Source organism: Budorcas taxicolor, chromosome 11, assembly GCF_023091745.1.
Source record: "Budorcas taxicolor isolate Tak-1 chromosome 11, Takin1.1, whole genome shotgun sequence".
NCBI lineage: Eukaryota > Metazoa > Chordata > Mammalia > Artiodactyla > Bovidae > Budorcas > Budorcas taxicolor.
Genome location: NC_068920.1, coordinates 51,940,593 through 52,077,493, shown reverse-complemented (window position 1 = coordinate 52,077,493; position 136,901 = coordinate 51,940,593). Strand labels below are relative to the sequence as shown.

Here is a 136,901-nt window from a genome sequence, read left to right as displayed (position 1 = left end):
AAAGATTTGATCTCAGGGGTTCATGGTGACTGTCTCGGCATTGAATCTAGCATCAAGTCCTATCGGGGGTAGCCATTATAATATCTCTCCAGTCTGTTCACTCTTCTCCATCCCTCCCCCTCCCTGATCCATCCGCCACCTGGACTCTTCTTTGAATCACGGAGATCGCTGGAGAGGCTGGGAAAGGCCTTCAATAAACAAGCAGAGGGCTGTGTGAGACAGACCTTTCTGAAATGCAAATCTGATGGTTTGGGGCACCTTGCTGAAGCACAGACAATGGTTTCCCACTGACCTTAGGTTAAAGACCCAGGTCGTTACCCTGGCCTCTAAGGCACTGGGAGGTCCGCCCCGCCGGCCTCCGCTCAACCCGCCTTCACTCCTTAGCGCTTCACTCTGCCGCGTCCTGCTTTCTCCGGCTGCCTGGACCCTCTGCCTGAAAGTCCCCTTCCATTTCTCTTTTAAGTTAGCTCCTGTTCGTTCTTAAGTCTCCGCTCGTTTACCTTTACCATAACCTCAGGGAAGGTACCCAGACCCTCCTTTCGGGTCAAATTCCCCTCTTCGGAGCGCCCAAGCCGAGGCGCGCTCCTCCTCCAAGGCGCTGGGCGAGGTCGCAGGTCTACGTGTTGGGGGGATTGTTTGACTGGAGTCTGGCTCCTCTGGAACGTAAAGTCCCTTAGGGCAGGACCCGTGACTGCGCCTGCTCCTTCTCAGCATTCCTGGGACCCGGGACTGGACACTCCGTGAATCCTGAGTTGAAATGCTGGTTGGAAGAATGCATGCGCGCCTGAGTCTGGGGCAGGGGCTTGCATATTTCAGGATCTCAGAACGGACTGAGGCAGTGATTCTCCAGCAGCTGCAGCCTAGAAGTCTCCTGTGTCATTTCCCCAACACTGTTCCTTCCTGCGTGTTTCCTGGCATCATCCATCTCCACCCTGGTGTCCCCGCTCCAGCCTTCTCCACCTTACCCGTGAGATCCTTCCTCCTTTGACTTAAAAAAAAAAATTATTACTGGAGTATGATTGCTTTAGTGTTGTGTTACTTTCTGCTGTACCACACAGTGAATCAGCTGTGTTTGCGTGTGTGTATGCTCACTTAGTCGTAGCCCACTCGGCAATTCCATGGGCTGTTTGTGTACATATATCCACGCCCTCTTCAGCCTCTCTCCCACCCCACCACCGCTTTGACTTTCTAATGCCCCTTCCTGGTTTTGCCTGGTTGGCTTCAGTATAATGTGGCAACAGCAGAGGATTCAGAACCAGAAATCCGGGTTCAATAACTAGGTAAAAGTAGTAGTGATGTGACCTTCAGCTGACTTTTAAACCACTTTGAACCCTAGCTTTCTTATCTGTGAAATGGGAACAACATCAGAATCAAGCAAGATGGAGAAACTGGAAAATCTGAAAGCACCATCACCTAGAAATACTAGATAAAAAGAAAAAAAAATTAAATGTATGACTGAGTTCTCAAAGGGAAAGTAAAATCCTTGGTCTAAAAACAAAGAGAGGAAACTCAAAACCAGACAATGAGCTGCCTGTAGCTACAGTTCCAAGGTGGGGACAGGGAAGGAACTGGTTCTGTTAACTAAGCGCTGTTTATCAGCCCCCCAGGGACAGATTAGATCTTGATCCCGAGGAGGTAGGGAAATTAGATAAAAGGCAGCCAAAGTTGACCCAAGAAGAAATAGAAAGCCTAACAAACCTATGCGGCTGCTAAGTCACTTCAGTCGTGTCCGACTCTGTGCAAACCCATAGACGGCAGCCCACTAGGCTCCTCTGTCCCTGGGATTCTCAAACCTATAAATCCTAATAAATTGAATGGGAAATTTTACATATATACACACACAAGCGCATGTGTGCGTGCGCGCGCGCACACACACACACACACACACACACACACACACACTACCCAAATGGTTTGTATAAGTATTATTCTGCTAACTCTTGAAGGGACTGTGTATTTATTTACATAGACTGTCTTAGATAATGGAAAAAGAGGACCAACTGAACTTATAGGAGTGAAAATCCTAAATAAAATATTAGCATACCGAGTCCAGTGGAGTTTACGCAAGTACATGTATGTATGCATGTGTGTATATGTGACTAAGCAGTGTTTATTCCAGGAGTACAAGGATGGTCTGCTTAAAAATCTGTTAATGATATTTACAATATTGACTTATTAAAAGGAAAAAATATGATTATCTCAATAGGTACAGAGAATGCACGGGAAAATGTTTAATACTAGTGATTTAAAAAATAAGTCTAGCTAACTAGGAATAGAAAATAACTTCCAAAATTAATACACAGATATTAGTTTTACTGTTTTTACTCAGCTTATGCTGACGAGATGGGGTATCTGAACTGACACAATAAGAAAAAAAAAGAAAGCCATCACTGTACACAGATGATTGCCTATCTACAAAGAAAACTTACCAGAACCCTCAAACAAAATTAACACATCGCTTTCTGGAGGCAAGATGAATAGTCAAACACCAATATGCCTATACAACAGTAATAATAAACAGAAGATTGTGTTTTAAGAAAATAGCATTTGTAATAGCCACAAAATTTATTATACTTAGAAATAAATATAACAAGATATGTGCATGATATTTATGAATAAAATTATGAAACTCTTTTGGAGAACATGAAAATAAGACCCCCCAAAAAAGAACAGAAAAGTATGCTATGCTCATGAAGAGGAAACTTCAATATAAAATTGATAATTTTCCTCAGGTTTGTAAATCTAGTACAGTTCTATTTGTACTAGATAGATATTTTATTTAACAAGCTGTTCTTAAAATTTTTGTAGAAGGGTAAATGGCCAAAAAAAGTTAAACCAAGTTTGAAGTGGGAGAATACTTGAGTGTTTGCCTCACTGTATATCACAGCTTTAAAACGAGAGTGATTTTTGTTAATATATTTGTTTATTTATTTGACTGCACTGGGTCTTAGTTGTGGGATGCAGGAACTTTCAGTTGTGGGATGTGGGATCTAGTTCCCTGACCAGGGATGGAACCTGGGCGGAAGTCCCATAACGCTGGTGTGATTTAAAGCAGTGTCGTCCTGGCATATGGACAAATTAGACCTTCAAAGCTATGAGGACTTGGTACATGACAAAACTGACATGTGGAAAAGGATGGACTGTTTCTTAACTTGTCTGCGGTTAATTGCCTGTCCCAGTAAAAAACAAAATAGGTTCCTGCATTACAACACATCCAAAAATAAATATCAGATAACAATATGTGAAAAATAAAACTTGAAATTCTTCGAAGAAAATACAAGAGAATATATTGGCAATATCAGCATAGGGCAGGATTTCTTAAGACCAAATTGCACAGGCAATAAAAGATGGACACATAAGCTACTTTAAAAGAATTTTAAACTTTGATGAGACCAGAAACAACATAACAAATGAAAATACAAGCCACAGACTTAGAGACTATTTACAATCTACATGACCAGCGCAGGATGAGTATTCAGGATTTATAAAGTACTCTTGCAGGGAATTCCCTAACAGTCCAGCGGTGAGGAACCTCCACTGTATCTGCCATGGGCCTGGGTTCGATCCCTGGTTTGGGGAACTAAGATCCTTGCAAGCCACACGATATGGTAAAAAAATAAAGCTGAAAGAATTCCCTCATACCAAGCAAAGTCAATGAAAGGGGAATTAAAAAGAGAAAGAAAAATCCCTTGTAGATCAACAAGAAAAGGACAAGGCAGGGAGAAATGAGCAAAAGCTGTGACCAGGCAGATCGCCAAAGAGGAAGACCAGATGGCCAGTAAACGTGAAAAGACGCTCAGTGTCCCTAACCCAAACTGTGTACTGCTTCACTGCCGCAATAACATCAAAGTAACTCTGATAACAACAAGTGTTGACAAAAATGTGGGATAATAGGAACTCAGCCATTTTGGATCGAAGCGTGAACAACGATAACAGATTTGAAGGGAGATCTGGCAACACTTCAGGTTGTAAATACACATACCCTAAAACCTAGCGACCTGGCTTCTCGATGTATTCCTTAGGAAAACATTTCTCCATACGCACAAGGGAGCAAGAGTAAGAATGGGCATGGCAGTATCATTTGATGGTCCAGAAAATGTGGAAACAATCTAATCTATCCTTAAGATAAAGGAATGCATAAATAAAGTACAGTTTATTCTTACAATGCACTGCTACACAACAGTTAAAATAAATGAATTATAGCTATGTTTACTAATATTTGAGTAAAGGAAAGTTGCAAAAGTGGATGTTACAATTTATTTTATAATAAACTGGATGTTGTATGACATTTATGAGTTTAAAAATACACAAACAGGGACTTCTCTGTTGGTCCAGTGGCTAAGACTCCATGCTTCGACTGTAGGGGGCCTGGGTTCGATCCCTGGTTAGGGAACTAGATCCCACATGCTGCAACCAAGCACTCACATAGCACAGCTAAAGACCCCAAGTGCTGCAACTAAGGCCCAGCACAGCCAAATAAATAACATGTACCAACAATGATACATGTTTTAAAAAGCATATTTTAAATGTTTTATTTATTTTCTTATCGGTGAGTTCTAAACTTGATTTACTCAGGGGAGATTTTTAAGCTCCCTTCCAGATCTAAAAAAAATTTTCTTTTTTTTTTAACCATTTTAACTGTTTATTTTATTGGAGTATAGCTGTTTAACAATGTGATAGTTTCAGGTGGACAGTGAAAGGACACTGCATATACATGTATCCATTCTCCCCAAAACTTGCAACAAACATATTTGTTAAAGTACAGAATATGCATGGGAATAATTTCTAATGACTTCAGAATGATAATTACCACCCAGGAATGAGAGAAATGGGATGCATTTTGGCTGTAACTATAATGCTTTTAAAAATTATTTTGAAAGAAAAAGATAGGAACAGAGACGATGGGAAAATGAGGGTTTGCTTAATTGGGTTGCTGATTAAATTCTCCCCACCCTCCAGAAGTGTGTGCTTGGGAATCTAGCAGAGGCTCAAGCTCAGCCTTTCACAGGCTTCGATTGTAGTCATCTTTTGTTTCCAGGATATAGAGCAAGAGATTGCAGAAGCATTTCCCTGGGGCCAGAAGAGTGTTAACTATGAGCAGATGTTCGGGGTTTCAGGGTGTGCTGTGCCAGAACTGAGAGCCGGATCCCAAGTGACAGAGGTGCCCACGTTTGTCTCATAAATGCTGTATGTGATAGAGGAGGTCCTCTGAAGTCTGTGGACCAGGGCAGGACCTCTAAGGTCCAGATCTGAGGATGACACTGTGATCATATTCATATTCACTTTGAATTCATTTTCACATTTTCACATGCTAAGTTTCTGGGACCTTTGAGACATCCACGTAGGGATGTCAGGTAGGAAATCAGATCCACAAGTCTGGAGACCAGAGGAAAGACATACATTTGACAGTGATCAGCTGATAGCAACTGAAACCAAGGATCAGTCGTGATGGATCCCCTGGAGGGAGAATGTAGCGTGAGAAGAGGAGGGGTCCAGGGTGCACGACCCTTGAGCATCTTCAGGATGGCCAGATAGGGCAGGATGAGCACACAAAGGTGCCAGGAGCAGCCAGGGGGAGAGGAGAAGCACAGGAGAGCTCTCAGTCCTGAACACCAAGGAAAGACCAGACTGTGCTTCAGTAAAGAAATGATACAAAGTGTTGAATACTGGTGAGCAATCAAGCAGAAGACAACTGAAAAATGGATTTAATGACATGAGGTTCACAGAAAATGCACTTGCTTGACTTGGGAGGGCAGATACCAGCCCAAGCGTGTTAAGGAAAGGGTGGGCATGAGGCATGAGAGAGAGAATTTTCCCCCAGCTTTTTATTAAAAAGTTTAAATATGTTCAGTTCAGTCGCTCAGTCGTGTCTGACTCTGCGACCCCATGGACTGCAGCACTCCAGGCCTCCCTGTCCATCACCAGCTCCCGGAGCTTGCTCAAACTCATGTCCATTGAGTTGGTGATGCCATCCAGCCATCTCATCCTCTGCCGTCCTCTTCTCCTGCCTTCAACCTTTCCTGACATCAGAGTCTTTTCCAATTAAATATGTGGAAATGTTGAAACTGTAGCACAATGATCAGTTGTAAATTCACCACTGCACTTAATGTGACAACTGTCATCATTTATACATACGTGTGTGCGCGTGCTCATCTGCTTTAGTCGTGTCCGACCCTTTGCAGCCCTGTGGACTGTAGCCCGCCAGGCTCTTCTGTCCAAGGGATTCTCCAGGAAAGAATACCGGAGTGGGTTACCAGGCCCTCCTCCAGGGGATCTTCCCAACCCAGGGACTGAACCCGAGTCTCCGGTGTCTCCTGCAATGCAGGCAGATTCTTTACCGAATATTCTTTACAGAATATACTCAGTATACTTTAGTATATTCTTTATAGAATATACTAAAAAAAAAAAAACCCCAACCCAAATTTCTTTTATATACGTCTTTTTCAAATCAAGATCCGATCAAGGTACACATGCTGTAAGTGTGAGAGTGAGGCTGAATGATGTACCAGGAACAGTCAGAGGAGTAGGAGACGAGGTGGAGGAGGGTTTGGCTTTGGGGGTTTTATTTTGGGAGGGAGAGGGTGAGGATTCAGGAGGGGGAGTGGGGTTAATCAGGAAGATGACGGACGGTCACAGGGAGAACTGGCTTTGAGGAGGAGGCCAATGCCTCTGCTCCACGCGTTCTCAAAGTGGGGTCCCCAGCCAGTAGCATCGAGCCTCACGTGGGAACTAGTCACAAATGAAAATTCTAGCCCCACCCACCCAACACTGAATAGGAAACATGGGTTTTTTTCTTTCTTTTTTCTTTTCTAAATTATGAAAGTATGATAACACATTTACAGGAGACCTGGAAAATACAGAACAAAGTTACATATGGTTCCAATATATATTACGATTTTTTTTAGGTAGATAAATTAAGAATTTTTAGTTGGCATTTCAATATTAAACTCTCAAAAATTAATAGAATGAATAGACAGAGAAACAGAAGGATACAGTAGACCTGAAAAGCACTACGAACCAATTCAACACGCTGAAGATGTATACGATTTTCACACAACAGCACGATACAAATTCTATTCAAGTTCCCATAGGCTGTAAAACAGGAGACACTGGAATATGTCCAGGGACATAAAACAAGGTGCACAATTTCATGGTCTAAAGATATTGAAATCATAGAGAGTCTGTTCTCTTAACACTGTGGAATTATGTTAGAAATCAATATCAAAAGATATTTGAAAGTAACCCACATATTTTCAAGTGCAATCCAAGAGAGATCTTTGACATAGCCATCAAAAGACTAAATAAAGTTAAAAGACAGAAAAACACAGAAGGTGACTACAGAGAAGAAATCATTTAAATGAAAAATTAATATCAAAATGAGAAATTAATATCAAAGATACTTTAAAAATCCTGTATGTTTGGAAATTAAATGTTTACTTTTAAATGATGGGTGTATCTAAGAAGCCGTAACAGGGAAAATTAGAAAATATTCATAACAGAATGAAAATGAGAACACAATTTCACAGAATTTGCTTCATGCAGTTGAAGCTGCTCAGTGCAATTAATACAATGTGGAATCTTGACTAGGGCCTGAAAACAAATTGTGGAAACCAGTGTAAAATTTTGTGAAATTTGAACAAAATCTGTACTGTACTTAATAATACATGTTCATTTACTGTTCTTTTTTTTTTAATTGTAGACAACATCATTGTTGTTGTTCAGTTGATCAGTCGTATCTGACTCTGTGAGCCCATGGACTGCAGCACGCCGGGCTTCTCTGTCCTTCACTATCTCCTGTGTGACCCCATGGACTGCAGCACGCCGGGCTTCTCTGTCCTTCACTATCTCCTGGAGTTTACTCAAATTCACGTCCATTGAATCAGTGATGCTATCTAACCATCACATCCTCTGCCACCCCCCTCCTCTTGCCTTCACTCTTCCCCAGCATCAGGCTCTTTTCCAATGAGTTGGCTCTTTGCATCAGGTGGCCAAAGTATTGGAGCTTCCCAATTAGTCCTTCCAGTGAAAATTCAGGGTTGATTTCCTTTAGGATTGACTGGTTTGATCTCCTTGCAGTCCGAGGGACTCTCGGGAGTCTTCCCCAGCACTACAATTCAAAAGCATCAATTCTTCGGTGCTCAGCCTTCGTTATGGTCCAACTCTCACATCTGTGTATGACTACTGGAAAAACCACAGCTTTGACTATACAGACTTTTGTTAGTAAAGAGATGTCTCTGCTTTTTAATATGCTGTCCAGGTTTGTCATAGCTTTTTTTCCAAGGAGCAAGAATCCTTTAATTACATGGTGGCATTCCCATCCACAGTGATTTTGGAGCCCAAGAAAATAAAATCTGTAACTGCTTCCACTTTTTCCCCTTCTATTTGCCATGAAGTGACGGGACCGGATACCATGATCTCAGTTGTTCCCACACTGAGTTTTAAGTCAGCTCTTTCACTCTCCTCTTTCACCGTCATCTCTTGACTTTTTAGCTCCTCTTCACTTTCTGCCATTACAGTGGTATCATGAGGTTGTTGATATTTCTCTCCCAGCAATCTTGATTCTGGTTTGTGTCTTATCCAGCTGGGCATTTCACATGATATACTCTGGATATAAGTTAAATAAACAGAGTGACGATATACAGCTTTGTCTTTTTCCTTTCCCAATTTTGAACCAGTCAGTTGTTCCATGTAAGGTTCTAACTGTTGTTTCTTGAACTGCATATGGGTTTTTCAGGAGACATGTAAGGCGATCTGGTATTCCCATCTCTTTAAGAATTTTCCATAGTTTGTTGTGATCCACACAGTCAAAGGCTTTCATGTAGTCAATAAAACAGAAGTAGATGTCTTTCTAAAATTCCCTTGCTTCCTCTCTGATCCAACAAATGTTGACAGTTTGATCTCTGGTTCCTCTGCCTTTTCTCAACCCTGCTTATATATCTGGAAGTTCTCCGTTCATATACTGCTAAAGCCTAGCTTGAAGAATTTTGAGCATAAACTTACTAGCATGCAAAATGAGTGCAACTGTATGGTAGCCTGAACATTCTTTGGTATGGCCCTTCTTTGGGATTTGAATGAAAAGTGACCTTCTCCAGTCCTGTGGCCACTGCTGAGTTTTCCAAATTTGCTGACGTATTTAGTTCAGCACTTTAACAGCATCATCCTTTAGGATTTTAAAAAGCTTAACTGGAATTCTCTCACCTTCACTAGCTTTGTCTGTAGTAATGCTTCCTAAGGCCCACTTGACAAACATCACAGTTATCTGGGTCATTAAGATCTTTTCTGTATAGTTCTTCTGTGTTTTCTTGTCACCTTTTCTTGATGTCTTCTGCTTCTGTTAGGTCCTTACCATTTCTGTCCTTTATTGTGCCCATGCTTGCTTGAAATGTTCCCTTGATATCTCCAAGTTTCTTGAAGAGATCTCTCATCTTTCCCATTCTATTATTTTCCTCTACTTATTTGCATTGTTCATTTAAGAAAGACTTCTTATCTCTTCTTGCTATTCTCTGAAACTCTGCATCCAGTTGGGTATATCTTTCCCTTTCTCCTTTGCTTTTCACTTCTCCTCTTTCCTCAGCTATTTGTAAAGCCTCCTCAGATAACCACTTGCCTTCTTGCATTTCTTTTTAGCAGTAATACTAGATGCCAGAATAAATGGAACTATATCAAAATTTGAGTGAATATAAATTAGAAATCTAGCATTCTATTCATACTTAGTCAAACAAGTGGAACCAAAATGTCATTGATTCTTTAGCTAAGAAAAAATTGTGTTTTCTAAAATATATAAATTATATTCTATACTATTTATCAATATATATGCATACAAAAGCTTTTCTACTACACTTCATAAAGGTTTAAGAACAAAAAAAAGAGAGATAAAAAAACTGGAAAACATAAACTAAGAGAAATAGAAACACTGCGTATGAAATAGAAAAAGGGAATCAAACTAGATAAAAGTAAAAGATCGTCATATAGTATGGTTGTTTTTAAACATGGCTGCTCATTAGACTCACATCTGGAGCTCTGGAGAAAAAAACAATATCTGGACATTAGTATTTTTCAAAAAATTCCAAGATACTTAATATGCATCTGGATTTTAAAAAGTGATTTCAGGTTTTTATATTAAAGGGTAGTTTTAGTGATACAGAATTCTATTATTTTCTGAGCAATCATGATATGATGGTATGAAAATGAATAATAGTTACATAGTTCAGTCACTCAGTCATGTCTGATTCTTTGTGACCCCATGGACTGCAGCACACCAGGCCTCCCTGTCCATCACCAACTGCTGGAGTTTACCCAAACTCATGTCCATTGAGTCAGTGATGCCATCCAACCATCTCATCCTCTGTTGTCCCATTCTCCTCCTGCCTTCAATCTTTCCCAGCATCAGGGTCTTTTCAAACGAGTCAGCTCTTCACATCAGGTGGTCAAAGTATTGGAGTTTCAGCTTCAACATCAGTCCCTCCAATGAACACTCAGGACTGATCTCCCTTAGGATGGACTGATTGGATTTCCTTGCAGTCCAAGGGACTCTCAAGAGTCTTCTCCAACACCACAGTTCAAAAGCATCAATTCTTCAGCAGGCAGCTTTCTTTATAGTCCAACTCTCACATCCATACATGACTACTGGAAAAACCATAGCCTTGACTAGATGGACCTTCGTTGACTAATAGCTCTGATTTTTAATATGCTGTCTAGGTTGGTCATAACTTTCCTTCTAAGGAGTAAACGTCTTTTAATTTCATGGCTGCAAACACCATCTGCAGTGATTTTGGAGCCCCCCAAAATAAAGTCAGCCACTGTTTCCACTATTTCCCCATCTATTTGCCATGAAATGATGGGACTGGATGCCATGATCTTCGTTTTCTGAATGTTGAGCTTTAAGCCAACTTTTTCACTCTCCTCTTTCACTTTCATCAACAGGCTTTTTAGTTCCTCTTCACTTTCTGCCATAAGGGTGGTGTCATCTGCATATCTGAGGTTATTGATATTTCTGCCAGCAATCTTGATTCCAGCTTGTGCTTCCTCCAGCCCAGCATTTCTCATGATGTACTCTGCATATAAGTTAAATAAGCAGGGTGACAGTATACTGCCTTGACGTACTCCTTTTCCTATTTGGAACCAGTCTGTTGTTCCATGTCCAGTTCTAACTGTTGCTTCCTGACCTGCACACAGGTTTCTCAAGAGGCAGGTCAGGTCGTCTGGTATTCCCATCTCTTTCAGAATTTTCCACAGTTTATTGTGATCCACACAGTCAAAGGCTTTGGCATAGTCAATAAAGCAGAAATAGATGTTTTTCTGGAACTCTCTTGCTTTTTCGATGATCCAGTGGATGTTGGCAATTTGATCTCTGGTTCCTCTGCCTTTTCTAAAACCAGCTTGAACATCAGGAAGTTCACGGTTCACATATTGCTGAAGCCTGTCTTGGAGAATTTTGAGCATTACTTTACTAGCATGTGAGATGAGTGCAATTGTGCGGTAGTTTGAACATTCTTTGGCATTGCCTCTCTTTGGGACTGGAATGAAAACTGACCTTTTCCAGTCCTGTGGCCACTGCTGAGTTTTCCAGATTTGTTGGCATATTGAGTGCAGCACTTTCACAGCATCATCTTTTAGCATTTGAAATAGCTCTACTGGAATGCCATCACCTCCACTAGCTTTGTTCGTAGTGATTTCACATTCCAGGATGTCTGGCTCTAGGTAAGTGATCACACCATTGTGATTATCTGGGTCGTGAAGACCTTTTTTGTACAGTTCTTCTGTGTATTCTTGCCACCTCTTCTTAATATCTTCTGCTTCTGTTAGCTCCCTACCATTTCTGTCCTTTATCGAGCCCATCTTTGCATGAAATGTTCCCTTGGTATCTCTAATTGTCTTGAAGAGATCTCGAGTTTTTCCCATTTTATTGTTTTCCTCTATTTATTTGCATTGATCACTCAGGAAGGGTTTCTTATCTCTCCTTGCTATTCTTTGGAACTCCGCATTCAAATGGGGATATCTTTTCTTTTCTCCTTTGCTTTTCACTTCTTTTCACAGTCATTTGTAAGTCCTCCTCAGACAGCCATTTTTCTTTTTTGCATTTCTTTTTCTTGGAGGTGGTCTTGATCCCTGTCTCCTGTACAATGTCACAAACCTCATTCCATAGTTCATCAGGCACCCTGTCTATCAGATCTAGGCCCTTAAATCTATTTCTCACTTCTATTTCTCACAGTATGAACAGAGATCATACTGTCATTTTTGAGATTCCATCCAAGTACTGCATTTCAGACTCTTTTGTTAACTATGATGGCTACTCCATTTCTTCTGAGGGATTCCTGCCCACAGTGGCAGGTATAATGGTCATCTGAGTAAAAGTCACCCATTTCAGTCCATCTTAGTTCTCTGATTTCTAGAATGTCGACGTTCACTCTTGCCATCTCGTTTGACCACTTCCAATTTGCCTTGATTCACGGACCTGACATTCCAGGTTCGTATGCAGTATTGCTCTTTACAGCATCGGACCTTGCTTCTATCACCAGTCACATCCACAGCTGGGTATTGTTTTTGCTTTGGCTCCATCCCTTCATTCTTTCTGGAGTTATTTCTCCGCTGATCTCCAGTAGCATATTGGGCACCTACCGAACTGGGGAGTTCCTCTTTCAGTATCCTATCTTTTTGCCTTTTCATACTGCTCATGGGGTTCTCAAGGCAAGAATACTGAACTGGTTTGCCATTCCCTTCTCCAGTGGACCACATTCTGTCAGACCTCTCCACCAAGACCCGTCTGTCTTGGGTGGCCCCACAGGGCATGGCTTGGTTTCACTGAGTTAGACCAGGCTGTGGTCCATGTGGTCCATATTATTACAATGAGAAAAGATGCTTATCAATTTTCACAATCAGTAGCCAGACAAAAAAATGATAGTTACGACTATCAGGTTGTAACTTGTAACTATCAAGTTGATAGTTGTAACCAGTTTACATTTATAGCTATCAAGTTAATGGGAAGATGATTAACCTAACAATGTAAAATAATTATGTACAGTTTGGGAGATTAAGTAATGTGTTAAGTAGAAGTGCATACATGCACATGTTTTCATCCACTTAGCCAGTCTATGTCTTTTGGTTGGTGCATTTAATCCATTTACTTTAAGGTAGTTATTGATATGTATGATTCTATTACCATTTTCCTAATTCTTTTGGGTTTATTTTTTGTTGGTCTTTTTCGTCTCTTGTTCATGCAAAGATGGGCTCGATAAAGGACAGAAATGGTAGGGAGCTAACAGAAGCAGAAGATATTAAGAAGAGGTGGCAAGAATACACAGAAGAACTGTACAAAAAAGATCTTCATGACCCGGATAATCCCGATGGTGTGATCACTCATCTAGAGCCAGACATCCTGGAATGTGAAGTCAAGTGGGCCTTAGGAAGCATCACTACGAACAAAGCTAGTGGAGGTGATGGCATTCCAGTAGAGCTATTTCAAATGCTAAAAGATGATGCTGTGAAAGTGCTGCACTCAATATGCCAACAAATCTGGAAAACTCAGCAGTGGCCACAGGACTGGAAAAGGTCAGTTTTCATTCCAGTCCCAAAGAGAGGCAATGCCAAAGAATGTTCAAACTACCGCACAATTGCACTCATCTCACATGCTAGTAAAGTAATGCTCAAAATTCTCCAAGACAGGCTTCAGCAATATGTGAACCGTGAACTTCCTGATGTTCAAGCTGGTTTTAGAAAAGGCAGAGGAACCAGAGATCAAATTGCCAACATCCACTGGATCATCGAAAAAGCAAGAGAGTTCCAGAAAAACATCTATTTCTGCTTTATTGACTATGCCAAAGCCTTTGACTGTGTGGATCACAATAAACTGTGGAAAATTCTGAAAGAGATGGGAATACCAGACGACCTGACCTGCCTCTTGAGAAACCTGTGTGCAGGTCAGGAAGCAACAGTTAGAACTGGACATGGAACAACAGACTGGTTCCAAATAGGAAAAGGAGTACGTCAAGGCAGTATACTGTCACCCTGCTTATTTAACTTATATGCAGAGTACATCATGAGAAATGCTGGGCTGGAGGAAGCACAAGCTGGAATCAAGATTGCTGGCAGAAATATCAATAACCTCAGATATGCAGATGACACCACCCTTATGGCAGAAAGTGAAGAGGAACTAAAAAGCCTGTTGATGAAAGTGAAAGAGGAGAGTGAAAAAGTTGGCTTAAAGCTCAACATTCAGAAAACGAAGATCATGGCATCCAGTCCCATCATTTCATGGCAAATAGATGGGGAAACAGTGGAAACAATGTCAGACTTTATTTGGGGGGGCTCCAAAATCACTGCAGATGGTGATTGCAGCCATGAAATTAAAAGACGCTTACTCTTTGGAAGAAAAGTTATGAGCAACCTAGATAGCATATTCAAAAGCAGAGACATTACTTTGCCGACTAAGGTCCGTCTAGTCAAGGCTATGGTTTTTCCAGTAGTCATGTATGGATGTGAGAGTTGGACTGTGAAGAAGGCTGAGCGCCAAAGAATTGATGCTTTTGAACTGTGGTGCTGGAGAAGACTCTTGAGAGTCCCTTGGACTGCAAGGAGATCCAACCAGTCCATTCTGAAGGAGATCAACCCTGGGATTTCTTTGGAAGGAATTATGCTAAAGCTGAAACTCCAATACTTTGGCCACCTCATGGGAAGAGTTGACTCATTGGAAAAGACTTTGATGCTGGGAGGGATTGGGGGCAGGAGAAGAAGGGGACGACAGAGGATGAGATGGCTGAATGGCATCACCGACTCAATGGACGGGAGTCTGAGTGAACTCCGGGAGTTGGTGACGGACAGGGAGGCCTGGTGTTCTGAGATTCATGGGGTCGCAAAGAGTCGGACACGACTGAACGACTGAACTGAACTGAACTGAACTCCCTGCCTAGAGAAATTCCTTTAGCATTTGTTGGAAAGCTGGTTCGGTGATGCTGAATTCTCTTAACTTTTTCTTGTCTGTGTAGCTTTTGATTTCTCTGCCAAATTCAAACAAGAGTCTTGCTGGGTAGAGTATTCTTGGTTGTAGATTCTTCTTTTTCGTGACTTTAAATATATCGTGTCATTCACTTCTGGCTGGTAGAGTTGCTGTTGAGAAATCAGCTGATAACCTTAAAGGAGTTCCCGTGTATGTTATTTGTCATTTTCCCTTGTTGTTTTTAATATTTTGCCTGTGTCTTTAATTTTTGTCAGTTTGATTCCTGTCTGTCCCAGTGTGTTCCTCCTCAGGTTTATCCTGCCTGGGACTCTGTGCTTTCTGGACTTGGCTGACTATTTCCTTTCCCATGTTAGGGAAGTTTTCAGCTTTTATCTCTTGAAATATTTTCTTAGGTCCTTTCTCTCTTCCCCTTCTGGGATGCCTATAAGTGAATGTTGGTGCATTTAATGTTGTCTCAGTGGTCTCTTAAGCTGTTTTCATTTTTTTTCAATCTTTTTTCTATATTCTGTTTTGCAGCAGTGATTTCTACCATTCTGTCTTGCAGGTAACTTATCCATTCTTCTCCTTTAGTTATTCTGTGATTGATTCCTTCTAGCGTATTGTCCATCTCTGTTTCTTTGCTCTTTAGTTCTTCTGGGTCTTTGAAAAGTGAAAGTTGCTCAGTGAGTATCTGACTCTTTGCGACCCCATGGACTGTGAAGTCCCTGGAATTCTCCAGGCCAGAATACTGGAGTGGGTAGCCTTCCCCTTCTCCAGGGGATCTTCCCAACCCAGGGATCGAATCTCCCTCATTGCAGGCAGATTCTTTACCAGCTGAGCCACAAGGGAAGCCCAAGAATACTGGAATGGGTAGCCCATCCCTTCTCCAGCAGATCTTCCCCACCCAGGAATTAAATGAGGGTCTCCTGCATTGCAGGCGGATTATTTACCAACTGAGCCATCAGGGAAGCCCATTTCTGGGTCTTTGGTCAACGTTTATTGCATCTTCTCCATTCTTTTTCCAAGATCCTGGATTACCTTCACTGTCATTAATCTGAATTCTTTTTCGGGAAGGTTGCTTATCTCCACTTCATTTAGTTATTTTTCTTGGATTTTATCTTACCCCTTCATAATCCTCTACCCTTTCATTTTGATTAACTTTCTGTGGTGGTGGTTTTCATTTTGGCTGCTGCAGGATTGTAGTTCTTGCTTCTTCTGTCTGCCCTCTGGTGGAGGAGGCTAAGAGGCTTGTGTAAGCTTCCTGAGGGGAGAGACTGCAGTGGGAAAAACCGGGTCTTGTTCTGGCAGGCAGGGCTGTGCTCAGTAAAACTTAAAAATTTTACTCAGTAAAACAATAAAATCTGATTTTCTGTGAATGGGTGGGGCTGCGTTCGCTCCCTCGTTAGTTGTTGGGCCTGAGGTAACCCAGCCCTGGAGGCTACAGGCTCTACAGCAGGGCTAATGGTGGCCTCCAAGAGGGCTCATGCCAAAGGACGCCCCCTGGGACTGCCACTGCCGGTGCCCGCATCCCTGCAGCAGGCCCCTGCTGGCCCGAGCTGCCGCAGGGGCCCCTCAACACGGGCGGGGGGGGGGCCAGCTTCAGTCCCCTGTGGGGTCGCTGCTCTTCTCCCCTGGGTCCTGGAGCACACGAGATTGTGTTTGTGCCCTCCAAGAGCAGAGCCTCTGTTTCCTCCAGTCCTGTGGAAGTCCTGCAGTTAACCCCCTCTGGCCTTCAGTCAGATTCCCTGGGGATCCCTAATCCCTTTGCTGGATCCCTCGGCTGGGAAGCTTGACATGGGGTTCAGAACCTTCACAACAGTGGGAGACCTTCTTTGGTATTACTGTTCTCCAGTTTGTGGGTCACCGACCCAGCAGCATGGGATTTGATTTCATCGTGATTGTGCCCCGCCTCCCATCTCCTCATGGCTTCACCTTCGCCTTTGGATGTGGGGGCATCTTTTTAGGTGGGTTCCAGGCTCCTCCTGGTGATAGTTGTCCAACAGCTAGTTGCAACTCTGGTGCTCTCAGAAGAGGTAATGGGCACATGTCCTTCCTCTCCACCGTCTTGAACCAATCTCAGAACATGCTTTTTATACTTACTGACTTTTCAAATATCTATATGAATGCACCTTATGTAGCATTGTAAGTGTGTGTGTGTATGTATATATGTATACTTGTTAGAGGGACCAGAGGGTAGTTTTAGGACAATAACAAAAGCAATGCCAATTTTAAGAGAAAATCATTTAAATCTGCAAACAGTCCATATCTACTAAAAATTCTCTGACTTTTAAAGGTCAGAAGCCCAGAATCTGCATTTAATGATATTTTCTAAAGGGATTGTTATCATTTTCTGTTGCTATAATTTTATCGGTATTTCTGCTTGCTAATCATTTTGTTCTGTTCATAGGACCAAGAATTCCATGTGTTCTCTCATTTTTTCCAGCGTTTGAAGTGGTGTCTCTCGAACCAGGTCCTTGATTGGATGGCCATGTTCCTCCTCAGGGATCCTGAAATTCCCTCATGTAATGGTTAGCACTCTGGATTCCGAATCCAGGAAACATGTTTTAACATGCCCTCCAGGCAATTCTGATGAGGGAGAGGGAAAGATGAGCACAGGTCATTGTGAATTTGGTGACAGGTGGTCGAAGGAGTCCACCTCTAATGGCTCCAGCTTTCTCTGTGATGTAAAAGCAAGATCACCACATGAATGTGAGGTGAGAGACAGAGAGGCACCTCCTAGGCTCCAGGTTCAGGGAGTTTAAAGTGGTCAGTGACCAGCCTGGTGCAGCTGGGTCACTAGGCAATGCCTCGTAGGGACCACGAATGAGGAGTGGTGACCGTTTCCTGGCTGGAGACTTCCTCCGTTTCTTGACTTGCAGAGTAAAATCTTGGAGAAAAGAGATCATTAGGCTCACCCAGGGTTGAGATTTTTGCCTGAGAAGTATGAAGGATGAAAATACACTAGCGCGAGGGAGTTCAGGATACTGGCAAGGGAGCTGATGAAATGAAGACCCACAGAGGCAAAGCTGCATAAGGCAGGGCTGATGGAAGAAGGCACGCTCCGTTGACCTGGAGGTCCTAGGAGACTGGAAAATGGTCATGAGAGGAGCAGAGACGGATGGGAGGAAGGATGGATGGGAGCTGAGTGATTCTGGAAGAGCTGCTTCAGATCACAAGGGCCAGGGTGTGACAGTGTGAAGCGGTGGCTGAGCTGAAGTGGAGACGGTCCAGGTCATGAAGTCACCAACGTGCTGAGGAGCTAGGTGGGGAATGGGTCCTCTCCTCGGATGATGGGACGGAAAGAGGCAGTCTGCCGAGTGCCAGTGGCCCCCTGAGTGAGGCAGTGAGGCAGACGGTAGTCAAAAGGAAGGAAAATGGCAATTTAGCCCAACAGTTGGGCCTCAGAGGCAGTGAGTTATTTTATACTAGAAACTGCGGGTGGAGGATGAGGGTCTGGAGGCAGCCATCTGGGGGGAAGAAAGGACCCTCGCGTATGAGAAAACAAACATCTCTCATTTTAGAAACTTGCAGAGGAGGTGGTATCATCCAGGGAGAGTTCAATTTCAGTGGAAGTCAGGAAGTAAAGGAGCACTCCGAGGAGAAGTGAGGGGTAGGAGGAGGCTCCCAGCTTATTAGAGCGCGTGTCAGGGCGGGCAGGGGGTGGATCAGAGCCAAAAAGCACAGTCTTGTGGAAACAGTAACGCCGTAGAGTAGGTGGGTCAGGGAACGCACAGGCAGGCTGGATATCATCTCATCAGTCTCCGGGAAACTGTGAGAAGTGGTGGTTCAGGATACAGAGCAGACCTCCTAATTCAAATCCCAGCCTTGCCATGCAAAACTTTGGTCAAGGGCTCTGGACCCTCATTTTCGCATCTGTAAAATGGGGATAACAATAGTTCCAATCTCACAGGGTTGCTGTGAGCCAACCTGCGATTCAATGACTTAGTGTGTTAAACACTGAGAACAGGGTCTGAACAGTTGCCTCAGATAACTTGGTCGTGGCTCCCAAGCCTGGTGGAGCAGGCTCTTGGCTGTCCTGGCCCCTGCCCTGTGCTAGGTAGGATAGCGACGCTTGGATGGAAACAAGGAGTTTGATGAGCAGCTACAAATGCAAAAATGACTTAAAGATCAAAGACACCCAAGAAAATTCCGGTAGAAAAAATGGTCTCTTTGGGGCCAGCAGCCTGGGGACACTGCCCACACAGGGTCTGGATGGAAGACTTGGTTCCTCACGACCACAGAAGGTTTCACTGCTACATATCAGGCCAGTTATGGCTTCTCTAAAGATATTGTGTCTAGCTGTACCGCAAATGGCGCCCCACTCCAGTACTCTTGCCTGGAAAATCCCCTGGATGGAGGAGCCTGGTGGGCTGCAGTCCATGGGGTTGCTGAGGGTCAGACACAACTGAGCGACTTCACTTTCACTTTTCACTTTCATGCATTGGAGAAGGAAATGGCAACCCACTCCAGTGTTTTTGCCCGGAGAATCCCAGGGACGGGGGAGCCTGGTGGGCTGCCGTCTATGGGGTTGCACAGAGTCGGACACGACTGAAGTGACTTAGCATCAGAAGCAGCAGCTACCGCAAAAATACAAGATGTCAATGCTGGAGATATAGAGGAACTTCTGCCAAAAAAAAAAAAACAAACCTCAAACCCACTGATCCTCAAAAGAGGGGAGATAAAAGAAAGAATCGAGATGGTTTCATGTTGATAAAGATAGCAATACAAATGCATGATATATCTGACTTGCCTCCAGACGTTATAGTGTGTGCATTTACACAGCTGACATCCAAATTTTGCATTGTTTTGAGAGATCCTCAGAAAAATTTAAGGTCAAGTTTTGTTTTTTTTTACAAAGATAACCAAAGAAATCTTAAAGGAGACGGGCTATGCTGTTATTTGAAGAAGGAATCTTTGGATCTTGCATTAAAGCTCTTTGATGAAGATAGAATTAGAAGCTACAGGGAGGGACGGACTGGGAGCTTGGGGTTAGTAGATGCAACCTGGTATATGTAGAATGTATAAACAACAAGGTCCTACTGTATAGCACAGGGGACTACACTCAATATCCTGTGATAAACCATGATGGAAAAGGATATGAAAAAGAATGTATATGTATGTGTGTAACTGAATCACTTTGCTGCAAGCAACATGGTAAACCAACTATGCTATCTCAATAAAAATCACAAAGTGGCAAAGTTTCAGCTGAAACTATAAGTTACAAAGTGGCAAAGTTCCAGCCGAAGGAGTGATATGGTGCTTCAAAAAAGAAGTACAAAATCTACCAGTAGAAACTGTCTCTGCGACAGAAGCCATTAGACTGGAGACCTGAGAGGTGATGGGCCATCCGGAATGTACCAGGAGTGAGTTGTCAGCATCAAAAATATATGTCATCCAATGGATCTGGAGAGTGTTCCACTGGTGCTGAAGGAGATCAGAGAACACCTTTGAATAGAGTGTTCAAAGGTCGGACAAGGTAGGAAGCTCCTTTTCTTTACTAGGCACGCAGCTGGTATGGACTTCCTGTCCTTGAGGAATGCAGAGCAAGCTGGCTGTTGTATTCAAACCCCTGATGGAAGGGGGTCGGATGGCCATCAGAGCACTGCAGCAGGCGGGATTACAGACTATGAGGTTGGGGAGACCTCAGGAGAGAGGGGGAGTTGAGGGTAAAGGCAACTCTCCACAGACTATGTGTGTTTATGTGACTGCAAGTGGTTCATTCCCCTGTGTGTGGCGATATACCAAGCCAGGTGGAGTGGGAACGGGCTGCGCCATGGGGAGGAATGTTTTGTTACTATCGTTGTATTATTGCTGGTGTGTGGTAACCATAAAAGTCTGTTTTAGTATTATTTTAAAATTTTCTACAGACAGCTGCCTTGGAAGAAATACTGAATTTCACTGTGAGGTTGGTGGAAATAAAATATACTCTTCCCCATCCTCATTCACAGATTCTTTGGGATGCTGGCTAAGAGCCTTGTCTTAGAGCCAGGAATGTCTTGGAGTGGAAAGGAAGTCAGGTCAGGAGAGCATATTGCTTCCTGCCCACCAGCCTTCTTCCCCTTGGTCCCTAAATCCTGGAACTGTTATGGCTTCAGTCCTTCCCAAATCCTGCCTGTTCAGCGTTCCTCTGGAAGGTCCTTGAATAATTTCTTCTTACTTAGAGTTAGGGCTTCCCTGATAGCTCAGTTAGTAAAGAATCTGCCTGCAATGCAGGAGACCTGGGTTTGATCCCTGTGTTGGGAAGATTCTCTGGAGAAGGGAACGGCTACCCCTTCCAGTATTCTGGCCTGGAGAATTCCATGGACTGTATAGTCCATGGGGATGCAGAGTCAGACACGACTGAGCGACTTTCAGTCACGCTTAGAGTTAATGCGATTTCTCTCCTGACAGCTGCTTCTTCAGCTCCAGGACTCCCAGCCTGCAGTCATGGCACAAGAGGGAATCTGGGGTACAGAAGGTTCAAACCACCGAGAGGCTGTGTGTGTTGGGTTCATTACTTAGTCCAGAACAGAACACAGAAAGAACACTTCGGGGGCAGGGGTGTGAATTCAGTGAGACAACACGTCTGCTCTGTGATTTCAGGGACCTTGACTTATTGTTGGCTGAATCCACGGTAGCTGGCAGAGAACACAGGGAGCAAGATGAATGGATAAAGAAGATACGGTACCTATCCTCAGCCATTAAAAGCAACAAAATTGGGTAATTCGTAAAGATGTGGATGGACCTAGAGACTGTCATACAGGATGATGTCATACAGGATGATGTCATACAGGATGAAGTAAGTCAGAAAGAGAAAAACAAAGAGTGTGTAGTAATGCAAAACGAAGATCGCGGCATCCGGTCCCATCACTTCATGGGAAATAGATGGGGAAACAGTGGAAACAGTGTCAGACTTTATTTTGGGGGCTCCAAAATCACTGCAGATGGTGATTGCAGCCATGAAATTAAAAGACACTTACTCCTTGGAAGGAAAGTTATGACCAACCTAAACAGCATATTCAAAAGCAGAGACATTACTTTGCCAACAAAGGTCCGTCTAGTCAAGGCTATGGTTTTTTCCAGTGGTCATGTATGGATGTGAGAGTTGGACTGTGAAGCAAGCTGAGCGCCAAAGAATTGATGCTTTTGAACTGTGGTGTTGGAGAAAACTCTGGAGAGTCCCTTGGACTGCAAGGAGGTCCAACCAGCCCATCCTAAAGGAGATCAGTCCTGGGTGTTCATTGGAAGGACTGATGCGAAAGCTGAAACTCCAGTACTTTGGCCACCTCATGCGAAGAGTTGACTTATTGGAAAAGACTCTGATGCTGGGAGGGATTGGGGGCAGGAGGAGAAGGGGACGACAGAGGATGAGATGGCTGGATGGCATCACTGACTCGATGGACGTGAGTCTGAGTGAACTCCGGGAGTTGGTGATGGACAGGGAGGCCTGGCATGCTGCGATTCATGGGGTCACAGAGTAGGGCACGACTGAGCAACTGAACTGAACTGAACTGAATGCATATATGTGGAATCTAGAAAAAATGGTACAGATGAACCTATTTGCAGGGCAGGAATAGAAACACAGACACAGAGAGTGGGCATGTGGACACGGGGGCGAAGGGGAGGGTGGGACGAATTGGGAGACTGGGATTGATGTATGTTCACTGCCATGTGTAGCTAGCTAGTGGGGACCTGCCATGTAGCGCAGGGAGCTCAGCTCGGTGCCCTGAGATGACCTGGCGGGGTGGGATAGTGGGCAGGGAGGTCCAAGAGGGAGGGGATATATGTACACATACGGCTGATTCACTTCGTTGTATACCAAAAACCAACACATTATTGTAAAGCAACTATTCCCCAGTTTTAAAAATACATATGCCTTGGTTTCATGAACACTGTTTCCAAAACTCCCTGCAAACTGAAATGCAACATGAATGGCAGTATCCATTTTCTCCAGGGTGGAGAGAGCTGATTTCAAAGTTGTCTCAATCTTGCTTTCTCCTTCTTTCCTTGGATCTTTACCCTAAATCTGTGTTGGAACCCAGGGAATTTGCCTGCTTCCCCTCATGCCTGGTTTCTGAAAGTCAGACAAGCCACCTTTCTTAAATGCAAGGTGGGTGGGTCCATATTAATAGGTTGGGAAGAGAGGAAGAACTTCATTCCTTTTGTCCTCAGGGTACATGTCCACATTCAATAGCTCTGGAATTGATGCTGAGATGTGGCCCTTCTGTTTTGTGCAGAGACAGAGCTGTTGAACACAGAATAAATGCTTCCCAGAGAGTCCAGTTGAAAAAAACTCAGGGACTTCCCCAGTGGTTCAGTGGTTAAGAATCCACCTCCCAATGCCAGGGACATGGGTTCCGTCTCTGGTCTGGGAGGATTCCACCTGCCTGCTGCTGCTGCTGCTAAGTCACTTCAGTCGTGTCTGACTCTGTGCGACCCCGTAGACAGCAGCCCACCAGGCTCCCCTGTCCCTGGGATTCTCCAGGCAAGAACACTGGAGTGGGGTGCCATTGCCTTCTCTGTCCACATGCTGAGGGGCGACTAAGTCCATGAGCCACAACCACTGACCCCCAGCCCTCTAGCCTTCGCTCAGCAACAAGGGAAGTCACTGCATCGAGAAGCTCCCTCAAACAGAGACCCAGTGCAATCAAAAGTAAATCAGTAAACAACTCAGGACAAGCTGAGGACACCGAGGTGTAAAAATAGAAGGAAATGATATTTCTTTAAAGGACAGAGATCCCTTCATAGCACTGGGGGGCTGTTACAAGCCATAGGGACGTCTCCAATTCCTTCCTATAGACACTAGGTAAGGACAGGGACCAGTGTGCCAGATGCAGATGTGAGTCTTACAGATGAGCAAAGGGAAGGAGGATATTGACACAGTGCTGTCCGAGGTGGCGATCCCTGATGCTTCTGGGTCTGTGAGTCCAGTGGGTCCGTTATTAGCAAAAGAGAAAAAGTGAGGGAGTTTAAGGAGCGGTGGCGTGCTAGCCAGAAGTTATGCGTTTCAGCCAGGGATCACAAGGACCCACCTAAGCCACAGGGACTGCGTGTCTTTGGACTGAAAGAAAAGCCCCTCAGCTGCTTCAGCGTGGACGGCGGATGGCGAGCGGGGAAGGCCTGACTGCCTTCCAGAGCAGACGCGGCCGCCGACCGCCGACGGCGAGCTCCAGTCCCCGGTCGATGCTGCCCCCTGGAGGTCCACGTGGGGACCGCGGCTCCCTTTCCCGCTCTTGGTCTTCATGAGACCGCGGGTTGGCTCAGAGGGCGGCTATAGATGCCGGGGTCTGTTCGACGTCCCCGGAAACTGTATGCTCCAATATAACCGTAATGCTTCCTGGCCCCAGTATGTAAGCCCCCTCAGATTCCAGCAGTGCCCCTCGGGGAGGCCTGCCGAAAAACCTGCTTCTCTGTCCAGCGTGTGGGTTTGGGTTTGAAGAGGGACAGCACAAGGGAAATTCAGAACTTCGAAAACCGAGGTACCAGCATGCACGGCCCTTCTCCCGCTGGCGCCTTAGCTGGCCTTCGACGAAGACACCTGTGTCGGCAATCTCCCTCGCGGGCTATCCAGAGACGCCCCCGCACCCGACCCCCTTCTTTGGGAAACTGCTCTGTCAAAGCAACCTACGTCTCCCTAGTCCCAAAGCCTGGGCCCTTCTCGTCCTCCTCGAGCTGGGGCAGGAATCAGGTCAGCGTGAGGACACCTGGGTCCCCGTGGAGTGGTGGGGGGCGAGGAACAGGAAAGGAAGGTGGGGGTCGGAAGGTTCCCGGGCCGCGGGCGCCCAGGAGCCAGCTCGCGGTACCCCCGTCGGAGCACCACCGCCCAGAGCAGGGCGGGCCTCAGGGAAGGTCTGCGGGGGAGTCAGGGTGGGCAAAGCCGGGAGAATGCCAGAGGAGGTGAGGGTGGCGGGGACGCGGGGTGCGGTCATTAAGGCCTCTTCCCTGCACCCCCGCCATCCCCCCGGGCTCCTCAGACCATCCGAGGCCGAAGCTCCGAGGTGCGGGTCCCGACGCTGGTCCGCGCGCCGCTCTCAGAGCCGGGATAAGGCGCGAGCAGCAGAGGCGGCTGGCGCGGCCGCTCTCTGGCCCTAACGGCGCGAAGCGCGGGCCTCGGCCCCAGCCCCGGCGCGGAGCAGACGGGGCACCGCTTTGCACCGATTCTCCCCGCCTCCGTGTGCGGGCTGGGCCAGCATCCAGAGGGCCCAAGCAGCCACTCGGGGGAACGAGGTCTGGGGTGGGGGGACGTCCCCGAGTTACCATGTCCCCTGACGGCACTGGCCCTCCCCCTCCGCATTTCCAGGCACCCCCATGTCTCCTCGGTCTAGAGTCTGAGTTCAAACGGGACCGTAAGGCAGCAGCAGCAGGAAGGGGCCGAGACACAGGAAGGGACGAGATGGCCACACGGCAGACCTGGCCTGCTCACGGCCCAGCGCAATGGGAACTGCAGCCCCGTAGCAAGGGCTGTGACGGTCGCACCGGAGGAGCTAGGGAGCTGACCCTCAAGGAGAGAAGGCAATCCCAGCGTCAACCTGGGGAGGCCAGAGGCAAGGAGAGCCGGTGTCTGCCTTACGGGAGCCGAGGCGGCCGGCATCTGCCGTTTTCACCAGGGTCACTTCCTCCACCAGGCTGGTTACTCCTGAAACAGTTCCCGCCCTAAAACCAAAGCAACCACTTTGGCCTGAAGGAGCTGCAGGTTAGAGGTAACCATGGGCCCCGAGTTTCTGGACACCCACTAGAAAGGGATGCAGGACCAGGAGGCAGAGAGCAAAGGTGATCCTGGGGCAGAGACCGGGCTACTTGAAGGCCCCAGGAGGAGGAGAAAAGAAATGGGAAAAGAGTGTTGTATCATATTAAGTATTTATTGTTTTCTGCAGACTGACCTTGATGTAACTCTGAAGCCAGGAGGCGACTGATTAGTGTTCAAGCTGCTGAGATCTTAGGTCAAAAAGCTACAGAAAATAAATCACTGAGTGGAAGGGAAAAAAAGCCAACCATTATGACACAGTCTTCCCTTGCCACACCAATTCCAAGAGTCGAGGCTTCACACCTCATGCCATGCTGACAAGAGCTGAGTGAACCAGAAGGTTTTACTGGGAGAAGAAAAAGGCCTTGGGGGTGGGGCAGTGGGAGGAAAGAGAGGAATGACAACACTGGAAAGATAACCAAGGATAGTTTGGAAGCCCAGCAGCAAGTGGTCCTGGGAAACTTGAAGACACGAGAGATGCCCAAAGCCAAGGGGATCCGGCTTATCCTGATGAAGCACGGTCCCAGGAATGAAGGCAGAGTGAGGCCTGTGAGAGCTTAGGAGGCAAGGGGGCACTGGCAGGGAGCCCCAGGTGAAAAGGGGGATAGGATGGGGCTCAGAAGTCCATGGAGAGGGCTGGTGGCCCCCAGGGCCCGGTGCATCAGAAGTTGGGCTTGTGCTTCTTGAGTTCCACCATGAGGTGATGGATGTTGATGAGCTCAGCCCGGGCAGGGAGGGCTCGCAGCTGCGGCTGAGACAGCACCCGGTGGAAGCGATGATAGAGCTGGATCAGCTGGGTCAGAGCTCCCTGCTCAAAGAAAGTCACGGAGGGATGAGATGCAGGGTGATTCTAAGGATGATGATAGCCGTCAGCTTAGGGCTCGGCCAGAACTTTGGGCACAGCTGGTAGTTGAAGATCAAGGGTCACCTGTATGATTCCGAGCCCCGGGAAAAGAGGAGGGCAAACCAGTGATGGGGCGGGGTGGGAGTGGGGACCGGGAGTGGCAGGTTACCTGGATGATGCTGGTTCCATTTCTGAAGTTGGTGAAGCTCCGCATCACATCCTGACTCAGAGACTCCACCGATGATTTCCAGGAACTGCCGAAGCCACGGATCAGCTGAGTAACCCGGGCTGAGAGGAGGAGGAGAAAGATCACGGCTAAGTGATGTCTGATCCCGCTAGGTCCTCCCCAAGGTACAGCCGTCCTCACCCTGCAACCCCCTTTCTGATGTTCGCCCTCCCCATGTAATCTGCATCCCTAAATTTTTCTTTTCCCTTCACCTTTCCCCTCACCCCACCACATCCACCCCATCCTCACACCTTCTTCCCCTCGAAGTCGTTCTGCTTGTCCTCGCTCAATCAAAGCTTCAGCTTCCTTTACAAATGCCACCAGGCCCCCAAAGGGGGGAGACAGCAACTCTTCAATGAATTCCTGTAGGAACACACACACATACAGAGTTGAGTTTCCTGGGATGGGCAGATTTTTCTCAATTCTGGCATCATGACCAACTCGGTCCTTAGAACACTCCCATAACAAGAGCGAACCTCTAGAAAAGTCATATACTTTAAGACACTGTTGGTCTCACAAGAGGTAGGGGACATCTCCTCCCTTCTCAAAATAAATAAAATAAATAAACCACAAAACCTTTGTTTAGTTAAATTTAAAAAAAATGAGCTGGGAGCAGAGGGCCAGAACCAGAGAAGTGGGTCCTGAGCGCCTGGGAGAGGCTGGGCTACAGAAAAGTAAGTGGTCACGGCAGCTCTGCTATCAGGAAGCTGAGCTGATGCAGGCCTTGAGTGGAGATGCTGAGCTTGGTCTCATGAGAGCCTCTCAGAGGTGCCAGTGTAGACCCAGGTGGATGGCATCTTTCAGCTATTACAAAAGCAGAGGCAAGTCTTTCTGAAATCTCCCTGATCCCCATTTAGGCCCTGATGACTAGCCCTAAATGAGACCAAGAAAGGAGCCCAAAGATACCCAGTCACAGATGCAAGCAAGCTACGATGAGTCAGAACAGACAGTAAGCAGTGGACTTAGACCTCCGAAGACTGCCAGTGTTAAAACTGTCACATACAGAGCAGTTGTACACTCTGTATGAAATGTTCAAAGAAGTTAAAGACACAGACACAAACGTGACCTATTACCAAGATCAGAAACAGACTTGAAACAAAATGGGATTTTAAAGAAATGATTTAGAAAAAAACATTTTTTTTTAATTTTAAAAATGTCAGCTGGCTAAACAGCAGATTGGATGTACCTGGAAAAATGACTGAGCAAACCGGAATTTATAATTGAAGAAATGACTCAAAATGCAGCACAGATAAGGAGATGGAAATTTTTGAGACATTGAGAGATTTAGAAATCTAATGGTCTGGGTGGTGATCACTGACGGCCACTGGCAAAAAGAAAGCCAAGAAGACATTAAGTACCCTGAGAGAAGTACACACCACTACCTCTCAAACAGCCTTGTAAAAAAAATCTAACTGGAATCTGATCAAGCATTTCCATTGAATCACACATTTATGGGAAAAGAGGAACAGCTTAGGCATGCTATGCAAGGCAGTCAGCAAAATCCAGACTGTACGTCATTCTACATGACAAATGACTCAATTTCTTCCACAAATAAATTGCATGGAGGAGATAGGGAGGAGATAGAAGGGAAATCTAGACATTAAAAAGAGACATACGGGGACTTCCCTGGTGGTCCAGCGGTTAAGACTCCACAGGTCTAATGCAGGGGGCCCAGGTTTGATCCCTGGTCAGGGACCTAGATCCCACATGCCGCAACTAAGACCCGGCACAGCCAAATAAACAAAAAAAAGAGAGAGAGGCACGTATGGACTGTATATGGATCCTGACTTGAACCACTGTTTATAAGTGGGGATACCTGAATACTAGCTACTTTTTTTTTTCCAGGCCACCTCAAGTGAAAGCCCCAAGTCCTATCTTTTTTTAAAAGTGTGATAAAGTATTGTGGTTTAAAAAACATATCCTGACACAGATGAAGTGATAGTGGTGTACAGAATTTAATTCAAAATCACTGAGGGTTGGGGGACAGATGGGAGGATGAACAACGGGTTTTGATACAGATGAAACAATTGTCCTGTCATTGGCTGAAGATCTGTGATGGCGCCTGGGGGCTCACCATGCTATCCTCTACATAGCACGTACATTTGAGATTTCCCAAAACACAAAGTTAAAATGAAAAGGCAAACAAACAAATAAAACACAGTGCAAGGGAGGGACTTCCCTGGTGGTCCCAGGGCTAGGAATCCACCTTGCAATGCAGGGGACACAGGTTCGAGCCCTGGCCAGGGAACTAAGATCCACATGCTGCGGAGGAAGCAGCAACTGAGCCCTCTCACTCCAAAGCCCATGCGCCACAACGAGAGTCTGTGCGCAGCAACAGAAGAGCCTGGGCGAAGCAACTAAGACCTGACGCGGCCAAATAAAGACCTTTTTTTTTTTTTTAATGGAAGGGTGGAATTAAAGTAGAAAAAAAAAGAAGAAGAAGAGGAAAGAAAAGAAAAACCCAACCCAAATAGCAAGATCTGGTAAGGTGAAAGCAGAACTTTTATTTCACTTAAAAATAAACTACTTATATTTAAAAATAAACTCTTTTGTGGAATCTAAAATATGGCACAAATGATTCTATCTACAAACCAGGAACAGACTCACAGACATAGAGTACACACTTGTGGTTGCCGAGGGGGAGGGAGCTGGAGGAGGGATGGGTTAGGAGTCTGGGGTTAGGAGACGCAAACTATTATATAGGCTGGAAGGTCCTACCGCAGAGCACGGGGGTTCCAGCCAGTACCCGGGGACAAACCATAATGGAGAGGAATATTAAAAAGAATGTACACATGTGTATAACTGAGTCACTTTGCTGTACAGCAGAAATTAACACAACATTGGAAATCAACTATATATCAATAATGTGCTCATTGCTTAGTCGTGGCCAACTCTTTGAGACCCTGTGGACTGCAACCCACCGTGGAATTTTCCAGGCAAGAATACTGGAGTGGGTTGCCATTTCCTTCTCCAGATATATCAATAAATAAAAATAAAATCTTTTCCATTCTTCCCACAAAACATCCACTTATATCCACTGGAGGCTGTGAGATAACTAACCCAAGATGAGGAAGACATTCCCAAGAACACACCTTTCCATAATTACGGAATCTTTATTTGTGATGTGATTTGAGACAGAGATCAAGTAACAAATTCAACCTATTACAGTTGCCTAAACGCAATAAACCCACAACACTCTTAACAGTGGGGGGCAAAAGGGGTGGATGCAGAGCTAAGTTCAACTAACAGAGATGACCTGTCCTAACACAGTCTCCATGAATCACATGTAACAACTGATCACTTGAAACAAGGCTAGTTGCAACTGAAATGTGCTGTGAAGATACACACTAGACTAAGAGACTTCACATAGGAAAACTTTTCAGATGAATCATTACTCATTTATTTGTGGATAAATAATGTTGAAATGGTAGTATCTTGGACACAGTGTTTTCAGTAAAACATTAAATGTGTTTCACCTGTTTCTTTTTTGTCTATAAAATTTAGACACTAGAAAATTTGAGGCATGTACTTTATTTCTATGGGACAGCAGTGGTCTAGACTTGGATGGACTTTCTTTAAGCTCTCTATCCAGCCAAAGAGAGTGGGTTTTTGTTTGTTTTGACCTTGCAGCCCAGCTTGTGGGATCTGTTTTCCCACCAGGGATCGAACCTGTGGCCTCTGCAGTGGAAGCACAGAGTCCTAACTTCTGGACCGCCAGGAGAGAGTGTTCTGACCGCAGAGGAGGGACCAGAGGAAGAGCACGCTGGGCTTCGGCTCATAATCTCTCCCACACAGTACTGAGCAGCAGCCCACCTGAAGCACAGGGACCGTCCCCACCCTGGCAGATCCCACAGGGCCTCAGGGCTCTCAGCAGAGTCCTCACTGAGCACATCTCTGGGGTCAGAGGGTCGAGAGAATCGCGATTCTGGAGGCGGAGCTGACATTCCCTCTGGTCACCTAACTGTGCAGCTGAGGACAACCTGTTCCTTTCTCATCGAACTAAACATTTATTTTATGAAACAGAGAAAACAGAACAGGACATTTTAACCCATAACTGACCAGATCCCAGGAAAGAAAGATAGGAGGGAAGCAATGTTTAAAAAATACTGGCTGTGGGAGAAGGGGCAAGACAGGGATAGGGGACGAAGAGGTACAAACTATTATGTACAAAATAAATAAGCTACAAGAAGATACGATACAGCACAGGGAATACAGACAATATTTCACATTTAAAAGGAATATAGGGACTTCCCTGGCTATCCAGTGGTTAGGACTCTGTGCTTTCACTGCAGAGGATGTGCGTTCAATCCCTGGTGGGGAAACTAAGATCCCACAAGCCGCGTGGTTCAGCCAAGAGAAAAGTAAAGTAAATAACATAAAGGCATTTAAAAAACAAAAGTAGGACAGAAAAAAACACTAGTCAATAATTAGCAGGGAAAACAGAAGGGGAGGGGTGACTGAAGCATTAAAATATTTAAAATGTTTAAAAGTCCATGTATTACTTGAGACAGGAGTTAAATATTAAGTTTAGATGTTAAGCTAAATATATGAGGCAAAATTTAAAGGACAAATTCCAGAAGAACGGAGTACAAAATCCAAACAATTAGAGATGGGAAAAAAACAAAGGCAAGAAGGAAAAAAGACAGAAGACAAAGAGGAAACTAAAGATGGATGAAAAAAGTAGAAATGTCACATTAATCACAATAAACATAAGTGAACACAAAGACAAATTAAAAGGCAGAGATAATTCAATTAGATTTTTAAAATTCCAGCTACTTTTATTTTTAAAAGACTTAAAATGTGAAAATATGAAAAGGAAAGTAAAAAGAAAGTAAAGTAAAAAAGTGGAAAATTTTTAAAAAGTGGAAATAAATTAAGAAGCAAACATTAAAATAAAGCTGGAAGAGCTATGCTAATATAAAATATAATAGGCTTTAAGAGAAAACTATTAAGGCTAAAATGGGTCATGATACAGTGACAAATGCGTCAAGTCACAAGTAAGACCATATGATTCTAAGCTTTTGAGAATTTAATGAAATAAGCTGAAACTATATGAAATAAGATCTGACAAAACTGCAGTGAAAAAGTGATAAACATGAATTTCAGAACCTCTCTCTCAACTACTGACCAGAAAAAATCAGTAAAGATACAGGTGATGTAAATAACATCTAAAAAGCTTGACTTCCACACCTGACAATCAAAGAACACACAATCTTCTCAAATACATACGGATCATTTTCAAAAGTTGATCATGTCCTGCTGCTGCTAAGTCGAGTCAGTGCGACCCCATAGACGGCAGCCCAACAGGCTCCCCTGTCCCTGGGATTCTCCAGGCAAGAACACTGGAGTGGGTTGCCGTTTCCTTCTCCAATGCATGAGAGCGAAAAGTCAAAGTGAAGTCGCTCAGTCCTGTCCGACTCCTAGAGACCGCATGGACTGCAGCCCACCAGGCTCCTCTGTCCATGGGATTTTCCAGGTAAGAGTACTGGAGTGGGGTGCCACTGCCTTCTCTGTGATCATGTCCTAGGCCAAAGCAAATCTAAAAACATTTCACATTTCAGATTTTCAATACCAAAAAGCCACATTTTCCATTCACAATGCAACTGTTAAACATTAACAACAAAAAGACTTTTGGAAATTTTAAATCACTTCTAAAAAACCTCACAGATTAAAGAATAATTGAAATATCAAAGTTCTTTGAACTGAGTAAGAAAAATGCTACATTTTCAAACCCACAGAACTCAATAAAAACAGTATTTAGAGGGAATTTCATAGTTTTAAATCTTCCTAGATGTTTGTGCTGGCAAGTTCTAAGATACTTTAAAGGAAGAGATCATTTCAATCTCAAAATCTTTAAGAATAAAAAGAATGAGAAAATCCTTCCTTCCCACCTGCCTCTACAAATCCAGTATGACTTTGTCACCAAAACCACATGAGGGCAGGACAAGAAAAGAATGGCATAGGCCTATCTCATTTCTGCACAGAGAAGCAAAAACTACATGAATCAGACCAAATCCAGAATGGCTTAACATTCTAAAATCTACAAATGTAATATACCACGATAGATTTTTTTAAAAAATTGAAGTATAGTTGATTTACAATGTTGTGAGTACACATATATTGAATGAATATACATGTATACATATATATGTATTCTTTTACAGATTCTTACCCTTTATAGGTTATTATGAGATATTAAATCTATTTCTCTGTACTGTACAGTAGATCCTTGTTCTTTATCTATTTTATATATAGCTCCGTTATCCATTAATCCCAAAGTCCTAATTTTTTAAAATTAAATATATGATTACCTCAACAACTGCAGAAAAAGCACACATCCCTGATTAAAAATTCAATACCCACTCATGATTTAAAAACAACAGTAACTCCTGGAATGCTAGGGATTGAAAGAGATTTTCTTTACCTGATAAAGGATATCTGTTAAAAAAAAAAACACACACACCTACAATAACAGTACTCTTAAAGGGGAAATGATGAAAGCATTTGTTTTAAAGTTAGGAAGGGGCTTCTGTGGTGGTCCAGTGGCTAAGGCAGGGGGCCTGGGATTCATCCCTGGTCAAAGAAATAGACCCCACATGCCACAACTAAGACACGGCACAGCCAAATAAATAAATAAATATATTTTAAAAATTAAGAAAAGGTAAGGGTTCTCACTATCACCTTTCTGTTCAACCATTCAACTTTAAACAAGGTACTAGCCCGTGTAGTAAGAGAATGAAGACATAGGAATAAAATAGAAGAACTGAAACTGTCACAATTCAGAGATGATGAATGCCTACATAGGAACACACGTCTCCAGAAGTATTCTTAGAAATAATTTAGGAAGTGGCTGGCTATATAATGCATATACAAAAATCAATAGCACTTCATATACCAGTTCAAACAAGTAAATTTGCCTTTAAAAGATAGTATTTAACAATTTAAAGGACAAATTCTAAAAGAATAAAGTTCAAACAATTAGGAAAAAAAAATGAGGTCATTATTTCTAGTAATTTCAAGTATTCTTCTTAGTAACTACTCCTAAATAAATGGTAGATCCCTGGTTCCGGAAGATCCCACGTATCACAGGGCGACTAAGCCGGAGAGCTGTAACTACTGAGCACACTCACCCTGGAGCCCGTGCTCCACAACCAGAGAGAAGCCCCGTTTGCCACAACTAGAAAAAGCCCGCGCACAGCAACGAAGACCAACACAGCCAAAAATTAATGTAAGTAACTAAACTAACTGACTTTAAAAAGAATGAGCTACAGCCTCATGTCATAACAGGACAATACTAGGAAAATTATGCGTGAAATAATCCTGCGACCCTGTTACTACGGCACCCAAAACCAAAACGGATAGTTACTGTTTTGGCATACAATCTTTTTTTCTTTCCTTTTTGGTTGTGTGCTGCACAGCATGCAGGATCTTAGTTTCCCATGTCCCCTGAAGTAGAAGCCAAGAATCCCAGCTACGGGACTGCCAGGGAATTCCCTATAGCCAGGGCATTACAAACACAACATTTAGGTCAATAAGCGCCTCTATGTGAGGGACAGAGAGAGGGGCTGAGGAAGAATTCACACTTTGATGTTAGTTATTGCCAAGGTGTGTGGTAGCTTTGTGGATGTCTCTATCATTAAAAAAAATAAATAAATAAAACAGACCAATAATGACAGCATGTTGTGAATCAAGAGTTGTATCACAATTCCAATTCTGCGTACCTGGAGTCCATTGCCTCTGCAAGCAGGCGTGCTCGCGCGCACGCACACACACGCACACACACACACACACACTGAACTAAACAGCATACATGTGACTTCCCTGGTGGTCTAGTGGTTAAGAATCCGCCTTCCAATGCAGGGGATGTGGGTTCAACCCCTGGCTGGGGAACTAAGGCTCTACATGCGATGGGGCAACTAAGCCCTCGAGCCGCAAGCACTGAGCCCCGTGCTCTAGGGCCCGTGTGCGGCAGCAAGAGAAGCCCGAGCGCCGCGACAGAGAGCCAGTGCCGCCAAAGTCACCAGCAAAACAGCACAGGACTGTGCTGCCCTCGCCCCACACCCCTACCTGTGTCCGCGCGTTGAGCAGCTGCTGGAAACTTTCAACCTCTTTGCTGTCGTCCGCCGCCCGCTCCTGAGGAAGACAGAGGGAAATCTCAAGTCTGGGGAGAAGCCGCCCTTCACGTCGGCATATCCCCGTCCTTCCACATTCACCGTACGGAGCCGGACACCACGTCAGACCCCAAGAAGAAAACGCTTGACAAGGCCAACATGATCTCTGCACTCGTGGAGGAAAGGGGGCAGAGCGGGCACCCGGGGTCTCGGGGGAGGGCGCCGGGGGAAGGGGCCTCTGGTACCATCAGCACACCCAGCATCATGTCGTAGTTGTTGATCAGAAACACAAGCTGCTCCTTCCTTGAGGAGAACTCAGCTGCCACCCGGAGGACAAAATTCTCCACCTCCACCTGAAAAAAAGAGCGAAAGGAGGGAGTGACAGGGGCAGGCAAGGCTTCCCCGACTTCAGCCCCGGGGGCAGGGCACCCCTCCCGCGCCCCGCACCTGGAGCTGGCCCAGCAGCTGCATGGTCCGTTCGTTGGGAATCGTCTGATTGATGCTGACAAGAGCTGAGGAGAATTCTGCGTATCGGCGTGTGATCTGGGAGTAAGAAGGTGGGATGAAAACTCACGGCAACCCCCGGCTCAACCCACAAAACCCCCGACTCCCTCGAAGCTGACCAACCAGCCTCTGGGCGATCCCCACCTCCAGGCCCTCCCGCCACAGTGCCCAGCCCACACTCCCAGGGTGCCCCCACACAGCACGGCTACATGTCCAGCCAGGCCCAGAGACACAGCTCCAAGGCTGAGTGACTGCACAGTGGGGCTTCCAGCCCTGCCTTTCAGCAGCCCCCGCCACCCCTGCCCAGGCTCACATAGTGAGGCCGCGTGTCCAGCCCTCCGAGGCGCTGAGGGTCAGTGCTGCGGACACTCTGGACGTTCATCTCCAGGATCAGTTCAAACCGTGGCCACAGCAAGGCAAGCACCTGTTCCCAGTACCTGTGGGCTTGATCAGAATCAGAGATCTGGCAAGGAATGTCACGGGTGGGGTGGGGGAGGCTGAAACCTAATCGAGGGGTGACCACCAGTGGAGGCAGGAGTGGGTGTGAGAGGTGAGTCTGGAAGCAGCAATACTGCCTCCAAGCAGACAAATGGGACCAGGGTCAACAGTTCACGTCGGGGGAGCCCACGGGTCCGGGCAGGCTTGTGCAAGACCAAGACTTCAAGAACAGTGGGGCATCAAGGACCACAACTCAGCGACCTGTCCAGGGCAGGAACGTCCCTCTTGGCTGTGATGTTGCGGAACCGGAGGACAATGTGGATGCAGAGGAAAACAGCAATGGCATCGTAACAGTCAACGAGGTAAGACTCCAGGTGTTTCTGTGGTTGAGGATTTAGAACCAGGCAGAGGGTTAGAAGTGTCTCTTCCTTTGTCACTCCCAGTGACCATGGACAGATGCAGTGCTCTTTGGGGACGTGACACTTGGGGGTACAGGGAGAGATCTAAATGGAAAATGCTCCTCCTTTCCTGTCCACCAGCCACCCACGTGGTCCCGCGGCCTTGCTCACCTAATCTATCATCACAAGCCCATCACAGCAGAATTCAGGGCTGGGAACCAAGGTCTAGGAGCCTCTAAGTGTTCGGGTGCTATTGCCTGGGTGTGAATGAAGAGGGGGTCCTCAGGGACCCCCAAGCTTTGATGGTCTTGTGGGGAGGCACACAGTGAGAATAAGGTTCATGTGTTCTAAAACGAGGGGATCCTGCCTTCAGTGCCCCAGGGCTGTGACCTCACTGCAGTGCTGATGAGGAGCCCGGGAGCCAGAGAGCTCACCTGGGTCATGCTGAGAGTGCGGCCCATGACAGCGTGGAACAGGTCGTGGGCAGCCTGGCCGGACACCACGAAGAACTCACAGATGAAGAGGTATTCACGGCAGGAATTGTCCAGGAGGGCGTAGTGCTGGCTGCGGAAGAGGGCCTCGAAAGGATACTAGGATGGGAGAGGCAGGAAGAGACACAGACGGGTGGACCCCAGTCCTAGCTCTCTATGGACATGGCTGGAACATCAGCTCAGCTGGGTACCAGTAGCTCAGAAGACCCTCCCCATCTAACCCTCATTCAGGCTGCGAAAGGGCTTCCTGAACAGGTACTGAAGGGCAGGGGCGGGGTGGGGAGGAGGGATACACGAAGAGCCCACCCCCACCTGCTGTTGCTGCTCCCGCATCTACCGCCACACCCGCCTAATGACCTATCACCCTCTGTAACACCCCGAGTCAATGGTCCAACCCTCCTCTCATTGCAGAGTGCAGGGGCAACTGGAGATGGGGACTCCCCCGGGGCCTGCAGCCGGGAAGCTCTGCCCTGAGCTCTGTGCTCAGAGCCCCACCCCAAGGCTGAGGCTGGCTCTCCCTCCTACCCTCTGTTCTCCTCGCTGGGCAGTGTGGGGCACGAGGATGGGGGCTTCCAGCTCAGCGGGAGAGATGACAGAGCCCCGGGTCCCCAGGGTGAAGATGGTGTTCCTGCTGCGGAGGGATGGCTTTGAGAAGAATCGTGAAGGGCCAGAGTCAAGGGAAACAGATCACAACTGTGATGGAAGATCAAAGACCCAGGACCTCCAGGGGCCCCAGCAGCCAGACACGGCCTCGGGGTCCCTCCTCCCCAGTCTTGGGGCCCCACTTCACCTGACATCTGTGAATGGGCTCCAGAGAGCCTCTACGCTCCCTGACATCATACGCAAAACTCAGTGTAAGGATGATCTGTGCATTTTTCTGGGGAGGGAGGTTCCTGCCTTGATTTCATTTGCAAAGTTTTGGTCCCACAGAAAAAGTTAAGCAGCAGGGCCTTGGAGGCTGGAGCCAGAAGCCCTTCCCTCTCCAGGCCCAGCATGAGCACCCCTCAGCTCCAGGATATCTTTCTTGGCTGTATCTTCCACGCCCATTAAGTCATCCTTCTCAGCAACTTCCTCATACTGGAGAAGAGAGCATAGAGAACTGGAACATTGCTTCCCAATGTACAACAACAAAAGACGTCTATTTATACAGTCCCTCCTCCCAGCTCAGGCGCCCAGAGCACCTCTCCTTCCACGGGCTTACCTGCACCTTCATGAGCCGCCCCAGGTAGGAGCGGTAGTAAGACAGGTATATCTTGCTCAGCGTCTCCACATACTCGTCCCTGATTTCCTTCGCGGTGGCGCGTTCGTTGCCCAGCAGGAACTGGTAGAAGAACCTGGAGGAGCCAGGAACCAGTCAGTCTCCCAGCCAGCCCCCCAGGGACACCCGCCCTTTATCTGGGTGACGACCTGTATTTCAGCAGGGCTGTCTGTGGGATCTGATAGTTGGTCATTGGCTTTCTGAAGGAATAAATCTTCTGCAGGATGAACTCTCGGATCTTCGTCACGGCCTAGATGTGGGGGACCAAACACAGGGCATGAAGCTGTAGCCTTCTCACTGCCTGGGAAGCACTGAAGGAAGGAACGAAAGTTGATATTGGACGAGCAAGAGTACAGAACACCTCTTTGATATCTGTTAAGACTTTCAGAGAAACCCAGAGATGTGAGGATGAGCCCTGCCACATAAAGGCAAGGAGAAGTTCTTGGGAGTGGGCTACAGTGAGCTTTGCCAGGGCAATCCAGGGTAGAGGTCTAAGGGAGGTTGGTTCGAGTGGTTTCTAGGGTGTCCACCCCCACTTCCCACCTTGACTCGGAGGCGGTCGAGCACGCCCCGGACATCTGCACAGGCCGCTGTGCCTCTAGCCTCCTGTTCTCGGACCGCAGCTGCCTTAGCATCCAGCTCCTGTAGCTGCTCCAAGAACCGGGGCTCTGTGACTGGTGCCTCCAAAATTGCCCTGGGGAGCAGGGAGGGGCGGGACGGGTGAGGAGAGAGACCCAGACACCTTGAGACCCGTAACCCTGGCATCCGGCTTCTGTCTCCTCTCTCTTTGTCCACTGCATCACAGGGTCAGAACACGTGCACAAAGTCTTCTGTGCCTGGACACACACACCTCCATCACCCACATCAACCTTAAACCCCTTCTCGATGCCCAACCCCAGACGATTCCTACTCCTTACAGCCTGAGTCAGGGTAAAAAAGAGCTGTCAACTACTCATCGTTTTCTGGAAAGTGTGTGATAACCTGAAGCCAGGAGACCCACGTGGTTAAGTGGGTAGGTAACACCAGCCCATCTACTTTCTATGATGTTGTCCTTTGTTATTCAATCACTCAGTCGTGTCCAACTCTTTGCAGCCCCATGGACTGCACCACGCCAGGTCTCCTGGTCCCTCACTATCTCCTGGAGTTTGCCCAAGTTCATATCCATTGAATCTGTGATACCATCCAACCATCTCAACCTCTGTCTTCTGCCTTCAATCTTTCCCAGCAGCAGGATCTTTTCCAATGAGTTAGCTGTGACATTAGGACCCTTCAAACTAGTGACTCACGTGACCAGAGCAGAGGGCACCACGAGACCATCAACAAGCTCCCCGAGTTTCCCCCGGACAGCCTGGCGGTTCCGCAGTCGGATGTTCATGGCTCCAGACTGTTCCTGCAGTGTCCGGATCTCAGAGCTGATGGAGCTGAGATCACTCTGAAAAGCTCCCAACATCTGCTCCATGCGCTGGGAGAAGGCAGAAGTGCTGCTGAATAGCCATAGGATTGGTAGGGGACAAGTTTCTAGGTAAAGTCTCTAGTATCTATCCAACTATGAGAATAGTGGGTGATAAGGAAAGAGGTACAACAAAGGCAAATAACAACGTTAGTCATGGCAGCAACAACTAAAATGGCTGCTGAGATCATCCTGAAAGTGACTCTAACTGTCCCTGCCTGAGGAAGATGGCCTAAAGAATCATGCTAAAGACCATGATCTGCACTCAGGGATATGAGGGGTCCCAGGGCATGGTTACTAACCTCAAGGACAGCATCGCAGGCTGTGATCTGATTGTGCAGAGATGCTATGTTCTCACTCTCTTGGATATCTGACTCACAACAAGTCAAGGGGCCTCACTGTGGACATGGAGATTCTCAGACCTCCGCAGGACCTCTCTAATTTCTCCCTGAGGTGACAGAAACCTCAGAGAGAAGACGGCGGCCCCAGCTGGGCTGTCAGCACCATACCCCCACAAAATGCCCGTTTTAATAACAGCACCCCTCTCCTCTGCTGGAGGATACAATCCCGAATGGATTTCTGCTCAATCTGCTGTAGCTCCAGCTCAACCTGCTTTGAATAGTGACGAAGATCCACACCCTGGGAGAACAGAAACGTGAGAGGGTCAGGAGGAAGTCAGTGAAGGGACACTGCAACAGAGTCAATGAAGGACTAGAGAAAAAGACCAGGGTGATAGTAGGAGCACAAAAGACTTTCTTCTTTCCTTTAAGGGGAGGGTTCAGGGAGGGGCAGATTAGTATAGTGGAAAGCCTCACCGTTTTAAGAGCTTCCTTTACTAACTCATCCTCCAGATTCGCCTGAATGTGAACTGCAAATAGAAGTTCATCATAAGGATTCAGCTAGTTCTACAGATCTGTCTCTACACTGAACATCCGCACACCAGTCCCTGCCTTAGTACTTGCAGAGCCCAGCCTCTCAGGTTACAGGATCGCATACCCCCCACCGCTTGCCATCACTTACCATCCACTTCATCCAGGATGAATTCATCAGAGGTGATGTCCAACTCTCCCATCTGCAATGGTTCCTGAAGACCTGGACCACTCCCCTGGAGAGGAACAGGTTAATGGGAAAGGGAGAAGCAGAACGAAATAGAATGGAACAGTCACCAATACTTCAAGCAGAGCAGAGGGACTTTCACTGGGGAATCACAGGTGCATTCTGAGTTCACAAAATGTCAAAAGTTCCATATTGTCTCAGTCAACTAACTGGGGCTGATCGATAGGAACAGGACCAGGAGACAGGCAAACCATGAAGGGTGAAGGGAACCAAATGAGAAAAATTAGGAGATGCAGAGGGCAGAGCAGAACTTGCAGGTGAATTTAGGATCTCTAGACTGCTGCTACCTTAAATGTTCTATCACCATCCCTCTGGGGCGCTCCAACCTCTTTAAAACTACCAGCTAATACATAGTGTTTACCTACCTGCCAGGTGCCATCTTACATATATTCATTCACCCAATCCTAACCCACAACATATATAGCAGGCCTTACTTTTTTCACCTTATAGGTGTGGAAATAAGGGCATGGAGAGGCAAGTTAAACTTGCCCGAAGACACAGAGTATACGCGGCAGAACTTGAGTTAAAGCCCAAGCAGAAGCCATGTTCCCAGACTTTTATACTGCTTCTCTCTTCTGCCCAAACATCTGGAAGTTAACTGAAATTGTGGCCCCAGAGCCAGAGTCTCGGCCATACTCAGGTTCAGGTCGGATCCCACGGAGGCGTATGGAGAGCCAAGCTGGGTAGCATCATCGGCAGCTGCGAGTACCCACCCTTGTGCCTACACCCAGCCCAGGCCTTCCTGACGTGAGGCGACTGGACAAGACTCTGATGGAGAAACAGCCCTGCTTCTCACCAGCGGGCCCTCCTCCTCCTCGATATCTGAGGCCCCGGCCCGCAACACCAGCTCGCGAGCAGCTGCCGCCATGGTCGCAGCGGCGGCCATTCCGCGCAGCCTCACTTCCGGCAGCTGTCAGGCGAATCTGTTCCCCGGAAGGGAACTACAGGTCCTAGCGTGTCTTGCACGGCGCGAAATCGCTCCCAGATATTTGTTTGCCTCCAGTCTTCCTCTTTCGGCTGTAACCGCTTCACCCAAGTGAAAATAAGTGGAATTCTTAAGCACAATCTCAATCCGGAACCTTTGTTGCTCGCACACACAAAACCTTTACGAACAGTAAAGAAAACCCGGACCGGAAGTCGTGCCGCCCGATTCAGAGTCTTGCATAGTTTCCGGAAGCTCCTTGCTCAGATAGCTCCGCCCGTTCCGCCTGGTAGCAATATAAGGCTGCTACGTCACTTCCGTTTCCTCTTCCCCTGGAGGCCTACACGCCGCCGCTGGGGCCGCCGCCATGGTAAGAGTGCAATCCTTGCGGGGATCTAGCGACATCGGGACCGGGGCAGGGAAGGTCTTGCTGTCAGAGGGTTGAAAATGTCCTGTCTAGGGGGCCCGCAACTTTCTGGGTGGAGCCTCGGATACCGCTTCTGGAAAAGGACAACTAAAGACATCCAGTTCTGGGGACTAGGGCCAGAGGAAGTCCCTCCCCGGGCACTAGAACGGTTTGGGCGTGTGTGGGGACCTGTGTCCCCGGCACTCAGAGCGTACTTGGGGCAAGGGTAGGAGACACGCTTCTTCCCCGAGGTTGCTTTTTCCGAGGGCTGAACACTTGATGTTCCTGCTGTCTGCAGGACTCAGGAGTTTGTTGTGTCGTGAAGACCTGACGGGGGTTCCTTGCTTCCTGTGTGACAAGCTTAGCGTTCGTGTTTGAGGTTACGATTTGATAGTAGTTCACTGTGTCTGATTTTTCCCTCAATCTCTTATCAGTCTCTAGTAATTCCTGAGAAGTTCCAGCACATCTTGCGAGTACTCAACACCAACATCGATGGGCGGCGGAAAATTGCCTTTGCCATCACTGCAATTAAGGTAAAGTAGGGTAAGGACTGATGGCTTCCTTGGTGGCTCAGACGGTGAACGAATCTGTCTGCAATATGGGAGACCAGGGTTTGATCCTTGGGGTTGGGAAGATCCCCTGGAGAATCTCCTCCAGAATTCTTGCCTAGAGAATTCCAATGGACAGAGGAGCCTGGTGGGGCGACAGTCCATGGGGTCGTACAGAATCAGACATGACTGAGCGACTAAGACACGCAGGGTGAGGACTAGAGACTATAGATGAAACTTGAGTTGTCAACACCTGAGCTGAAAGTGAGGCAGGGTGAGGGGAGTTCCAACCAGATGACCTTGTCTGCTAGGTAAAAAAAAAAAAGAAGGATTAAGAGAGCAATTAGTCCACTTAACCGCTTGCCCCATTTGTCCCAAAAGGTAAGTGAGAAAAGCCAGAGTCCTCTCAGGTCAAACCAACAAGAGATTTCACCTAGGGAATGGGGAAGTTACATAATTGTACCATTTGAAGGATAAGTAGAAATGCCAAGAGATTACAAGTATAAAGAAGCCTATAGTTGTTATGTCAGTGAATGCAAGCTTGGCTATCTCCCTTAACCTAATGAACTCCCAGCCTTCCAGATGGTGATGTTATCCTTTAAAAAGATAAAATTGTGTGGAGAAGGCAATGGCACCCCACTCCAGTACTCTTGGCCTGGAAAATCCCATGGACGGAGGAGCCTGGTGGGCTGCAGTCCATGGGGTCGCTAAGAGTCAGACACTACTGAGCAACTTCACTTCAGTTTTCACTTTCATGCATTGGAGAAGGAAATGCCAACCCACTCCAGTGTCTTGCTTGTAGAATCCCAGGGACGGGGGAGCCTGGTGGGCTGCCGTTTATGGGGTCGGACAGAATCAGACACAACTGAAGAGACTTAGCAGCAGCATGCTTTGAAAATTGTTTCACCTCTTGCAATACACTGATTTTTTTCCCATGGCTGTATTTTCTCGTTATTGAAATGGTACCTAACACATAGATAGATTAAACAGTTCAGTTAATTTATAGTAAGTAAATTATTATATATGCCTTGTGCATAATTTTCAATAAATGTCAGTGAGATGTTATAGCCACACAATATGCAATGTATAGTTTTAAAAATATATATTATTGTACATTTGAACTTTTATTTTGTACTCTTTATTAAACTAAAGATTATATAAAATTAAAACATACACTCTTAAAGCCCTCCATTTTCATAACATTATTATAATAAGTCAGGAAATGTTTTAATTATTTTAATTCACCTTTAAAAGCTCATCTGAGGTTATCAATATTTGTAGTTGTAAGAATCAGATACTATCTGCAAGAAAGGAGTAGGGTTACTTTGAAAACTAAACAGAAGGTTAAAGAAATTAAGATAACCTACTGATAAATAAGTGTTATGTAAATATTTTCTGAAAGACAAATTGCCACATATAAAAAAAAAAAAGATAAAATTGTGGAAATGACTGAATGTTTTTTGCCAGTATGTTTACCTTGGAGCCAAGGATAGGCCTTTCTTAGAACCCCAGAAGACACTATGATAAGTATTTTATAGATTGTTTAAAACAGCAAATCAATATCAGTTTTTCTTGGTGAGATTTGTCACATTGACTTTTTCATTCTGTAGTTCAAGGAGCACAGCTTTCATTCTTAAAATAGTACGTTTCATCTTTTCGTCTTTTTCTGTGAGACTAATAAGGCAGTGAAAAATACAGTTCAGGCTCACATTTTATGGGACTTTGCAGATACTGTTCTTTTGTAGCAGCTCTTAAGACAGTTCTCCAACATTTGCTCACATGGTGTGTCTGTCACATTTTGATGAAATACTTTAAAAGTTTTTAGTGGTGTATTTGTTAAACTTATCTGTGATCAGTGACCTTTGTTACTACTGCAAAAAGATTTAGACTTGCTTAAAGTTCAGATGATGGTTAGTACTTCATAGTAATAAAGTGTCTTGATTAAGGTGTGTATAGATTTTCTTAAGAGGCTGTTGCTCACTGAATAGATTATGTAACTACATGTGCTGGGAAACCAAAATACCATGTGCTGCTAAGTCACTTCAGTCGTGTCCGACTCTGTGCGACCCTATAGACGGCAGCCCAACAGGCTCCCCCGTCCCTGGGATTCTCCAGGCAAGAACACTGGAGTGGGTTGCCATTTCCTTCTCCAGTGCATGAAAGTGAAAAGTGAAAGTCAAGTCCCTCAGTTGTCTCCGACCCTCAGCGACTCCATGGACTGCAGCCTTCCAGGCTCCTCCGTCCGTGGGATTTTCCAGGCAAGAGGACTCTTTTATTTCAGTGTTGTTGGGTGTGGTCTGGAACTGAACCTGCTGTATCTCTGAGGTTGCTTCTGTTTTTAAAGATTGCTAGAATGCTTAGGTCAGATAGTAAAAAAAAGTAAAAAAAAAAAAAAGATGAGTGTGGTTGATAGGATGCTTCTATTAAACCCTTTCTCTCTGCTTCTTTGAAATTAACTAGTTTCCCATTTGTTACCTGAAGTATATATCTTAACCTTAAAACAGATTTTGAAAGCAGTTTCCAGTACTTAATGAGTATTTTGATAAGAATCTATTAGGGAACCTCATGCCCTGCTTATCACTGGGAAAGATTATTCTAGAGATACAGTTACTTGGGGTTTTGCTGTGTTTCATCTTTTGCTGGCTCTTCTCTGGTGAGACAGCCAAAGCTTAGAGGTACCTGGTCTTTTGTTAATGATTTGGAATGTGGGGTTAAGTAATACTTAGAAGTTGGAAGGGAGTGCTGGGGGTGGTGGCTGAGAAGGAGGAGGGATTCCTCAAAAAATTAAAAGAGCAAAGTTAATTGGGGAAGTAACTTTGAGGTATCGAAGGTGACATAAGCAGAAAACGGTATTTACTAAGGTAACACATCTGCAAGATTTTTTTATGCCATGATCCCTTCTTTTCATTTGTACACTTCTGCTATGAATACTCCTTAAGGTTGGACTGCCCTTCCTCTAAAGCAGGATGTTAACTGGTCATCTGCATTGTTTGGAAACATGGTTGGAGCTAGTCACAATGACTGGACAGGGCTTTCAAAAAGCTTGACAGCAACTTTTTTAAAAAGCTGTTTATCAAAAGTTCTAAACACTAAAAAGTAGGAGGGAGAAAATATTGATGCATCCAAGGGACTCCTGAAAATCCCTTGGACAGCAGGGAGATCAAACCAGTCAGGAGGTCAACCCTGAATATTCACTGGAAGGACTGATGTTGAAGCTCCAGTATTTTGGTAATCTGATGCTGGGAAAGATTGAGGACAGAAGAGGGCATCAGACGTGAGATGGCTGGACAGCATCACTGATGCAATGAACATGAAGTTGGGCAAATTCTGGGAGGTGGTGGGGGGCAGGGAGGCCTGGTGTGCTACCGCCCACAGAGTTGCAAAGAGTTGGACACTACTGGGCAAGAGAGACACTTAGATCTTAGTCTCTTCTCAATCAACTTAGTAATTTGACCTCCAGGTCACTTTCTTATAGAGAGGAAATCCAATTTCCTGGGACCTTTGTGACACAGATTTGTTAACTTAAAACAAGAGAATCTCTTGGTTTAACTCTCTCAGTTCTGTATGCCAAACATCCTTGGTTTCCTTGTCTTGGCAGCTGCATCATTCTAGTGTTTCACCTTATCACATGGCCTTTTTGCCTGTCTGTGTCTTCTCCTTTTATAAGAATACCAGTCGTTGGATTTAACTATTTCTAACCAAAGCCATGTTTTGACGTTCCAAATGAACAGAAATTTGGTGGAACACTATTCAGCCCAGCACAGTCTTTCACTTTCCAAATCTGTTTGGCTCGTGAGTTCAGGTCACAAGGAGCACCTTGCTGGTGTTGGTAGTGTTAGAATGCCACTGGTTTCAGTGTTTATTTTGATCATAGGGATGCAGTGACCTGCCCAAAGGATCGTGGCTTGTTGCCCTTTGACATCACGAGCAACTAACAATGCTATCTATCCCTTAACCGTTAATTCAGAGAAACTTGATCTTGTTGCCTTGATGCTCCATTGACTGAGAGGCATCAATTTCCTCTCCACAGTGTAGAAATGAGAAGGTGCCACTCTTGGGTGCTGCAGCTTTCAGGGGGTATTAAAACTTTTTTTTCCCTTTAATGATTAGGCTTTGTATCTGGAAGAGTATGAGTTATTTTGGACCCTACTTTTGTGTGCTTTTTGAATCATGGGTCTATAGAGGAAACCCAAGAGGTCAGACTCACACAACTCTAAAACCTCTCCTCAGGGTGTGGGACGAAGATACGCTCATGTGGTGTTGAGGAAAGCGGACATCGACCTCACCAAGAGGGCAGGAGAGCTCACTGAGGACGAGGTGAGGACAGGGAGGGGGCTGGAGGTGGGCCTGCCTGGAGATGGGGCTGTCTGAACCTGACCCTCGTCCTGCCTGCCAGGTGGAACGTGTGATCACCATTATGCAGAATCCACGCCAATACAAGATCCCAGACTGGTTCTTAAACAGACAGAAGGACGTGAAGGATGGAAAATACAGCCAGGTGTGTGTGTGGAGAGGGGAGAGCTGAGAGAAAAGCAGGCTCTCCGGTTGGGACTAGCCCTAGGAGACCAGGGTGGAGAACAGCCATCCCTCACTGTCTCCGGTCTGTGCAGGTCCTGGCCAACGGTCTAGACAACAAACTCCGCGAAGACCTGGAGCGCCTGAAGAAGATTCGGGCCCACAGGGGGCTGCGCCACTTCTGGGGGTGAGTAGGGGCCCGTTTGTCTGTCCTTAGACTCCCAAGGGACTCTCATGCCATCTTTTCCCAGATCTTTGCTTGATGTGGTGAGTAACCTTTGTCTTTTCTCGCTGCAGACTCCGTGTTCGAGGCCAGCACACCAAGACCACAGGCCGCCGTGGTCGCACTGTGGGTGTGTCCAAGAAGAAATAATGTGTGGGTGCTGTGTGAATAAATAGTTTATACAGTTACGGCTTCCTTCTTGTGGTTCTTTGCGTTTTTCTGGAAACTCTAATAGGGAATATGCTTTCATACTGGGCCCTGTTGGTCATTTTTCAAACTTGCTTGATGTCCCCCCTCAGCTGCCCAGAACTTGTCTTGGTCTCTCTGTTCTGTTTGCTGCGCTCGGCCTCTTTCTAGTTGTGAGCGTGGCTGCTCCTTGCAGAGCACACGCTCCGCGCCATGGTAGTGTGCAGGCGCCATAGTGGTGGCCCCTGGGCTCAGCTGCCCTGGGGCATGCGGCATTCCGGGACCTGGGGTGGGATCTGTGTCCCCTGCGTTGACAGGTATATTCGAGGGAACTCCCAACACTCTTGGTCTTGATTAAAGCTGTGCTGTTGCCACGCCCCATTACCAGAAGCAACCTTTTACCTGTTGGTGCCCCTCTCCAGGTGGCTAGAGGGAGGAGCCGCATATTCACCCTCGAGGGGGCGGCCCTCAGACTTCCCGAGGCCCGGCTCCCCCTTGCTGGCTGGCGGGGTGTTGGGGCTTGCGCAGGTAGCTGAGCCGAGCCAGCGGCCGGTTAGGTGAGTATCCGAAGCCTGGAGACGCTGGTGGTGGTGACCCGGAAACGTTGAGCCCCGGCGCGCGGGGGTGGGTGGGGGGAGGCGCCGGCCGCACAGCGTCCAGCAGCTGTGGCCGAGGTCCGCGGATCCAACCCTGCTTCCCGTTTGGGGCCAAGACTCCCTGGCGCCTCCCCGGCTCTCTCCGGTGTGTGTTCCGCCGAGCGCGCAGCCGCGGAGCTTCCGGCGGGGGCCGCGCACGCCCCGCCTTCCGGCAGGGAGGGGCGGCCAGCGGAGACGGCCGGCCATGGAGCCGGGCCTCGGCGGCCGCGCCGACCAGGTAACGTCCCCGCGGGCCCCGCCGCGAGGGCAGCTTGGGGCGCAGGCACCGGCCGCCGCCCCTTCCCGGGCGTGGCCTAATGCAGGCCGTTGACTGAGAGCCCTGCTCCGCGTCCTCTAACCGCGCCCGGTCTCTCCCCCCAGGTGCCCTCTGGCCGCGCCGCACCATGCGCCCCGGCTTCTCCCGGCGCCTGCTCCTGGCCGCCCTGCTGCTCCTGCTCGTCTGGACCCTCTTTGGGCCCTCCGGCCTTGGGGAGGAGCTGCTGAGCCTCTCCCTGGCCTCCTTGCTCCCCGGCCCGGCCTCGCCCGGGCCGCCCCTGGCCCTGCCCCGCCTCCTGATCCCCAATGAGGCGGCGTGCAGTGCGCCCGGACCCCCTCCCTTCCTGCTGATCCTGGTGTGCACCGCCCCGGACAACCTGAACCAAAGAAATGCCATCCGGGCCTCCTGGGGCCGCCTGCGCGAGGCCCGCGGGCTCAGGGTGCAGACTGTTTTCCTGCTGGGAGAGCCCGGCTGGGGGTCGCGCGGGAGCGACCTGGTGTGGGAGTCGGCGGCCCACGGGGACATCATGCAGGCGGCCTTCCAGGACTCCTACCGCAACCTCACCCTCAAGACCCTCAGCGGGCTGAGCTGGGCCGACAGACACTGCCCCACGGCCCGGTACATCCTCAAGACCGACGATGATGTGTTCGTCAACGTCCCCGAACTGGTGTCGGAGCTGGTCAGGCGGGGAGGCCGCTGGGAGCAATGGGAGACGGGCGTGGGGCCCCCGAGAAAGGCAGAGGCTGGAGATGCGAAGTGGGACGGAAGCCCCACTTTGGGGAGCCAGCCAGTGCCTCTCTTGTACTTGGGTCGCGTGCATTGGCGGGTGCACCCCTCTCGGTCACCGGGAGGCAAGCACCAGGTATCGGAGGAGCAGTGGCCTCCCTCCTGGGGTCCCTTCCCCCCCTATGCCTCAGGCACGGGCTATGTGCTATCAGCTTCTGCTGTGCAGCTCATCTTGAAGGTGGCCAGCCGGGCGCCCCCTCTGCCCCTGGAGGATGTCTTTGTGGGGTTAAGTGCCCGCCGAGGAGGCCTTGCCCCAACCCACTCTGTCAAGCTGGCTGGTGCCACCCACTACCCCCTGGATCGGTGCTGCTATGGGAAATTCCTGCTGACATCCCATAAGTTGGACCCCTGGGAGATGCAGGAAGCCTGGAAGCTAGTAGGTGGCTCTGATGGGGAAAGAACTGTACCCTTCTGCTCCTGGCTCCAGGGGGTCCTGGGCATCCTCCGATGCCGGTTAATAGCCTGGCTTCACAGCTGAGAGGGCCTGGGGGCCCAGGAGAGGGGTGTGCAATGGAGGGTCCAGCCAGCACCCCGCCACCTTTTCTCCCAGGCTCAACGCAGGAGCGCTGGTTGGCTGCAGCTGAGCAAGCTGCTCCACACAGGTGCTCGGGCTGTCACTGAAGACTGAGGGACACAGGAGGGACCTAGGGGGCTGCCTGGCCTGCCAGCCCCAGAGATGGTCGTCAGGAAGAACCGCACTCGCTGGCTTGTTCTCTCCAGCCACGTCAGGGGAGGGGCACAGGCCCCTCAATAAACTTGTCTCTTTTGCTCTTTGAGTACAGTGTGGTCCAGGACTCTCCTGGGAAACCCAGAGGCTACCAGAGCCTGCTGGTGGGGAAGGCCATCTCCAGGGACTTGGAGCACACCTCTCCCTGGAGGAAGGCCTTAGGGAGCCGGTCAAGACGGGTGTGGCCAGAGGGGAGACATAGCCCCTCACATCCGAGAGCAGCCCCAGGGTGCACGCGGGCAGGGGACAGGTTCACGGGATGATCGAGACATGGTATCCAAAAGTCCACGTTCCTTTTTAATACCGACCACCCCCCACCCCACTCCAGTATTCTTGCCTGGAGAATCCCATGGACGGAGGAGCCTGGTGGGCTACAGTCCACAGGGTTGCAAAGAGTCGCACATGACTGAGCGACTTCACCTTCACCCCCCACCCCAGGAACCAGCTGTCCAACCCAGGAGGAAGGGGGCTCCCTGCTCCCTCCTCATTCCAAGGACGGGTCATTCCCCACAGGTGGGCGTGGGGAGAGAATGTTTCTTCTGGGCCCAGGAGCCTGACTCAGCGCACAAATCTGTCCAGGGCCGACGGCCGGGCCCCTGTGGGCTTGGCCTTCTCTTGCTTCTGCGGCTGCTGCTCCAGGCTCTGGCGGACCTTGTCCTGGGTGGGGAGAACAGGTGAGAAGCAGCAGGCGGGTGAGGCCAGCGGGCCCAGCAGGAGGGCGCTGCCCGTGGGACGCCCGGCCCGCCCCTGGTGCCTGCTCACCCTGTGCTCCTGATCCATGACCTTCCTCTTCCTCTTTACCAGACTCACGGTTGAGCTGCGGCCCTTCTGCTTCGGCTTTGGCTGGAAGGGAGCCCTGGCGTCGGGATCGTAGCCCTGAGGGAGGGGAGGGGAGTGAAAGCTGCAGCAGCCTCTGAGGCAGGGAGCTGTGCTGCTGAGGACACGGTGGGGACGGGATGCGCGGGTGAGGGGCACCCAGGCCCTCGGGACCCCGCTCCGTACCAGCCTCTCTGCCCGTTCCTTCTTTGCCTGCTCCAAAGAGATGACATCGACCTCTGCCAGGGCTCGTGGATCTAGACAGATGAGCTCGGCGGGCACCTGGATGCGACACAAAAGAACAGGGACAGGTAAGGAGCCACAGGAAGGTGACACCAAAGAGGGACGGAAAGCAGAGGCGCTGCTGAAACCCTCTCTTCCTAACACCCCCGCCCCAGCCCACGGGGGCGCAGGCGCGTCCTCACCTTCTCTAGCAGCGCCTTCACCTCCCACTCCTGCCGCTGCTTCCGGCTCCTGTATGGGTTACTCTCCAGGCCATCGAAGTTGGGTTCGGCAGCCCCTGGAGGGAGAGGGGGCACGTGGAACTATAACAGGAACCTGCTCCAGCCTGACGGGGCCCTGTGCCCCCAACTGTCTCAGGGTCCCGCCCACAAGAGCCTCCATCGCGAGGTCACCACTTGGAGGCCCAGCCCTGCCTGCTCACCAGGGACCAGCATGCTGGTGATGCCCCCGCTGTGCCCCACCCCCAGCACATCCTCATAGGGGCAGAACTGAAGGCCGTGCACGTGGCCCGAGAGCCGGTGCGTGAGGTAGGGCTGCTCCAGGGAAGGAGAGCTGGCTTTGCCCTGTCCTGCCCATATGTTGACCACGTCGCCCATTCCCGCCGCCAGCAGTCCCCGCTGGGAGAAGGCCAGGTGCCCCGCTCCCTGGGGCAGGGTCCGAGTGCTCAGAGGCTGGAACGTCCCTCGCAGGTCAAAGAGCTTCAGCTGGTGGTCCAGGCCAGAGGTGGCCATGTGCCTGGGAGTGAGAGGGGGAAGTTAATCACAGCATGAAGCATCAGGTCTGCTGGGGGAGAAGAAGACTGGTAAGGACGGGACCACTACCACTACACGCCTCTTTTCATTTCCCTTTTACAGAGAGGAAACTGAAGCTCAAAGAAAGGATTGGGGTGAGTGGTGGAGCTAGAATTCAAGTTAGAGCTGTGTCTTTACTGTCTTTTCCACCACATGTGAATGCAAGGGAGGATGCATGTGACAGTCTACACTCAGGTGTAAGTTCGCACCACACAGACAGGCAGCCCAGCAGTCAGCAGAGGGAAAGGGGGACGGCAGTGGTCAGGGAGGGCTCTGTGGGACTTGAGCCATTCTAGGTAATACTCAAGAAAGCACAAGAGGATTGCTTCTCGGCCTTTTGGCTAAGATCAAGTGAGGAAAGCACAAGAGGGCTTCCCTGGTGGCTCAATGCTGGAGAATCTCCCTGCCGATGCAGGAGACAAGCGTTCAACCACTGATCTGGGAAGATCCCACATACCGTGGAGCAGCTGGGCCTGTGCGCCACAACTCCTGAGCCTGTGCTCTAGAACCTGGGAGTTGAGCCCCCATGCCCCAATTACTGAGACCCTCGTGCCCTGAAGCCCATGGTCTGCAAGAGAAACCACCGAATGAGAAGCCTGCTCGCCGCAACTAGAGAAGAGCCCACGCAGCAGTGAAGACCCAGCACGGGCGAGGATAAATAAAAATAGAAAGCACAAGGAGCAATTTGAAGGTTGTAGCTGAAAACTGAGAAAGGTTTAAATGAAAGTGAAAGTGAAGTTGCTCACTCCTACAGGCCACCAGGCTCCTCCATCCATGGGATTTCCCAGGCAAGAATACTGGAGTGGGTTGCCATTTCCTTCTCCAGGGGAGCCGAAAACAAAAGGTTTAAATGAAATTCACTTTAAAAAAGCACAAGAAACAGAGATGTACAGCAGGTTTAAATAAATGGACAACAGACTGTAGAGACAGGAAGATGGAAATGAGTTTGTTTTCCTGGCTGGTGGACTATGGCCAGGAGGGGACAAACTGCAGAGGCTCCTGAAGGTCAGATGGGAGACCGACAGTCCCAAAGTGGCTTTCTGGCAGTGACAGGCCACAAGGTGGAGACTGCGTGGACCTGAGAAAACCTTAGAAAGCAAGGAAGTTATGCGCTAGAGGGCCCCTTTTGCTAGGAGGAGGAAGGGCAAGGCTGGTGACCAGATCCTCTTGAGAAAGGGACATGCCTGGTGGCCCAGTGGTTAAGAACCTGCCTTGTAATGCAGAGGACACAGATTCGATCCTTGGTCTGGGAACTAAGATCCCACATACCATGGAGCAACCAAGCCTACTCGGTACAACTAGAAAGGTCCTATGTGATGCAGCTAAGACCCGATACAGCCCAATTTTAAAAAAAAGAATTGTCAAAAATCCTCTTAAGGATGTGTGTACCGCATAAGACATTTACTTCCAGAGGCTGGAGTTTCTATGGATGTTCACGTTGCTCAGAGATGCTGAAGGGCGGCCAACCAGGTCAGGGCATGTCTGTTTGCCAGAAGCCGAAGACTCATATTTTAACCTTGACTGTGAGCCCAGGAAGAAAACACTAAGGCGCTCCTCTGAGCAGAGACTTGGCCTGCGATGGGACTGATACAAGGCCCAGTTGGATACCTGTCCTGACAAGACAGATAGGGCCCAGCTCCACCCGAGGGAGAGGTCATGAGCACAAACCAGGACTTGCTGAGGGCTCCTGGGACACAGGTCACAGCCTTCACTGGGCCAACAACTCAAGGGTACCCGATGGCTCCTGCCCCCCACATCCACCTCTGGGAGCCTCTGTGCAGACACCCACCCGGTAGCCAGATGGGCATCCAGGCCATGCCACCATCCTACTGAACTTGCAAGAAACAGATCAACTCTGGAGGGTCCAGTCCAATCCTAATGCAAGCTTCCAGGAAGCCTGCTGAGGACGACAGCCCGTGGCATCTCTGGAGCCCGTGGCTGGTCCGAGGCAGCCCTGAGGAGGACCAGAGCTACACGGGTGGGCCCAAAGTCAAGGACCAGAGCTGTTTGGCATTGGGCTTTTGGCCAAACCTCTGTGAACAACTGACGGAGCCTTGAGCAGAAGCAGCTGACCCAGGCAGCCCAGGGAAGGCCAAGTCCAGCTCGGGGCCAGGGGCCCGCAGAAGGCAGAAGGCCCTGGAAGAGGCCCCCCACTCTCCTAGAGCCAGACTGGCACAGACCTGGAGTAAAGGGGCAGAACCAAACCACTGATCCACAAAGACACAAGCAGGGGGTCCCGGGGGCCTGAGCAGTCAGCGGGCTTTCCTTAGCTGACAGCCACTGGGCTTCCGCGTCCTGATTTCCTGAACGGTGGTATACGAGGAAGCAAGCCATATGGGAAAAAGTATTCTGACAGGACACACTAAAAGAAGGAAGAACCAGAGGCTGGAACTGTGAGATGGCAAGCAGCAGACCCTGGAGGGGAAAAGCAGCCAGGACTTCACAGGTCGTGAGCAGTAATGGGGCAATGCAGCCAAAGCCACCAGCAGGGCCTGGGCTCCCGAGGAGCACTCAGCCAACAGGGATTCTGCGTCTGCCATGACCGATGGCTGAAGAACATGAAGCTACGGGGACAGCTAGCGTCCAAGAAGTCGTGTTCTGGGTGAGGGCAATATGGCAGAAAGGGAGCAGGCAGGGAGGAGCTGTGGGCAGGGGTGAAGCATCCAGCGATGGACACGGTAAAGGTGGGGTGATGGGAGACGACTGAGTAGAACCTGAGTGTTTCGCCCGGCCCGCCAACTCCTCAGCTGTGTTTGTAAATAAAGTGTAACTGGAATGTCCCACCAGGGCAGATTCATCCTTATACCCCCAGAACCTTACCCCAGAACCCAGCCTACAGCTGGCACCCAATGAATGCCTGATGGATGAAAGAATTTGAGAAAAACACGTGGGAACTTGTGGGAAAGTCTGCCAGATCCAGACATACATACAATACAAACCAGACAAAACAGCTGTGGAAATGCAAATAGTCTCTCAGGAAGGGTGGAAATTCAAAGCGGACCGGCCACCCCAAAGCCCCCACAGCACCAGCCAGACCTAAAGAGAACAGTCGTCTTTGACGACGATGATGAAACAGCGCTCCCCACCTACCAGGCATCATGTGCGCCTCTGAAGACCTTGACTGGTGTTCACATCTACAACAGTTTCCTAACGGAAGGCCAAGCTTGGCAAACTACGGCCCATGAGTCAACAAAACCAGCCCACCACTTTCTGTAGAGCCTACAAGGATGGCTTTCACATTTTTAAGTGGTTGGGAAAAAAATCAGAAGAAATATATTTCAAGACGTGAAAATTATTTGAAAACTCCAGTGTCAGTATTCATAAATAAAGTCATACTGGGACACAACAATAGAGAGTTCCAGAAAAACATCTCCTTCTGCTTTATTGACTATGCCAAAGCCTTTGACTGTGTGGATCACAACAAACTGTGGAAAATTCTTAAAGAGATGGGAATACCAGACCACCTGACCTGCCTCTTGAGAAATCTGTATGCAGGTCAGGAAGCAACAGTTAGAACTGGACATGGAACAACAGACTGGTTCCAAATAGGAAAAGGAGTACGTCAAGGCTGTATATTGTCACCCTGCTTATTTAACTTATATGCAGAGTACATCATGAGAAACGCTGGGCTGGATGAAGCACAAGCTGGAATCAAGGTTGCAGAAGAAATATCAATAAGCTCAGATATGTAGCTATCACCACCCTTATGGCAGAAAGCAAAGAAGAACTAAAGAGCCTCTTGATGAGAGTGAAAAAGTTGGCTTAAAGCTCAACATTCAGAAAACTAAGATCATGGCATCTGGTCCCATCACTTCATGGCAAATAGATGGGGAAACAGTGGAAACAGTGAGAGACTACTTTTCTGGGCTCCAAAATCACTGCAGGTGGTGATTGCAGCCATGAAATTAGAAGACACTTGCTCCTTGGAAGAAAAGTTATGACCAACCTAGACAGCATATGAGACGTTACTTTGCCAACAAAGGTCGGTCTAGTCAAGGCTATGGTTTTTCTAGTGGTCATGTATGGATGTGAGAGTTGGACTATAAAGAAAGCTGACTGCTGAAGAATTGATGCTTTTGAACTCTGGTGTTGGAGAAGACCCTTGAGAGTCCCTTGGACTGCAAAGAAATCAAACCAGTCCATCCTAAAGGAAATCAGTCCTGAGTATTCATTGGAAGGACTGATGCTGAAGCTGAAACGTCAATACTTTGGCCACCTGCTGCAAAGAAGTGACTCACTGGAAAAGACCCTGATGCTGAGAAAGATTGAAGGCGGGAGGAGAAGGGGACGACAGAGGATGAGATGGCTGAATGGCATCACCGACTCAATGGACACGAGTCTGAGTGAACTCCGGGAGTTGGTGATGGACAGGGAGGACTGGCGTGCTGCAGTCCATGGGGTCGCAAAGAGTCAGACACGACTGAGCAACTGAACTGGGACACAGCTACACTCATTTGGTTACTTATTCTGTGGCTGCTTTTTGTGCTAAGGTAGCACAGTATTGTGGTCAAGCAGACACTACATCTTATCTCTTCACACTGCTGCCAAGCACACTATAATCTCAGTGACAGACATCACTTCAGAGCATTTCAAGCACCATCCGTCTTATCATCTGTGTGAAAAGATGTTTCCAAAGATAAAATACTCAAAAGTGAAAGTGTTAGTCACTCAGTCGTGTCTGATTCTTTGTGACCTCATGGACTGCAGCGCATTGGGCTCCTCTGTCCATGGAATCGGCCAGGCGAGAATACTAGAGTGGGTAACCATTCTGTTCAAGGGATCAAACCCGGGTCTCCTGCATTGCAGGCAGATTCTTTACCGTCAGAGCCACCAGGGAAGCCCAAAATACCCAAAACCTCTTCACAAATTGGCAGCTGTAGATAAACATTTGCAGCTGAGTTGGATGATTTGGAACACTAACTTTGAACCTCAACTAAGCTAAAAGTGCTATACGCTCAGAAGCAGGAATTCATGGATTTCCCTGGCAGTACAGGGGTGAGGACTCTACAATTCCAATGCAAGGGGGGGCGGGTTCCATCCCTGGTTGGAAAACTGAAGATCCTGCATGCCACATGGCATGGCAGAAAAACAAACAGAAACAGGAATCCAGTTCTTTCCAAGAGTAGACCTCTGTCACACAAATACTGCATTCAGTTGCTTTCTCATTTCATTAGTGACTTGCCATCCATTGTTTCTCCTCTTGTTATTTAAGAACCTACATAAAACACTCAGTTGTGCTCCGTTACCAACAAAGCCTAAAATATTTACTATCAGGCTCCTTAAAATCTTCTGGCCCTTGAGCAAGATACTCATATCCCCAGTCTCAGGGTGAAGACCATGTACACGGAGGTCACCTAACATGCCTGCCAACATGGTTGGTCAGGGGGTAACACCAGGATTTAAGCCCAAGCAGCTTGGGTGCAGACTCTGTGCTCCCAAAGGCACACTGCCTTCGAGGACTCTCAGACTGAGACACCGGCCACCCCCCCCCCCCCCGCCCCCGCCCCAACCCCTAGCACCTCAGGCCCAAACAACTGACTTACATTCCTGTAGAATCTACTGCCACAGCCCGGACTCCACCTCGGTGACAGAGAATCTTTACCAGTGGCTCCTTCATGGCTGGGCTCCATAAAGACACAGTCCCTGTGCATCAGAGGAGAAGAGCAGAAGTTACTATTAGGGCGCTGAGGCGATTAAACCTGCGAAAGAGGGGGACTCAGGGCCAAGAGGTAACCAAAGAGGGGAGCAGAGGGGCAACCCGAAGGGACTCGTTAAGTACAAATATAGATGAAAAGCTGGGGCATTCCCTGCTGGTCCAGGGGGTGGGACTCAGCTTTCACTGCTATGGGCCAAAGTTCAATCCCCGGTCAGGGAACCAAGACTGTACAAGCCATGTGGCATGGCCAAAAAAAAAAAAGCAAGACAGGATGGTGAGGGTTAAAGTTCTGCCAGGCACCAACCGTTACTGTGTCCGAGATGGATGACGGCGTTGTAAGGGTTCTGAGTCATGACGCTGAGCCGTCCAGCCCGCGCATTCAGAGCTGCCACGATCTTTCCCACTGACACGTCCAGGTAGGTCAGAAACCCTGTCTCTGACTGTGAGAGAGAGAGGGAAGGAGCCCGGATTGCCCTCTGTCCTTCCCCTTCTGGGGCCCCAGGGGAGGGTCAGTCTTCTCAGGGCTGCCATCCGGGCCCTGCACTCTGCAGTCACTCACAGCTGTGGCCAGGAGGAAGTGGAAAGGCAGGAACTCAAGTCGGGTGACCCGGTCACAGCGGCGGACGCAATGGAGCTCGATGCCCTGGTTGTCGTAAATGTGAAGCCAGCGGTTCTGGGCGACAGCAAGCAGTGCCTCAGAGTGCAGAAACCTGAGAGGGGCGGAGGAGCGGAGCAACGTGAAAGGGAGCCACCGGCTGTCAGTCGATCAGTGACGGGCTGTCTCATCCCCCCTGGCCGCTGACCAAGGCCACTGACCGGACGTCCCGCACTGCCTCCATGACGTTGATCTCACACATGAGCTTCTTTGTTACCCAGTCAAGGGCGGCCACATGACCCCGGCGTCCTCCAAAAGCCAGATGTCTGTTGAAGGTGGAGGACAGGCAGGGTGTCAGTACAAGGTGTGTGTGTAGGGCGGGTGCCCGGACTCAAGGGTCTGTCCCACGCCAGCTCCTCCTCTCCAGGTGAGAGGAGAGATGTTACCATACACGCTTAGCACACATACAAGCAAATAACAAGACCCTCCCCACGTCAACAACCCATATATACACTGCTATGGCTGAGATGGGCTAGGCTAAAGTCACTGGAATTCAACCTTACCTCCCAGTTCTAGAGTAATTTAGCCTGTAGGGTCCAAACTGCCTCAAGTTCAAGTCAAAATGCTGGAAAAAGGGATAGTGAAAAAAAAGAAAAGAAAAAAGAGAGTTGGTTCCTTTCAGGAATTTTCTCTTCTAGTCCCCACTCCCGTCTTACTCTGCACCATCAGTCAACCCATTGGCCCCTTTTCCATTCTCAGGCTCACTTTGGCTGCACTTGCAATGTCCACAGCCTCCACGATGTCAGCCTGGCGAATCTTTGCCGTGTCCTCCCCATCCTCTCCTTCCAGAAACCTGCAAGTGAGCGTGATAGTTGCATTAAAGCTTCCTAATAAGAAGTGGGTGTCCCAGCATCACAATCAGAAATTAGAGCCCCATAAAGCAGGGATTGGGGAGGTCCACATCAGGGTCCACTCACCCGGGTTCTTCAGCAAGCAGAAGCTCAGATCGAGCAGCTCTGACACTTGTTTCCTCTTCTCGTGCTTCAGCCACCGCAAGTCGGCTCCGTGTCTTGGTCTTCGCATGTGGTAGCTAAAACAGCGGTGGTGCGGATGGAGTGAGAGAAGGACCAAGGGGTGTGGGGGTCACAGGAGAGCCCTGCCTCCATTCAGCTCACCCAGACACTCCCTCCTGCAACCGCTCCCCACTCTCCGACTAGCCCTCACCTCCTTGGATTTGTCAATGCGACAGTACTTCCGAACCACCTCCACACTGACAGGGGCGGGGCCTGCAAATGGGTCCTGGGCCTGCGGCAGGGAGGAGGCAATTAAGAAACAGGCTCGAGCTGACCCCAACCCCCCGACCCTGAAAGCACAAGGCGACTTGCCTCGGCACCCCGGGAGGTCCCAGGCTCACCCCAGAAAAGGTCCGCTGAGGCCCCGGACTCTTCAGTTCTCGGGGCTTCTTGGAGATCCGAAACTTCTTTGAGGTGTCATTTCTCTTTGGCTTCTGGGGGCGGAGCTCTCGACTCCTCTTCCGTTTATGAGGGGGACCTGGAGAAGCTCCGGCCGCAGTCCCAGTGGTCTCTTGCTCCCAGTATCGCCGCGGTTTCTACCAGCAGAGCAGGATCCCTCGTATTCCGCGGCTCTTCGCCCCGCCCCTCGAACCCCGCCAATAAAAACTTCCCTTCCACTCCAAGGAGATCCCTACCTTCTTCTTGGCTTGCAGTCTGTCCTTCTTGGGTGGAACATTACTGCCCGGCTTGGGGACTGTCTCCATCTAGCCCACTCGAACCACGATCCACGTGCAAACTCCTCTCTACAGTCCCACAGTCTGATGGAAAACTCCCGGAAGTCCTCCGAGACTCATCCAGTCAACGCCGTTCCAGGTCTGAAGCCTCCTAGGCGCCATCTTTAATGAGGGCGCGCTCTCCACTGAGGGGCGGGACCAAGGCCCCCAGTGCGGCAACTTATGCCCAAGTGATGAAAGACGGGCAGTCCGACGCCAAGACCCAAGCAACCCTGCAGTTTCTTTTCCCATCTCGGTTTCTCCATCTTGCCTTAAATCCTTCCGCGTCTGGTCTTTTTAGCAGAACGCCACACATTGACCATGTTAGAACTACATTTCCCGGCGTGCTCCGGTTCACAGCTTCCGGTGCCGTCTTTCCCCAGCATTCTCTATTTACTTCCGGGTTCACCAATACTGAAGTGAGAGCGTGAGTCGGGGAGCGGTTCGGGTGACGAGTTCGGGGTTCTGCCACTCCCTGAGGCTGGGGGTGAGTCGATATCCCGGACCAGGAGAGACTGCAGTGGGTGCCCCGAGGGGCTGCCTCTCAAGAGGGCTGTCACCTCCGCAGGCCAGAAAGGGGAGCCCGGGTACCTTCCAGAGCGTGAGACCCAGCGCCCCTCTCCCGCTGCCCGCAGGCTTTCGTCCCCGCCATGGCTGAACTAATCCAGAAGAAGCTGCAGGGGGAAGTGGAGAAATATCAACAGCTGCAGAAGGGTAAGGGAGCAGGGTAGGGGTGACCTCGCGGCAATTCGCTCACAACCCAAGTCTACACCCGAATAATGTATTCTGTCCCACCCCTGGCCCCAGCCTGCGGCTCCTTCCCCTTCTCTGTAGTCTTCCCATTCCCTGTCCCGCCTGCCCATCCTTGCCTGCTTCCTCAGCTCCGCCTTCTTACCAGGACTGTGGTGGTCGGGTGGCACATGAGATGTCTCTAAACAAACCTTTTCATCCGCCAGACTTGAGTAAATCCATGTCAGGGAGGCAGAAACTAGAGGCACAGCTAACAGAAAATAATATCGTGAAGGAGGTGAGAGACTGAGATTTGTGGGGCGAGGGGGGACCTGTCCTGGAAGTGATTCTGATGTTTTTCCCACTCCTCCACCAGGAACTGGCCCTGCTGGATGGGTCCAACGTGGTGTTTAAACTTCTGGGGCCCGTGTTGGTCAAACAGGAGCTGGGGGAAGCTCGGGCCACAGTGGGGAAAAGGCTGGACTACATCACAGCTGAGATGTGAGTCTTCCTTCCACCCCACTGTGATGTACCTGATCCGTTGGGAATAAAGGTGCTGAGAAACCTTTGTAGAGTCATTCTCCAGAGCAGCCCCCATTTGAACAGGTTCTTCAACTCCTTCCTGTGTCCTTCAACTCCTTCCCTTTTCTTCATACTCCCCTTAGAGCTCAAGTTTCTGACCAATCTCCTTGTCTTCAGCACCCTCAAGAGTTAAGTCTCGCTAATTTCTCATTTGCTTTTTTGCCCTTCCTCAGTAAGCGGTATGAATCCCAGCTCCGAGACCTAGAGCAGCAGTCAGAACAACAGAGGGAGACCCTGGCTCAGCTGCAGCAGGAGTTTCAGCGGGCGCAGGCGGCAAAGGCAGGGGCTCCTGGGAAAGCCTGACCCTGTCCTGGGGGGTGGGGGAGGGGAGGAATGCGGCAGCTCTAGGGTCTATACTGTAGCTAATAAAATGTGAAAATACCTGGCGTGTTCTGACCAGCCGCTTCTGTTGTAATTGTCTCCATCCTTTCCTCTGGTCCCTTCCCCCTCACCCCTGTATCACCTGCATTACTCTCTCAGATCCAGATTTGTGCACTGGAATTTGTGTGTGGCAGAGTAACCCTTCTTTCTTGAGACTAAACTCTGAAATGTCTCAAACCTAATCCTTGCCTGTATATGCAAGCCTTAACTCTCTCTTCTCTTGATTGGAAGCAACCAAGAAAAGGGCATTGACAGTGAAACAATTTGGGGGAAAGTTGTTTCATTGAAAAACTCACAATTCTCTAACCTGCAACCCCAGAATGGAACATGGTAATCCTCTTTTGCTATGATTTCTTGTCATCCTCAAAATAGCCCTGGCATCTTAGTTCTTTTTAGTCTCTTTTCTTCCTAGACTTTGTTTAAATGTAGCTTAAATTGATTTCATATCCCAGCACATAATGCATTGTGATATTCTAAGACCTCCAAGTTTGTACATTGTCCACGAAGTGGTTCTTCCATTTCTTTGTCCTAACATTGTCTTAGGAATTCAGAGCCAAGGGTGTTTTTCATACTGATCGCTTTAATTGGGTACTTGACGTGGGTGTGTAACAACTGAGGAGAAAAACGTAAGAGCCAATAAAGGGACCAGGGGTGGGGAGGTTGCTGGGGAGGCATAAACCATTCTGAGGAAACTGTTCCCACCAAGCCCTTGCATCCAGCTTTCTCGGATAGATGCGGTTGGCCCCCCTTTCCCACAGGGTCCGCCTTCAGCCAGCTCCCCGCCCCCGGCAGCTAGTCCGCAGCCTGAGGGCAGGAGTAGAGCTCAGGTAGTGTCTGGGTCATTAGTGTTGTCACAGTGACAGGAACCTCCAGAGTAGGAAGAGGAGGCTCCTGCGAGAAACTTTCTTGCCATTCCCTTCCCCCGGGACTCAGAGCCTCTAGGCTTTTCCTCTCCCCCTCCTCCAGGCCTTTCCTTGGCCCTTGGCATGCTAGGATGTGGCCAGGGATCAAAACCAGATCTCTTCCCCAGCACTAGCTGTGTGCTGCTTCCATGGCAGGTATCCAGCTTAGGCACCAAGATTACCAATGTCACAGGGCTGAGTCTTGGCTGTCTGGTAAACCAGTGGTGCTTCCCTGCCCCAGGGTGGTTGGCCACCCTTCTGGATATCTTCCCCATGCGGCAACGGCCACCATTCAGGATGGCTCCCCACATTAGGAATGGCCACCATGAGTTCTATGAGCCAACAAGGCTTCCTCCTCAGAACAGTGCCCGGGCAATCTTCCTCCCTGTGGCCTTGATCCTGGGAAAGGAACCCCCTCCTCCCTCGCTTGGGGGAGTTCCCGAGGCAGAAGGGCCACTGGCGAGGCCCACTGTAGTGCTGGAGGGCCGCCGCCGCCGCCGCAGGAGGAAATCATGTGAGGCTCCATCCATAGCGTAGAAGACGTTGGCCGAGGTGGGGATGGTCAGCTCTGAAGGTTCAGAGAAAGGTGTCAAGCACAGTCATTCCCGCACAACCCCCCAGTGTGGCAGCATTCCCACCGGCGGGCACCACTCAGGCACCACTCATCCCGAGTCTGCCTTCCCTCCTGGCCCCTGACCTCGCTCCCCTGGGAGCAGCTGCACAAGCTCGTACTCCGAAGCTACTGCAGAATCACGATTGTTTTTCTTAAGGACACGACTGATGACACTTGGAGCCTTGTCCTGACTTGTCACCTGGCAGGACAGCAGACCAAAAGAGCAATTAACGTAATGGTGACCTTGGCCTGGCATCCTTCCAACACTAGCCACTGATCCCACCCAGAGAAGGCTGCTGCTGCTGCTTAGGTGCCAAGTCGTGTCTGACTCTGTCCATGGGATTCTCCAGGCAAGAATACTGGAGTGGTTGCCATGTCCTTCTCCACAGAGAAGGCTGCCCTTGTCCAAACTTTTGAGTTATCAGGGAAACCCAACATGGTGGCTCCCTGTACCCCATGGGCCAGCCCACATGGTTGCCGGGCTGTTCCCTCTGGGGAAACCACTGTTGGTTCTAAAAATCTCAGAGGACACCCAAAGTTCAAAGCGCAGCAGCTAATACAAAGTAACTTTGAAAATAAAACATGGCTGCTAAAACCAAAGGTCAATTAAAACTAAAATCCTCCTCCCATTTGGCTGTTGACACCTAAGACATCATCTCCATCCCCACCTCCCAACCCACAGCTCTCACCAAGATGCTCTTATAGACACTGCCGTCTTCCCCCAGCTCCATCTGGACTCGGATGATTCGGCAATCAGAGGCCCCTGGCCCAGGCGCCCCTCCCCCACATCCAGGGCCCCTGGAGGCCCCTTCTGCACCCCCACTGAGTGGGGACCCACAGGAGGCTGAGCGGCGGTGACCTCGAGAAGGCCGCGGGGAGGAAGCTGGGGGAGAGAGGTGGCTGGGGTCAGCTGGACTCTGCAGGGCTGGGGTGCTCTCCAGGGCGGAGTCCAGAGATGAGACAGACGGCCACTTCACGTGCTGGGGACCAACAACACGGAACTGGCATGAAGGCAGGAAAGCCAAGGGATAAAGACTCACAAAGTCGGGGTCTGGGTAGAGATCCGAGGCCAGGAGCAGAGCTCACCTGGGCCAGCCGGGTCAGCAGGGGGGCGGGGGTTCCAGGCACCTCCTCTGCCCCCACACTGGGCCGGTCCCAGGAGACGAGGGGGGTGGGACCCCCAACAGAACCCAGCACCCTGGAGTGGCAGGAGATTGGGAGGGTCAGAAGAAGGAGGACAAGTCCCCAAGAGACTGCCCTCCAACCACTGACTCCCTCACTCTGTCCACTGCGAGATGACCAGTGTTGGCCGAAGCACCCGCGGGGCAGGTGGGTCACTGCTCCCAGGCGTCTCCACCTCACAGGACACGCGATGGCTGGGGAGGGGCAATGGGCAGAAGTCAGGACGTGACACACTGACCCCCACATTCAGCCTGTGCCCTGGAGTCCCAACCGCACCCAGCCAGTCACCTCTGCGCCTCTGTCAGTGGCCGGAGCCCCTGTAGCCACCGCTGGATATCGGGGTCAGGTCGGAGGTCATAGCCACGACATTCGTTCTGGAGACGCCGCAGCTCAGAAAGGACAGCAAACTCCTAGGAAGGAGCCCACAGACTGCAGGAGGCCCAATCCAGGGAGCCCTGACTTTGCCCTCCTCTCCCCTTCCTGGGACAGGGCTAGAGATGGCTGGCATCCTGCCAAGCGCTCTCCTCACCTTCCTCCGCTTGTCAAAATTGATGTATCCATTCTGCAAGGGGAAGAGGGTGGGGTGAGGGTCCCGACCCTGCCACAGAGAGCATATCCCCTCTCCCCACACATAGGCGTCACTGGCCTCTGTAACTCCTCTGGCCCCCCGCTCCTCCCCCTCTTATCCATCACGCCCTCAGCCCGCTACCTTACCCTTTATATTGAACATCACAGGTAGAAATTGTGGCCAATTTACAGAGAAGAAAACTAGAGATCAGAAAAGGAACTTGCCCAAGATCCCAGCTTTGGTTTACTTATCAAACTTTGTGTACACATGCTTACACCTCAGGCATGCTTTGAGCACTCGCTAAACAGTAATTCATTTAACCCTCATAATAAAGGGTTGATGTAGATACTGTCACTAGTTTCCCACTTACAGATCACTGAGGCACACGGTTAAGCAGATTTGCCAAAACAATAGAATCCTGGCCCTTACTGCTTCTGCCTTGCAGCCCCCTCTGGAAAGAGGTGGCCTGTCTGACCCTGAGGTCTCTTCATTCCATCACCATATTGCGCACGCACACACACACACACACACACACACACACACACACACACACTACTGACCTCCAGCTCATCCTTAGAGGCTGCGTCCAGCATTACGAGGTCTTTTAAGAAGGTGCCAAGGTATGGGACCACACCCTGAGGTGTGTGAGAATCAGAGAGTCAATCACCCCTGCCACTGACCCCAGGGCTCCCCTCCCTCTGCACTTTCCTAACCCGTTGCCCCAGAACAAGTTTAATTCTCCTCCCCCTGCTGCGCCCCCCTTCCCAACCCTAGCGTTTCCACCCACAGTGGTCACTCACCCCGCCCCGGGAGGCAGACCTCGGGGACTTCTTGGAATTTGGCTCCAGAGAGGGCTGCAGCTTCACCTCCTGACAGTGACAGAACAAGGTGAAATGGGGGGTTGGGGGGGCGGAGATGGTGGGAATGCCAGGGAATGGGGCCTCACCTGCAGGAGGAGTTCCCGGCTCTGGGAATAGTTATCCTCCTCAGAGAAAATCTGGCAGAGGCTGGAGAAGACTCTGAGACTGTCCCTGGGGGGTGGGGGGCAGCGGCCTTGAGGAGGGGCCTAGCTCAGGTCGCCCCTCCCAGCCCTGACTCCCCTCCAGGGCCCCGTCCTCCCCACCTGGTTGCTTCCCCCCAGGCTGCCCGAAGCCTATGGATGGGGCTGGATTGAAGGGCTGATACCACAGCATACACTGAAGAGAAATTTCGGAGCAGACGGCACTCCTGTGGGGTCACAGACAGAGATCACAGCTTTAGGACCTCTTTCCACACTTTGATCCCCAACAGGGCCAAGCCTCTCTCTTACCTCTGCCACGCGGATCCACTTCTCCAAGAGCCGGGCCCTCTGGGGAGGACGAAGCGGCCGTACGGTCACCTCTCCAAGCCCCTCTCCGGTTGAGGTGGCCCCCAGGACAGAGCTGACCACTGCCCCTGCCACCTTGTTGAACTGTGTGACGGTCGCCCGGACAGATGGGCAGAGGTGAGAGTATCCTGGCCGGTCTCTGTGACCCCACAGGCCCCCCAGGCACTGAGAGGGGACCAGATTGAGAAACAGCTCCTGCAGGGCAGAGGTAAGAGGTTAAAGTTCACGGTCAAGTGAGGTCAGCCTTCCAGTGTCAGGGGTGTGAGGATCTCAGGTGGCCAAGGAACCAGAGGGGCATGGGGTTTGAAGGGCAACAATCAAGGGGAAACGGGGAAAGGTCAAAACTGGGTGGACAGAGGAGGCTGGGAGCTGGACCAGGAAGGACTGGAAGCCAGGTAAGGATGTGGAGTTAGGGACAGGTTAGTAGGGGGGCAGGGGTCATGGGGTCAGAGGTCAGGGTCTCACCGCATCTAGCAGGGTCAGCTGTTCGGCCAAGTGGTCAGCGAGGTACACCAGGACATCCGTGGGGTCAGCAGGGGGATCGCCGGGGAGGGCCAGGGGCTTAGGAAGTTCGGGGGTCTGGGGGTCCACCCGGGACCGGAGGTTGCGGATGAGGTCAGCGCCGCCCCCCCCAATACCCTCCCCTGCTGCATACCCTGTCCGAAGAAAGAAGCTCTCAAGCCGGTCAAGCTGACCCTTGACCTCAGAGCCAAAATCCTCAGGGTGAGAGGCCAGCCAGGTTGACAGTACAAAGATGGCTACCCTGAGAGAAGGGGAATTCACCGGGGATTAGATGTCAGGCTGCTGCTTGGCCGGAGAAAACTGTGAAGTCAAGAATCAGGGGTCACTTACCCTTTTGTCCTCTCTAGCTCATCAGCAGGATGAGATTCAAGAGCTTCCAGCCTGGGGAACGGAAGAGATTCTATGTGTCCATGTTTTCCAAAACCCTAGTGGTTTTGACTATTTGGGTGGGATGTTCTGGCTTTAGAAAGTCAAGACATGTCAATGACCCTTGGTCCCTTATTAGCCTGACCTGTCAACCATAAGCCCTAGCAGGGCAGGCGTGGAGGTGAAGGCCCGGTGAGTGGCCAGGAAGGCTGCTGTGAAGGTCACGTCAGCCCCTGATGTACGGGTGTCCAGCAGGTGTCTGACCAGGGCCTCCAGGGTGCCAGCTCGGAGTTTCCGGGAGGAACGCGGAGGAGGCCTTGGGGCCTGGGGGAGACAGAGCGCCAGCCACTGACCCTTTTTTCAACTCTCCCCCACTAGATCTCTGGGAGAAATCCAAGACCTAGGAGATGATTCAGCCTCATTGTATTAGGATTCAGAGAGGGCAAATGACTCAAACTAAGTCACACAGCTGAGTCCAGTCTCCAAACTTCCAACCTAGTATTCTGGCCAGAAAGTCAGCAGGAGGCAGGGGAACTGGGAGGTGGTAGGTCAGAGGTGAGACGTCCAAGTTATAATCTCACCAAGGGATCAAGAGGCTGATACTGGCGACTTGTGACTGTAAAGGTAGCACCATCCTCCTCCTCCTCCCAGACAGACACAGGGGCCTGGAGGAGCAAGGAAGGGGAGGTCAGATGGTTCCACACCCCACCCCACTGCCCAAGCCTCACCCCTAGGTCCTGCTCCTCCCTCTGTGCCCCTCACCTGTTGCGGAGGGGGACAGTACCAATGAGTACGAGGGGTGGGGGGGGCTGGTGACCCCAGGTCTTCCCCACTGGGGCCCAGACAGCCCCCCCCAAGCCGCCTCAGGGCCCGGTGGAGTCTAAGGGGTTGCAGTGGGGAGTTGGATGGAATGCAGGAACCCTGAGCTTGGGGACCGCTGCAGCCCCTCCCCCCCAGAGCTGAACCCTTGAACAGCCAAGAATCAAGGTGCAAAGGTAGGAGGAGGGGGAAGAAAGAGAGGCAGAAAGCCTGAGGCAGAGACCTTGAGAAGCTGAAACCTCAGTCACGGGCACAACCTCATGCTCCGCCCTCCCCCGCAGGAATTAGCCAAGCCCAAAGAGTAAGTCGCCTTAGCCCCCTTTCCCCGGGTCCCTCCTCAGCTCTGGAGACCCCCCTCAGGGCGGCGGCGCCGATCCCAATACAGGAAGGAGAAGGGGAAGTGGGGATGGTGTGTGTGTGTTGGAGCAGGGGGTGGCTTAGACTCACAGTCATGTGACCCCGGCCGCTCCCCCAACCGATCCCGAAAAACCAGCCCTGCTAGTCACCCAGTCAGTCCTCACTCAGACTCTGGACAAGAGCGTCCAAAATCTCGGGGCCCCAAATCCAACTTTCGGCCCCTCTTGAGGCCCGAATCCTACTCCTGCCACCGCCATTAGCCCCGAAGAGAAGCAGGTGACCACCAGTCACTCGGCCTGGGACGGCCCTCGACGGTCCGAGAGCCTCGGCTCCCCACCTCCGCCCAGCCCCAGGCGGCGGGGCGGGGAGGGGTCACGAAATAGAAGGGTTCGCTCCCCAATCCCGGAGTCTGAGGAGCGGGTTACTGTGGAAACAAACCCCTCCCTGCCAGACAGACACCCGGAGGGAGACAGGGACCTAGACTCCACGCCCGGAGGGACGGGCCACTCGGGCACGGGCGGAGAGGGCTAGGGACCCGCAGGCCAGCCAGCCTCACGCGCCGGGCGGGAACGGGGCAGGCTCCTGAGTGTCTGTGCCGCACAGAACCTCGGAAACGCCGGGGCTCCCCGCTGGGGGACACGGGCCGACTCCGGCGAGGGGCGCGGCAGGGGCTGAGGCAGGAAGACATGCAGGGACACAGACTCGCAGCGGGGAGAGTCTCCGGGACACACGCCGCCCGCGCCTCACCTCGTCGTCGTCGTCGTCCTCCTCCTCCTCCTGCCCCCCGCCCCCGCCCCGGCCACCGGGGCCCCCACCCTCTTCGGGGTCTCGACTCCGGAAGCTGCTCAGCACGACTCCCCCGGGGGGGCTCGTGTCCCACAGCAGCCGCAGGGGCCGCGGGAGCATGGCCGGCTGAAGGAGTCAGCGGGGTCGGGCCATGGGGGCGCCTGAGGAGAGACAGGAGCGGGGAGGGAGGTCAGGGGGGCGCGGGGCCCCAGAAGGCGGACTCCAGGTAGTCTCCGGGGAGCCCCGCGGGGAGGCAGGGTGGGGGGCAACGCTGCAGGGGCACACGGGGCCTGGCGTTGTTGTGGACGGGGGTCAGGAGCACGGGCTCGGGCGGGGTTACAGGGGGCTCTGGCTCTGACCTGCTCAGGACGGGTGGGGGCAGCGCGGCTCCCGAGTTGCCGTTCCCGTCGGCCTCCGGCCCCCGATCACGTCCCCGGACCGAGCCCGTCCCCGGCTTTTCCGCACCCCCTTGTACGCCCCCCCCCCCCCCGCCCCGCCAGACTCCCGGGCCCTCCCGCCCTTTCCGCTCCCCCCCGACGTCCGCCCGCCCCGAGAGCAGGAGCCAAAAAGGGAAGGAAGTGAGGACAGGAGCCAGGGCCGCGGACTTAGAGGAGCGCCGGACGCTTGGGGGCCGGGACCCAGGAGCCCGGGTCTCCAGCCCGACTGTGCTCGGGGATCCTGGAGCCCACGTTGCCCTGCGCTGAGTGGGGACAGGGATTCCCGTTTCCAGCCCCCTGGGAAGGGCGAGAGCCGAATCTGACATTCCGCTCCTCGACACCGCGAGGCTAAAACTCCCGCAGGGAGCGTGTCACGGGGGACGGACCCAGTTTCTCCGGGCCGCGGGGCCTCCACTCCGCCCCCACCCACGCGTGTAGCGGACCAAAATCCGTTCCGGGTTTTCCGGGGAGCCCGGGGCTCCCACCGGCTCGGGAGTGGGCGGGGCAGGAAGCCGCCACTTCCGGCCCCAGAGCGCGCGCCGGGGGCTGTTTCCGGCGCCGAGGCAGGCCTCTCTGCTGCCTTGGTCACCCGCGAATGCCCGCGGCTTGAGGGCACGCTGTCGGCCGTGGGTGGCGCCCGGCTTCAGTCCCTTCCAAAGGGGCATCGGGTGCCGCCAAGGCGTTAGAGGCAGGGCCGTGAGAAGGAACCACGCGTGAGTGTAAGTGTCAGCGCCTGGAAAGAGGGTCCCTGAGGTAGAACTGAGACGTCCCTTTGAAAACACTGGAACGAGTTTATTCCCACACGATTAGACCCGCACCCTGCGTCCGACCGACCTGGCCCTCGAAGGTCCCCCTCAGCCGAGCCGCTGCTTCCTTCTTCCAGTAGTTCATTTGATTCAACACATATTTTAATCTTTCGGACGAAAAAAGGCTAACTTCTTAAATTGAGCGCCCTCCAGCGGGCCCTGGTGCAGGCGCGGGAGACACCGCAGGGAAAGGACAGGGTCGTCCCAGCCTTCGAGGAGCCAACAGTCCGGGCAGGGAGGCAGGCTTTTAACAACGACTCGCACAATCACTTAAATACAACCGTGGTGAACCGCACTAGAGGGACACGCGGCGGTCTGAGGGGGCGAGGCTGACCTGGTCTGTAGCCCAGGCAGAGAGAACAACGCTCTGGGACCCAGAGGGAGTGGGAGGCCATTGGAGAAAAGGGTCAGCTTTAGGTGTAATGAGCATCGGGAGGAGGGCAGGAGAGCGCTAAGCGGGCTTGAAAAGGTGAGCAGTGGCTGGAGCGCAGGGATGCACTGAGTCAGGGCAGGAAAGAAAGGATTTGGCCTTTAGAGCACCGGTTCCTGTCCCAGAGGTCCCTGAGACTACTTCAAGGGCTACTTGAGGTTTCGCCTATGTTCATAACAATCCTAAACTGGTACTTGCCTTTTCACTCTCGGTTCACTAAAGAACCTACACTGGCGTTTTCCTGAAGCTACATGACGTGTGCTGACATCGTCCCCACAGCTAATGGAACGTGTGCATGTGTCTTCCTGTGTATTGTTCTCAGTTTTGAGAACAGTACAGTAAGTATCTGTGGCTTATAATCTACATAAGTGAAAGCTTTATAGAGTCCTTAATAATTTTTAAGAGATCCTGAGACCAAAAATTTTGAGAACCGCTGCTCTAGAGTCCTAAGGAGGTGAATGCCTTGTGTCTTTTCAGGAGGCATTCCAGTGGCTCAGTGGAGAGAGACTGGAGGGAGCAGGAACAGAGGGCATACAGTTTGGGGAGTTATTACAGTAGCTTAGACCGGAGAGGATGGTGGCTTCCCCAGGATGGTGCTGAGCTGGCCTCACTCTAGTTTCTGGAAGAGAAATAAAAGGAGGTGAGGGATTCAGGGTATTAGAAAGCAGGGCGAGGTGCTCATGGTCAGTCCAGAGACAAGTAGACGTCGTGGGCACAGAGGTGGCAGCAGGAGGAGGGTAACATTTTCTGGGTATTTTAAGCCTGGCAGATGCTGCACAAGTGCTTTCGCTCCTGCATTTTTCAAAGGAGATGCCCTATCTCCTTAAATCCTTCCAACAGCCCTCTGAGGCTCTGCTGACCAGTACGGTAGCCACCACTCACTTGTGTCTGTTGAGCATTTGAAATGTGGCTAGTCCAAACTGAAGTTTAAAATAAACCACTGTTTTTGAAGACTCAGGATGGAGGAAACACTATAATTTCTTGTACTGATGACATGTTGCCGTGCCAACATTTTGGATATATAAGATATCTTTTACCTTTTTAATGCAGTCCCTAGACTATGTATTTAACTTTACAGATGTGCCTTGTGATATATTTCTATAGGATATCACTGCCTAAGTCATTTTTCCCCCCTTACATCCAAGGAAACAGGTGTAGCCTGTTTGAGGTGGCAGGATTTAAGGCAGGTCTGTGTGAATTCCAAGGCTGGATTCTGCCCACCAGGCCAGCAGCCGCCCTCTTGGGTGAGGAGTTGGCGAAAGGGGATAAAATGAGAAGGGAAAATTAAAGGAAAGTGGAGTGTTGTTACCTTTTCCGTTGGATTCTGTGTGGCCAGGTAGGCAGCTGTGGAGAGAGATTGAGAAGAGATGGGATGGGGGAGCAGTAGGGCAGAGGGATGAGTGTCAGACTTCTTTAGGAGGAGGCAGATGATGTCTTGCTTCTCAGGGGTCCCAGTTTGGGTGGGGCTCACACTCACCGGCCCAGCTCAGTGCCTTGAGGAGCCCAAGGAGGAGAAAGGCAGACAGGAACAGGCCGATGCCGTCCTCCAGAGAGGGCCCAGAGAGACCTGGCAGGCAGAAGGGGCAAGAGAGTGAGTCTGAAATTCCCAGGCACACCCCCCCAGCACCACCCCATTTCTCCATCCACCAGGCTCTTACCAGCCACCTGCAGAGTGACTTCAGCGCTGCGCCCCAGGGTGGGCAGGCTGGGGTGGTGGACCCGGCAGGCATAGCGGGCCCCATGCTGCTCACTGGTGACCGGGGGTGGCTGCAGGTGTGCAGAGAGGCTTACAGAGCCATCTGAGTGATGTCTCAGGGCCGAGAGCCACCTCTGGCCCTCAGCCTTGTGAAAGCGACCCTCTGGGCCACCCCGAAGCTCCCACTCCACCTCCAGGCCCTGCGAGGGGTAGAAGTGGGACACGAGGCAGAGCAGCTCTGGGGGCGCCTCCCCAGGAGCAGCCCATACAAGAGGCGCTGGTGTCAGGGCCACCTTTGGGGGTTCTGGGAAGAGAGGAAGAAAGGAACATGAGGAATTGATCTACAAAGTGCTCCCTCAGAGGCCCTCTGTGTGCCCTCTGGCTCCCCAGTACTGAGAGGGGTTTAGGGGTTTCCTCCCAGGTTGGGGAGCCCACCATCTCCCCATTGGTGTTTCGCAGGAATCTCCATGCCATGTCCCCAGCTTCAGGGACCCCTTCTTCAGATTTGGGAACCTCCATCCCAAAGCCCCTTAGATCCCTAGGATCCCTTTACCCATTGCCGCTCTGACTCCCAGGGATCCCAGTCTATCTCCCCATATTCACCCACCACCCTTTTCTCCACTATCCTCCCATCATGGAGACCCTACAATCCTAGAGACCATCGTCTACCCATGAGAATCCCATATCCTCACTCACTCTGTACAGCAAGCTCCAGGGTGATCTGCCCTTGCAGGTATGGCAGGTGAACAGTAGCCAGATAGGTACCCTCCTGAGAGGGCTTAACTGCAGGCAGCCAGAAGGTCCCATTACCGGTCCATGGCCCCCAGGGCTCATCGTCATCCCAAGCAGCAAATGCCACTGCCCCCTCTCGGGCAGCTGGCACCTGCCCATTCAGTCCAGGAGTCACAGCAAGCAGCAGGTGCCCCTTACCCAGGTGCTGGCGTCGCCACTCCAGCCCAAAGGGAGGGGGACCTGGGGCCAGAGAAGTAGCAGCCTTGGGGGTGAGGGGCACGTAGGCAAAGCTCAAGTCCAGCAAGGCATCTTGTCCTATTCGGATGCGAGGGGTGGGGGTGTGAGTGAAGACAGTTAGGACAGCTGGGGATGGTGGGGAAAGAAGGGTCAGAAAGGGAAGAGAAAGAAAGAGAAAAAAATAGAGAAATTGGGTTACGGGAAGGAGTTAACTCTTAAGGACACTTCCTTGGACACTCACCATCTCCCAGCCCTCCCTGCAAATCCCCTTTGCCTTGGGACTGTGTGGGACCCACTGTAACTCAGAGTGAGCAGAGAGGTCTCAAGGTGAATAAGGGCAGCCTCTAAAGGCTGCTCGGAACACACAGCCCATACTGCACCAGCCCAGGGGATGAGGGATCTGAGGGTACTTGTGACACAACCTGAACCAGCCCACCAGTCTCCACATCCACCCTTGAGGAGCCAGGCCTTCCTTGGTTTGCTGGTGAAGACAGTGATGACTCATGACTGTCAGTCCTATGGTGCTACAGAGTACTGACTGACTCTGGAAGGTTCTGGCTCTAGACTAAAGCTGAACACAGACCTCTGGGCTCTGCTGAGGCAAGTATGGGCTGGTTAAGTGCCTGGAGCCTGATTGCCCTGATCAGTCCCAACTCAGCAGCTGTTATATGGCCTTGGGCCAGTTAGCTTACTCTTCAGTCTCCTGTTCTCCTAAATAAGGATAATGATGATGCTAGCACTCATCCCAAGGAGTTGGAGCAGTGAAGGGTAAGTCAATTCATATCTGCTACTGATCTGGATAACAAAGACACCTATATATAAAAGCTGCTTAGCATAGTGCCTGGAACGCAGTACAGCTACACAAGTGTTTGCTGTGATTACAGCCAGTCATCTGCCAGACAAACATAACATGTCCCAGCTGAACAGCATCTCTAGAACATCTCCTGGCCAGCTCCAGTGCTGGTCTTCCCTGCCTTAAATGATCACCACCAGCCCCCAGGCACTAAAGGCAAAACATCTGCAATCCCTAAGATTCCTTCTAATTCATTCATTCGACTAATATTGATTGAGCACCTAGGATGTTCAAAGTTGATGAGAGTGGTGAACAAGACAGGCAGCCCCCTGCCCTCAAACTGTACAGTCTGATAAGAAAGACAGATCGCCAAACACAACATGCTATGTGCCATCCCCACCAGGCCCTAACTCTGTCTCCCAGATAGATGTTACATTTGTTTCCGACTCAAGTGCTCATCGATATACATTTGGGCAGTTACAGCAGCCTCCTCTCAGATCTCGCTCTCCCTCATTTCATCCTCCACACTATAACCAAATAACATGGCTGCAAGTCTGACCTGGGCACTTGCCTGTTTAAAAATCCCAGTTACCTAGGAACCTAGCAACTAAAAGCAGAGGCTGGAGCTAGAGGGCCCAGGTTCAATCCCTAGCCTTGCTTCTTACAAATTGTGTGTCCCTGGACAAGTTACCTAACTGCTCTGTCTCATATTTCTTCATCTGTGACATGGGGATAACATCAGTACCTAGTTCTTATGGTTATTCAGAGGAATAAATAAGATTATGCCTATAAAGTGCTTTAGAATAGGAGCTGGTGTATAGAAAATGCTTAGCTGTTACTACTTTCATTACTGTCATCATCATGGTGAAGGATTTGCAGGGTATCTTGGAAAAATGACTTAATCTATTTTTCCCAGTAGTCCAATGACTGATCCTTGCCTACCTTTTGTAGGAATCATGTAAAACAACAGGCTTTTGGAAAAATGGCACACACATACATACACATACACACGAAACTTCTGATGATTCACTATCACTTATAAACCCCAGCTTTCAAGGAACTTGGTAATCTAGCCCCCAACCTACCTTTCTGGACTTCGTTTGCACCCTAAGAACCAGCCACGGAGAAGCCCTTTCTAAGACCAGTAGAAAATCTGTTGTCACTGGGCTTTTCTTTGCTTTGTTCAACTGCCAGAAATGTCTAGGTTTTCCAAGTGGAAGTAATTTTTTTTTTCCTCTTGTGATTATTTTTGTTTTTTGGCTGTGCCACTTGGCTTGCAGAATCTTAGTTCTACAACCAGAGATTGAACTGGAGCCCTTGGCAGTAAAAGCATAGCAGAGTTCTAACCACTAGATCACCAGGGAATTCCCTACTTTTATGTAACTTTTAATCCTAGCTTCTAGGGCCTACAAAGTTAAAACTTCTCTGAACCTCATAGGACTGTTTTTGTTCAAGAGAGTAAAAAAAAGTAAGCAATTTCATTTAGTTTATTTAAATCCAGAAACACACTTTTGAATTGTATGAATCAATCTGTAGAATTTATAAACAAATCTTAAGCTAACAGTGCTCTTTAATATGAGTAATTGAAGCAATTTTAGACCTGCATTCCACAACCTGGACTCTGTAAAAATATAAATGTAAACATAACAGGGCCAGAACCTGTTAGTAAGGAAATTTCTACTGTTTCACAGTTTGTATTACATAGGTCTATGCTTTTTTGTTAAAAGTGAATGATAACAACTATTATAGGGTATTACTGAAAAAAATGAAACCCAAATCTAATCAAGCCTCTAGCTCTAACTATCAATGTATAGGAAGCATGGAGGGAAAAGGAACACAGGAAATGACAGGATGAGGAGACAACTGATCAAATATAGAATATGGGGACATCTACAGAACAGATGACAAGCCAACAGCATTTAAAGGGATGGGGCAATTACAATAAGAGAGACTCAAGAGACAAAACTGCTATGGACTGGATGTTTGCGACTCTGCCTTCCCCAACCCCCAATTCATATGCTGAAGCCCTAACCTGCAAGGTGACTGGAGACAGGGAGGTGGACGAGGTGACACAAGTCAATGAGGTCACAGGTAAGCCCTAATCTGATAGAGCTGGTGCCCTTATAAGAAGAGGAAGAAACAGCAAAGCTCTCTCTCTCTTCCCTCCCTGTGAGGACACAGCCAGAAGGCAGCCGTCTGTGACCACGAGTGGAGAGTTCTCAGCAGACAGTAGCCATGCTAGCACACTAATCTTGGACTTCTAACCTCCAGAACTGTGAAAAAATAAATTCCTGTTGTTTAAGCCCCCACTCTACGATATTTTGTGATGCCAGCCCAAGCAGATTCAACAACCAAAGAGAAAATATAGACATCTTTTTGATCCTGATTCAAACAAATCAACTGTAAAATAGCATCACTGAGACAATTGGGAAAAATTTAGCATAGGCTGGAAATTAAATCATATTAAGGAATTATTATTTGTTTTGTTAGGTATAATGCTGTTGTGTGCAGGGGGGATGTTAAAGTCCTTATGTAATAGAGATGTTTACTGAAGTACTTATGAGTAAAATAATATGATGGAATATACTTATAAACACTTCCAAAAAAGAACAGAAGATTGGAGGAAGATAGGTATAACAATTTGGTAGGGCTTCCCTGGTGATCCAGTGGTTAAGAATCCCCTTTACAATGCAGGGAGCACAGGTTCAATCCCTGGTCCAGGAAGATCCCACATGCCTTGGAGTAACAAGCCATGTGCCATAACTGCTACTGAGTCTGCACTGTAGAGCCTGCGCTCTGCAACAAGAGAAACGGCCACAATGGGAAGCCCTCACACTGCCGCTGAAGAAAGCCCACGCCCAGCAACGAAGACCCAGCACAGCCAAAAATAACAAATGTTATTCCCATTAAAATATTTGGTAAATGTAATAACTGTACAAGTAGGTATACGGTGTATGGTGGGTTCATTTTCCTCTCCTACTTTAGTGTATCACTGAAACTTTCTATAACAATTTTTAAAGAATGATGAGAAATACTATACACACAAAGTACTTAAGAAAGTATATTTGTCAACAAACATTTTAGAGTATTTAGTAATTTATTTGTTAAGAAATAAAGTATAAATAAATCCATACTAGCAAAATTATTGATCTGTGACCCTGGAAAGAGTCTATTTTTAATTTTACATTAGAAAGAAAGCTTTCATTTTCTTAAATCCCTAATCAAGCAAGAATGTTTGAAAAGGAAGACTGAGCACAGCAACTAGTTCTCACCCCCGGTGGTGAGTGAGCTGCAGTAAGGTTCTCACCTGGCCACCGCCCTTGGTTCCCTATCTGCACTTCTTTTAGGGCCCAAGTCACTTTCTACTCTACAATTATCCCATGACAAATCTGATGAGAACGTTTCTGAGAGTAGACTCTACACCTGGTCACCTCTGTGACCCTTAGAAGTGTTCAAGGCCACCCCAGAGATTCTGATTTAATTCACCTGGAGTGCAATTTTTAAGGATTCTTATTTGCAGACAGAACTGAGAACTACAGGGCCCCAATTTATTCTTGGTGATAATAAACATTTATTAAACCAGTGAATAACAAAGTGTCTCGCTTGTCACAACAACGGGAAGGCAGATGGGAAATACCATCCACATTTTACAGCTGGAGAAGCAGATTCAGAGAAAAAGGGACATTCTTACCCCACCCCGTGAAACCAACAGCCTTGGAAATATTCCTGCCCACTAGAGACAACTGCCATCCCCACAAGGAGCAGTTTGCCTCTGTTCCTGCCCTGGGCAAGGTCTGGGGACAAAGAATGGAGATGCAAGCAGAGGTGAGGATTGCGTAGTGGGTGCTGAGTCCCACGGGTGACTCTCTCAGTGAGGAGAATGTCAGGGAGAAGGTACTGGGGAAGGCAGGGTGTAGGGCTCAGTAGGGGTTGACTGGCAGGTCAGGCTGTATCCTTTCCATAAAATCACACAATGTTTAAGAATTGCCAAGGACTCTGTTCCCATCACCCTCCAGAGAAGAGCTCCAAGAAAGCCAAATCCAGGTCGCATGTTCCCCACTTTTGCTTTATCCGCCCACTCCCTGCGCCCAAGACCCGAAAAGTGCCCAAGCCCTGGGCCTCGAACCGGGTTACACAATGTGGCAAGTGGTCCGTCCTTGCAGCCGGAACCACCAGATCCCCCGCCGCTTCCCTTCCATGCACTCAAGCCCACCATTCAATGACCACAGAGTCAACGCATCAGCACGAGCCCTAAGAGGAGGCTGTCAGGTGAGGTTCACGCGCTTGAGCACAAGAGCCTGCGCTTTGCCGATTGTTGCAGCGCCGGATGTGGGAGTGGGTGGGGCGTGAAGGCAGTTTTGTTGTTGTTGTTTTTTTAACATGGTGAACAGCAAAGGTGGGGGCGCCTAGCAAGATCTCGGAGGAAAGGAGCAAAAGTTCCTGCTTCTGAGACCCTCCCAAGCCCCTCGCCTAGCGAGTTGCTTAAGGTCTGCTGCTGCTGCTAAATCGCTTCAGTCGTGTCCGACTCTGTGCGACCCCATAGACGGCAGCCCACCAGGCTCCTCTGTCCAAGGGATTCTCTAGGCAAGAATACTGGAGTGGGTTGCCATTTCTTTCTCCATTCTTAAGGTCAGGTGTCCGGAACCCCCGCCTCTCTCCAAAACCCCGCCCCAAACCGCATTTTATTTTAGATTAGGTTGGGACTAGATGAAGCGGTAAAGACATTTTAACTGAACTGCCTTGATTTACAAATAAAGAAACGGAGACTCGACTGGGGAAGTGACTCGCTCAAGTCCGCAGAGCGAGTTAACGGCTGATCTGGACCCTTACAATCTACCCAATAATCTCCCATTCCCCTCTATAGCTACCTGTTGCCATGGTGATGAGAGCAGGCTCCGGCTGAGGCTCCGACTGTGGTCGAAGGAGGCTGGAGAGGCTGAGGAACGGGCTAAACATGCTGACCATGAGCCAAGTCCCGTCCAGGGCCCGCGGGCAGCTCTGCTCCGGGGTCAAGCCGCTGAGCCATTTGGCCGAGGCTGGGAGCGGGACGTAGAGGCTCATTTCGCAGCGTGGAGCGGGGGCGTCCCGGGGATACTGTCTGAAGGCGGCCTGAAGGGTGCCCGCGGGGTCTGTGAACGCAGAGAGAGGAGCTGCAGGCGTAGAATCTCCGCCAGGAAAGAAGAGGGGAGGGCAGCGTCCAGGGACTTTCAAAGGTGCAGACTAGCCGGTCGTGAGAGACTGAGAGGGCGGATCGTTTCACTTTACAGCTGGGGGAAACTGAGGCCCGAGGTCACTGAGACCCGAAGGGCTGGGGGGGGGGGCGGTTCGGGGGAGGCAACAGAGTTGGGAGCGAGTCAGGGATGACTCACCGTGAACTTTGAGGTAGCGCTCTGGGGCGAGGTCCGGTCGAGGAGGTGGGCTCTCCGCGCCCTGGCGCAGCAGCAGGGCAGCGGGTTTCTTGGCCAACTTGCCCCCGCCCGCATCCTCCACGAACCAGCACTCAATCACCGCGGGTCTGGCCGAGACAGCGGTCGCCAAGCCTGGGGAGAGGGACGCGAGTGAAGGCACGGCCCCAACCTCAGGTGACCCGACCTCCCCCATCCCCGGACGTGGCGGGGCTCACCTCCCACCGTTCCCTGTGCAAGGAGTCACGGGGGTCGCTCACCCAAAGCCACAGCGAGGAGCAGGGACACGCGCTTCATGGCGCTCGGATTTCTCAGCTCTGAAGCCGCCTCTTCCTCCTTTCGCTTTCACTTTCCTCCAAAGGCCAGCAGGTGGGGCGGAGGAAATCCCCTCTCAGGCTGGGGGAAAGCTCGTGGGAGGCAGGTTCTCTCCCCGCCTTCCCCCCTCCCCTGCGCCGGGCAGGGTTCCCAAACATCCTCTGCAGTTGAGGAGTTCCGGTCTGGGGACCTCAGTCCCGCCCAGCCCTCCTGGACTACCCAGCGCCGCAGAGTCCGGGAGCCTTCCCACACCCGAGGCGCCCCCGCCTGTCCCCCACAACCCCGAATCCACTTCCCTGAGAACCATTACTCCACCTTCCCCCACCTGTGCGGGGTCCCAAGCAGACACATCGGGGTTGTCCGGAAGCCAAATGAAATGACCAATAAATATTTTAATCACTGTTTAGAAAAAATAAGATTTAAAATAAAAACCTGTACTCCTACAACTTAGTCCCTCCTTGTCTCCATCCCCCTCTCTCCCCAGTGAGAATTGAGTTTGCGGACCCCCAAAGTGGGGGAGGAGAGATTAGGGTAGAAATAAAGGGCACATCCTTTTGCGGGGCAGGCTATATTCTAGGAAAAGGGTGGGGCTCTAAGGCCTGGTCCCCACAACTACACAAACACAGACTTCAGGTACAGACTACAACCACCTGACCCTTGACCCAGTGACTCCTGGATGCTCAACAAGCCCCCTCACCCCCACCCCCACCCCCCACCCCACATGGGCCCTACTCGGGAGCTGGGGCTTCTGTGCACCCATCTGCAGGGAAGGAAGGGCTGAGTTACAGGGATACTTTGGGGAGGAGGGGCTGAGGAGTGGAATGGGGTAGCCCATGGGGCGACGCGGTTCCCCCTCCAGGATATATATACACAAGTCCATAGAGACAGGAAGACAGTGAGTTGGGAGATCACCTAGGGTCCACAGTGCCCCAGACTCGTGATCCCTAATCTCTCTTCCCGGAAAGCTACCCCGGTGGGCCGCCCCTTCAGTTTGCTCCGCCGCCCCCACTGAAGCCCATTTCCACCTTGTGGACACTGAGCGGGGACCAGACGCATCGGCTGGACGGGGGCGTGGCCCCACTCGTCTCATCGCCGCTGCCCCCGCCGCCGCCGGGGGACTCTCTCTTGGGCTGCAAGGCCGCTCCGCTGGGCCCGCCCCCGGGGCCCGGTCCAGCCCCGCCCCCGCCGCCTAAGTGGTGCCGGCGCTCACAGTGTCCCCGGTGGCGCATGAAGCTGTCTCGCCACATGAACTTCTTGGCGCAGACACTGCACTCGTAGGGCTTGAGACCTGTGTGCGTCTTCATGTGCTCCGTCAGGTGATGCTTCATCTTGAACTTTTTGTTGCACACGGGGCAGTCAAAGGGCCGCAGGTTGAGGTGCATGTTCACATGACGATCTCGCATGCTCTTGTGGGAGAAGGCTTTCCCGCAGTGGCACAAAAAGATCTTATTTCCATCCCCACTGCCTGTCCCTCCAGGGGTCCCGCCGGTACCACCTGGCCCGCCCAGGGCCCCTGCTGGTGTGCCCCCCAGGGTCACCGCCCCGTGTTCAGCTTGGCTCCCTGGCGGCTGTGAGGAGGAGGAGGATGAAGAGGATGGGAAGACTAGGATCTGGTTGCCCTGCATGTCCAGTGGGAGCAGGGGCCTTGGAGGGTGTGCTGGAGCATAGGATGAAGGGCTTGGTCCCCCTGAATCATCAAGCCCTGCCCCAGGACCCCCACCTTCATAGGGACCAAAGTCATTGGAGGACTCACAGAAATTGACCTGCTCCTCTCCCTTGTCCGGAGGCTCAGACAGGGTCCGGACATCACTTATGCTAAGGGTAGCCTCAGGTCCTCCCCCTGCTGAAACCCTGGAGCCACCCCCCAGCTCTTCATCTTCGTCATCCTCACAGGTCAACACCAAGTCTTCCTCCTCCTCATCCTCTTCCAGGTCTGGGTCTTGTGGAGCCAGGGGTGCCGATGCTGGGCAGTTTCCACCCCGCTTCACATATACCCAGTGTTTCTGTGGCACAATGCTGGGGGGTGCATAGGTGGGCCGGCGGAGCCCAGCCCCAGGGACCACCGCACCCCTCCCATCCCCACCGTCATCACACAGCTCATCTGCCTCCAGCAGCAGCTTGCCAGAGGTAGCACCCCCACTGCCAACCACAGGGGCAGGGAAGACAGGGCCGCCTGTGCGGCGCTCCCCACTGCCCACTGCAGAAGCTGCAAAGGCCTCCTGGGAGGAAGATGAGAAATCAGTGGACTCCCGGGGGCTGAAGTAGTTGCTGCTGCTGGGGGATTGATTCTCACTGGCCCGGCTGGAGGCATGGGAGCGCACGGAGCTCACAGTGGCAGGGGCCACCGTGCCCCCACTCCCGGAAGGCACCCCAGCACCGGGGACAGTGACCGACGTGGCTGCAGCAGTTGTGACGGTGGTGGTGGTGGCTGAGGCCCGGCCCTCTCGGAGGAGTTCAGTGCACTTATCCACGATGTGCCACATTTGGAGCACGGACCCCACTGTGAGGAAGTTAACAATGTCAGCAGCGGCCATGCTGAGGCGGCCAGTGTAAGCTGAAGCCAAGACAGTCTCAAAGGCTCCTGGGTCCATGACGCTGGGCAGCGAGATGGAAGTCATGCCCTTGAGTAGGACCTGGTCGTGGAAGTAAGGGGAAGAGGCAGCCAGGACAGCACGATGAGCCCGGAACTCCCGTCCCTGCACCCGGATGGACACATCACAGAGCTGGCCCTGCAGCCGCTGCTGATTGAGAGACTCCAGGAGGGCACTGGTCACCTCTGGGAAGGACACATGTACCACCGCCGCTGCAGGCAGGGGCAGTGGTGGCGGGGCCAGTGATAGAGGCAGGGGGAGTGCTGCCCCGCTGGGAGACAGAGGAGATGGCTCCATGGTGTGGAGGGAAGGGGTACCCCCCCAGCCACAGGAACAAGGGAAGGAGGAGGGCGGCCGGGGGGGGGGGTCTCTGGAAAGAAAAAGAGAGACGAATGATAACATCTCATAATAACACAGCCCTTTACAGTTTAAAAACACATTCACATTTATTATCTGGGTAACCCCCTACAAGGACACTATAAGGTAGGCACTCCTCTCAACCCCATTTGACAGATGACAAAACTGAGGCTCAGAAAGATTAAGAGATTATCCAAGGTCACACCACTAAGTGGCAGCACCCACAAACGCAGGAGTCCTAACTCCAAATCCAGTGCTCTCTGGAGGTTAGAGAAATAAGGTACTCCTGGGGAATGGGGTGCCTCCCCTCAGAAATTCCCATTTGCCTGAGACCCCAACTTAATAAAATTTACCTTACTGGGGTTTTGTACACTTTTCTTGGGTTGGGGGGACAGGTCGGTTCTGGCATCGAAAACCATTTCCCTTTAGGCCATGCCCCTGGCTAGCCACGCCCCTTGCCCCCAGTTATCCCTAATCGCCCATCTCAAGACCCGCCCCATGGCCTTTTGGCTCCGCCCCTGAGTACCCCCGCCCACATAGGACCCCGCCCCCCTCTGCTCCGCCCCAAGCGGTACTTCGACCTCCTCTCCCACCCGGAAGGCGCCCCTCAACCCCGCGCGTCCCCGCTTACCGGGCCGCGCGCCCCCGGGCCCCCCCCGCCCCTCACTCGGCGGCCAGAGCCGCAGCCTGGGCCCCTCCCGCCGCCATCTTGCGCCGACTCCCTCCGCCCTCCGCCTCCGCTCCGCCTCCCGCCCCTCAGGCTTTAAAGGCACAGGCGGGCACCCCGCCCGAGCCGCTGGGCAATACTCGGCCGACTCGGCCACTTCTCCTTTAAAAAACAGCTGTTTCATTCCACCTTAAAGGTACCACGTTTCGTACGCCGCTAAGGACTCAGGACTCGGGTCGGCCGAAGCTCTCATTCCCCTTTAATTTGGTAAGCCTGCCTCTTCCTATTGGCGATGGGTCTAGGCCTTCGCTGCTTGGGCTCCGCCCCTGAGCTGTGGCCATTAGCGCGTTTACGATGTCTAACCGCCCTGGTCGCCCAGCTTCTGACAGTCCTCCTGAAGCCCCGCCCCCCACCTCTGGTCCTGGATTGGCTAGATAACCTTGAGTCGGCCCCTGATTGGCTTTTTTACTGCTACCGCTCGAAGTGGGAAAGAAAAGCGCATTCAGGAGGCTGAAACACATTTTAGTACCTTGAAGAGGGCAAGGAGGCCTGAGGATGAGAAAAACTCCAACAGAGGCGTGAAGGCAGCTGGACAGGGCATATCCGGGGCTGTCCCGGGAGAACGGCTAACCCTGAGCCAGAGAACAGCTGGTGCCAATCACCAGCTGGTGAGGGCGGGACAAGGAAAAGACAGGGATACAATAAGAAAAGAACTTTATTGTTCATTAATGTTTCTGTGTAAAACTTAAGCTTTGTTGTTGTTGTTGTTTTTAAAAAGAAACCACCAAAAGGCGATTAGCTCAGTCCATCCCTTCCTCAGTCATGTGCTTCCTACCATCCTCCAAATACCATCCCAAACATTTTGGGGGCAGGGAGGAGGGGGAGGCGGTTAATCAGAGTCTGAGAGCACGATGATCTCCTCGGGATCACACTGTGTGGCCACACTCATCTGCAGGGGAGTGAGAGACAAAGAGTCAGAAAGGTCTGGAACACAGTGGAGGAGAAGCCAGGGAAGGACTTTATCAGAGATCAAAACTTACGGTGGGGAAAAGAGAGGGAGGAGGTAATGGGTGTAACATTCAGACAGAGAATCCCAAATGAATAATGAAAGGGAATGAAGTTAGGAAACACAGCCACCCCCTCTTACCTTATAAGTACCAGGCCTGGAGGGTTGTGACTGGGGAGCGTGGGACAACCGGGTTGGAAGTGGGCTACAGAGGGAGCTGGTCACCAAGCCATGGCTAGGAGAGTCCACCCTTGTGGAGGAATCAGCAACTGGAGCCATAGAAGCCAAAGGGGAAGGTGGGCTGGCCAGGGTACGTGTCTTCTGCCCGTTCTTCTGCACTGCCCTTTGCATTTCCACATGGCTAGAGACAGAAACACACATGGGAGGAGAGGTATGTGGAGCCTGAGGCTGGAGGGGGAATGTGCAGTTTTTCCCCAGACTCCTTTCTACAATATTTCTCTCAGAAAGCCCCTTCAGCCCCTCCGTGGCTTCCCTCTTTCTCCTTGTTGCTGTTACCTCGTTCCTAATGGACCAGCTTCTGTTTGCTTCTCCTTCCGCGATTTCTTGCGGGGGGGACTGGAATCCCCCCAGGTGTGAGGAGAGACACCCCCATTGAAGGAAGTGGAGGTGACCATGGCGGCCCCATTCTCCAGCACAGTGGTAAGGAGGTCCTCTGACTTCTTGGAAGAGGAAACGTCCCGCTCCTCAGGGGAAGGGGTCGTATCCAGGGGCAAGGCTTCAATCTCTAGCTCGAAGAGCTGAGACATAGGGCTCTCTTCCTCCAGGGGCAACTCCTCGAGGTGCTCTTGCCTGCTCTCAGCAGCTACACTGGAGGGGGCCGGGGGCTCTTCTGCCAGTGAAGATGGTGACTCTGTGGGTCTTTTGTTCTGCTGCTCCTCTGAAGACCCACGGTTCCCTTTATGAGGTTCCAGGTTCTTTTCAGTGGAGACCGGTAGTGGGGACATGGGGCTCTTATCTCCATCCTTCTCTGGAAAAAAAGAAAAGAGCAGATTGGTAGCAAAAGAACTGGGGGAAAGAAAACTGCTGAGAGGACACAGAGTGAGAGGAAGAAGGAAAGGATCTCAATGAGGGGGCTCGTGCCCAACAGAGTAGAGAGAACTGACACACGAGAAGATGGTTTCCTTGACATACCTGCTTCCTCCTCCTCCTCTTCATCGTCCCCCTGACCTTCCTTCATCTGTTCCAGATCCTCCTCTTCTTCGGAATCTGTGGCCTCATCTTCTTCCTCCTCGTCTTCCTCATCTTCCTCCTCGTCTTCCTCGTCTTCCTCTTCCTCCTCCTCCTCTTCACTCTCCTCATCTTCTTCATCGTCGATCTCAGCCTTGGAAGTGGTAGGACACTCCTGGGATGCCACTCCACTAGGGCCCTGCAGAGGACAAACGAGTTTCCTGAAGGGATCTGTTGCCCCATTCTCCAAGGAATGCTTCTTGCATTCCTTCTGCACACGCCATGATCAGTCACCCCAGACTCCCTGCTGGCCAGTGCAGGGGAGGGACAAGGTCTCTCCGTTCATACCTCACCAGAATCCAACGAGGATTTAGGGGTATCTTCAGAGTGCGAAGAGGTGGCTTGGGGGAGCCGGGCTCTTCTCTTCTGTCTCTCGCTCTCCTCATTCCTGTCTTGCATCATCGCGTACTTGGAGATGACCTCATCCAGCCGGCTCATAGCCAAGCTTCGGTTCTCCCGCAGGCGCCGGGCCAGGACAGGATCTGAGAGTGCGGGATCAATGCCTGTGTGGGAAGATATAAAGCCAGTGTAGTCACGCAGAACTCTAGAAGGGACTAAAGAGATGCCCCCTCCACCACACACACCTGACGAACGAGGGTTACCAAGGAGTACCTCACTAATGCCTACCTGGCCTATAGTCATCTGTGAGGTGACAGCCGAAGTTGTAGATGAGATCCAGGTGGCGACGCTCCTGTAACCTGATGCCCACATCTCGGAAGGCATCCTGAGCCATGAGCTGGAGCTGCTGTCGGGGGAGGCCAAGGCTGTGCCGAGCAGCTGCTTTCTCTACAGCCCGCAGTACATCTCCATAGTCAGGGAAGGTATCAGGCCCTGGCTTGTTGATGAGCCGCTCAATGCGCCTGTTGACCTCTGGGTAACGGGTACCACGGTAGGGGATGCGCTGCTCTATGACCCGGCCTGTCAGTGAAGAGCAGTCTTTCAGCTCACACAGCCGCCCAAAGAGACGGATCAGCTTACGCTTCAACCTTGCTTCCTGCAGGTAAGTGGAGTCTGGGTCATCCAATTCTGAGAGATCCAACTCCTTTTCTTGCAGCCGCCGGATCTCTGCCACATACAGTGCCAGCAGCTGCTCCAAGCGCTGGATCTGCCGCCGGGAACCACGGGTCCTTGGGGCCTCAGAGCCAGTGGTCTCAGCATTTGGGTCCGAGGAGGGGTCTGTGGGAGGGTTATTCCCAGAGGGTTCACTAGAGGTGGTGGCAGCAGGGGCCAGGTTCAGCTTCTTCTTGGCTGAGTGGGCCTTGAGAACCGTGCAGAGCTCATTAATGTAGACATAGAGCTTAGCTGGCCGGTTCTGGGCCCGAGAGAGGACCCGAGAGAGGATGTTGCAGAACTCCGCCGAGGCCAAAAACAGAGGGTGGGCCCGCTGCTGCCGGTTATAGAGGAACGGGACCACCTCAGGGTGGTCCGCCGTCTGCATCTTACACAGTGCAAGGAACTGGAAGGTTCACGGGGGAAAAGGGAAGGGAAAAAGACAAAGGATAGGGTTGAGAGAAAGGTGAGGTGGGGTTAGTGGGGGAGAAAGGAAGAGCCAAGCAGCCATCCCCCTCCCTGGGGCACGACAGTCTTCTCCCCTAAAGCTCACCTCTTCAAACAGCTTCTCATTCTCCAACTTGTAGCATTTCTTGCCGCCCGAACTACTGCTTCCTCCAGCCCCATGGGGCTGAGAGGAGCCAGGGGCTTCTGCCCTGGGTGAGGCCGGATTAGGGGGTGGGTGGGAGGGCCCTGGCTGAGCAGCTGCTTCATCTTCATCATCATCATCCAGCACGATGATGCTGTTAGCGGTAGCCATAGGGGATCAAATCCCCCGGAGGGAGGAAGTGTTGGGGATTTCGTAATTCCTGCTGGAAGGGGATGGGGCCTCAGACAGAGCCCCTCCAGCATCGCCCCATCCCTTCATCTCACACGTTTTCCAGTCTTCTTGGGTTTCAAAAGCACCCAGCCATGCCCAACAGTGTCCTCATTTCCTAGCTTCAGCAAGCATTAGTACTGTATGTTTTTCTGGCCCTTTACTGGGGGAGTTCCAAACCTTCTGAAAACCTGAAGTCCCACCCCCAGCTCCACCCCCCACGTCTGTATCCGGTCTTTCAGTCTCGTTTTCCCCACTATTTCTCAGAGTTGCCAAGTTGAGTCTTCCTCTCAACCCCTGGACGACCTCTCACGCTCCACTACAGATTTCCTTGACATTCTCTCGAACAGACACCACAGCCCCGCTGGCACCACCGTTTTCCCTGTTCGCTCTCTCTCACACATATCAAATCTATACTCTCACCCCATTCTGAAAGATAACCCCAACTCGGAGACCCTCTGAGAAGGAGGTTCCCTCCCAACAATCCATTCCCTTTTCTCCTACTTAAATTATCTCTATATTCCACCCTCTGATGGGTCTCCTCAAACCGAAGCGCTAGGTGGAAGATATTTCACCCCAAGTCCCCTCCTTCTCACCCCACCCTAATTTCCCCCATTCTCTCTCAGTGACCTGTAACCAATCGTGAGCTCCACGCTGGGCTCTCCCGATTCCTCTCAGATCCCAGCCCTGAGTCCAGTCCTTCCCCTGAATGAGCTTCCCGCCAAGTCCCCCTCCCCCAGTTCAGCCCCTGGCCGCCCCACTCCCCTTCAGGGATAGGAAGGAGGATCCCACAGCCTGCCCCTCAGACTCCGCGCCGGGGACTCCCCAGTACCTCTCCCTCGACAGTCCTGCCCCCGCCTTCGCTCCCCACACCGTCCGGCCCCCACCTCAGAAACGGTCTCTCGAGGCGACCCTCTCCGCGGATCTCAGAACCTCGCATGGTTCCCTCCGTCTTCCTTCCCCCTCCCACCGCAGGCCCCACTCCGTACCGGAAGCCGCGGAGCTTCCGCCCACACGCTCTGGGCGCGGCCATATTGTCGCACGGAATCCTGTGCCGCCGTCAGGCAGGCAGGAAGGGAGGGAGGGCCGCCCCTCCTAGAGCCTCCACTGCCGCCCACCTAGTCTGCGGCTCCTTTCACCCTGACCTGCAGGGGGCGGATTTGTCGCCTCCGGGCGTCCTAAATACCTGGGGGCCGCCATTTTGCCGTACGGCTCTGGCTGCGCCGGGAGCGGGGCACGCCGTCAGTGGAGCTCTTTTCACCCGGTGCTTCCGCGACTCCGCCAATCAGAAACTTCCCGCATCCCAGCCCAACCACCGCTAGTCGCGTGCGGGGAGGACTGATCCACCTTTCTACGTGGGGGGGCGGGGTCGGGGGAGGAAATAACGGAACAGCGCGGGGTGAGGAATTGGGCCCTCCAAGGCTGAACAGGGAGGCACGGAAAGGCAGGAGTCTCTTAAAAGGGAAATGAAGCCTTTCCTATCCGCTGGGCTTTTGACAAGCCTTGTGGCGCTACTTTCCTACCTGCCAGGTCCCGGTTTCCGCGGCTCAATCGACTGTACCTGTCATTTCTTTCTGTGGTCTGCGCGCTCCCTTGCAGCTGCCCAGAAGCTACTTCTACATCCAGGTGCCTACATCTCCCAATCATGAAGTCATAACACACGCATACAAACGAGCACAACACGCTATACAAATGTGTTGTTATTATTATTGCGATTGTTGGCGTGCTTTCCAAGCTCCACCACAGAAGTAATGACCAACCAAGTAGGTGGGACCTAGTTGGTTCTCCGTCGTTTTCTGGAGGGGGTTCCCGAGGCGCAGGCGCTGATGACAAGGAGGCTGTGCTTTGTCCAGGACCTCTAGGGCCTGAGGACAGGCAATGTGGGGAGGGGGCTCTGAGCAGATTCTGTAAGAGCTGTGAGAAGAAACGAGGCTCGAGGCTCGAGGCTCGTAAAATACCTTGAGTCTCGTCTCCTCCTCTTCCTCTGGGAGAGCTGACGAAGGAAGAGAGAAGAAACCAACATTGGCGCCCGCCTCGCCCACACCCTCACCCTAAACCAACTTTACGGAAACTGGAGGGGCTCGAAGAGGCAAAGCTGGGCCCAAAGGTGAACTTCTGAGGAAACCGGAAAGGTTAACATGGTTCCAATCTCTCAGTTTCCCGCATCCTTGAGAATTACACAGAGGGTGAGCATCTTGCCACTTTTCAGGACCACAGTCTCTTACATCCCCAAGCCCTCAAGAGTTCCAAAACCTCAAACCCTCAGTCCCATGAAAGAATCCTACACCACTTCTCTCCAGTCGTCTAAGCCTGTAGTCTTAAATTGGGGAACATGGAGACTCGCCTAAGGATACTTGGATTTGGGACATATAAAGGATTAATTTCCAGATTCTCCGTTTTCCCAAAATTTGTTTTCCTGAATAAATGCTTGCACTAGAGCTTCTCCTTCCTTTTCTCTTTTACAATAGACTTTCTCCCTCTCTATTTAAAAAGGAAAAAAAGAAAAAAAGGTATAGTTCTTAACCATGAAATCTAGGGATAACTTTACCTTGTTTTACCTTGGTTGTTTTTTGTTTGTTTTGGGCCACGCCCTGAATCTTGCAGGGATCTTAGTTTCCCAACCAGGGATGGAACTGGCCCCCAGCGCCAGCAATGAAAGCACCAAGTCCTAACTGATGGACCATCAGGGATTTCCCTTACCTTGTCTTAAATAGAAATGTAACAATATTGTAATGTAATTATCCCCTAATTTAAAAAGACATGTAGCCTATTTCTTTTAAGGCACCATAAACACCATCTCGTCTATCTCATTTTAAATGTACTTTTAAGTTATGAAAATGTGTATAATCTTTATGCTATTTTATCACTTCTGCTCTCATAATAATTGTAATGATAACCCAGAAGAAATATTTCTAAAAACCTAGAGTTTTATGGTCACAAGAAAGAATAATATTTTTCATCTCAATTATGATATATATGTGTAAGAAAGTGTGATAGGGGATTTCCCTGGTCATCCAGTGGTTAAGACTCTGTGCTTCCGTTGCAAGGGACCGGCCTTAGATCCCTGATAGAGGAACTCACATTCCCCCATGGGTGCAACCAAAGAAAAAAAATATTTTAAAGTGTGATAAACTGGTCAATAAAAGACTTTTAAGTATAAAAGCATAAAATTGTGGGGAAATCAAATGGTAATAGGAGTTCTAGGAGAATAGAGAATGATGGATTAAGAAAAGGAAAGAGTCCCAATTATATTTTTTAATGAGGGCTAGTGGATATCGTCACTCTGATATTTCAATTCCCCTGGACACACAAAAGATTGATTTATTTTAAAAAGTGAATATTTTGTATATCCCAGGAATTACATCGTTCAATGTTAACTTATGATGATTAAGTTTAGATGCTTACTTAGAAGTGCTTGAGAACAAACTTTCAAAATTATTTCCTCAAGTATAGGTGCAGAAATTTTAAGACAGTTGCTCTCAACTATCCAAGTGTCCCTCCAAAGCCCCCAACAGTGCCATTCCCCTCCGCCCTTTCTCCCCTCACCTCTGTGGCAGGGCAAGAGTACGGTTATAGGAAAAGTGGTCACAATTCCAGCTCCTCCTCCTTCTCAGGCGTTCTCAGGAGCCAGTCCTCAAACTTCGCCCAAGGAAGCAGCCATAGCAGCTTACAAACAGCCTCCAGCATCAGTAGTGTCACGATGAGGACCAGGAAGATAAAGAAGGCTTTGTCCATGGCCCGCCGCAGGGGACCCCTGGGAGGAGTGGGATGTCGGGCAAATGCCAGGAACACATCCTCCGCGTCCACATCGCCCTCCTCCTCGGCCATTCTAACCCACAGTCTGACCGCTGGCTTGAGCAAGGAGGCTGGGATGGAAGCCCTTAGTCAGCCTTGCCAGGATTAAGGGGAGTGATGTCGGCAAGTCCTGCACCTGCCCAGCTTGACCCTAATTCCCCCAACCAAGAGGAAAAAAGGAGAGGAGGGCCTCTGAGTCTTCGAACGATCAATACAATGTGAATGATCTGGAATAAATAATTACTAAACTCTGTCCAGCTTTTGGGCTTCCCAGATGGTTTAGTGATAAAAGAATCCGCCTGCCAATGCAGGAGACACCGGTTGGATCCGTGGGTCCGGAAGATCCCCTGGAGGAGGAAATGGCAACCCACTCCAGTATTCTTGCCTGGAGCCAGAACAGAGGAGGCTGCCTATAATCCATAGAGTTGCAAAGAGTCAGACACCACTGAGCCACTGAGGACGCACACACCCACGTCCAGCTTTTTAACTTGTGTTTCAGAAACTGAAGTCCCAACAGAGACATGCCAGCTGCAGCTGCCCAAGTCATTCTAGGTCTCTGAGATTAAGGTTCAAGGCATTGGGCCCCTACAGCCCAGGACCTAGTACCTACTGTGAGCCGGGGTCACTCAAGCACTTCAACACTGCGGGGGGTTGGAGGGGTGGGGACGAACGATCTAACCTAAGCGCGGTTGGGCTGCAGTGCCGGGCGCCGGGGGCGGGGGTAGGGGGCGCGTGTGTGCGGGCGGCAGGGGCGGGACAGGGGGCCGCAGAAGCCGAGGAGGCTCCAGTCTGCGCAGGCGTAGTTTTTCTCCAGGTCCGGGGACGCTGAGCTTGCTGCGCCGAAACGCGGCATGCTCTCTTTGTGACTTCCAGTACGCTTATAACTGGACCGCGGGTGCCCAAGCGGAGGTTTATAAAAAGAGAAAGACCGTGGTTGGCCAGCGGAGCGATGGTTAACGATAGGGACATAACTACTGAGGCAATAATAAGGAAGGGTGAGCTGCGCTTGAGGGGCCCTGGTCTGAGAATTGCTGGTGGGAAATGTCAATGAGGACATTGGGACAAGGATTGAAGGCCTTTTCTTGACTCTGTTCCCCAGGCACTGGCCTGAAGCTTCGTGAGGGAAATCAAAGTCCATATGGAGACCTGCCCAACCCCGCCCCCCATAAATTGTGGTTGGTGGGTGGATTGCGGAGGGAGGGAACAGCCCAATAGGTAATTAGACCTTATATCTGGAGTGTCTAGGGCCTCTTAGCTAAACTCCACTTTGACCTCGATAAAAAAACATTGTTTTCTTGGGAAGACCTTGTTTACCCCAAAATAGTACAACGGATGTCACAGTTTCGCTTAGAATCAACTCACATTATCTTTTGCTGCCGCCACAGGAAACCACATTACCAGTCAAAAGAAAGAAAGAAACTAGATTGGAGTCTGAACTAATTATTTCTTTTTAAATCAGTCACAGCTTTATTTTTAAAATAATTTTATTTATGGCTCTTCTGGCTCTTTGTGTCTGTGTGGGCATTTTTTCCTAGTTGGGGCAAGCGGGGGCAGCTCTCTAGTCGCCTATGCATGGACTTCTCATTGCAGTGGCTTCTCTTCTTGCCCAGCGAGTGCTGTAGGTGCGCACAGGCTTCAGCAGTTGTAGCGCTTGAGCCCAGTAGTTGCTGCTCCCTCAGCTCTAGAGCACAGGCTCAGTAGTTGTGGCACGTGGCCTTAATTGTTCCCCAACATGTGGGATGTTTCCCCCATTGGGGATTGAACCCAGAACCTGTCCCCTGCATTGGTGGTCGGATTCTTTACCACTGAGCCACCAGGGAAACCCCATACTAATCGTTTATGAGTTGTGTTAATTAAACAAGGAGAACTTGAGACTGAGGTGACACTGATGCCCTGGCGATCTACTTAAGCCAAAATCTTAAACCTATAAATGACTCAAGATCAGGTAATCAAGAAGCTAGAGGAGGGACTTCCCCAGAGTGGTTAAGAATCTGCACTTTCCACTGCAGGTCCCACCGAGGTAGGTGAGCTAAGGTCCCAAATGCTGCATGGGCAGACCCAAACCCGCTCCCCCAACTCGCCAAAGAAAAGAAACACTGGTAGACAGTCACACAGCCAACTGGGCTAAGCTATAGCCAATCAAATAATTTCCTTTCTTTACTTCCACATTTTCTCCATTAAAGCCTTTCCTCTGGGTCAGGTCTGAGGATGTTCAAACTACCCATGCAATTGTGCTCCTTTCACATGCTAGCAAGGTAATGCTCAAAATCCTTCAAGCTAGGCTGAACCTACTTCAAGCCAGTACATGAACCATGTACTTCCAGATATGCACGCTGGATTTAGAAAAGGTAGAGGAACCAGACATCAAATTGCCAACATCCTTTGGATCATAGAAAAAGCAAGAGGATTCCAGAAAAGCATCTACTTCGCCTTCATTGATTACACTAAAGCTTTTGGCTGTGGGTCACAATAAACTGTGGAAAAGACTTCAAGAGATGGGAATATCAGAACACCTTACCTGCTTCCTGAGAAGCCTGTATGCAGGGCAAGAAGCAATAGATAGAACCAGACATGGAAAAACAATTCAGTTCAGTTGCTCAGTCATGTCTGACTCTGCGACCCCGTGGACAGCAGCATGCCACGCTTCCCTGTCCATCACCAACTCCTGGAGCTTGCTCAAATTCATGTCCATCCAGCTATCAGTATTGGAGTCAGTGATGCCATCCAGCCATCTCATCCCCTATCATCCCTTTCTCCTCCTGCCTTCAATCTTTCCCAGCATCAGGGTCTTTTCCAATAAGTCAGTTCTTCGAATCAGATGGCCAAAGTATTGGAGCTTCAGCTTCAGCATCAGTCCTTCCAATGAATATTCAGGACTGTTTTCTTTTAGGATTGACTGGTTGGATTTGTTGCAGTCCAAGGAACTCTCAAGAGTCTTCTCCAACACCACAGTTTGAAAGCATGAGTTCTTCTGTGCTCAGCTTTCTTCATGGTCCAACTCTCACATCCATACATGACCACTGGAAAAACCATATCTTTGACTAGACAGACCTTTGTTGGCAAAGAAATGTCTCTCTTTTTAATATGCTGTCTAGGTTTGTCATGGGCTTCCCTGTTAGCTCAGTTGGTAAAAAATCTGCCTGCAATGCAGGAGACCTGGGTTCAATTCCTGGGTTAGGAAAATCTGCTGGAGAAGGGATAGGCTACACACTCAAGTATCCTTGGGGTTCCCTTGTGGCTCAGCTGGTAAAGAATCCACCTGCACTGTGGGAGACCTGGGTTCGATCCCTGGGTTGGGAAGATCCCCTGGAGAAGGGAAAGACTACCCACTCCAGTATTCTGGCCTGGAGAATTCCATGGAATGTATAGTCCATGGGGTCACAAAGAGTCGGATACAACTGAGCAATTTTCACTTCATTTCACGAGGCTTGTCATAGCTTTTCTTCCAAGGAGCAAGCAACATCTTTTACTTTCATGGCTGCAGTCACCATCTGTAATGATTTTGGAGTCCCCCAAAATAAAGTTCTCACTGTTTCCATTGTTTCCCCATCTATTTGCCATCAAGTGATGGGACCAGATGCCATGATCTTTGTTTTCTGAATGTTGAGTTTTAAGCCAGCTTTTTCACTCTCCTCTTTCACTTTCATCAAGAGGCTCTTTAATTCCTCTTCGATTTCTGCCATAAGGGTGGTGTCATCTGCATATTTGAGGTTATTGATATTTCTCCTTGCAATCTTGATTCCAACTTATGCTTCATATAGCTTGGCATTTGCATGATGTACTCTGCATATAAGTTAAATAAACAGGGTGACGATATACAGCCTTGTCTAACTCCTTCCAATTTGGAACCAGTTTGTTGTTCCATGTTTGGTTCTAACTGTTGCTTCTTGACCTGCATACAGATGTCTCAGGAGGCAGGTAAGGTGGTCTGGTATTCCCATCTCTTGAGGAACTTTCCACAGTTTGTTGTGAGCCACACAGTCAAAAGCTTTAATGTATTCAATGAAGCAGAAGTAGATATTTTTCTGGAATCCTCTTGCTTTTCCTGTGATCCAATGGATGTTGGCAATTTGATCTCTGATTCCCCTGCCTTTTCTAAATCCAGCTTGATCATCTGGAATTTCTTGGTTCACGTACTCTTGAAGCCTTGCTTGGAGAATTTTGAGCATTGCTTTGCTAGCATGTGAGATGAGTGCAATTGTATGGTAGTTTGGACATTGTTTGACATTGCCTTTCTTTGGGATTGGGATGAAAACAGACCTTTTCCAGTCCAGGAGCCACTGCTGAGTTTTCCAAATTTATTGGCATATGGAGTGCAGCATTTTCACAGCATCATCTTTCAGGATTTGAAATAGCTCAACTGAAATTCCGTCATCTCCACTAGCTTTGTTCCTAGTGATGCTTCCTAAGCCCCACTTGACTTCACATTCCAGGATGTCTGGCTCTAGGTGAGTGATCACAATATTGTGGTTATCTGGGTCATTAAGACCTTTTTTGTATAGTTCTGTGTATTCTTGTCACCTTTTCTTAATATCTTCTGCTTCTGTTAGGTCCATACTGTTTCTGTCCTTTGTTGTGCCCATCTTTGCATAAATGTTCCCTTGGTGTCTCTAATTTTGTTGAAGAGATCTCTAGTGTTTCCCGTTCTATTGTTTTCCTCTGTTTCTTTGCATTGATCATTTAGGAAGGCTTTCTTATCTCTCCTTGCTATTCTTTGGAACTCTGCATTCAGATGGATATATCTTTCCTTTTCTCCATTGCCTTTTGCTTCTTTTCTCTTTTCAGCTATTTGTAAGCCTTTTTTGGACTTTTTGCATTTTGCTTTTTTACATTTATTTTTCTTGGGGATAGTCTTGGTCACCGCCTCCTGTACAGTGTTACAAACCTCTGTCCATAGTTCTTCAGGCATTTTATCAGATCTAATCCCTTGAATCTATTTGTCACATTCACTGTGCAATCATAAGGGATTGGATTTATGTCATACCTGAATGGTCTAGTGGTTTTTCCTGCTGCTGCTGCTGCTGCTGCTGCTGCTGCTGCTGCTGCTGCTGCGTCACTTCAGTCGTGTCCGACTCTGTGTGACCCCATAGACAGCAGCCCACCAGGCTCCCCTGTCCCTGGGATTCTCCAGGCAAGAACACTGGAGTGGGTTGCCATTTCCTTCTCCAAAACATGAAAGTGAAAAGTGAAAGTGAAGTCGCTCAGTCCTTTCCAACTCCTCGCAACCCCATGGACTGCAGCCTACCAGGCTCCTCCATCCATGGGATTTTCCAGGCAAGAGTACTGGAGTGGGTTGCCATTGCCTTCTCCTAGTGGTTTTCCAACTTTCTTCAATTTAAGTTTGAATTTTGCAGTCAGGAGTTCATGATCTGAGCCACAGTCAGCTCCCAGTCTTGTTTTTGCTGACTGTATAGAGCTTCTCCATCTTCGGCTGCAGAGAACATAATCAATCTGATTTCATTATTGATCATCTAGTGACCTCCATGTGTAGAGTCTTCTCTTGTGTTATTGGAAGAGGGTGTTTGCTATGATCAGTGTGTTCTCTTGGCAAAGTTCTGTTATCCTTTGCCCTGCTTCATTTTGTACTCCAAGGCCAAATTTGCCTGTTACTCCAGGTATCTCTTGACTTCCTACTTTTGCATCCCAGTCCCCTATAATGAAAAGGACATCTCTTTTGGGCGTTAGTTCTAGACGGTCTGGTGGGTCATCATAGAACCATTCAACTTTAGCTTCTTTGGCATTACTGGTCAGAGAATAGATTTGGATTACTGTGATATTGAATGGTTTGCTTTGGTAATGAACAGAGATCATTCTGTCATTTTTGAGATTGTACCCAAGTACTGCATTTCAGACTCTTTTGTTGACTATGAGGGCTACTCCATATTTTCGAAGGGATTCTTGCCCACAGTAGTAAATATAATGGTCATCTGAATTAAATTCACCCATTCCGGTCCATTTTAGTTCACTGATTCCTAAAATGTAAACGTTCACTCTTGCCATCTCCTGTTTGACCACTTCCAATTTACCTTGCTTCATGGACCTAACACTCCAGGTTGTTCTTTACAGCATCGGACTTTACTTCCATCACCAGTCACATCCACAACTGGGCGTTATTTCCCTTTGGCTCTGTCTCTTCATTCTTTCTGGAGTTATTTCTCCACTCTTCTCCAGTAGCATATTGGGCACCTACCGACCTGGGGAGTTCATATTTCAGTGTTATATCTTTTTGCCTTTTCATAGTGTTCACAGACTGATTCAAAATTGGGAAACGAGTAACACAAGGCTATATATTGTCATGCTGCTTATTTAACTTCTGTGCAGAGTACATCATGTGTAATGCTGGGCTGAATCACAAGCTAGAATCAAGATTGCCGGGATAAATATCAACAGACTCAAATATGCAGATGATACCACCCTGATGGCAGAAAGCAAAGAGGAACTAAAGAGCCTCTTGATCAAGATGAAAGAGGAGAGTGAAAAAGCTAGTTTAAAACTCAAAATGAAAAAAACTAAGATCATGGCATCTGGTCCCATCACTTGATGGCAAATAGATGGGGGAAAAATGGAAACAGTGGCAGATTTTATTTTCTTAGGCTCCAAAATCACTGCAGATAGTGACTGCAGTCATGAGATTAAAAGACACTTGCTCCTTGGAAAAGGAGCTATGACAAACGTAGATAGCATTTTAAAAAGCAGAGACAACACTTTGCTGAAAAAGGTTCGTCTAGTCAAAGATATGTTTTTTTCAATAGTTGTGTATGGATGTGAGAGTTGGACCATAAAGAAAACTGAGGGCTGAAGAATAGATGCTTTCGAACTGTAGTGCTGGAGAAGACTTTTGAGAGTCCCTTGAACAGCAAAGAGACCTAACAATTCCCTGAATATTCATTGAAAGAACTAATGCTGAAGCTGAAGCTCCAGTATTTTGGCCACCCGATGCAAAGAGCCGACTCATTGGGAAAGACCCTGATGCTGGGAAAGATGGAGGGCAGGAGAAGGGGGCAACAGAAGATGAAATGATTGGATGGTATCACCAACTCAATGGACATGAGTTTGAGCAAACTCTGGGAGATAGTGAAGGACAGAGGAAGCCTGGTGTGCTGCAGTCCATGAGGTTGAAAAGAGTTGGACACAACTTAGTGACTTAACAACAATAACAACAGGTCTGAGGAGTGTTCATAACCACTTCTGGTTTGACGCAGTACCATTCCATGCATTTTTGCTCAAATAAACTTAAAAATGTTAACATGCTTCAGTTTAACATTAACAGTTGTGTGAGCAGAACCTTGGACAAGTCACCTGATGTCATGAAGGACAAATGAAATAAGATTTTCTTTTGGGTAAATCATGAAATGCTGTGTAAATATAATGTATCAATTTCTGATACCCTCACTATGTCTCAGATAAGTTTGCAATAATGCCATCCAAACACCTTCATCATCTCCTTATAGTTCCTTCCTCACGGTAAGTTCAAAACCAGGATCTTCCCCTTTACGCGGTCATGCTGAAGTAGCGCCCGGGCCTGGAATTGGGCCGCCGCCTTCGCTGCGCCCGCCGCCTCCCGCCACCACTAGACTACGGACCCCCGCAAAATGAGCGAGCTTCGAGCCTTCGTGAAAATGTGTAAGCAGGACCCCAGCGTTCTGCACACAGAGGAAATGCGCTTCCTGAGGGAGTGGGTGGAGAGCATGGGGGGGGGGGGGTAAAATACCACCTGCTGCTCATAAAACTAAATTGGAAGAAAATACCAAGGAAGAAAAAACAGATAGTAAGAAGGCGGAGGAAAACATAAAGACAGACGAACCATCAAGTGAGGAAAGTGATCTAGAAATTGACAGTGAAGGTGTGATTGAACCAGACACTGATGCACCTCAAGAAATGGGAGATGAAAATGTAGAGATAACTGAGGAGATGATGGATCAGGCAAATGATAAAAAAGTGGCTGCCATTGATGCCCTAAATGATGGTGAACTCCAGAAAGCCATTGGCTTGTTCACAGATGCCATCAAGCTAAAGCCTCATTTGGCTATTCTGTATGCCAAGAGAGCCAGTGTCTTCATCAGATTACAGAAGCCAAAGGCTGCCATCCGAGACTGTGACAGAGCTATTGAAATAAATCCTGATTCAGCTCAGCCATACAAGTGGCGAGGAAAAGCACACAGACTTCTGGGCCATTGGGAAGAAGCTGCCCGTGATCTTGCCCTTGCCTGGAAGCTGGATTATGATGAAGATGCTAGTGCAATGCTGAAGGAAGTTCAACCAAGGGCCCAGAAAATTGCTGAACATCGGAGGAAGTATGAGCAAAAATGTGAAGAGCGTGAGATCAAAGAAAGAATAGAAAGGGTTAAGAACGCTCGGGAAGAACATGAGAGAGCCCAGAGGGAGGAAGAAGCCAGAAGACGATAAGGATCTCAGTATGGCTCTTTTCCAGGAGGCTTTCCTGGGGGAATGCCTGGTAATTTTCCTGGAGGAATGGGAGGGGGAATGCCTGGAATGCCGGGAATGCCTGGCCTCAATGAAATTCTTAGTGATCCAGAGGTCCTCGCAGCCATGCAGGATCCAGAAGTTATGGTGGCCTTCCATGATGTGGCCCAGAACCCGGCAAATATGTCAAAATATCAGAGCAACCCAAAGGTTATGAATCTCATCAGTAAATTGTCAGCCAAATTTGGAGGTCAAGCATAATGCCCTTCTGACATAAAGCCCTGCTGGAGGAAAAGCAACTTAGATCACCTAATGGATGTTGCAATAATACAAACCAGTGTACGTCTGACCTTCTCATGAAGAAAGCTGGGGTGCTTTGAAGATAATCCCTACCCCTTTGCCCCAAATGCAGCTGAAAACATTTTACAGCGGTTTGCCATTGGGGTATTCATTCAGATAATGTTTTCTTACTAGAAATTTAAAACTTTAAGCAATTTTTAAACCTTAAAAATATTTAAAAAGGTGTACTAACCCCTACATTTTTCTTTACTAATGATTTTGATTTTTTCCATTGAATTAATTAGGCAAGTAAGATACATCAGTGTGGCCGATTTATTGTTCCAGGTTTGAGTGAAATAAAGATTTGTTAGTGGGAGACAAATACAACATTTAAATAGATAAAGTTTGAATTGGACATATGGTTAAAAAAAACTAGGATCTTGTGTAATACATAAACCTAGCACTTTGTTGAATTTAAAATTTTTTGGAAGCAATTTGAAACTTACAGAAAACATTTAAGAACAGTACTGGGGACTCTGGTGTCCTTTCCCCCCAGTTCCCCATTTGTCAACATTTGGCTCTGTTTGCTTATTTCTCTCAACCCCAATGTAACTATCTGTTATGAGCTGACTTGTGTTTCTCCAAAATTCAAATATTGAAACAGTAACTCCCAGTACCTCCAAATATGATCTTATTTGGACATAGGGTTGTTGCAGATGTAATTGGTTAAATTAAATTGAAATCATACTACAGTAAGTGGACCCTTAATTCAATATGACTGATGTTTTTATAAAGGGAAATTTAGTCACAGACCTGCATATCATGAGAATATCATATGAACATGAAGGCAGAGATAGGGTTTCTGTTTCTACTAGTCAAGGAATGCCAAAGATTGCCAACAAACCATGAAAAGTCATGGGAGAGGCATGGTATAGACTCTTCTGTCATAGCCCTCAGAGAGAACCAACCCTACTGACACTTAGTTTTCTGACTTCTAGCCTTCAGAATTGGAAGATGATCAATTTCTGCTGTTTAAGCCGCCCTGTTTGCAGTACTTTGTTGTGGCAGCCCTAGGAAAGTAACGAGTATCCTGTTCATAGGTACAATTCAGATTTTATCAGCTGTCCCATTAATGGCTCTGTCTTTTCTGTTCTAGGATCACATATCGCATTTGGTTGTCACATACCTGCAGTCTCCTTCAATGTGAGCAGTTCAGTTCAGTCAGTTCAATCACTCAGTTGTGTCCGACTCTTTGCGATCCCATGAACCGCAGCACACCAGGCCTCCCTGTCCATCACCAACTCCCGGAGTCCACCCAAACCCATGTCCATTGAGTCAGTGATGTCATCCAACCATCTCATCCTCTGTCGTCCCCTTCTCCTCCCGCCCTCAATCGTCCCCAGCATCAGGGTCTTCTCAAATGAGTCAGCTCTTCACATCAGGTGGCCAAAGTATTGGAGTTTCACCTTCAACATCAGTCTTTCCAATGAACACCCAGGACTGATCTCCTTTAGGATGGACTGGTTGGATCTCCTTGCAGTCCAAGGGACTCTCAAGTCTTCTCCGACACCACACTTCAAAAGCATCAATTCTTCGGCACTCAGCTTTCTTTATAGTCCAACTCTCACATCCATACATGACTACTGAAAAAACCATACCCTTGACTAGATGGACCTTTGTTGGCAAAGTAATGTCTCTGCATTTGAATATGATATCTAGGTTGGTCACAACTTTCCTTCCAAGGAGTAAGTGTCTTTTAATTTTACAGGCGCAGTCACCATCTGCAGTGATTTTGGAACCCCAAAAATTAAAGGCAGCCACTGTTTCCATTGTTTCCCCATCTACTTGCCATGAGGTGATGGGACCAAATGCCATGATCTTGGTTTTGTGAATGTTGAGCTTTAAGCCAACTTTTTCACTCTCCTCTTTCACTTTCATCAAGAGGCTCTTTAGTTCTTCTTCACCTTCTGCCATAAGGGTGTGGGTATCTGCACATCTGAGCTTATTGATATTTCTCCCGGCAATCTTGATTCCAGCTTGAGCTTCCTCCAGCCCAGAGTTTCTCATGATGTACTCTGCATATAAGTTAAATAAGCAGGGTGACAATATACAGCCTTGACGTACTCCTTTTCCTATTTGGAATCAGTCTGTTGTTCCATGTCCAGTTCCAACTGTTGCTTCCTGACCTGTATACAGATTTCTCAAGAGGTAGGTCAGGTGGTCTGGTATTCCCATCTCTTTCAGAATTTTCCACAGTACTTGTGAGCAGTACTTCTGTATTTCTCCATCTTCCATGAATCACTTTTAAAGAGTACAAGATTTTCATTTCTGTAAGATGTCTCTTATAGAGACAAACCTCAGTGCATGTAAGGGGAAGAGAGAAATAATGTGCCCCTCTCCTTGCCTCATATCAGAAGTTACAGGAAATGAAACCATCTCACTCTTGATGCTGCCAAACCAGTCTGGCAGGTTTCTCCACCATAAAGCCATGACTGTCCCTTTGTAATTCCTAAGTATCTGGCACTTCATCAGATCTCCCCCTTTCTGCTGTGTCATCATTCACTGATGACTCTCATCAGAATAAGCATGACGATGTTTGTTAAATGGTGATTTTTTTTTTATTCCATCATTTTTTCTTCATTTTCAGTAAACAGTCTACCATAAAGAGGAATTTCTTTCTTCTTTCTTTATTTATTTCATATTGTCACGCGAGTATATGTTCCTCGGTTCTTTGTCTCGTCACAACAAAGACTTGGAGGGACGGACATTAAAGCCCCCTCGCGAGTCACAGCTCTCAGGTCTTGGATAGACCGTGTTATAGCTCTCAGGTCTCGAATGGACCGTGTTATAGATCTTAGACAAATCAGTGTTACAGCTCAGTGTTACAGCTCTATTTTATTTAGAAGATAGCAGGAAAATCCATCTTCGAGGCGTGAGGGCACGTCGATCTAAAGACACGAGGAGAAGAGCGCCCCGGCGCATGGGAGAGAGAGAGAGAGTTGGCTCTGGCTCCTCTATATGTTTATCTCTCCCTGGGCCTGTCCTGTGTAAATTGGGCCAGCCAGGAGTGTTGTTTGTTTTACCTGAGGTCCTCACTCCGGTCCTCGGACCTTCTTTTGTTTCCTTTCCGCGGGCTTTTCCCTTCCTTGTCTGTGGCCACCGCCATTTCGGACTCCTTGTCCCTGTTTTACCTACCTAACAATATGAACTCATGGATTCCTATTTTATTCAATGAATTGTAATCCATTATTACCATATGTATTTATATTGTCTGGGCCCATGCATTTCTATTTTGTTTCATTAACTGTAATCAGTTACTATTATCATCATTAATTTCATGCACAAGTTATCCCAAATTTGGGCATCTCCAGGTTCCAAGATTCATGCCCATCACCCCCTACCACTCCCACAGGAGAGAATGGGAAGCCCATGGGCCTGCTGGTGCAAGTGAAGTTCACAGGCATCTGAGCTGCTACAGCAGCAGTGCCCCATGGGTTCCTAGCTGGTGCAGGGAGAGAGAAGCGGGAAGCAATTCCCTGATAGTGGTTTGGACCCCTCTACTTGTCATCAGGCACCACTGAGGAGCTCCTGTGCAAGCTGGGCAAGCAGTGAGACATCCTGGTGCTGATGAGGGTAAAGATGAAGAATGTGAAGGGCAGCATCCTCACCTGTATCTCAAGAGCTCGGTGGGAAGGATCACCTGCTGACCGTTGGCTGTGTGTGTGTGCTCAGTCACGTCCGACTCTTTGTGACCCTTTGGACTGTAACCTGCCAGGCTCCTCTGTCTATGGGATTTTTCAGGCAAGAGTATTGGAACAGGTTGCCTTTTCCTACTCCAGGGGATCTTCCTGACCCTGGGATTGAACCCACGTCTCCTGTGTCTCTTCCATTGCAGGTGGATTCTTTACCACTGAGCCATCGTGGAAGTCTTGCTGCCCTTGGCTATCATCTGCAAAAAGTGACAGAATGTGAACAAGTTCCCTTTTGGCCTTTGGGACTCCCAGACCCCTGCCGGCTTAGAAGAGACCTTGGGCCACTGCTGTTGAACTCCCTATATCTCTGGGGCACTGTTTGACAGTCCTGAGGCTTAGGGCGGTTGGACTCTTTTGCTGGTGACTTGGCACCCTCTCTTGTTGCCTCCTGAAGCAAAGTCCTGAAGTCTGGGACCTCAGACTCTGCACTGGTGACACCAGCAGTTATGACTTTATCTACCTTGCCCCACTTTCATCCCCACCCCACCCCTCAAGTTTATACTGCATGTTCTGGAAAAGCAGAAGGAAGCTTCAGAACTACTTAACTTGAAACTAATCCCCTGCGGATACAGACAGGATGCCCACGACTAGAGATTTGGGCAGACAACACTTTGAGTTTGGCCAGCAATCAGAGACAACTCTTTTGTGTGTAGTGATCAGAGATCCAAGTAACATAAGTTCTATTTTTTGTGCCTCCCCCGCCATCCCGCCCCAACCCGAAGCAGTTTCTTGGGCAACTGGCAGATCTCTGCTTCTTCCTCCTAGGACCTCCCTCTCAGACGGCCATTTTTAGGGGGATCTTGGTGATTTGTTGATGAGGATCCAGCTTGCCAGAGACTTAGGTATATGCTGTTATGTTTGCTATAGATTCTAATTTCTGTACAGTTAGTCAGATTAAAGTTCTCACTGTGTGCGTTTGGCAAAATGAATTAAACAGAAAGTAAGTTTTAAAGAAATTATCCCAATTTGGCAAATGGGAAAGTCCTTCAGGCTAGCTTCTGTGTCCTTCTGCAATTTCCTCAATATTATTTGATCATTTCCTTACTTTCTTTTTTCTTAAATTTTATTATGTTTTTAACCCCCAAAACATTTTGTATTGAGATATAGCCAGTTAACAATGTTGTGATAGTTTCAGGTGAACAGCGAAGGGACTCAGCAATACACATACATATATCCATTCTCCCCCAAACCCCTCTCCCATCCAGGCTGGCACATAACATTGAGCAGAGTTCCATGTGCTATACAATAGGTCTTGGTTGGTTATCCATTTTAAATGTAGCAGTGTATACCTGACTTTCCCAAAGTCCCAACTATCCCTTTCCCCCTGGAAACCATAAGTTTGTTTTCTAAGTCTGTGATTCTCTTTCTGCTTTGTAAATAATTTCATTTATGTTATTTCTTTTTAGATTCCACATGTAACGGATGTCATGTATTTCTCCTTCTCTGTCTGATTTACTGTGCTCAGTATGACACTCTCTGGGTCCGTCCGTGTTGCTGTGAATGGCCTTATCTCATTCTTTTTAATAGCCACATAATATTCAATTGTATATGTGTACCACATCTTCTTTGTCCATTCCTCTGTCGATGGACATTGAGGGTGCTTCCATGTCTCAGCTATTGTAAACAGTGCTGCGATGAACGTTAAGGTGCATGGATCTTTTGGGGCCATGTTTTTCTCTGGATATATGCCCAGGAGTGAAGTTGTAGGTAGCTCTATTTTTAGTGTTTTAAGGAAACTCCATACTCCATTTTTAGTTTTTTAAGTTCTCCAGAGTGGTTATACCAATTTACATTCCCATCAGCAGTGCAGGAGAGTTCCCTTCTCTCCACACCTTCTCTAGCATTTATTTCTTTTGGATTCTTATATGATAGCCTTTCTGACCAGTGTATAGTGATACCTCACTGTAGTTTTGACTTACATCTCTCTCATAACTAGTGATGTTCAACATCTTTTCATGTACCTAATTACCATCTGTATATCCTCTTCAGAGATATATCTATTCAGGCCTTCTGCCCATATTTTTAGTGGGTTGTTTGTTTTGATGCTAGTAAAGTGTTATAAGTTGTTTGTAAATTTTGGAGACTAATTCCTTATTGGTCACATTTACAAATATTTTCTCCCCATCTATGGATTGTCTTTTTGTTTTGTTTATTGTTTCCTTTGCGCTACAAAAGCTTTTGCGTTTCAGTAGGCCCCATTTGTTTAGTTTTGCTTTTAGTTCCATTATTCTGAGAGATGGATCAAAAATGATGTCGCTGTAATTTATGTCAGAGAGTGTTCTGCCTATGTTTTCCTCTAGGAGTTTTATAGTGTCTGGTCTCACATTTAGGGCTTTAATCCATTTTGAGGTTATTTTTGCATATAGAGTTAAGGGATGATCTAATTTCATTTGTTTTAATTTATTTATCTATTTGACTGCACCAGATTTTAGTAGTGGCATATGATTTCTTAGTTGGGGCACGTGGAACCTAGTTCTCTGACCAGGGATTGGGCCCAGGCCCCCTGCAGTGGGAGTGAGGAGTCTTCGCCACTGGACCACCAGGAAGTCCATTCATTTTTTCACATGTGGTTGTCCAGTTTTCCCAGCACCATTTGTTGAAGAGGCTGTCTTTCCAACATTGTGTTGTCTTGCCTCATTTGTCACAGATTAATTGACTATAAGGGCATGGACTTATTTCTCAGTTTTCTATCCTGTTCCATTGGTCTATATTTCTATTTTTGTGCCAATATCATACTGTATTGATGACTTTAGCTTTGTAGTATAGTCTGAAATCAGGGTGCCTGATTGCTCCAGTTCTGTTTTTCATTTTCATTCAAGATTGCTTTGCTATTCAGGGTCTTGTGTTTCTCTATTAAAATTTTGAGATTTTTTTTGTTCTAGTTCTGTGAAAAATGCCATTGGTAATTTGCTAGGGGTTGTATTGAATCTGTAGGTTGCCTTGGGTAGTATAGTCATTTTGACGAAATTGATTCTTTCACTCCATGAACATGGTATATTTTTCCATCTGTTTATGTCTTCTTGGATTTCTTTCATCAGCATCTTATGGCTTTTGTAGTACAGGTCTTTTGTCTCCTTAGGTAGGTTTATACCTAGGTATTTTATTCTTTAGATGCAGTAGTAAAAGAATTGCTTCTTGAATTTCTCTTTTTTGATCTTTCATTGTTAGTGTATAGAAATGCAACAGATTTCTGTGTATGGATTTTGTAACCTGCAACCTTACCAAATTCATTGACGAGTTCTAGTAGTTTTCTGGTAGCATCTTTAGGATCTTTTATGTACAGTATCATGTCATCTGCAAGCAGTGACAGTTTAACTTCTTTTCCAATTTGGACTTTTTTAAACTTCTTTTTCTTCTCTGATTGCTGCATTTAGGACTTTCAAAACTATGTTGACTAAAAGTGGTGAGAGTGGACATCCTCGTCTTGTTCCTGGTGTTAGGGTTCCTGGAACGCTTTCAGCTTTTCACCGTTGAATATGATGCTAGCTGTAGGTTTGTCATATATGGCCTTTATTATGTTGAGGTATGTAGCCTCTATGCTCACTTTCTGGAGAGTTTTTATCATAAATTGATGCTGAATTTTGTCAAAAGATTTTCTGCATCTGTTGAGATGATCATATGGTTTTTATTCTTCAGTTTGTTGATATGGTGTATCACGTTGATCGACTTGCAGATGTTAAAAAATCCTTACATTCCTGGAACGAATCCCCCTTGATCATGGTGTATGCTCTTTTTAGTGTATTGCTGGATATGGATTGCTAGTATTTTATCGAGGATTTTTGTATCTATGTTCATCAGTGATATTGGCCTATAAGTTTCTTTTTTTGTGTGGTATCTTTGTCTGATTTTGGTATTAGGGTGATGGTAGCCTTGTAAAATGAGTTGGAAAGTTTTCCTTCCTCTGCGACTTTTTGGAATAGATTCAGAAGGATAGGTGTTAACTCTTTTCTAAATACTTGACAAAATTCACCTGTGAAGCCGTTGGGTCCAGGACTTTTGTTTGTTGGGAGGTTTTTAATCACTGTTTCAATTTCAGTGCTTGTGATTGGTCTGTTCATATTTGCCATTTCTTCTTGGTTCAGTGTAGGGAGACTGTACCTTTCTAAGAATTTGTCCATTTCTTCTAGGTTGTCCATTTTATTGGCATACAGCTGCTCACAGTAGTCTGTTATGATCCTTGGTATTTCTTTGGAGTCGGTTGTAGCTTCTCCTTTTTCATTTCTAATTTTACTGATTTGAGTTCTCTCTCTTTTTTTCTTGATGAGTCTGGCTAAAGGTTTATCAATTTTGCTTATCATCTCAAAGAACCAGCTTTTAGTTTCATTGATCTTTGTGACTGTTTTCTTTGTCTCTATTTCATTTATTTCTGCTCTGATCTTTTATGATTTTCTTCCTCATACTAACTTTAGGTTGGGCTTCTTCTTCTTTTTCTAGTTGTTTTAGGTATAAGGTTAGGTTGTTTATTTGAAAATTTTCTAGTTTCTAGAGGTAAGATTATACTGCTATAAAATTCCGTCTTAGAACAGTTTCTGCTGCTTGCCTAAGTTTTGGACCATTACGCTTTCAGTTTCTTGTGTCTCTAGGTATTTTTTAAATTTATTCTTTGATTTCTTCAGTGATCCAGTGGTTGTTTAGTAGCATATTGTTTAGCCATCATGTGTTGGTGTTTCTTAGAGTTTTTTCTCATAGTTTATTTCTAATCTCACAGTGTTGTGATCAGAAAAGATGCTTGGTATGATTTCAGTTTTCTTAAATTTTCCAAGGCTCACCTTGTGGCCAAGTATGTGGTCAATCCTGGAGAATGTTCTGTGTGCACTTGAGAAAAAGATGTACTCTGCTGCTTTTGGATCGAACGCTCTGTAAATGTCAATTAAGTCCAAGTCGTCCAAAGTGTCATTTAAGGCCTGTGTTTTCTTATTGATTTTCTGTCTGGATGATCTCTCCATTGATGAATGTGGGGTATTAAAGTATTAAAAATTTAAAGAATTTTTAAAGTAGTTAAAATAAATACTTTAAAATAGTTCAAAGTATTTCAAGTGTTAAAGTCCCCCACTTTGTGTTACTTTGTGTTACTGTCAACTTTCCCCTTTATGTTTGTTGATATTTGCCTTACATGTTGAGGTGCTCCTATGTTGGATGCATATATATTATAGTTGTTATCACTTCTTCTTGGATTGAACACTTGATCATTACATAGTCTACATCTTTGTCTCTTTTAACAGTCTTTGTTTTAAAGTCTATTTTTCGGATATGAGTATTGCTACCCCAGCTTTCTTATGATTGCCGTTTGCATGAAATACCATCTCCCATCCCCTCACTTTCAGTCTGTAAGTGTTTGAGGTGGGTCTCTTGTAGACAACGTATATATGGGACTTGTTTTCCTATCCACCCAGCCAGTCTATGTCTTTTGGTTGGTGCATTTAATCCATTTATACTTAATTATCAATATGTATGATCCTATTACCATTTTGTTCATTGTTTTGGGTTTTGTTTTTTTTTTGTAGATCTTTTCCTTCTCTTATGTTTCTTGACTAGAGAAGTTCCGTTAGCATTTATTGTAAAACTGGTTTGCTGCTGCTGCTGCTGCTAAGTCGCTTCAGTCGTGTCCGACTCTGTGCGACCCCATAGACGGCAGCCCACCAGGCTCCCCCATCCCTGGGATTCTCCAGGCAAGAACACTGGAGTGGGTTGCCATTTCCTTCTCCAATTCATGAAAATGAAAAGCGAAAGTGAAGTCGCCCATTCGTGTCCGACTCTTAGCGACCCCATGGACTGCAGCCCACCCAGCTCTTCCATCCATGGGATTTTCCAGGCAAGAGTACTGGAGTGGGTTGCCATTGCCTTAGTGGTGCTGAATTCTCTTAACCATTTGTGAGGAAAGCTTTTGATTTCTCCATAAAATCTGAATGAGACTCTTGCTGGGTATTCTTGGTTGTAGGTTCTTCCCTTTCATCACTTGGAATATATCGTGCCATTCTCTTCTGGCTTGTAGAGTTTCTGTTGAGAAATTGGCTGATAACCTTATAGGATTTCCCTTATATGTTATTTGTTTTTCCCCCTTGTTTCTTTTAATAATGTATCTTTGTCTTTAATTTTTGTCAGTTTGATTTTTGTGTGTCTCGGTATGTTCCTCCTTGGGTTTATCCTGCCTGGGACTCACTGTGCTTCCTGGACTTCGTTGACTGTTTTCTTTCCCATGTTGGGGAAGTTTTCAGCTAATTATCTCTTCAAATATTTTCTCAGGTCCTTTCTCTCTTCTCCTTCTGGGATCCCTATAATGTGAATATTAGGGCATTTAATGTTGTCCCAGAGGTCTCTTAGGATGTCTTCACTTCTTTTCATTCTTTTTTCTATATTCTGTTTTGCAGCAATGATTTCCGCCATTCTTTCTTCCAGGTCACTAATCAGTTCTTCTGCCTCAGTTATTCTGCTAACGATTCCTTCAGATTTATTGTTCTGGAGAAGGCAATGGCACCCCACTCCAATACTCTTGCCTGGAAAATCCCATGGATGGAGGAGCCTGGCAGGCTGCAGTCCACAGGGTCGCCAAGAGTCAGACACGACTGAGCGACTTCACTTTCACTTTTCACTTTCATGCATTGGAGAAGGAAATGGCAACCGGCTCCAGTGTTCTTGCCTGGAGAATCCCAGGGATGGGGGAGAGTCTATGGGGTCGCACAGAGTCGGACACGACTGAAGCGACTTAGCAGCAGCAATGTATTGTTCATCTCTTTTTGTTTATTCTTTAGTTCTTCTGGGTCTTTGGTAAACATTTCTTGCATCTTTTCCATTCTTTCCCCAAGATCTGGGTTATCTTCATTATCATTCTTCTGAATTCTTCTCTAGGAGGTTGCCTATCTCCACTACATTTAGTTGTTTTTCTGGGGATTTATCTTGTTCTTTCATCTGGAATATATTCCTATTTCTTTTCATTTTGGTTCGTTTTCTGTGATTGTGGTCTTAGTTCTGGAGGCTGCTGGGACTGTAGTTCTTATTTTTTCTGTCTGCCCTCTGGTGGGTAAGGATAAGAGGCTTGCATCAAGCTTCTTGATGGGAAGGACTGGTTGTGGGAAAAAAAATGGATCTTGCTCTGGTGGACAGGGCCTTGCTCAGTAAAACTTTAATCCAATTGTCTGCTGATGGCTGGGGCAGCACACCCTCCCTGTTGGTTGTTTGGCCTGAGGTGGCCTGGTCCTGGAGTCTACAGGCTCTATCGTAGGGCTATTGGAAAAGACCTCCAAGGGGACTTACACTGAGATGCATCTCCCAGTGACGCCAAGCAGAGCCCTGTGGGACTCCAGGGCACAGAGGGCTTTTTGTTCCCCATTCCTTGGAGGCAGGACTCTGGCCTGCCTGAACTGGAACTCTGGCCAGAACTCTGGCCTGGAACTCATGACCTCTGAGTTCCGAAGGGCAGAACAGTTGCTAATCAAAGGAGAAGAAGCAACAAGACCACCTGAGGCAGAGGTTCAGCAGGATTAAGAGATGGACCACCTAGGACCCTGCATACACCCTAATCTTGTTGGCAACCCCATCTTTGGAAACTGTGGAAGAAAGAAGAATACAAGACTGTTACTGCCTTGATCCTTATCACATTCTCCTGCCTGACTACATAACCTTTCCCTTCTCACCAGGGAAGGGAAACACAGTTCTTGAGGCACTAGCCTACTGTCTTCACCCTTTGCCTGGCAAAGTAATAGAGCCGCTCTTTCTTTTTCCTCTATAACTCTGTCTGCATTTGTTTGGCCTTGGTCCATGAAGAACCAAGATTTTGGCAACACCAAGACTGCTGCTGCCAGTGCCCCTGTCCCTATGGCAGGCTGCTGCTGACCCACGCCTCTGCAGGAGAGCCTCAAACACTCACAGGTAAGTCTGTCAGTCTCCTGCGGGGGTCACTGTTCTTTCCCCTTGGTCCTGGTGCACACAAGGTTTTGTTTGTGCTCTCCAAGAGTGGAGTCTGTTTTCCCTAGTCCCGTGGAGCTCCTGTAATCAAGTCCCACTGGCCTTCAAAGTCAGATTCCCTTGGGATTCCCAACACCTTGGCTGGATCCCCCGTCTGGGGAGCCTGATGTGGGGTCTAGAACCTTCACAACAGTGTAAGAATTTCTTTGGTATTAATGTTCTCTGGTTTTTGGGTCACCCACTCAGTGGGTATAGTGTTATAGCCACACGTTCAGGGAAACAAACTCACTCAGAAGGACAATGCAGATAGTGGAGTGCAGTTTATTACACCGGCGGCCCAAGGCAGAGTCTCCTCTTCGCCAAGGACCCCGACCAGCATTTGTGGAAATCTTTTATACCCCATGTGTACGTGTCCGAACCCACCACCCCAAATTCCTTGAGACTTACATAAACAAAGGAAGGGTAAATACAATCACAATAACCCCATCATTCATGTGTTATGTGTTCAAACAGTTAATAATCTATAAGCCTGTGGTTACATTCCGATAAACACAGAAAAAATTTATGACATGTCCGGAGGCAGGGGTGATTAGAGTACGTTTTCTCTTAGACGATGAGTAACCTGGATGTGATCTTCAAGATTCCCCTGTCCAGAGGGGGGCTTATCCTTCTGCTGTAGTTTCCATAGGCACTAAGCACAGAGTTCAGAGTCCGTTGGAGAGGTGGCAGAGCATGATCAGCACGAACAGGCCTCATATGGGGTCCAGGCCCTGTGAATTCCTTCTTCAAAAGGATTTTATTTTGTTGTGATTGTGCCATTCCTACCATTCCGTTGTGGCTTCTTCTTTGTCCTTGGATATGGGGTATCTTTTTTTGGTAGGTTCCAGTGTCTTCCTATTGATGGTTGTTCAAAAGCTAGTTGTGATTTTGGTGCTCTGGCAGAAAAAGATGAGTGCACATCCTTCTAACTCTGTCGTCTTGGACCAGTCTCTTTGCTTATTTTCTGGTACAAAAGGCAATCTAGGCTCAATTTGTTCTTTTCTTGACTTAGCCCAAGAATCAACCATTTCTCCAAGGGGCTCTGGCTTCTTTTAACAAAAGATAGTATTTGAAAGGGACTTCCCAGGTAGCTCAACTGGTAAAGAATCCATCTGCGATGCAGGAGACCCCAGTTTGATTCCTGGGTTGGAAAGATTCCCTGGAGAAGGGATAGGCTACCCACTCCAGTATTCTTGGGCTTCCCTGGTGGCTCAGCCAGTAAAAAGTCTGCCTGCAACACGAGAGACCTGGGTTTGATTCTTGGGTTGGGAAGATCCCCTGGAGGAGGGCATGGCGACCCACTCCAGTATGCCTGCCTGGAGAGTCCCCATGGACAGAGGAGCCTGGTGGCCTATAGGTGATGAGGTCACAAAGAGTCGGACACGACTGAGTGACTAAGCACAGCACAGTGCCGTATTTGGAAACCAGGATCTAGGTGCCAGATGTTCTCATTGCTACTACGATGCCATTGTTTCTAGGCCTTCTCAGCAGATAAAACTAAGAAATATATGAATTTACTATGTATGTACACACACACACACACACACACACACACCTACGCTACTCCAGTTACTTTTGCCACCTAACATACCACCACCAAAATTGGTATAGAATGCTGTATCAGAAAGGACATGGTGAGGCGGGTGACTTAACTGATAAGAGCTGGGATCATCTGGAATCACTTTCTTTTACACATCTGGCAGTTGATGCTGGCTGTCAGCTGGTTCTCTGCTACGGCTGTGGGCTAGAACACCTACACGTGTCGTCTCCAAGCAGCCTGTGTTTCTTCATGGCATGGAAACCTTGAGATAAAAATTCTTACATGGCACTCATGGCTCCAAAGGCATGTTGCAGTGAATAAGGCAGAAGTTATATCATCTTTTATGAGCTAGCCTCAGAAATCATGCCGCATGACTTCTGTTTCCTTCTGTTGGTTATAAGACACTTACAAACCTGCTTAGATTCATGGAGGGGAGGTATGGACCTCACAAACCCACCTCTTTTTTAATTAATTAATTAGGCTGCGTGGGGTCTTACTTGCAGCATGCAGGATCATTAGTCTCAGCATGTAGGATCTAGTCCCCTGACCAGAGATCCAACCCAGGCCCCCTACGTTAGGAGTGTGAAGTCAGCCGCTGGACCACCAGGGGAATTCCCAATCCACCTCTGTTTTAGAAAAATTTATTGAAGTATATCTGATTTACCACATTGTGTTAATTTCTGCTGTAGAGCAGAGTGATTCAGTTATATATATATTCTCTTTCATATTCTTTTCCATTATAGTTTGTCACAGAATATTAATATAGCTCCCAGTGCTATACAGTAAGATCGTGTTGTTTATCCATTTTATATATAATAGTTTGCACGTGCTAATTCCAAACTCCCGTTCTTCCCTCCCCCAGTCCCCCAATCTTTAGCAACCACAAGTCTGTTCTGTGTGTCTGTGAGTCTATAAACCCATCTCTTAATGAAAGAAATGGAGAGAATTCAAGACAAAATAGTAGATGAGGAAGAGAACAAGAGTACAACCAATCCTTTCAGATAATTTTACCATTAAGGGAAGGAGGGAAATGTTGCATAGTGTAGACAGAGATGCAGGCTCTAGGGGAAGGATTTTTAAAATAAGAATATCTCGGTATTTTCACACACTGATAGGAGCGACAACGTACAGAGGGACAGGGACCAGACAGCGCAATTGTAGGAGTGATGCCCTTGGCTGAGAAGGACTGAGACTCAGTGCGCAAGTGGAGAGAGTGGCCTTAGATAGACACTTGAACTTGTGGTGCCTGGAAGGAGACAGAGTCTAAGGCCAGAAATGCAGGAGAAGGTGGGAAGTGGAGAAAGAAGTTCTTTTCTGTTGCCCCTTTCTCCCATGAACTAGGAAGTAATGTCATCAGTTGGGCACAAGTGAGTCGATGTGAAGAGAGAAAAGAAGGTGCCCCAGAGCTAGAGTACAAATGGAGGCTTATATATAATGGGTCTACATTTTTAAAGTTAATCAGCAAACTAATAAACTGTTAGGTATGTTCTTTACTCTTACCTTTGATAAGTCTACCTTCATAACAAAATAAGACAACACAGCTGAGACAATATCAAAATGACCTCATTTAATTATTATCACATGTACCTAGGTATTCTTTTGGTGGACCAGATAAGGTTGGACAAGAAACCAAATAAAGATGTGCATTATTAGAGAAAGGATAGTCTCATCAATCAATGGTGTTGGGAAAACTGGACAACCACATGCAAGAAAAAAAAAAAAGAGAGAGACTAGACTACTACCTCACACCATTCACAAAGACTCAACTCAAAATGTCAAAATGGATTAAAGACTTGAATGTAAGACCTGAAATCACAAGACCCTTAGACAAAAACTATACGGTATTCTCCTTCACGTTGACTGGAGCATTATCTTTCTGGATATGTCACCGCAGGCAAGGGAAACAAGAGCAAAAATAAATGAAACTAAAAAAGCTTTTGCATAGCAAAGGAAACCATCAACAGAAATGAAAAGACAACCTACAAAGTGGGAGAAGATATTTAAAAATTGTATATCTGATCAGGGCTTGGTATTCAAAGTATATAAAGAACTCATACAACTCAAGAATGAAAAAACACAACTCAATTTTTTTTTTTTAATGGGCAGAAGTGCTGAATAGACTTTTTTCCAAAGAAGACACTCAGATGGCCAACAGGCACATGAAAAAGATGTTCAACATCACTAATTATTAGGAAAATACAAATCAGAATCACAAGATATCACCATGCCTGTCAGAATGGCTATTATCAGCAAGGCAAGAAATAACAAATGTTGATGAGGATGGGGAGAAAAGGGAATCTGTGTATACTTTGGGGGGAATGTGAACTGGTACAGCCATTATTGAGAACAGTATGGAGATTCCTCAAAAAATTAAGACTAGAATTACCATATAATCCAGCTATTCTGCTTTTGGGTATTTATCCCCCAAATATAAAAACACCAACTTAAAAAAAAAAAACTTAAAAAAAACCAAAACACCAATTTAAAAGATATATGCATCTCACATGTTTATCACAGTATCATTTACAATAGCCAAGCTGTGGAAGTAGCCTAAGTGCCCATGGGTGGATGAGAGGGTAACTAAGATGTGGCACGTGCATGTTCAGTGGAATACCGCCAGCCATACAAGGATGAAAGCTTGCAACCTGAGACAATACGGATCTTAAGGATTTTACACTAAGTGAAATAAGTCAGATGGAGAAGGACAAATACTGTATGATTTTTGCTCATATGGGGAATATAAAGAACAAACAAAAAACCAAAATAAACGAACAAGCCAGACAAAATAAAAAGAAACACATAAATGCAGAGAACAAAGCAGTGGCAGAGAGGAATGGATGGGAGGAAGGTGAGGTGGGGGAAGGGTAGCAACTCCAAGGTGATAGATGGAAATGAAACTTCTGGTGATGAGCGCACTGTAGCATATACAGAAGTAGGAATGTAATGTTGTATGCATGAAATGTCACCAATATTGCTTCAATTTTAAAAAGACGTATTATTTACAAACTAGTAAATACATATTTCAGACTGTTTATATTTTCTTCATTTTTGCAAAGTCATTATTTATAGTGTTTGTTGACAGTTTCTCATAACCTATGTTCTAGTAATGGTAATGGGCTAAAGAATTTAAAAGTTAAATGCAACTGATTTCAAACTTTATGAAATACATTGAATATATTTTCATAAACACATAAAATGAAGTTAATGTAAAATTTAAATTCTTTTCATGCTTTCAAATGTTATTTTTCTTATATTTGAATTGTCTACTAAAATTAAAGTGTATGGACTTCCTTGCTAGTCCTGTGGTTAAGAATCCACCAGCCAATGGTGGGGACACAGGTTTGATCCATGATCTGGGAAGATCCCTCATGCTGTGGAGCAACTAACCCGGTGCAACTACTGAGGCCTCACACCACAACTACGGAAGCTCTCATGCCTACAACCTGTGCTCCGCAACAAGAGAAGCCGTTGTGATGAGAAGCCTGAGCTCCGCGGTGAAGAGTAGCCCTTGTTCGCCACAGCTAGAGAAAGCCTCCTCACAGCAACAAAGACCCAGCCCCGCCAAAAACAGATAAAAAGATAAAGAAATAAGACATCTGTGATGATTAATTAAAAAACTAAAGTGTTAATTGCAAATCATACTGAATAAACAAATATTGTTTACAGAAAGCTGACATGAAAATTTAACTTTCTGAAATTTAATTAAATGTTATGAAATACTTTTTATAAAATTAAAACTATATGTAATTCAAGTGTTATATGTCTGTTTAGTTGCCAGTGTAGCTTCATGTGCTGAGTTTGTTATGTGTATATATATATACACACAAATATATACATATATATACACATATATACATAATATACAAAAATGTATACATATATATATATACACACAAACTGAAGACTAATATTAATTGTTTAGTACAAGGGAAATATCCCTCAGCCACCATGTACAACTGTAGCCCTACTGAGAAAGGATACATCATTATGTAAGAAAGGATTGCATTCCTACTGACTGAGAGAGAAGGTTTAACAAGTTAATTAATTTGTCTTTTACTTAATCACTATCATTGCTAAATTTTCCTTGCATCCCAAACAAGTATCCATCTGTAGGGTCACAATCCATGAATCTTTACAGCATTTGGTCACTATCGCCGTTTGCTTCAGTGACAGAGGACAAGAGGTCTGGAAACACATTTCCTTGCGACTTGAATAGTATTAATGATAAAAGCAGATGTTTAGACTCATGGTCATGCTGTGTGTAGTAGGCAGCCTTCTTAAATGGCCCCCAGTGGTCTCTACCTTCTGACAGCCATGCCCATATGGAACCCCTTTCCCTTGAGTGTGGGCTGAATCTAGTGACTTGCTTGTAATGAATAGAATATGGCAGAGTGATGGAGCATCAATTTTGAGATTAAAAGTCAAGATTTTTGTCTTGTAGGCACTCTTTGCACAGCTGGTTTTGATGAAGCAAATTGTGATTTTGGAGAGGCCCACATGGCAAGACGCTGAGCGTGGCCTCTGGGCAGTAGTCAACAAGAAACGGATAACTTCAGTCCAGCAACCTTTAAGGAACTGAATCCTGCCAACAACTTGGGGTAAAGGCTTAGAAGCAGGGCTTCCTCCAACTGAGCCTTCCGATGAGATCACTGGCAACACTTTGATTGCAACTTTGTGAAAGACCCTGAAGCAGAGGATCCAGCCAAGCTTCTCCCAGGTTTCTGACCCACAGAAATCATGAAATAATGTGTGCTGTTTTGAGCTGCTAGTTTGGGGGCGGTTTTTTATATAGCTGATACACTGTGCCAGAACTGTGTCAGTCCTCAGCAACACAGACGCCTTACGTCCCTTCAGACTCTCTCTGAGTGCTGACACGCAGTGCCCTCTTGCTTATAGCGCTCGGTCTTCAGTCTTTTTGCTTCGGTTCGGTTCAGTTCAGTCACTCAGTCATGTCCGACTCTCTGCAACCCCATGAATCGCAGCACGCCAGGCCTCCCTGTCCATCACCAACTCCCGGAGTTCACTCAGACTCACGTCCATCGAGTCCGTGATGCCATCCAGCCGTCTCATCCTCGGTCGTCCCCTTCTCCTCCTGCCCCCAATCCCTCCCAGCATCAGAGTCTTTTCCAATGAGTCAACTCTTCGCATGAGGTGGCCAAAGTACTGGAGTTTCAGCTTCAGCATCATTCCTTCCAAAGAAATCCCAGGGCTGATCTCCTTCAGAATGGACTGGTTGGATCTCCTTGCAGTCCAAGGGACTCTCAAGAGTCTTCTCCAACACCACTGTTCAAAAGCATCAATTCTTTGGTGCTCAGCTTCCTTTACAGTCCAACTCTCACATCCATACATGAAGCCTTTTGGAACTGTGTGACTTGTTGCACACTTTTTACTTCATATCTAATTTCTTTCCTTGTAAATTTAAATAACTACAAACAATGTAAAAATTTTAATATCACAAATATTGACATTAAAAAATAAAACTTTATAATACTCTTTTAAATGTGACCAATAGAACTTTAAATGCCGTAGCTTTTTTTTGGCTGTGCAGTGCTCCATGCTGGATCTTAGTTTTTCGGGCAGAAACCAAACCTGTGTGCCCTGCAGGGGAAGCCCTGAGTCTTAACCACGGGACTGCCAAGGGCGTCCCAATGCCATAGCTTTTTGATATTCAACATCATCCTTTTAAAAATCATGAATAGACTCTTTTTCAACAATTGGACATTGTACATTATTTACTTCTTCCTTGAATTCATATTTCATTCATTTCTACTACATAACTTTATCTTAATGTATATCTGAAAGCCTTGTATCGATCTTTCTGTATTTCTCTGTAACCAAATATATTTTCAAAAAGTTAGTTCTTTTTCATTTCTTTCAATCATAATACTCTAAATGTTTAAACTTTTGGATTGAACTATTAGCAACAGAGCAAATTGATTGAAATCACATAATGTACAGCTTGATAGATTTATTAAACATAAATATAAAATGTTGTTCACAATGCATCTTTTAAAGGGTTTTTAGCCAGTTCTGTGATCGGGAAGAACAAAGCTGACTCCATACTAGATCTGTTCCTTTTACTTTAACTTTAGTGCTCTGTCGCCCAGGCTCAATCATGCTGGCTCTGCGCCTTTTGCAGAAGAATGTTGCCTATAGCTTCCAGGATACGGGATAGCCTGACCTTGACCTGACCAGAGAATAGTATCAGTTTTGTTCCAGGTTTGGAGGAACATCATGACCTGACTGTGACCTGATCTACGTGGACAGCGGTAAGAACAAGGCATTCCACACCAAGAAGTTTGCAACAACTAACCACATCCCTTCCTCATCTTCCCTTTCAAAGGGCTTTGCTGGGCCTTCCCTGGCAGTCCAGTGATTGAAATTCCCCACTGCATGGGGCACAGATTGGATCCCTGGGCGGTGAACTAAGATCCTACATGCCAAGTTCAGTTCAGTTCAGTTCAGTCGCTCAGTCGTGTCCGACTCTTTGTGACCCCATGAACCGTAGCACACCAGGCCTCCCTGTCTATTACCAACTCCCGGGGTTTACCCAAACTCATGTCCATTGAGTCGGTGATGCCATCCAACCATCTCATCCTCTGTCGTCCCCTTCTCTTCCTGCCCTTAATCTTTCCCAGCATCAGGGTCTTTTCAAAAGAGTCAGCTCTTTGCATCAGGTGGCCAAAGTATTGGAGTTTCAGCTTCAACATCAGTCCTTCCAATGAACACCCAGGACTGATCTTTAGGATGGACTGGTTGGATCTCCTTGCAGTCCAAGGGACTCTCAAGAGTCTTCCCTAACAGCACAATTCAAAAGCATCAATTCTGCACTCAGCTTTCTTTATAGTCCAACTCTCACATCCATACATGACTAATAGAAAAACCATAGCCTTGCCAAGAGGGGCAGCCAAAAAAAAAAAAAAGTTCTGCTTGAAAGCCTGGGGAGTTCTGGTTTGCCAGGTCCTGCAATAAACCTAGGGTTTCCCAGGTGGTACAGTGGTAAAGAATCTGCCTACTAATGCAGGAGACACAGGAGACCCAGATATGATATTTGGGTTGGGAAGATCACTTGAAGTAGGAAATGGCAACCCAGTCCAGTATTCTTGCCTGGAAAATTCCATGGACAGAGGAGCCCGCCTGGCTACAGTCCATGAGGTTGCAGAGATGGGACACTGCTGAGCACGGACATACAGACGGTAAACTTTTCTCTGCTCCAAACTCCACAATTTTTCAGTATTGTTTGACCTCACTGTGCCTCAGGCACATAGAGTTGCTTTAGGTAACAGTTCATGTATCCCTGAATCATAAATCAAATGGCTGGAATGAGTCAGCTTTCAGTAACATTCTCTTTCTATTTTTTTTCCCATAAAAATAAAGGCTGAAAGTTCTTGTTCACATAAATAAGAAAATGGGAATGGCAATGTAAATTTATCATAGCAATGACACTCACTCCTCATTTATTTATTTGGCTGTGCCAGCTCTTATTTGCAGCATGTGGGATCTTCAATCATTGTTGCGACATGCAGGATCTTTAGTTGCAACTTGGGCATTCGAACTCTTATTTGTGGCATGTGGGATCTAGATTCTTGACCAGGGGTCAACCTTGGGCACTCTGCATTGAGAACTTGGAGTCTTAGCCACTGGACCACCAGGGAAGACCCAACACTCACTTCTTTCAACTCATTCTGAATTATATGTGAAAAATCACATCATGAGCTCTCATAAATGTATTTTAAAATACATTAAAATTTAATGTATCAAACTAAAAACTCAATTAGATTCTCTTTTAATTTTGTTGAAAACAACCTCACTTGCTAACGGATTCATTACTCAATCATTAGAGTTGTTTACTTTCCAAAACAATATTTCAAATTGTACTTTTGTTTAGCAAGCCAGATGTTTTTACATTTCCCCACCTTGGGAGAATGGCAAATGGGCAATGGTAAAAGAGGAGGAGAGAAAATATGTGCAAAAGTTCTGAGGTTAATTAGTTTTAGGAGACGGATATACAGAAATAGAGAACGTGAACATGAATACCTTCATAACCGGCCGTGTCCTCATGTCCCTTGCAAGGACTTTGGGTATTCCTTGGAGTCTGCACATTTCAAGGTGAAGACCACTGGATCAGGGACATGTAGCATGGTTGTCAGCCAGTATGAAGTCTACTTGAGACTTAACATAAATTCAAAGTGAGAAAAGCACAGCCAGCATGGTTGTGTAGTTTTCTTTCCCTTGAGATATGCTCAGCCACGTGAAAGCAATAGCAGAGAGGCAGAGTTAGGACTTTTTGCTGGTAAAGGATGAAGGGATAAAGGAGGCAAGGTTGTATGCAAAAATAACTTCAGGATTATTGGTGCAATCCAGACAGAAAGGCAAATGCTAAAATTTCCGGTTCTTAAGGAGGAGCTCTCCAAAGGTCGCAAAGTGAGAAGAGAAGAGGGCTCAAGACCAAGCTTTGGTCAGCTCCAACATTTAATGTCAGGATGAGAAAGGCAGTGGAGATCGAGTGATTACAGAGGTGGGTATCAGTAAGTGTTTGGTCTTGGGGGCCAAGGAAAGTGTCCCAAGGAAGTGGAAGTGTACCTGTCACCTGCTGCTGGGGAAATCAGTAACAGGAGGTCTGGAAAGTCCATTGTATTTCAGTTCAGTTCAGTTCAATCGCTCAGTCGTGTCCGACTCTTTGCGATCCCACGAATTGCAGCATGCCAGGCCTCCCTGTCCCTCACCAACTCCCGGAGTTCACCCAAACTCATGTCCATCGATTCGGTGATGCCATCCAGCCATCTCATCCTCTGTCATCCCCTTCTCCTCCTGCCCTCAATCCCTCCCAGCATCAGAGTCTTTTCCAATGAGTCAACTCTTCACATGAGGTGGCCAAAGTATTGGAGTTTCATCTTTAGCAGCAGTCCTTCCAATAAACACCCAGGACTGATCTCCTTTAGGATGGACTGGTTGGATCTCCTTGCAGTCCAAGGGACTCTCAAGAGTCTTCTCCAACACCGCAGTTCAAAAGCATCAATTCTTCAGCGTTCACAGTCCAACTTTCTTCACAGTCCAACTCTCACATCCAAACATGACCACTGGAAAAACCATAGCCTTGACTAGACGGACCTTTGTTGGCAAAGTCAACTCTCTGCTTTTGAATATGCTATGTGCTGCTAAGTCGCTTCAGTCGTGTCCGACTCTGTGCGACCCCATAGGCGGCAGCCCACCAGGCTCCCCCATCCCTGGGATTCTCCAGGCAAGAATACTGGAGTGGGTTGCCATTTCCTTCTCCAGTGCATGAAAGTGAAAGGTGAAAATGAAGTCGCTCAGTCGTTTCCAACTCTTAGCGACCCCATGGACTGCAGCCTACCAGGTTCCTCCGTCCATGGGATTTTCCAGGCAAGAGTGGAGGTGCCATTGCCTTCTCCTTGAATATGCTGTCTAGGTTGGTCATAACTTTCCTTCCAAGAGTAAGTGTCTTTTAATTTCATGGCTGCAGTCACCATCTGCAGTGATTTTGGAGCCCCCAAAATAAAGTCTCACACTGTTTCCACTGTTATCCCATCTATTTGCCATGAAGTGATGGGACCAGATGCCATGATCTTCGTTTTCTGAATGTTGAGCTTTAAGCCAACTTTTTCACTCTCTTCTTTCACTTTCATCAAGAGGCTTTTTAGCTCCTCTTCACTTTCTGCCATAAGGGTGGTGTCACCTGCATATCTGAGGTTATTGATATTTCTCCAGGCAATCTTGATTCCAGCTTGTGCTTCTTCCAGCCCAGCATTTCTCATGATGTACTCTGCATATAAGTTAAATAAGCAGGGTGACAGTATACAGGCTTGACGTACTCCTTTTCCTATTTGGAACCAGTCTGTTGTTCCATGTCCAGTTCTAACTGTTGCTTCCTGACTTGCATATAGGTTTCTCAAGAGGCAGGTCAGGGCTTAGCAACATTCAAAGTTTTACATGGCAAAACCAGCATCATTAACTTGAAACCAAGCTTGCAACTTGGTCACAGATTTACGATGATATCAGTTTGCATCCATCCTGGGATTATAAGTGGGAACCCTGAACGGCAATCTTTGAAGGCTCACCCATGGAGTGGGACACACTGCCTGGGACCCTTTCCCAACTGGGACTCCAGATGTGCTGTGACATGGGACTGTTTAAATCTGGATGTTGGTCAAAACTCAATTTGGTGATATATTCTCTGCTTTTTCTAGTTATCTTTTCTTTTAATGTTAGTATGTTGAAAGTAAGTTAGATAATTCTCTAATAAATATCTGTATTATTTATCTGTATAAAATGAGTGGCTTATTTTCTTAACAAATCCCTTGAGTGAGACAAAAGTGAAAACTTTCTGCAAAACAGGGCCAAACCACACAAATCTGGCTTTGGGGACCTCAAACCCAACGGAGAGCAGAGATGAGGCTCCATACTGAATATACAGACTTTTATTGATGGAAGGCCTATATCCCAAGCAGTGAACCTGCAGCTTCCTTTCCCCAGCTGGGTCCCAGAAGACGGGCAATCCATTTTCAATCACCCAGGAGTCTGACGCTTGGTGGTAACTTCCTCCCTCAAGAAAAAATACCCACAGATACAGACGTTTGAATGTGATTCAAAGCAAAATCTTTAAAAAGTCTTTACTGAATCTGTTACTATATTACTTCTGTTTTACGTTTTGGTTTTTTGGCCACAAGGCAGGTAGGATCTTAGCACCTCAGATCCCTCCTCCACCAGGGATCAAACCCACAGCCCCTGCATCGCAAGGCAGTCTTAACTACTGGACAGCCAGGGAAGCCCCTGATTCAAAACTTTTAAAGTCTGGATTGTCTCTCAATAACTCACAGTAAGACTACTAGTTCCCACCTGGGTACCACAGTGGCCCACCAGCTTGCGGGTGGCTTGCTTTTAAGCAGGAGTTTTCAGGTCAAGACCACTAGATATTGAAGGGAGATTTTGGACAGGAACAAAAAATTAAGCAACAAGGAGGAGAGCAGGCGGAGCTGGTGGGAGCGGGCCTGTTGCAAGATGGCGGCGAGACCACGTGGTCTCCGCTGGTTTCAGGGCCGCCACTGGCAGCGGCTGCACGGCCTCTGGTCAGACGGATCTCCATCCCAGCGAAGGCCCCTGCCTCAAGCGGGCCCAGCAACGTTGCGGCCTTTCTGGTCAAGCCGTGGACCCTCCTGAGCGACCCCTGACAGACACACGGAGCTGTGTCCACATGCTCGACCAGGCGGGCTGGCTGCCTGAATCCCCGAGCAAGGCGCGGCCAGCCTCATGCAGCAGCTCGACCCCTGTGGCTTCCAGAAGGTGGTCTGCTGGGAGCCAGCATGGGGAATCCCGCCCATGGCAAAGGTTATGAGGAAGAGGCCTGATGGGCAAAGGCGAGATCAGGCCTCAAGGTGCCCCCCTTCTCGAGCATCTACCCCCAAACCAGAATCTGTCTGTTTTACTATTTCATGACTTTCACCAACTCTCCTGACATACAGGAGGCTATCCCCAACCACCCTTCTCTGGAGAAAATCAATTTAGGGCTCTAGCTAATAAGTCTCCTGGACATGAGAGGAATATTTCAAATCAAACCCCCTCTGTTAGCATTCTAGCTTGCTTGGCAGGTTTCCCCAGACTTTTACAACTACGCATGTGATTGTTTACAGCCCCCCAGCTGTGAGAGGCAAGGGAAGCCTAAAACATAAAGCCTTTCAAAGAGTTAAAAGTTATTAGAGTAGTGCTGGTGTAGGATTTCATTATTGGGCCAATGCTTGTTGCTAAGTTCCCATATCTCTTATCCACTGTGCACCTGGGAGTGCATTAGTTAACATAGTTGGAAAGTAAGAAAAACAAGTGTAGCCTTGAAATTAACCACATCAGACTTTTGAGTTAATTGGTTCTTTCTTGTAACTCACTGCACCTTTGCTCCTAGAGAAATGTAACTCTGTTTAACATTTTCTGAGGCTGACACGGATTAGAAATATAAAGAAAAAACATTTCAAGGGAAAATAAGTTTTCTGGTTGGGCAGCCCTTATCAAAAGAGGGCCATAAAATGTCCACAGGTCTCCAAGGCCAGAAGATAATGTACACAACATTGTCTATGGGAAAGGTTTGCAGAAAAAATCCTGGTTTCGATAAGGGCAAAACTGCTGGAATGTTTGGCTGACTCTGTGTGGATCACAATAAACTGTGGAAAATTCTGAGAGAGATGGGAATACCAGACCACCTGACCTGCCTCTTGAGAAATCTGCATGCAGGTCAGGAAGCAACAGTTAGAACTGGACATGGAACAACAGACTGGTTCCAAATAGGAAAAGGAGTACATCAAGGCTGTATATTGTCACCCTGCTTATTTAACTTCTATGCAGAGTACATCATGAGAAACACTGGACTGGAAGAAGCACAAGCTGGGATCAAGATTGCCTGGAGAAATATCAATAACCTCTGATATGCAGATGATACCACCCTTATGGCAGAAAGTGAAGAGAAGCTGAAAAGCCTCTTGATGAAAGTGAAAGAAGAGAGTGAAAAAGTTGGCTTAAAGCTCAACATTCAGAAAATGAAGATCATGGCATCCGGTTCCATCACTTCATGGGAAATAGATGGGGAAACAGTGGAAACAGTGTCAGATTTTATTTTGGGGGGCTCCAAAATCACTGCAGATGATGACTGCAGCCATGAAATTAAAAGATGCTTACTCCTTGGAAGAAAAGTTATGACCAACCTAGACAGCATATTCAAAAGCAGAGACATTACTTTGCCGACTAAGGTCCGTCTAGTCAAGGCTATGGTTTTTCCAGTAGTCATGTATGGATATGAGAGTTGGACTGTGAAGAAAGCTGAGTGCCGAAGAATTGATGCTTTTGAAGTGTGGTGTTGGAAAAGACTCTTGAGAGTCCCTTGGACTGCAAGGAGATCCTACCAGTCCATTCTGAAGGAGATCAACCCTGGGATTTCTTTGGAAGGAATGATGCTAAAGCTGAAACTGCAGTACTTTGGCCACCTCATGGGAAGAGTTGACTCATTGGAAAAGACTTTAATGCTGGGAGGGATTGGGGGCAGGAGGAGAAGGGGACGACCGAGGATGAGATGGCAGGATGGTCGTGAGTCTGAATGAACTCCGGGAGTTGGTGATGGACAGGGAGGCCTGGTGTGGTGCGATTCATGGGGTCGCAAAGAGTTGGACACGACTGAGCGACTGAACTGAACTGTATGACTTTGCATCTTTCATTTCCCTCTATGTACAAGTAAAGGTATAAAAGACGCTTTTGAAAATAAAAAAAAATGGGCCTCACTCGAAGAAGCTTGGTCACCCCGTGTTTTTCTTTTTTTCTCTCTCTTACTTTCTTTCTCAGGCTGATCCCTTGGAGCATGGAGGCTCCCTGCGCTCACCTATCTGCCTGGGTTTCTAAGACCTGAACGGGAAGACGTTTTGCATCTTCACTCCCTCAGGAGACCGGGAGGGCACCTGTGGCCTCCGTGAACAGGGCAAACTCCTTGTCTTGGAGTTTTATTGGCTTTCTATGTAAACCAAGGAATATCAGCCTCTTTCTCTCCTCTGTTTTCTTATCTACAACATTCTTTCCTTATCTCTCTCTAAATCATTCGCTGACGCTGTCACACTTTGGATTCCCTGGATCCAAGCTGGGGCAGGATCCTGGCAGTGGTCCTCATCGAGACTGGCAGCTGGGTCAGGCCAGAGTCGATGACCCCGAGTGCCAGCACTGTGCTTCCTGCATGGCCAGGAGTAGCTCCTGGAGAACAGTCAGGAGGGAAGTGACTGCGTGTCCACCCTGAAGAATGAGGACATAAAGCTTCACCAGGACAGTGTTACCAGGCTGCTGACCGCCTTTCCGTGGATGAAGGGGAAGCAGGAGAGCACGGACTCCAACCTGCCCTGCATGAAGCCGATGATGAGCCCCTGTGGCAGGAGATGGCCGACCTGCAGCAGAAGCATGCCAGGCCGCAGAAAGCTGTTGACAGGCTCGTCCACATCCTCATCTGGCTGGCGTGTCCAGCTGGATCCTGCAGGTGATGAGAACGATCCCGGTGGTGCTGAAGACGGCAGCTCAGCACATCCCAAACCCCAGAATGGCTGGCAATACTCCCTGAAGCAGGTTCACGACAGCCCCTTACGAGGCTCCCGCCTGGCCTCCAGCAGCTCTGGACCTACAGTTGCCAGCTCTGGACCCATCATCTGTGACATCACTGAGCTGCCCCCGGCAGCCCCTTGGCAAAGAGAGGCCCCTGTCTAGCAGGCCCTTGGTTGGAATCAAGGAGGAGTCCCCCCACCCCCCAGCCCACCTCAGAGCCCCTGGGCCAAGGATTCCGGTCCCGGTCGCAGGCACCCACCCTCCATGGTGGAAACTCCCTTGTCTCCAGTTCAGTTCAGTTCAGTCACTCATTCGTGTCCAACTGCAGCACGGCAGGCCTCCCTGTCCATCACCACCTCCCGGAGCCTACTCGAACTCATGTCCATCGCCTCCCTGATGCTATCCAACCATCTCATCCTCTGTCATCCCCTTCTCTTCCCACCTTCAATCATTCCTTGCATCAGGGTCTTCTCCAATGAGTCAGTTCTTCGCATCAGGTGGCCAACCAAAGTTTTGGAGTTTCAGCTTTAGCACCAGGCCTTCCAATGAATATTCAGGATGATTTCCTTTAGGATGGATTGGTTGGATCTCCTTGCAGTCCAAGGGACTCTCAAAAGTCTTCTCCAACATCACAGTTTGAAAGCATCAATTCTTTGGCGCTCAGCTTTCTTTATAGTCCAACTCTCACATCCATACATGACTACCAGAAAAGCCAAAGCTTTGACTAGACGGACCTTTGTTGGTAATGTCTCTGCTTTTTAATGTGCTGTCCAGGTTGGTCATAGCTTTTCTTCCAAGGAGCAAGCATCTTTTAATTATATGGCTGAGTCACCAGCTGCAGTGATTTTGGAGCCCAGCCACCCTCATTGACTCCATTCTGCGGGAGAATCTGAGTCTGCCGCCCAGGCCACATCGACCACACCCTTTACAGATGGGGGTTGGGGGAGCACCCTCCCCACAGTCCCTGCCCCTCTTGGCCCCGCCCCCGCTCCCCATCAGGTGCCTCAGTCTAACCACCTGGACAATTTGGCTCACGCCCCGAAGATGCCTGGGATTGCCCATCTCTTCCCCAGCCCCTCCTGCTGTCTGCATTACTGAGTCCAGTCAGAGACTGAGCTCAAGGACCGCTTGGATCCACAGACTCCAACCTGGATGACCTGCAGACCAGGCAGGCTAGGCACGGCTTCCACGTGGACACTAGCGCCTTGCTGGATCTGTTCTGCCCCTTGGTGACAGTGCCCGACAGGAGCCTGCCTGACCCGGGCAGCAGCCTGGCCCGCAAGCTCCCTGGGCCTCTAGAGGCATAGAACAGTAGCCCTGACTCCGGGAAGCAGCTCCTGCAGGCCCCAGGCTCTGTGGCGGCCAGCGACCTTCCGGTGCACTTCGAAATGAAGGAGGGCTCCTGTTTCTCCCAGGGGGAAGACCACAGAAGGATCCCACCATCTCCCTGTTAACGGGGAGGAGGGCCGGCCTGTGCCCTCCCCACCCCTCCCAATGCAGGGCTGGTCTCAGGAGCCTGGTAACTGATCTGCCATGGCCCCCAGTCAGCACCAAGGGCCACTCCTGGGTGCCATCACTTGCTTGGCACTTCACAGCCACACTCGGACTGACCACTTCAGGTAGAACTGTATTTTGGGCTTTTTACATGAGAGATACCCCCCCACACACACCTTTTGGCTTTCTCCTTCCACTGAGATGTTGTTGTCTTTACTCACTCAGTCGTGTCCAACTCTTTGTGACCCCATGGACTGTAGCCCACCAGGGTCCTCCATCCATGGGATTTCCCAGGCAAGAATACTGGAATGGGTTGCCATTTCCTTCTCCAGGGGATCTTCCCAACCCAGGGATCAAACTTGGGTCTCCCACATTGTGGGCAGGTTCTTTACCATCTGAGCCACCAGAGATAGACAGATACATGTGTGGATGGACACACGAGACAGGCAGAGATCTATGAACGTCCGGGCTCTGTCTGTGGCTGGGAAAAAAAAAAAACAAAAAAACATGGAGGAAACAGAGAAGAGGGAAAGGCTTCATAAATTATAATAAATTTCCTCATAGATAAGCTAGAGTATCTATGAAAGAAAAACAGGATGCTGGGAAAAAAAATTAGCAAGAAGGTGCAGTAAGATGATCAATAGCATATGAGAAATAAAACCTTAAGGCCAATTTTAAGATCTAGATTTTATTACGTCTTACGATGGAAAGAAGCTACTGGCGTTTAAAAAACAATTGTCATTATCCTTAGCTCAACCAACCAATAAAGGTACATACCTTCTTTTTTGTCTTAAAAATGACTGAAATCTCTAAAGAAAGAAATGTATCTTTCTCCGAGAAACTCTTTCTCTGAAAAATTCTTGCAAGTACCTAGATAACTGGAGAAATTAAGTCTCGCCCTAAATATTGAGAAGGCTCTTTAAAGCATATGCAGTTAAAAATTAAAAGCTGGCTTGGTTAAACCGTAATCATGGCCTTCTAGGGGGGAAGGTGATTCCTCTGTGTCTCTGAGATATAAATGTCCTACATGATCTTACTAGGTTGCACTATTGTGTGTTTGTTTATATTAGGCCTATAAGAGGTCTTTTCCTATTCTTACTAGGTGGCCAAATGATGGATCCTTTTAAAATTAGAGAAACTAATAAATTATTAAATATAGAGCTTTCTCATTGTAAACAACTGTTTTGTTGGTACCTATAAAACACAGGGATTTCCTTGGTGGCTCAGATGGTAAAGAATCTGCCTGCAATACAGGAGACCTGGATTAAATCCCTGGGTTGGGAAGATCCCCTGGAGAAGGAAATGGCAACCCACTTCAGTATTCTTGCCTGGAGAATCCCGTGGACAGAGGAGCAACTACACTGAGAAATTATAATCTGTTTTGACTATTTAGGAATTGTATTGATTTGACGCTGCAAATATTTACAAAGGAACTCTTCCTATTGAATAGAGAGCATATGTGCAAAATCCCAAAGGGAGAAAGGCACATCCCCTGTGGTTTTGGTTTTTTTTTTTTTTTCTGTTCTGTACCAGTTCGCCTCTCAGGAGCCAAACTCTTACTGGTTTCTTCTGCATCTTCCCAGATGAAAGTGAAAGTGAAAGGTGCTCAGTCCTGTCTGACTCTTTATGACCCCACGGGATTCTCCAGGCCAGAATACTGGAGTGGGTAGCCTTTCCCTTCTTCAGGGGATCTTTCCAATCCAGGAATTGAACTGGGCTCTCCTCCATTGCAGGCGGATTCTTTACCAACTGAGCTGTCAGGGAAGCCCTCTTTCTGAATAGAGGCAACTTATTGGAAACAGTGACAAAATTTACTTTCTCGGGCTCCAGAATTACTGGAGATGGTGACTGCAGCCATGAAATTAAGAGACGCTTTCTCCTTGGAAGAAAAGCTATGACCAACCTAGAAGAAGAAGAAGTGAAGTCGCTCAGTCCGACTCTTTGCGACTCCATGGGCTGTAGCCCTCCAGGGTCCTCCGTCCATGGGATTCTCCAGGCAAGAATACTGGAGTGGGTTGCCATTTCCTTCTCCAGGGGATCTTCCCGATCCAGGGGTCGAACCCAGATCTCCTGCATTGTGGGCAGACGGTTTAACCTCTGAGCCACCAGGGAAGCCAGGACAACCTAGACAGCATATTAAAAAGCTGAGACATTACTTTGCCAACAAAGGTCTGTCTAGTCAAGCCTATGGTTTTTCCAGTAGTCATGCATGGATGTGACAGTTAGACCATAAAGAAGGCCGAGCACTGAAGAATTGATGCTTTCAAACTGTGGTGTTGGAGAAGACTCCTGAGAGTCCCTTTGACTGCAAGGAGATCCAACCAGTCAATCCTAAAGGAAATCAGTCCTGAATATTCATTGGAGGGACTGATGCTGAAGCTGAAGCTCCAAGGCTTTGTTCACCTGATGTGAAGAGCTGATTCATTGGAAAAGACGCTGATGCTGGGAAAGATTGAAGATGGGAGGAGAAGGGGACGACAGAGGATGAGATGGTTAGATGGCATCACCAATTTGATGGACGTGAGTTTGAGCAAGCTCTGGGAGTTGGTGATGGACAGAGAAGCCTGGTGTGCTGCAGCCCATGGGGTCGCAAAGAGTTGGACACGACTGAGCAACTGAACTGAACTGAACTGACTGTGAAGCTAATTACGCTTCAGTATCAGAGTCCCTTCGTGAGCTTCCCTGGTGGTTCGGTGGTAAAGAATCCACCTGCAATTCAGGAGACCTGGGTTCGATACCTGGGTTGGAAAGATCCCCCAGAGAAGTGGCAACCTACTACGGTATTCTTGTCTGGAGAATTCCAAGGACAGAGGAGCCTGGTGGGCTTCAGTCCACGGGGCTGCAGAGAGTTGCACACATCTGAGCGACTAACACATCAGGGTCTCTTGCTTGCTTGGGCCCTTCCCAGGCATTGTTCTTAATTTTATATTTGTACTTTTGGCATTCTTTTTCTTAGAAAGGGCCGCCGGAATTGTACAAGTTCAGAGCCCCCAGACCTCGGTCTGTTAGCTTCCAGAGACAGTGCCTTCTTATACAAGTGTGGATTTACATATATTCTGTATAAATACATAAATACTAGTATATCATGCTCAGTGTGCTTTGCCTTCGTTTTTTATACTTCATATCTTGAAATCAATATTTACAGAGTTGTCTCATTTTTGACCATTGCATTACATTCTACTGTAGGGATAAGGGTACTTTTATTTAACAGTTCATCTATTGAGACATAATTGAGTTATTTCTAGTATTTTACCAACACACACGGTGGTGCAATGAAGGTGCTTGTGTGTAATTCACGGTCAGGGTGACTGTACCTGCAGATATCTGGGGTAGTTCTTGCTTGTAAGAGCACTCCCTTTGGGTCTCAAAAAGTCCAGCGTAGATGTATGTTCTTGGAAGCAGAATTGCTTGGTCAAAGGATATGTAGATATTTAATTTCAGTAGATATTTTACAATTGCCATCTGTAGAGGTTGCATTGTACCCTTCCATCAACAATGTGTGGACAGGAAATTCCCTGGTGGTCCAGTAGTCAAGACTCTTTGCTTTCATTGCCAGCTGGAATGGACAAGGAAAAAAAAAAAACCAACAATGTGTGGCCAATATGAACAGTACTAATTTCTTTCCCTAGCTCCTGCCAACTGAGCTTGTTATCAGGCTTCTTTATCTGTGTCTATCTGATGGACAAAAAGGCGTGTCATTGTTATTTTAAGTTACATTGTAAAAGTTGGGAGTAGAGACTTCCCTTGTGGTCCCTACAAGGGTGGTTAAGAGTCCACCTGCCAGTGCAGGGGAATGTGGATTCTATCCCTAGTCCGGGAAGATCCCACGTGCCCCGGGGCAACTAAGCCTGTGGGCCACAACTGCTAAAGCTTGTACACACCTAGAACCCATCGTCTGCGACAAGAGAAGCCGCCGCAATGGGAAGCCTGCATGCCACAACAAAGAGCAGCCCTGCTCGCTGCAGCCAGAGACAGCCTGGGTGCAGCAACAAGACCTAGTGCAGCCAATATAAATTAAATAAATAAATGGCTTTTTTTTTTTAAAGTTAGGAGTGAAATTAACTATTTCAATTTCAATCAGATGAAAAACCATTTGAATTTCCTTTCCCATAAATAATCTATATCCTTTGTCTGTTTTCTATTGGTTGTCAATATTTTTCTTATTGATTTGAAAGAGATGTTTATGTTTTGGGGAGCGCTGCCTGTTATTTAGAAATAACTTAGGGAAAGTAAAGGCTAGAGGTCACAGTGTGCAGATAAAGATTATTTTAAGCCCGTACTTCTCAAACTGGTTTACACACATACCAGGAAATGCTTCTCAGTGTGACAGGGAACAGAGTAGATGATGTTTAATAGCATCAGCTCTGGAGCCAGACTGCCTAGGTTCATATTCTAGCTCTACGTCTTGCTAAGTAACTTTGGAGACATCTTTTAAGTTTCATGGACTCAATTAGCTATTCATAAAGTAGATAATAATCTCTACTTCACAAGGTTGGAGTCAAAGAGCCTATGCCAAGAAAAGTTGGCTTGGAAAACCAAAATAAACAATAATTCTCGTCCTGTTATTTGCATTTTTTTTTTTTAAGAAAAGAATCATAAGGAGCTTTCCTAGTGGTCCAGCGGTTAAGAATCCGCCTTGCAATGCAGGGGACACTGCTTTGATCCCTGGTCCTGGAAGATTCCGCTTGCTGTGGAGGAACTGAGCCCGTGCGCCACAAGTACTGAGCCCACCCTCTGGAGCCTGCGTGCTGTAGCTGCTGAGCCCACATGTCACACTGATGAAGCCCGAGCACCGCAACAGGAGAGGCCGCTGCAATGCATTGTACTGCACGTATTGCCCCCTGCTTGCAACCAAAGAGCAGCCCCCACTTGCCACAACTAGAGAAAGCCCAAGGGCAGCGACGAAGACTGAGCACAGCCATAAATAAATAAAGTTTAAAGACTCATAAGGACACACACACACAAATTAAAGCAAGATAAGAGTATGCCATGCAAAATTTTAACTAAAATCCACCTGGCACACACAACTTCTTAACAGACTGTATCAGTTAGCTAATTGCTGTTTTCAAAAAGAAACACCAAGCCCCAAATGGAGTCACTTATGCTAAGTCCTGGACCTCCCTGGTTGCTCGGCTGGTGAAGAATCCACCTGCGATGCAGGAGACCTGGGTTTGATCCCTGGGTTGGGAAGATCCCCTGGAGGAGGGCATGGCGACCCATTCCAGTATTCTTGCCTGGAGAATTCCCATGGACAGAGGAGCCTGGCAGGCTATAGTCCATAGGGTCGCAAAAGAGTCGGACACGACCGAGTAAATAACCACAGCACAGTGAATGCTAAGTCCCACCAAGACTTAGTATTGGGATGGCTAAAAACCTTGTTCAGATTTTTCCGTGAGATGATATAGCAGTTTCAGCTTCTCCCAGGAGTGGAATTTAAAACCAATTACTCTGAAATAACCTGAGCAACCCTTGTGAAGCAATCAGCTTGATAAGACCAGCTGCCCTCCCATAAGGCAAGGGGATTGTCCCCGGAAAATTCACTTTTAACTTCCTTGTCTCACCCTCCTTCTGCCTGTAAAATCTTTCCATCTTGAGCATCTCCTCAGAGCACACTTCTCTTTGTTTTGTTTGTTTTCTTTGGGGTGGGCATGCTGTGGGACTTGTGGAATCTTAGTTTCCCGACCAGTGGTCAAACCGGGGCCCAGCAGTGAAAGTGCAGGATGTTACTCCAGGGAATCTTCCTGACCCCGGGATCGAACTCATGTCTCTTGTGTTTCCTGCATTTTTTTGGCAGGCAGATTCTTTACCACTAGCATCACCAGGGAAGCCCCCTTAACCCTTGGACTACCAGGGAATTTCCTGAGCACACTCCTCTTTGTTAGATAGGGTGCTGTCCATTTCATGAATCACTGAATAACGCCAATTAGATCTTCAAATTTTCTCAGTCCACTTTGTTTTATTTAACACTGTGTATCTAAGTACCCCAAAATTTAGTGTCTTGAAACAACCATACAGTTAGGTCACCCTTCTGTGAGTCAGTAGTATGAGCTGGGCTCCTGTATGAAATTCTTGTAATCTCAGCAAAGCTCACGCCTATGTTTGTGATCAGCAGCTGAACAGCTCTGCTTCTGAAGGTTGCCTGGGCATGGATACAGCAATAAGAGGTGCCTGGGCCACAGGGCCAGTGATCCAGAAGACTAGCCTGAGTGTGTTTTGGGATTGAGAGCAGAAGTGTGCAGAGCTTTCTGAGGCCTCAGCTCAGAGCTGGCATAAGGTTGCTTCCACCTTGTTTTATTGACCAAAGCCAGTTATAAGGCCAATCCAGATTCCAGGAGTGTGGCAAAAAAGCTCCACTTTTTGATGGAGTAGCTGCCAAGAGCGTGTTGCAAAGGGCCCAGAAAATAGTAAGTGAGGAGAATTGCAGCCAATTCAACACCTATGTAAATTGAGGTAAGAGGTAGCTAGCAATCATGAGGCTATACAAACCCACAAACATCCCACAGAGCAAAAGTCAATCCGAACGTCTAAAACAGCCAGGGGAAATCAAAACCACTGCTGGTCTGTGCAGGTTAAGTAAAGCATTTCCTCCCCTTGCCTCCCTGCCTCTGGCTTTGATGGGTACAGTGGGATGCTGAGTGAGGCTAGAAAGAAACACACAAAGAAGCCAGCTGCACTGTCTTTGCTCCTCAGCACAATTTTCGAAGTCAAGCTTATCTAGCAGAGAGAGCAGTGAGCAGTTCTGAAGAGACATCTCAGTTCCCTGCCCAGGAATTGGGTTGTTCTTGCTGTTGTTCTGTCGCTAAGTCATGTCTGACTCTTTGCAACCTCATGGACTACAGCACGCTAGGCTCCTCTGTCTTCCACTATCTCTCAGAGTTTGCTCAAATTCATATCCATTGAGTCAGTGATGCTATCCAGCCATCTCATCCTCTGCTGCCCCCTTCTCCTTTTGCCTTCAATCTTTCCCAGCATCAAGATCAATGAAACAGCTCTTCACATCAGGGGGCCAAAGTACTGGAGCTTCAGCTTCAGCATCTGTCCTTCCAATGAATATTCAGCATGGATTTCCTTTAGGATGGACTGGTTGGATCTCCTTACAGCCCAAGGGACTCTCAAGAGTCTTCTCCAGCACCACAATTCAAAAGCATCAATTCTTCAGTGGGTTGCCATTTCCTCCTCCAGAGGATCTTCCTGACCCAAGGATCAAACTGGTGTCTCTTGTGTCTCCTGCGTTGGCAGGCGAATTCTTTACCTCTGAGCCAGCTGGGAAGCCCCTTAAACCTGGGTAGCCTGGATGAAGACCAAGAATCCTAGCCACTGGACCACCAGGGCTCGAGGATAGGAGCAAAGTCATCCTGGCTTCCTCCTTAGGCGCCCCCCCTACCCCACCCCTACCCCTGCCTCCTTTTGAAAGTAAGAATGTTTCAAGGAGGCAAAAACTGTGAAAACAGGGACAAAGTTTATTATTAGAGACTAAGTTTATTATTAGAGAGACAGCATAATAACATGTGGGAAAGCACACAGAGAAACTGTTTGTTTATTTAAGACGGAAGCAAGGCAGAAATACACAGCCGGAGAGGAGTGGAGGTGTCCTGAATGAGGAGCACAGCAGAGAGGTAATTTAAATCTCTTATGTAGGGCAGTCCTTCCAGGTCTTTGTGCGCATGCGTTGCACGGCTGCTCAGTCACGTCTGACTCTTGGTGACTCTATGGAATGTAGCCCACCAGGTTCCTCTGTCCATGGCATTTTCCAGGCAAGAGTACTGGAGAGGGTTGCCATGCCCTCTTCCAGGGGATCTTCCCCACCCAGGGATCGAACCCCAGTCTCCTTCGTCTCCTGCATTGGCAGGCAAATTCTTTACCGCTGAGCCACCTGGGAAGCCGTGGTCTTTGTTTACATGTGGCCAATTTTACATGTTTCTATCCTTGGGCCCTCCGCAAGAGGGACGTGCAACTTTCTGCTAAGATGGATTCTACCACAGCAGCATGTGGGTGCATGTCCACCCCTATGATAGAGTGGGTCCCCCCCTCGCCCGTTTTGACTCGCAAGAAGCCTTCCTGCCCATGTGCAGACAGGGAAGTTTTCCTTGACCTCAGGGGTGGGCACCTAATCTCGTTACTTCAGCAGAGCTCAGCTTCTGCCACTAGCTTTGTCCTTGGAGTGTCTGGGTGAGAACAAAGCTTGAATTTTACTCCACTTGACAAACACCAGCTGTCCAGCCCAGGGGTCCACGTAT

At 48.3% G+C, this 136,901-nt stretch overlaps 10 protein-coding genes and 2 pseudogenes across 18 annotated transcripts; 5 read left to right on the top strand and 7 right to left on the bottom strand.

Moving 5' to 3' along the window:
- Positions 1-25,759: 25,759 nt before the first annotated feature.
- On the bottom strand, positions 25,760-41,530 carry VPS52 (VPS52 subunit of GARP complex). Of its 4 annotated transcripts, none has more exons than XM_052648126.1 (20): positions 41,288-41,529; positions 40,396-40,480; positions 40,191-40,243; positions 39,939-40,014; positions 39,678-39,745; positions 39,212-39,387; positions 38,469-38,619; positions 38,075-38,175; positions 37,869-38,001; positions 37,687-37,744; positions 37,193-37,326; positions 36,611-36,766; positions 36,040-36,158; positions 35,654-35,777; positions 35,284-35,379; positions 35,082-35,189; positions 34,793-34,858; positions 26,977-27,088; positions 26,669-26,787; positions 25,760-26,463 (listed from the first exon to the last, which is right to left on the bottom strand). In XM_052648126.1, the coding sequence occupies exons 1-20, from the start codon at positions 41,375-41,377 to the stop codon at positions 26,317-26,319; spliced, it is 2,172 nt and encodes a 723-aa protein (XP_052504086.1). In that variant the 5' UTR covers positions 41,378-41,529; the 3' UTR covers positions 25,760-26,316. The 4 variants fall into 4 exon arrangements, with proteins under 4 accessions (XP_052504086.1, XP_052504087.1, XP_052504088.1 ...); XM_052648127.1 differs by having other exon boundaries at positions 41,205-41,298; XM_052648128.1 differs by lacking the exons at positions 40,396-40,480; positions 41,288-41,529 and having other exon boundaries at positions 39,678-39,749; positions 40,191-40,238.
- Positions 41,531-41,743: 213 nt separating this feature from the next.
- On the top strand, positions 41,744-47,293 carry RPS18 (ribosomal protein S18). Its single transcript, XM_052648154.1, has 6 exons — positions 41,744-41,783; positions 42,254-42,352; positions 46,598-46,684; positions 46,764-46,865; positions 46,978-47,069; positions 47,180-47,293. Exons 1-6 carry the CDS (start codon positions 41,781-41,783, stop codon positions 47,253-47,255), a joined length of 459 nt encoding a protein of 152 aa, XP_052504114.1. The 5' UTR covers positions 41,744-41,780; the 3' UTR covers positions 47,256-47,293.
- An 814-nt stretch (positions 47,294-48,107) lies between these two features.
- On the top strand, positions 48,108-49,758 carry B3GALT4 (beta-1,3-galactosyltransferase 4). The gene is made up of 2 exons (XM_052648146.1): positions 48,108-48,164; positions 48,308-49,758. The coding sequence occupies exon 2, from the start codon at positions 48,331-48,333 to the stop codon at positions 49,465-49,467; it is 1,137 nt and encodes a 378-aa protein (XP_052504106.1). The 5' UTR covers positions 48,108-48,164; positions 48,308-48,330; the 3' UTR covers positions 49,468-49,758.
- A 234-nt stretch (positions 49,759-49,992) lies between these two features.
- WDR46 (WD repeat domain 46) lies at positions 49,993-59,660 on the bottom strand. The gene is made up of 15 exons (XM_052648133.1): positions 59,526-59,660; positions 59,232-59,426; positions 59,042-59,122; positions 58,795-58,907; positions 58,583-58,670; positions 58,381-58,442; positions 58,039-58,143; positions 57,782-57,932; positions 57,527-57,662; positions 57,110-57,209; positions 51,197-51,510; positions 50,958-51,052; positions 50,719-50,814; positions 50,479-50,592; positions 49,993-50,373 (listed from the first exon to the last, which is right to left on the bottom strand). Exons 1-15 carry the CDS (start codon positions 59,592-59,594, stop codon positions 50,275-50,277), a joined length of 1,818 nt encoding a protein of 605 aa, XP_052504093.1. The 5' UTR covers positions 59,595-59,660; the 3' UTR covers positions 49,993-50,274.
- Positions 59,661-59,994: 334 nt separating this feature from the next.
- On the top strand, positions 59,995-61,310 carry PFDN6 (prefoldin subunit 6). 4 transcript variants are annotated; one of them, XM_052648157.1, is made up of 5 exons: positions 59,995-60,030; positions 60,172-60,317; positions 60,560-60,630; positions 60,709-60,833; positions 61,088-61,310. In XM_052648157.1, the coding sequence occupies exons 2-5, from the start codon at positions 60,254-60,256 to the stop codon at positions 61,215-61,217; spliced, it is 390 nt and encodes a 129-aa protein (XP_052504117.1). In that variant the 5' UTR covers positions 59,995-60,030; positions 60,172-60,253; the 3' UTR covers positions 61,218-61,310. The 4 variants fall into 4 exon arrangements, with proteins under 4 accessions (XP_052504117.1, XP_052504116.1, XP_052504119.1 ...); XM_052648156.1 differs by having other exon boundaries at positions 60,010-60,090; XM_052648159.1 differs by having other exon boundaries at positions 60,012-60,030; positions 60,239-60,317.
- Positions 61,311-61,855: 545 nt separating this feature from the next.
- RGL2 (ral guanine nucleotide dissociation stimulator like 2) lies at positions 61,856-69,245 on the bottom strand. The gene is made up of 18 exons (XM_052648121.1): positions 69,136-69,245; positions 68,738-68,937; positions 67,396-67,479; positions 66,960-67,138; positions 66,779-66,829; positions 66,392-66,689; positions 65,870-66,121; positions 65,684-65,787; positions 65,507-65,591; positions 65,361-65,429; positions 65,121-65,195; positions 64,522-64,554; positions 64,281-64,402; positions 64,091-64,186; positions 63,897-64,008; positions 63,500-63,790; positions 62,895-63,009; positions 61,856-62,765 (listed from the first exon to the last, which is right to left on the bottom strand). The coding sequence occupies exons 2-18, from the start codon at positions 68,894-68,896 to the stop codon at positions 62,554-62,556; spliced, it is 2,337 nt and encodes a 778-aa protein (XP_052504081.1). The 5' UTR covers positions 68,897-68,937; positions 69,136-69,245; the 3' UTR covers positions 61,856-62,553.
- Positions 69,246-69,992: 747 nt separating this feature from the next.
- TAPBP (TAP binding protein) lies at positions 69,993-79,781 on the bottom strand. Its single transcript, XM_052648143.1, has 8 exons — positions 79,573-79,781; positions 79,277-79,447; positions 78,776-79,036; positions 72,842-73,240; positions 72,108-72,449; positions 71,927-72,016; positions 71,759-71,793; positions 69,993-71,068 (listed from the first exon to the last, which is right to left on the bottom strand). Exons 1-8 carry the CDS (start codon positions 79,607-79,609, stop codon positions 71,057-71,059), a joined length of 1,347 nt encoding a protein of 448 aa, XP_052504103.1. The 5' UTR covers positions 79,610-79,781; the 3' UTR covers positions 69,993-71,056.
- A 593-nt stretch (positions 79,782-80,374) lies between these two features.
- ZBTB22 (zinc finger and BTB domain containing 22) lies at positions 80,375-82,984 on the bottom strand. Its single transcript, XM_052648131.1, has 2 exons — positions 82,929-82,984; positions 80,375-82,588 (listed from the first exon to the last, which is right to left on the bottom strand). Exons 1-2 carry the CDS (start codon positions 82,982-82,984, stop codon positions 80,614-80,616), a joined length of 2,031 nt encoding a protein of 676 aa, XP_052504091.1. The 3' UTR covers positions 80,375-80,613.
- Positions 82,985-83,946: 962 nt separating this feature from the next.
- Positions 83,947-88,334, bottom strand: DAXX (death domain associated protein). Of its 3 annotated transcripts, none has more exons than XM_052648124.1 (8): positions 88,251-88,334; positions 87,100-87,358; positions 86,124-86,952; positions 85,785-85,999; positions 85,401-85,635; positions 84,765-85,236; positions 84,390-84,609; positions 83,947-84,191 (listed from the first exon to the last, which is right to left on the bottom strand). In XM_052648124.1, exons 2-8 carry the CDS (start codon positions 87,304-87,306, stop codon positions 84,132-84,134), a joined length of 2,238 nt encoding a protein of 745 aa, XP_052504084.1. In that variant the 5' UTR covers positions 87,307-87,358; positions 88,251-88,334; the 3' UTR covers positions 83,947-84,131. The 3 variants fall into 3 exon arrangements, with proteins under 3 accessions (XP_052504084.1, XP_052504085.1, XP_052504083.1); XM_052648125.1 differs by having other exon boundaries at positions 87,100-87,355; positions 88,251-88,331; XM_052648123.1 differs by having other exon boundaries at positions 87,100-87,289; positions 88,251-88,320.
- Positions 88,335-90,948: 2,614 nt separating this feature from the next.
- Positions 90,949-91,191, bottom strand: SMIM40 (small integral membrane protein 40). The gene has a single exon (XM_052648160.1). The coding sequence runs from the start codon at positions 91,189-91,191 to the stop codon at positions 90,949-90,951; it is 243 nt and encodes an 80-aa protein (XP_052504120.1).
- A 2,279-nt stretch (positions 91,192-93,470) lies between these two features.
- Positions 93,471-99,843, top strand: LOC128055633 (hsc70-interacting protein-like; annotated as a pseudogene).
- A 24,270-nt stretch (positions 99,844-124,113) lies between these two features.
- Positions 124,114-128,477, top strand: LOC128055632 (heat shock factor protein 1-like; annotated as a pseudogene).
- Positions 128,478-136,901: the final 8,424 nt, after the last annotated feature.

Coding starts and splice junctions, on each gene's coding strand:
- VPS52 (XM_052648126.1), bottom strand. CDS start 41,377: ATGGCCGCCGCTGCGACCATGGCGGCAGCTGCTCGCGAGCTGGTGTTG. Junction 36,159..36,610: donor GCACTCTCAGCATGACCCAG/GTGAGCTCTCTG, acceptor CCTCAACCACAG/AAACACCTGGAGTCTTACCT. Junction 26,788..26,976: donor ACGACTTCGAGGGGAAGAAG/GTGTGAGGATGG, acceptor TCCTCCTCTCAG/CCCGGGTTACTCAGCTGATC.
- RPS18 (XM_052648154.1), top strand. Junction 42,353..46,597: donor TTGCCATCACTGCAATTAAG/GTAAAGTAGGGT, acceptor ACCTCTCCTCAG/GGTGTGGGACGAAGATACGC. Junction 47,070..47,179: donor GGGCTGCGCCACTTCTGGGG/GTGAGTAGGGGC, acceptor TTCTCGCTGCAG/ACTCCGTGTTCGAGGCCAGC.
- B3GALT4 (XM_052648146.1), top strand. CDS start 48,331: ATGCGCCCCGGCTTCTCCCGGCGCCTGCTCCTGGCCGCCCTGCTGCTC.
- WDR46 (XM_052648133.1), bottom strand. CDS start 59,594: ATGGAGACAGTCCCCAAGCCGGGCAGTAATGTTCCACCCAAGAAGGAC. Junction 58,144..58,380: donor AATTACTCTAGAACTGGGAG/GTAAGGTTGAAT, acceptor CACCTTCAACAG/ACATCTGGCTTTTGGAGGAC. Junction 50,593..50,718: donor AGGAACGGGCAGAGAGGCTG/GTACGGAGCGGG, acceptor CCCCTCCCTCAG/GGCTACGATCCCGACGCCAG.
- PFDN6 (XM_052648157.1), top strand. CDS start 60,254: ATGGCTGAACTAATCCAGAAGAAGCTGCAGGGGGAAGTGGAGAAATAT. Junction 60,631..60,708: donor AAAATAATATCGTGAAGGAG/GTGAGAGACTGA, acceptor CTCCTCCACCAG/GAACTGGCCCTGCTGGATGG. Junction 60,834..61,087: donor GACTACATCACAGCTGAGAT/GTGAGTCTTCCT, acceptor GCCCTTCCTCAG/TAAGCGGTATGAATCCCAGC.
- RGL2 (XM_052648121.1), bottom strand. CDS start 68,896: ATGCTCCCGCGGCCCCTGCGGCTGCTGTGGGACACGAGCCCCCCCGGG. Junction 64,555..65,120: donor CCTCTAAGGATGAGCTGGAG/GTCAGTAGTGTG, acceptor TTCCCCTTGCAG/AATGGATACATCAATTTTGA. Junction 63,010..63,499: donor GTGTCTATAAGAGCATCTTG/GTGAGAGCTGTG, acceptor CTGTCCTGCCAG/GTGACAAGTCAGGACAAGGC.
- TAPBP (XM_052648143.1), bottom strand. CDS start 79,609: ATGAAGCGCGTGTCCCTGCTCCTCGCTGTGGCTTTGG. Junction 73,241..78,775: donor TCTCATCACCATGGCAACAG/GTAGCTATAGAG, acceptor CACCATCCCCAG/CTGTCCTAACTGTCTTCACT. Junction 72,450..72,841: donor CCTGGAGCTTGCTGTACAGA/GTGAGTGAGGAT, acceptor CTCTCTTCCCAG/AACCCCCAAAGGTGGCCCTG.
- ZBTB22 (XM_052648131.1), bottom strand. CDS start 82,984: ATGCCAGAACCGACCTGTCCCCCCAACCCAAGAAAAGTGTACAAAACC. Junction 82,589..82,928: donor GTGTACAAAACCCCAGTAAG/GTAAATTTTATT, acceptor TTTTCTTTCCAG/AGACCCCCCCCCCCGGCCGC.
- DAXX (XM_052648123.1), bottom strand. CDS start 88,303: ATGCGAGGTTCTGAGATCCGCGGAGAGGGTCGCCTCGAGAGACCGTTT. Junction 85,237..85,400: donor AGAGGAGGAGGAGGAAGCAG/GTATGTCAAGGA, acceptor CTTTTTTTCCAG/AGAAGGATGGAGATAAGAGC. Junction 84,192..84,389: donor CCAGGCCTGGTACTTATAAG/GTAAGAGGGGGT, acceptor ACTCCCCTGCAG/ATGAGTGTGGCCACACAGTG.
- SMIM40 (XM_052648160.1), bottom strand. CDS start 91,191: ATGGCCGAGGAGGAGGGCGATGTGGACGCGGAGGATGTGTTCCTGGCA.